At 48.0% G+C, this 134,697-nt stretch overlaps 3 protein-coding genes and 2 long non-coding RNA genes across 9 annotated transcripts in view; 2 read left to right on the forward strand and 3 right to left on the reverse strand.

The window, feature by feature from the left end:
- Positions 1-1,944, reverse strand: part of rhag (Rh associated glycoprotein) — an 18,659-nt gene extending 16,715 nt beyond the window's left edge. For both annotated transcript variants that reach the window (XM_035421258.1, XM_035421259.1), the window contains exon 1: positions 1,716-1,944. In XM_035421258.1, the coding sequence (XP_035277149.1) occupies positions 1,716-1,902 (187 nt within the window). In that variant the 5' untranslated portion in view covers positions 1,903-1,944. The remainder of the gene's footprint in view (positions 1-1,715) is intronic.
- On the reverse strand, positions 967-1,707 carry LOC118229357. The gene is made up of 2 exons (XR_004765654.1): positions 1,464-1,707; positions 967-1,409 (listed from the first exon to the last, which is right to left on the reverse strand). It is a non-coding gene; the product is annotated as an uncharacterized LOC118229357 (long non-coding RNA).
- Positions 1,945-19,680: 17,736 nt separating the features above from the next.
- Positions 19,681-30,159, reverse strand: LOC118230595 (serotriflin). Of its 2 annotated transcripts, XM_035423732.1 has the most exons (9): positions 29,873-30,159; positions 23,915-24,026; positions 23,165-23,168; positions 22,979-23,073; positions 22,453-22,543; positions 21,891-22,030; positions 21,494-21,591; positions 20,569-20,651; positions 19,681-20,097 (listed from the first exon to the last, which is right to left on the reverse strand). In XM_035423732.1, exons 2-9 carry the CDS (start codon positions 23,984-23,986, stop codon positions 19,970-19,972), a joined length of 711 nt encoding a protein of 236 aa, XP_035279623.1. In that variant the 5' UTR covers positions 23,987-24,026; positions 29,873-30,159; the 3' UTR covers positions 19,681-19,969. The 2 variants fall into 2 exon arrangements, with proteins under 2 accessions (XP_035279623.1, XP_035279622.1); XM_035423731.1 differs by lacking the exon at positions 29,873-30,159 and having other exon boundaries at positions 23,915-24,171.
- Positions 25,951-47,980, forward strand: si:dkey-12h9.6 (macoilin-1). Of its 3 annotated transcripts, XM_035423729.1 has the most exons (12): positions 25,951-26,097; positions 30,933-31,106; positions 32,915-33,056; positions 33,896-34,022; positions 35,364-35,487; positions 36,138-36,316; positions 36,913-37,366; positions 37,731-37,889; positions 38,304-38,483; positions 39,622-39,748; positions 40,695-40,869; positions 43,125-47,980. In XM_035423729.1, the coding sequence occupies exons 2-12, from the start codon at positions 31,030-31,032 to the stop codon at positions 43,313-43,315; spliced, it is 1,935 nt and encodes a 644-aa protein (XP_035279620.1). In that variant the 5' UTR covers positions 25,951-26,097; positions 30,933-31,029; the 3' UTR covers positions 43,316-47,980. The 3 variants fall into 3 exon arrangements, with proteins under 3 accessions (XP_035279620.1, XP_035279621.1, XP_035279619.1); XM_035423730.1 differs by lacking the exon at positions 30,933-31,106; XM_035423728.1 differs by lacking the exon at positions 25,951-26,097 and having other exon boundaries at positions 30,722-31,106.
- A 2,753-nt stretch (positions 47,981-50,733) lies between these two features.
- On the forward strand, positions 50,734-112,946 carry LOC118230554. Its single transcript, XR_004765873.1, has 3 exons — positions 50,734-51,131; positions 72,309-72,366; positions 112,429-112,946. It is a non-coding gene; the product is annotated as an uncharacterized LOC118230554 (long non-coding RNA).
- Positions 112,947-134,697: the final 21,751 nt, after the last annotated feature.

Raw genomic sequence — 134,697 nt, forward strand, 5'->3', positions numbered from 1 at the left:
CCTTTCCACTATTGTACTCCGCAGAGTATTACTGAACATGCAACAAAAACAAAGCTGCAAAAAACCTGCGGTTCACTCACTCTTAGCCGTCAGCTGAGCGGCTCGAGCGTGACGCTTCCTTTGCGTGTCTGTGGAACGTGCATCATTAATCTCAGAGCTCAGCTGCTAACGCCCGTAACTGAGGACAGCATGCTGCCTGAGATGCTGCTGATACAGGAGGAGTCCACAGCTCCTGTGTAAGAGAGCTTCCTGTTTTATGAAATCCCTACATGAGCCTAACATAACTCTTGGAAGATGCTGTTCTGTCTTCCTCAGTTTGCAAACATAATCTGTGTGGAAAACAGCCGTTTTAACGATGGTCATGCGCAGCTTTTCTGCGTCAAAGATAAAAGAATGGGACGAAACAGGCGGTTAAAGGTCCCTCTGTCTGCCAGTCTCAGTAGCTGTTAGGAATGTCAGAAAATCCATGTCCCCCCCGGCTCCCCGCTTAATCATGTTAGTGTGCTGTTTTTTAAACAGTGGTCCTGTGTGTCATTCCTGACCATATGAAGGTATTTATTGTGTTTTAGTGGACACCCCCACAGCCCAGGATGAGCTTTTCCATTTGTACAGCTGGACTGTATAAAGTCCTGAAAAGTTCACAGTGCTGTGCCCCACCGGGGAGTTGAACCCGCAACCTTCAGGCTATAGTTCCAGTGCCCTAAGCAGCCAGTCACCCCTATACCACACTCCCCACTGCCTTAAAACTAACAAAAACAGGAAGTCACAACTGGGTGTGTCGAAGCTGAACTCTTCAGCAGTTCTGCACTGGAATATGTGTTTTTATCTTATTTCATAATTTTATGGGTAAAGCCTGAAATGGCCTCTGTCAAATTAAGAATGTGAAAAAATGTTAAACTATGACCAGTATGCCATTCTAAATTATGACAAAAGAATTCACCGTTGGCACATATTTTTTTTCACCCATACTTCTGTCTGTTTTCAAAATGAAGAAGCAAAATTGTTATTTAATCATTTTGGCAGAAAGTATGGTTGACATTTTCCCAGAATGGAAATGGTGCTGGTAATACAGCCTCAAATAAGTAACATCAACATGAAATCCTTTAAAATGACCTATTTCTACACAGCAGCTCAACAGTTGTAGAATAAATGAAGCCAGATGCCATAGAAATGCTGTGTGCCTTACACATCCAAACCCAAAGCACAGACTAAAGCCCTGCACCATGTCTATCACCAAACAGCAAAACAAACAACTCCTCACACATTTTAATTTCCCCTCTGTTTCTCCCTTTGCAGTTAGATAGCACAGACCCACGCATTGAGGAGAAGACCCACATGACACTGCGAGCTGAAAGGTTTGGCGGTATTTAGAACACATTTGCAGATGAATTTTTAGAAGCTTTTCAGACCTGGGTAAGAACCCAGAGCCTTCAGACCTGGGCCAGAACCCAGAGCGTTCAGACCTGGGTCAGAACCCAGAGCCTTCAGACCTGGGCCAGAACCCAGAGCCTTCAGACCTGGGCCAGAACCCAGAGCCTTCAGACCTGGGCCAGAACCCAGAGCCTTCAGACCTGGGCCAGAACCCAGAGCCTTCAGACCTGGGCCAGAACCCAGAGCGTTCAGACCTGGGTCAGAACCCAGAGCCTTCAGACCTGGGTCAGAACCCAGAGCCTTCAGACCTGGGCCAGAACTCAGTGGTGTGGGGCGCGGCTGACCTGGGTAAAGGCGCAGGTTTTTGTCCTCTGTCTTGTTGCTGGGTGCGTGGCCGTCATGGGCGCCATGGCTGGAAGGCTTGCCGTCATCGTACACCACGAAGAAGGCGAAGAGGATGATGGTGAGGATCTCGAGGCTGAGGGCCAGGATGGGGAACTTGAGCCTCATGTTGGTGGCGTACGCAGGCATGGCCACGCTCTGGCTTGCTGCTACTCCAGTGTGCTGATAGCACAGGGGGGCGTCTCTGCCCTTTAAATCCCCTGCAGGCCCATCGGGAGCCAATGGCAGGGCAGGACACCCCCGGCCCCGTCAGACACACCCCCTTCACACAGGGTCAGAGAGACAGACAGACAGCAGAGAGAGAGAGAGAGCGAGGGAGAGAGAGAGACAGACAGCAGAGAGAGAGAGAGAGCGAGAGCGAGAGAGAGAGACTGCAGAGAGAGAGAGAGAGAGAGAGAGAGAGAGAGAGAGAGAGAGAGACAGACTGCAGAAACAGAGAGAGAGAGAGAGAGAGAGACAGACAGACAGCAGAAACAGAGAGAGAGAGAGACAGACTGCAGAAACAGAGAGAGAGAGAGAGAGAGAGAGAGAGAGAGAGACAAACTGCAGAAACAGAGAGAGAGAGAGAGACAGACAGACAGCAGAAACAGAGAGAGAGAGAGAGAGAGAGAGAGAGAAATGCTGGTGAATGGAAGAGCTAAGGGCAGGGCTTCCTCAAAGCATCTGTTCAGTGAATAATAAGAACCATTTTCTCTGAGAGAAAGTCAGAGATGGAGAGAAAGAGAAGCATAAATGTGGAAGAATAGAGAGAGAGAAAGAGGGAGTGACAATCTGATTTGTAGGCACTTGGATATATTTCGACTTTTGACCTTTACTCGTTAATGCTGTTCAGTTGTCTGTCTTTATTTACTTCATTGGCTTTCTTCAACAGTCATTTTTAAACCGAGTCATGGGTTTTTACAAAGCTTTCATCTTTTATTTGCTGACTGATTGGCATGTTCTGCCTACCAGCAGATGTTTGGTCAGAGCACCGAGACAATGCTGGGAAATCTTCAAACTTGTGAGCAGATGGATCTGCCCCTGTGGTGAAACCACTGCAGGACACAGGCGTAGTTCTCAGCTCAGCATGCAGCCTCTCCAGTTCTCTCTGGGGAGATTGCATGTGGACAGCAGAAAGCACAGGGTTAAATCTCAACATTCTTTTGTAACCTTATCAAACCCCCCCCCAAAACCCCCCAAATGGCAGGAGGACAAGTCTGAGGTACCCCAGCTCTGGTTCTGCTGTGCGGTACCCCAGCTCTGGTTCTGCTCTGTGGTACCCCTGTGCTGGTTCTGCTCTGTGGTAACCCTGTGCTGGTTCTGCTCTGTGGTACCCCTGTGCTGGTTCTGCTCTGTGGTACCCCTGTGCTGGTTCTGCTCTGTGGTAACCCTGTGCTGGTTCTGCTCTGTGGTACCCCTGTGCTGGTTCTGCTCTGTGGTAACCCTGTGCTGGTTCTGCTCTGTGGTAACCCTGTGCTGGTTCTGCTCTGTGGTACCCCTGTGCTGGTTCTGCTCTGTGGTAACCCTGTGCTGGTTCTGCTCTGTGGTACCCCTGTGCTGGTTCTGCTCTGTGGTACCCCTGTGCTGGTTCTGCTCTGTGGTAACCCTGTGCTGGTTCTGCTCTGTGGTACCCCTGTGCTGGTTCTGCTCTGTGGTAACCCTGTGCTGGTTCTGCTCTGTGGTACCCCTGTGCTGGTTCTGCTCTGTGGTAACCCTGTGCTGGTTCTGCTCTGTGGTACCCCTGTGCTGGTTCTGCTCTGTGGTACCCCTGTGCTGGTTCTGCTCTGTGGTACCCCTGTGCTGGTTCTGCTCTGTGGTAACCCTGTGCTGGTTCTGCTCTGTGGTACCCCTGGTTCCCCTGGTTTTCTCCCGTGCCGGGCTGCTGTAAAGCGCTTTCTCATTGGACGCACGCACAGCCTGCTTCTGCGGCTTTTCTCTCATTAAGAGCTCAGTGGTGACGCAGCCCTGCGTGGGCTCCCATTGGCTGAGCTTTGGTGAATGTTGAGCGGTGACGCAGCCCTGCGTGGGCTCCCATTGGCTGAGCTTTGGTGAATGTTGAGCGGTGACGCAGCCCTGTGCAAGAAATCTGTCTCTGATGCCAATATGTCTGCTGGCCACACATTCCCTTGATCTCATCATTATCACAATACAGTTGGTACAATGGTAGAATAGCGACCGGGAGTGAGAGATTGGGAACCATTCAAGTCAACAGGCATGCTAATTCAATCACAACAGGACAGCCAATACACTATGGCCTAATTGATAGGTGTTACAAAAACTGACTACATCCGTCTTGGTATGTGTATTCAACACTCCTGATCAAAGCTTCGAAAACAAATAAGCAGCAGCCTCTGGAAAGGTTTGTGGTTCAGTCTGACTCTGCTGAATCCAAGGTGTCATTCGTGCGCTTTGTCACTGCCGGTATTGGAAATAAACTTTGTACATTTTCATCACGTTCGAGAGACGTCCTTTTTTCCTTACACCTGCATGGGCTCCCATTGGCTGAGCTTTGGTGAATGTTGAGCGGTGACGCAGCCCTGCGTGGGCTCCCATTGGCTGAGCTTTGGTGAATGTTGAGCGGTGACGCAGCCCTGCGTGGGCTCCCATTGGCTGAGCTTTGGTGAATGTTGAGCGGTGACGCAGCCCTGCGTGGGCTCCCATTGGCTGAGCTTTGGTGAATGTTGAGCGGTGACGCAGCCCTGCGTGGGCTCCCATTGGCTGAGCTTTGGTGAATGTTGAGTGGTGACGCAGCCCTGCGTGGGCTCCCATTGGCTGAGCTTTGGTGAATGTTGAGTGGTGACGCAGCCCTGCGTGGGCTCCCATTGGCTGAGCTTTGGTGAATGTTGAGTGGTGACGCAGCCCTGCGTGGGCTCCCATTGGCTGAGCTTTGGTGAATGTTGAGTGGTGACGCAGCCCGATCCCTGTGAGTGTGTCACAGCTGTGTCTGTGGATTTGCTTCCCCTCCTCCATTACCACGCACACGACCACCGTCAAGGCCAGATACAATCTAACTGCAGCACGCTTTGTTTGTTTAACTTTGGAGGGACGGGGGTACATGGGTCATCACGTGTCCCGCAGTCCTCTCTGTCACAAGCTCACCGGTCGCTGAAACGTGGCAGAAGCTCTCTTCTCTAGGTCTGCAGGCAGAAGCTCTCTTCTCTAGGTCTGCAGGCAGAAGCACGTAAACACACGTTCTGCTGGTGCTCCTGAAACACTGAGCTGGGGAGACTACAGGTGAACATCCTCTCCCAGTGCATCACTTTTTATTTTTTCATTTGATGGAATGAGGAGAAAGTACATTTATTAAAAAATTTTAAAACAAAGACTATAAGATGGGACTGCTGTGCTCACAATGTTACCTAATGAATGACCACACTCTCCACAGCCAAACAGCAATTAACAAATAAAATGGCTTTAAATAAAGTGAAATTACCGTTTCCATGAGGAGGTGAGTGTCCATCTTGCCTGTAAAGTGAACTCCTCTGGCAGTCTCTGTGGACACGGTCCAGTCCGCTGTCTCCCTTGGTCACGGTTTTGATCAGAGGCTTTTATCCAGATTTCAGATTGTTTTGTAGTACTGTGGGATTTTTACTGCCGTGGGATTTTTACTGCTGTGGGTGTTTTTAAGGCGGCACATTGAACGGTCCTCCTGGGGCACAGGCCTTGAGGTTGCAGTTTCCGGTGTAGGTGTTGCCGTGGCGAGCGTTGCCATGGCAGCGGGCTTTGCGCCCCAGTGCCCGTGCGCGTCTGAGCGTGCTCCCTGGGGCCTGTGCACCTCTGGCAGCTCTGAAACGGAACCCGGAACGCTCCGCTGCTCAAACAGGAAGCCAGGCTTCAGGAACCCCCGAAGGGGCGGAGCTAATATTAGAGGAGTGAACACAGTGTAGTGGTTCGGGGGTTTGATTCACAGGTGCGTCGCTGCCGTTGGTCCTGTGAGCTCAGGTGCCCTCCCCTGCCCTGCTGCAGTGAACGCAGCGCTGCGAGGGGACTGCATGTGGGGAACGCCAGCGGCTCTTCTGATTGGGCGCGTCGGGCGCACGTACGCAGGCTCAGGCCGAAGAGATGCAGCGGGAGCTCAGCACTTCAGGGCGCGCTCCCTGGTGTTGACTGATTGGCTAATAGGAGCAGAATTCTGCAGGGAGCGTGTTTTAGAAGTTGTGCTGAACACATAAGTCACTTTCATGTGGCCGCAATCTTTTTAAAAAAAAAATCTGACCTCTCTGTGAACTTGGAATTCCAGGAATTACAATATGTTCATTATCTCTCTTTCCCTCAAGTCTAGCGTGACCCGCTGACTTAATGACAGTAAAGTAAACAGCAGGCCAAACTCTCACACACTGCAGCGGCACACATGCCTGCTTTTATGTGATGTGCAGGAAAGTGCAGGAAACTGCGCAGACTATCGCAGTCTATCGCAGGGCTTTAGTGAAAGTACCCAGATTGTGAAGGAATGCAGTGGGGGCAGCGGGCTTCAGCTGGCATGGCTTTGGTTCGCATGCTGCAGTGACTGAGTGTAAACGGGGTTAACTGTGAACCACAGAAGTTACTTTACATTATGCTGCTTTACATGTTACCTTACTTTACATTACACTACATTACATTACGCTGCTTTACATGTTACCTTACTTTACATTGCATTACATTATGTTCTTACATTACGTTACATTGTTACATTATGTTACATGATATTCATTCACTCAGTAGACACTGTTATCCGGAGCCATATGCAGTGGCTTCCCCTGGGGTACGTGTGTAAGAGAGCCAGACCTGGCTGTCGTTCCCAGACCAGCGAGTCAATGCGCTAAATTTCAGATATTAAGTGTGTGTTTGCGCCGTTCTAACCCTGACCTGGTCCTGAAGCTGTGGACCAGTCACACAGCAGCAGCAGTGTGGCCCTGTCTCCTGAGCTGATTAGCACAGGGAGGCGTTCAGGAGCGCACAGGTTCCCTCAGCACAGCTGCCACTGTGCGGCATGCGGGACGGCGGTTCTGCGCGGTTCTCCCAGCACGCAGCGGAATGTTCTCACGGTCCCCGAGCGGCTCGGCCCGTTCCGTCCTTCAGGAACGCGGCCTCCTCGCGTGAGAGGCGCTTGAGTTATAAGTGTTCTTAATTGCTTGCGTATGGCAGCTTTTTCCATACGAACCACGCCTGATCGTAACTTTACGTACTGGATATCCAGCCATCCCCCCCCCCCCCCCCGTCTTTCAGAACCCCCTCACCTCTCACTGTGCACTTCTCTGAACCCCCTCTGAGGGATCACCTGCCCCTGCTCTGGAATGTCTTGCTCTGACCCTTGAGTTCTTGTGGTTTTCATGGGATTTATCCTCTCTCTCTCACTCTTTCTCTCTCTCTCTCTCTCACTCTTTCTCTCTCTCTCTCTCTATCTTTCTCTCTGTCTCTCACTCTCTCTCTCTCTCACTCTGTAGATTGCTGGCTGCGCAGTTCTCACACAGTTGTGCTCATAGATCCTTTCGGGATCACACCCATATTCCAGCTGTATTCCCACCCGTATTCCAGCTGTATTCCCACCTGTATTCTCGCTGTATTCCCACCCGCATTCCCATCCATATTCCCATCTGTATTCCCGCCCATATTCCCACTGTACTCTAGCCTGTATTCTCACTCTTATTCCTGCCCATATTCCCGCTGTATTCCCACTCATATTCCCACTGTACTCTAGCCCGTATTCCCACTCGTATTCCTGCCTGTATTCCCACCTGTATTCCTACCCGTATTCCGACCCATGTTCCTGCCTGTATTCCTACCCGTATTCCTGCCTGTATTTCCGCCAGTCTTCCTGCCTATATTCCAGCTCCCGCTTATGTGAGGAGGCCTAAGCTTCTGTTGCCGCAGCAGCAGGCTGGATTTATGGGCCTCCTTTGGCTGCACTAAAAACCAGAGCATTTTTTAGAAATGTGAAAAACATGACTGACTATACTCTGGCTTTTCACTTGAGCCCAGTTTTTTATTGTCTGTTGAGCTGACGTGCACATGTGCACACACGCACACACACACACACGCACACACACGCACACACACGCACGCGCACACACACATGCGCACACACACGCACGTGCACACACGCGCACACACGCGCGCACACACGCACACACACACGCACACGCACGTGCACACACGCACGCGCACACACACGCACTGGACCCAGTGTTCTACCTGCTCTCTGATTCAGGTGGACGATGACCTGGTATTGGTACTATCTCAGAAGGAGCATGACCCATTCACCTGTACAGCTTATGAAGGTGCACACACAGCATCATGCAAACCGAGTAACCAATGCACTGCTTTTATTATGATTCACCAGCCAGAGGCCGTGGTGTTTGAAAGCTTTGTTCTTTGGATGGAGAATAACAGTGCTGTGTATTGGGTTCTACTTGACTACTTTCATATCCACTTGGAGTGTGTCAGTTAAAATCTTTTATTAAAAAACCATGTTCTACCAAAGTGTAAAAGATGAAGTCTCATAGTTTTTGATTTTCAAGGTTTGGCACTTTTTTTAGCAAGTTGTGCTTTTTAAAGTTATTTCTGCAGCAAAGTCTTTTTGTCAGTATTTGTGCACCACCTCCCCATGATGGTTAGTGGCACCTGGATGACTTATCAAAATAAGAGTCTGAATATGGAAAGGAAGTTTTGAGGCACTTGTGACAGGAAGACTTAACCAAGCCTGAGGGCTTTTGTGTGCAGTTTCTCCCGTTTTTCTCCCCTTTCCCGAGAGCCAGTTTAGGGAATCTCTTTTAAAATAAAGGTGCCTTGATTCTCCCCTCCCCTCGGATCTCATCGATTCCACATGCAAAATGATTCTTCTTCACCCTTGACTGAACCATCGTCTTTTTTCGTTTGCCCTTTATTTATGTGCGATCAAACAGGCACTTTTCCCTGCTTTAGCCGGGAGGAGCGACACGCACATCCCTCCTCCTCCTGGGCTCTCCCTGAGGGTCATGGTGTACGAACTCCCAGCATGCACTGCTCTCCTCCAGCGCCGTGCGCGGCTGTGAAGCTCCCGCTGTAAGAGAATCCGCTGCACCTGTTTCCCGTGAGAACCCCCCGAGCCATCCATCACACGCCCTGACCTTCCCTGCTGCCTGAGAGGGGGGAGCAGCCTGCAGGCCACTGTGCACACTGTAACGGACTGTACACACTGTGGATGACTGCACACTGTAACGGACTGTACACACTGTGGATGACTGCACACTGTAACGGACTGTACACACTGTGGATGACTGCACACTGTAACGGACTGTACACACTGTGGATGACTGCACACTGTAACGGACTGTACACACTGTGGATGACTGCACAGTCTGTAACGGACTGTACACACTGTGGATGACTGCAGTCTGTACAGGGCTGGACACTGTGGATGACTGCAGTCTGTAATGGACTGTACACACTGTGGATGACTGCACAGACTGTAACGGACTGTACACACTGTGGATGACTGCACAGTCTGTAACGGACTGTACACACTGTGGATGACTGCACAGTCTGTAACGGACTGTACACACTGTGGATGACTGCACAGTGTGTAATGGACTGTACACACTGTGGATGACTGCAGTCTGTAACGGACTGTACACACTGTGGATGACTGCACAGTCTGTAATGGACTGTACACACTGTGGATGACTGCACAGACTAACGGACTGTACACACTGTGGATGACTGCACAGTCTGTAACGGACTGTACACACTGTGGATGACTGCACAGTCTGTAACGGACTGTACACACTGTGGATGACTGCACAGTCTGTAACGGACTGTACACACTGTGGATGACTGCACAGTCTGTAATGGACTGTACACACTGTGGATGACTGCAGTCTGTACAGGACTGGACACTGTGGATGACTGCAGTCTGTAATGGACTGTACACACTGTGGATGATTGCACAGTCTGTAATGGACTGTACACACTGTGGATGACTGCAGTCTGTACAGGACTGGACACTGTGGATGACTGCAGTCTGTAATGGACTGTACACACTGTGGATGACTGCAGTCTGTAACGGACTGTACACACTGTGGATGACTGCACAGTCTGTAATGGACTGTACACACTGTGTATGACACACACAGGGCCATGCCTTGGCAGCTCACTGTTGAAAATGGAGTCCAGCTGCATAGAACAACACCTGTGGTGACTGGTACTTTTTTGCTACTTCCTGTCTAAGACCCATAGGCTATGATCTTTTTTTAGATGAGATAGCTGAGAGAGTCAGAGAGCTGTTAACGAATACAGGTCTTAGTTCATGGTTTGCGTGTTTCTCCTGAGTTTCTCCCAGGCGTTTCACTGACTGTCAGACTGTGCTGGTGTGTTCACTGCATGCTTTTGGACCTGGATATTTTTTTCCTTTAAAGGTTTTGAAAATGGCTTTAGCGGTCTGAATCCCTCAAACTGTCTGAAAGAATAATGATTGGAAGTCGGGGGGGAGGGTTGGGGCAGCGGTCAAGGGCTTGGGGCGGGCGTGGTTTTTAAAAATGTTTCTGCCAGATGGACTGTGGAGACGGCCCTGGCGTGCTTCAGAGCTCAGAGATTCCTCCAGCACTGTCGCTTTCCTGGCCCCGCCCCCTCATCACCAAGGCCACGCCCCTTATTTCCTGACGGGCCTGTAGTCTGAGGAAAGGCCCTGAGCGTGGCTGATAAGCAGGCTGTGGGGGAAGCCAAAGCAGCGTAATCAGCTTGCAGAATGCCTGCTGATCAGGAGCAATCATCTTGTTTATGTAGCCCGGGACCCCGAGCCTCTGTGCAGCCTTTGAAGTGACCGCAGTGATACGCAGCTGATACCAGGAGATCCACCCACGCTAAGTGCCTTCAGTAGAGCCATGCTGACCCAACCCAGCACAGAGAGCGCCATGCTGACCCAACCCAGCACAGAGAGCGCCATGCTGACCCAACCCAGCACAGAGAGCGCCATGCTGACCCAACCCAGCACAGAGAGCACCATGCTTACCCAACCCAGCACAGAGAGCGCCATGCTGACCCAACCCAGCACAGAGAGCGCCATGCTGACCCAACCCAGCACAGAGAGCGCCATGCTGACCCAACCCAGCACAGAGAGCACCATGCTGACCCAACCCAGCACAGAGAGCACCATGCTGACCCAACCCAGCACAGAGAGCGCCATGCTGACCCAACCCAGCACAGAGAGTGCCATGCTGACCCAACCCAGCACAGAGAGCGCCATGCTGACCCAACCCAGCACAGAGAGCGCCATGCTGACCCAACCCAGCACAGAGAGCGCCATGCTGACCCAACCCAGCACAGAGAGCACCATGCTTACCCAACCCAGCACAGAGAGCGCCATGCTGACCCAACCCAGCACAGAGAGCGCCATGCTGACCCAACCCAGCACAGAGAGCGCCATGCTGACCCAACCCAGCACAGAGAGCACCATGCTGACCCAACCCAGCACAGAGAGCACCATGCTTACCCAACCCAGCACAGAGCGCCATGCTGACCCAACCCAGCACCTGCCATGCCTTGGCAGCTCACTGTTGAAAATGGAGTCCAGCTGCATAGAACAACACCTGTGGTGACTGGTACTTTTTTGCTACTTCCTGTCTAAGACCCATAGGCTATGATCTTTTTTTAGATGAGATAGCTGAGAGAGTCAGAGAGCTGTTAACGAATACAGGTCTTAGTTCATGGTTTGCGTGTTTCTCCTGAGTTTCTCCCAGGCGTTTCACTGACTGTCAGACTGTGCTGGTGTGTTCACTGCATGCTTTTGGACCTGGATATTTTTTTCCTTTAAAGGTTTTGAAATTGGCTTTAGCGGTCTGAATCCCTCAAACTGTCTGAAAGAATAATGATTGGAAGTCGGGGGAAGTCGGGGGGGAGGGTTGCTTACCCAACCCAGCACAGAGAGCGCCATGCTGACCCAACCCAGCACAGAGAGCGCCATGCTGACCCAACCCAGCACAGAGAGCACCATACTGACCCAGCGCAGTGAGCGCCAAGCTGACCCAGCACAGAGCACAGTGAGTGCCATGATGTTGACTGTGAGTGTTCAGCAGTTATATGGTTGTAGATTCATCTGCATGCGTCCGCATGTGTGCAGGCAGACTGTTACATTACATTACATTATTACATTACAGGCATTTAGCAGACGCTCTTATCCAGAGCGACTTACACAACTTTTACATAGCATTTTTACATTGTATCCATTTATACAGCTGGATATGTACTGAAGCAATGCAGGTTAAGTACCTTGCTCAAGGGTACAACGGCAGTGTCCTTACCCGGGAATCGAACCTGCGACCTTTCGGTTACAAGTCTAGTTCCCTAACCACTGAGCTACACTCCGACCTTGCTGTTACAGGGCTGCACTCAGCACCTGGAGAGGTGGCGCATGGCTGCGTGGCTGGCATGCACCGGCCCTCCAGACAGGGCATGCGGCCCGCATGTGGGTGTGACACACCCTCACTCTCACACACACTGCACACACTCACACTCACACACATACACACACTCTCTCTCACACACACACAATCTCACACACACACTGCACACACACACACTCACACACAGACACACGCATACACACACTCTCACACACACACACGCACACACCCACACACGCACACTGCGCACACTCTCACTCACACACACACACACACATAAGTAGCACTACGAGCCTGTACTGTATGTGGTATTTGCATAATTTGCTTTGTAAATACTGTGGTTTTTTCATTGCTGATTTTGGAATGCATGGACATCAGTGGTCTTGTTGACAGATGGTTTCTCTCGCGTTGGAAACGTTGCTGGTTGGACAGGTCCCATTGTAAGATGCAGGTGTCCTGGGCTTTCTGATGGGACACATTATGACGTGACCCTGAGGTGCACTGCCCGGGGGACGGGTCTCCTGTTCTAAAAGAAAATGACAGACCTACAAAGTATCACTCTTTGTTGGCTTTGGCTTTATCAATCACCTGATTGCCTAATATTTAACAGATTTTTACTGTGTAAGTTCAGATAGATCTGAGATTTATGTTTTTTCAATATGTGTAAAAAGTAGGCGATTTCAGGATGCGTGGGGAGGATTCTGGAAGGAATGTGTCCGTATGTCAGTGGAGAGACAGAAATGAAAACAAACAAAAAAAAAACAAAATGCAGAAGGCAGAGGAAATGTGGATGATTGGTAATGAAGCCCTCGCTATTTCCTGTTTAAGATGGCGGGCCCCGTGCGCTCATGTGCCGCTGCCGCACGGCGAAGGCCCGGCTGGCCGAGCCGCTCCATTCTGGAGATCAGAGGGCAAAAGCCACCTGGTGAAGGTGTCACCAGAAAGAGACAGGTGAGCTGTCTTATGATTGGCTTGGTGTCACCTTCTCCTGTTTGCAGAAAGGGACAGGTGAGCTGTATTATGATTGGCTTGGTGTCACCTCTTCCTGTTTGCAGAAAGAGGCGGGTGAGCTGTGTTATGATTGGCTCTCAGCCTTCCTCACTTAAAAAGATCCATTGCACAGATGAAATGTCTGATAAGATGTTTCCCATTTACTGAAATAATCCTGAATAATAATGTGTTACTCCCATTCTGTTGTAAATGTCACATTTTTAATGCGGTCATCCACAGGGTGCCCTTTGAAAGCCCTTTTGTCTGTGTCTGCCTTTTTGGGGATCAGCAAAATAAATTTATCAGAATTTCAGTTTTGAATGCAATTGTATGAACCATAAATAGTTTTTCTTTATATTACAATCTCATTCTCATTATTCAGAAAATGCAGATTTCTTGCTTGCAGCCCTCAAACCTGGTATGACAGTCTTATCTAATGAGGAGTGCTGTAAATTAGGCATAATTTACGGGCACACCCACCCCTTCCTCATGCGCTCCCGGCTCCTCATAATCAGCTAATCAGCCGGCTCCTTTATCATCACATCTTAATAAAAACTGAAATGATTGGGCCACGGCTTCCCATGGTGCTCAGGGAGTGAAAAACCCCAAACATCCTGCTGAGAGTAGCGGGTGGTGGGGGGAGGGTCGGCTGGAACGGCGGGGGGGGGGCATTGGCTTGGACGGGGGTGGGGAACGGCTGGCTTGGACTGGGGGCGGCGAGGGTTGGCTGGGACGGGGGGGGGGGCACGGCCAACTGGGGCGAGGGGGGGCGGCACGGCCGGCTGGGGCGAGGGGGGGGTGCACGGCCGGCTGGGGCGAGGCGCTCAGAAGACCGAGCTGAAGAAAGAGAAGGGGCGGAACACGTTCTGTCACGCAAGGAATGGGAGGAAGTATGGTGTGAGCTGTGCTGTCACGCGCGCGTAGCTATAGGGGTACAATGGCTTGTCACTGGGGCAGTTCCAGCAAAGGTTACCTCCATTGTATGCTTTTCCCTTTTAGATTATTATCCTAAGGTACAAATATGACACAGTGGAGGAAGGTTGTACCTTAGAGAATAAAAATAGACCCCTCCAGCTCCTCTGCAGTGTAGCAGAGGGATAATCCCCTCCGGTTCCTCTGCAGGGTAGCAGAGGGATAATCCCCTCCGGTTCCTCTGCAGTGTAGCAGAGGGATAATCCCCTCCGGTTCCTCTGCAGGGTAGCAGAGGGATAATCCCCTCCGGTTCCTCTGCAGTGTAGCAGAGGGATAATCCCCTCCGGTTCCTCTGCAGGGTAGCAGAGGGATAATCCCCTCCGGTTCCTCTGCAGGGTATCAGAGGGATAATCCCCTCCGGTTCCTCTGCAGTGTAGCAGAGGGATAATCCCCCCCGGTTCCTCTGCAGGGTAGCAGAGGGATAACCCCCCCCGGTTCCTCTGCAGTGTAGCAGAGGGATAATCCCCCCCGGTTCCTCTGCAGTGTAGCAGAGGGATAATCCCCCCCGGTTCCTCTGCAGTGTAGCAGAGGGATAATCCCCCCCGGTTCCTCTGCAGGGTAGCAGAGGGATAATCCCCCCCGGTTCCTCTGCAGTGTAGCAGAGGGATAATCCCCCCCGGTTCCTCTGCAGTGTAGCAGAGGGATAATCCCCCCCGGTTCCTCTGCAGTGTAGCAGAGGGATAATCCCCCCCGGTTCCTCTGCAGGGTAGCAGAGGGATAATCCCCTCCGGTTCCTCTGCAGGGTAGCAGAGGGATAATCCCCCCCGGTTACTCTGCAGGGTAGTAAAGAGAGCCCTGGTGCCTTGAAGCATTAGTTTTAATGGCAGATGCAATAAACCAGTTTCTCTTAATTACCATATGAAAGGTCATTTATTTACAATGAGGGTAAATACAGCATGATAATATTACACTGTGATATATGAGAGGGGGGTAAATACTGGGAATGATTATGTTGTGTGATATATGAGAGGGGTAAATACTGGGAGTGACTGTGTTGTGTGATTTATGAAAGGGGGGTAAATACTGGGAGTGATTATGTTGAGGGTGGTTGAGGGGGTTCAGTGTAGTAGCGCTCAGGTCCTGCCAAAGTGGTCACAGATGTTTTTCATGGTGAAATGAGAGGCTGTGTTGAGATCTGTGTTTTTTCACACGCAAGCGATTGTTATCAGCTGATGACGCAGTGCTCAGACCTCTCTCAGCTCCGCTCCAGGGCCAACTGGCTGTGCTGTGAACCGTATCCTGTTCCAGCTATGGGGACCCAGCCAGCCATGCTCAGCCCGGTACCAGACCGGTACCAGCCTGGTACCAGCCCACGACCAGCTACGACCAACCCGGTACCAGCCCACGACCAGCCCACGACCAGCCCAGTACCAGCTACGACCAGGCCAGTACCAGCCCAGTACCAGCCCATGACCAGCCCAAGACCAGCTATGATCAGCCCGATACCAGCCCAAGACCAGCCCATGGCCAGCCTGATACCAGCCTGATACCAGCCCAGTACCAGCCCGGTACTAGCCTGATACCAGCCCAGTAACAGCCTGGTACCAGCCCGGTATGAGCCCACGACCAGCCTGGTACCAGCCCAGTACCAGCCCGATACCATCCCGGTATGAGCCCACGACCAGCCCGGTACCAGCCTGATATGAGCCCACGACCAGCCCAGTACCAGCCCGGTACCAGCCCGGTACCAGCCTGGTACCAGCCCGGTATGAGCCCACGACCAGCCCAGTACCAGCCCGATACCAGCCCACGACCAGCCCGGTACCAGCCTGGTACCAGCCCGGTATGAGCCCACGACCAGCCCAGTACCAGCCCGATACCAGCCCACTACCAGCCCGGTACCAGCCCGACGCTCACCCAAAGCCCGGCTGGCTGGCGGGTGACCTGCGGGAGACCTGCGGGAGACCTGCGGCGCTGCCTTCACGCTGGGGAGACTCATATGGCTTCAGTTTGCGCTCCGTACGGCTCGGGCGTGACGCCGGCAGATTCAAAAGGCCACAGAAAAAAAGGAGGAATGTTGTGTTTTTTACTGGACTGCCAGGCCTGGGGAACGTCTGTGTGATATTACGAGCCCCTTGTAGATAAGCAGACAGGGAGGGGTCAGGGTTATATACTATTGGTGCTCTGGACTGGGGGGGTGGTGGGTGCGGGGCGCTGGAGAAAATAGCTTCTCATGCGATATTTGGAATGCCTGGTCCAGATACCTCATGACTGACAGCGCGTGCATTCCCCCGAATCTGATCCTTCCCTTTCTGCGGTATCATCATTATTGGGGTTTTTTTAAATGAATAATTGTAATTTTATAATCTGAATGTTTTTGATTTGTGGTGCGGTATTATTTTAAAAGACGTTGGGTATAACGTGTGAAGGTGTGGTTCCAGCAATGCTCATTAATGACCCTTAGCATGTGAAGTGCGCTTGGCCTCTCTGAGGAGGTTGTGCAGTAACACATCATTAGCGTAGCCGCCAGAGCGTTATCTGCAGCCGCTGCATCTACGGTGCGAAGGCCCATCTGGAGCACCACAACTCTCTCACACGCAACAGGAGTCAAAAAGGAGTCGCGCGGTGGCTTGGCTTGGGGGGAAAGGAGAGAGCCCCAGACAATGTGGGGAAGTGCATTCCTGTACAGCCATGCAGATAAGACGCCGCTTCGCCTCGACATCCCCCATCGCTGCCCGCCCTATCGGACTCAACATCTCTTTGTCTTTTCACGTCTGACGAATGGATAGGGAGGAAGGGGGTGCGGCCCCTGTTTCTTAGAAAGGGGGCGCTTTGTGCTTTAAAAGCACAGTGGTCCGGCACTGCCCAAACACAGCTCGGGAATGCTGGGATGCGGAATACTGCCTACTTTCACTGCTGAAACGTTCCAGAACCTGGCGTTCTGTTGTGTGCTAATAACGCGTGCTGTGCGCTTATGTTCTTATTCAAAGAACTACAAAAGCTGCTTGGCGCTTTTTTAGAACTACAAAAGCTGCTTGACACTTTTTTAGAACTACAAAAGCTGTGTTGGGCTATTTGGTTCCTCGATGCTAGACACTGGTTTCAGGAGTCTGGGCTGAACTGACACATGCACACGCACACACTCACACAGACGCACAGACGCACGCACGCACACGCACTCACGTGTGTAAGGAGAGGAGTGCTGGTTTCGAGTGAGCTAGCTGCAGTAGCGCTAGCTGCGAGTGAGCTAGCTGCAGTAGTACTGGTAGTTGCGGGTGAGCTAGCTGCAGTAGTGCTGGTTGCGGGTGAGCTAGCTGCAGTAGTACTGGTAGTTGCGGGTGAGCTAGCTGCAGTAGCGCTGGTGGTTGCGGGTGAGCTAGCTGCAGTAGCGCTGGTGGTTGCGGGTGAGCTAGCTACAGTAGTGCTGGTAGTTGCGGGTGAGCTAGCTGCAGTTGCGCTGGTGGTTGCGGGTGAGCTAGTTGCAGTAGCGCTGGTGGTTGCGGGTGAGCTAGCTGCAGTAGTGCTGGTAGTTGCGGGTGAGCTAGCTGCAGTAGCGCTGGCTGCGGGTGAGCTAGCTGCAGTAGCGCTGGTAGTTGTGGGTGAGCTAGCTGCAGTAGCGCTGGTGGTTGCGGGTGAGCTAGCTGCAGTAGCGCTGGTAGTTGCGGGTGAGCTAGCTGCAGTAGCGCTGGTAGTTGCGGGTGAGCTAGCTGCAGTTGCGCTGGTAGTTGCGGGTGAGCTAGCTGCAGTAGCGCTGGTGGTTGCGGGTGAGCTAGCTGCAGTAGCGCTGGCTGCGGGTGAGCTAGCTGCAGTAGCGCTGGTAGTTGCGGGTGAGCTAGCTGCAGTAGCGCTGGTAGTTGCGGGTGAGCTAGCTGCAGTTGCGCTGGTAGTTGCGGGTGAGCTAGCTGCAGTAGCGCTGGTGGTTGCGGGTGAGCTAGCTGCAGTAGCGCTGGTGGTTGCGGGTGAGCTAGCTGCAGTAGCGCTGGTGGTTGCGGGTGAGCTAGCTGCAGTAGCGCTGGTGGTTGCGGGTGAGCTAGCTGCAGTAGCCCTGGTGGTTGCGGGTGAGCTAGCTGCAGTTGCGCTGGTGGTTGCGGGTGAGCTAGCTGCAATTACGCTGGTGGTTGCGGGTGAGCTAGCTGCAGTAGCGCTGGTGGTTGCGGGTGAGCTAGCTGCAGTAGCGCTGGTGGTTGCGGGTGAGCTAGCTGCAGTAGCCCTGGTGGTTGCGGGTGATAAGACAGGGCGGCAGCAGACGCAGAGGCGCTTATCAGAAACGCTCCGGCTGCAGAAGCGTGCGTCCCCTACGGGGCGAGACCTTCCGCCAGAAAATATTTAAGATGCATCCTGTCTGTCCCATTTCCAGCTCCCTATATGCAACCCCCACCCTGGGCTTGGGGGGAGGGGGAGGTTATTCAGGGGCAGATTGGGCCTGTGGAGGTACAGGGCCAATGAGTCCATATGAAGCACAAATGAGACAATGAATTTTGCCAGTTGGCACAATCCAGTTAGAGTTTTTTTGTATTTTCAAATTTCTTGTATCTGTTTTTCTGCCTGTATTTTACTGCTGAGAGCAGGTGTGTTTTTTGCTCTAAATTCGCTGGCAGTGATGTATGGCATTTACTCTGAAGATACAGAAATTATACAGAAACAAGACCAGGTTAAAACCTAGTATATGGCTGGACCTAACACACGTGATCCGGCCGACCAATGGTGTAACTTCATCACTCACTCACTCACTCAGTCAGTCAGTCATAGACATTCAAGTTTGTTGGGCTAGCCCCGCTGTTGCAGTCCAGCCAAAAAACATTTACTGTCACCTACCATATGTGTCTATCGGGGTGAGTGGATTAGAAGCAAATATACTGCCCTCTGGTGGACAAACTGAGACTCACAGCAAATACTTTGCTGTGAGCTTATATGGAGAGGTTTATATTTAGTCAGGAAAATGCCGAGCAGTGTTGGGCTGAATGGCCTGTTCTCAGCATTACGTTATGTTATGTTGGGGAAGAGATAATTTGTTCAGTGACAATTTCTGAAACCCACAGACCAGATCAGAATTACTGTGTGTGTGAGAGTGAGTGTGAGTGTGTTTGTGTGAGAGAGATAGAGAGAGAGAGAGAGAGGAAAAACCATCATCCTTATAGCGTTGTGTGGACATGCTGTAACCCTGACCCCCAATTGTTCTGTGTTTCTTCAGAAGGTAATAAAACCCTCTAGGAGTGGAGGCACCATCTAAAAACTAGACCGCTTGCACGCACGCTTGCTCTCACACACTCTCACACACTCGCTCACACACACTCACACACTCTCACACTCACTCGCTCACACACACTCTCACACTCACTTGCTCACACACACGCTCACACACTCTCACACTCACTTGCTCACACACACTCTCACACTCTCACACACACTCGCACACTCACACTCACTCGCTCACACACACTCACACACTCACTCACACTCTCACTTGCTCACACACACGCTCACACACTCTCACTTGCTCACACACACTCACACACTCACTCATGAACACACTCACTTTGACTCACTAACTCACTATACACTTTGTTGTACGTCGCTCTGGATAAGAGCGTCTGCCAAATGCCTGTAATGTAATGTAATGTAACTCTCACTCACTCACAAACATGCAAAAAAGACACAAACACAAAGGTCCTATTTGCTTTAGACTTTAATTGTAAGTAGCTGATTTGGATAGGTGCATGGCATCTTTTTACAATACTGATAGGCACAGCCTTATATCCATCAAAATCCTGATGACTTTTAAACTCAAAGGAGGGGTGTGGAAAAGAATCGGAAGCAAACGGACGGGGAAGAAACATTTAATCAGCTTTAATCAGAGAGAGAGAGAGACTGAGCATCGCAGAACAACTTCTACAGCTTTGCCCTGTAATTGTGGGCGGGGTGAGCTTAATTGACAGGTGACCTCACTGATCAGCCAATTAATCAATTTCGCCTTTGCACAGGCAGGAGGCGGGACAGAATGCTCGGATGAGCGAGAGACGACATCCTATGTTATTCACCACAGAACGACAGTTGGCGTAGTGGTCAAAATGAGGACAAGGATTGTCTGCAAAAGAGAAAGAAATGAATTTATTAATAAAACTCTGGCAAATGTCATTATTAAGAGGTAAAAATGATTTGGATTTGATGCCAATTATATCAGTACAGGGTTTAATGGTGAAGGTGGGGTGGAATTTTGTAATGTAAATAATGAAAAAACAAGGTTCAGAAGAAGCTAAAACATAAGACCCAAATCAAATTAACAGTTGGAAAAAAATATAATTGTGCAAAAATTCTGCTTTTCTATTGGTTTCTGTTCAGAAAAGTGGTAAAATCAAACCAGTGAGATCCGCGGAGACAAAGCATTTCAGTGTAAAAATATGAAACAATAGACTGTTACTGAGTAAGTTCCACATCAAAATGATGGTTAAATGAACTGGCAGCTTTACATAATGAGTTGGTTGACCTGATCCCTTATGTCTTTAAATTATGGACTCTATTTTCCCTGATGAGTGTGGGCGGACCGGCCGTGACTCACTGCATAGGTCGTCTTCGCAGGAATCTGGGCAATCGGCACAATGGGGCCCCCTCTTGTAGGGGTACTGGCCTCTGAAGTTTCCTCTGTAACACGCCAAAAAGAACAGGACAGTGATCAACTGCCAGCCCAGTAAAAAAGTAACATATTTTTGGTGACACACAAATATGTTTCTGCAGATCCATAACCTGGCTCTTCTAAACTGCACTATTCTGAACTATACCATTTGGTCTTCTATTATTCCTGAGCTTTTACCTGCTTAGCCCATTCTATTTGCTGTGACAGATCCCTTGTAGCATTTCTGCTACATTCCATTCTACTGCTACTTTATACCAGGCTGGCCAGTGGAGGATGGGCTCCCCCACTTTAGCTGGGTTTCTCTCGTGATTTCTCCCCACTGGGAGTTTTTTTTTAACCTTATGTACTTCATATTTGGGGGTTAAGGCCTGGTGCTTGCTCAGTCTCTTGCCTTGCTGCTCTGTAAAGTGTCTTTGTGGCTGTTCTCTGTAAAATGCGCTATACAAATAAAACTGAATTGAATGTGTTCCTCCAGAGCAGGAAAACGTGAGTGGAAAAGTGATATGGTTTCATTGCAAAGGGTTTTTTTCATTGCAAAACCTGCTTTAAAAAATTTAAGGTTTCTTCAAAACACTGACAATATGCACAACATCATAATACAAAAACACAGTAAGTTCCTCAACATTCATTTAACTGATTTTTAGAAAAAGTTTTTGACAATATCAACAATGCTGGAAAATGTGACAAAGCTTTTCTTTCCTTTGACAAAATAAGACCATGCTCGGATAATTTTGGATAATGTTTTGATAATGATAGGAAATGGATGCTTGTCATGATTAAAACGCACAAGTGATTAAATGGGACACGGAATCAATTTGGGGGGGCACAGAATCAGTATGGGGGGACGTACGGAGGAGAGTAGTGGCAGACGTAGAAGTACTGTGCCGAGGAGTTGCTAGGGCAGTGTGCCACCCCACAGCCAACCTCATTGGTTCTGCGCCAGATCATCTGAGAACAGGAGAACACGGTTACATAGCAGCATCATGAGGACACGCAACACAGAGACACACACACATGCACACTCACACTCACATACATGCACACACACACAAACACACAGACAGACACACACAGACACACACACGCACACATAATCACTTGCATACACACAGACACACACACGCACACACTCGCACACAAAATCACTTGCATACACACACACACAGACTCGCACACAGACTCACTTGCACACACACACACGCACACACAATGAGAATGAATACACAGTGAAACATTAGAGGAATGACCTGTGTAAAGTGGCCCACAGCGTTCCAGTTGACGGACTGTGAGTATGTGTAAAACTCCTTCTCGCTGTTCCAAGCATTGATAGCACTGCTCCAGGGATCAGGATGACTGGACATGTAGATGTTCTCTCCGCATATTATATCTGCAAGCATCAGTAAAATCACCAACAGCTCCTCCTAAGTTCTCTGTGATGCTGTCTGTTTGAGCTCCAGGAGCAGTCGTGGAGTAGAGGTGGTGTAGAGGTGGAGTAGATGTGGTGTAGAAGTGAAGTAGAGGTGGAGTACAGGTGAAGTAGAGGTGGTGTAGAGTTGGAGTACAGGCAGAGTGCAGGTGGTGTAGAGGTGAGGTGCAGGTGGAGTAGAGGAAGTACAGGTGGAGTACAGGTGGAGTAGAGGGAGTACAGGTGGTGTAGAGGTGGTGTAGAGTTGGAGTACAGGTGGAGTAGAGGTGAGGTACAGGTGGAGTACAGGTGGTGTAGAGGTGCTGTAGAGGTGGAGTGCAGGTGGTGTAAAGGTGCTGTAGAGGTGGAGTACAGGTGGTGTAGAGGTGGAGTAAGGGTCTTACTGCCGACGGTTCTCTTGGACTGAGTGCTGTGTCCCATGGCACAGGTGTCGGCCCATTTCTGCGCATTAGCTGAAATCTCACTGCTCCAATTCTGAAAGACAGGTGGCAGTGTGGGCACTCTACCCAAATACAGGCAAAACACACGCCACATATCACAGGCCACATATCACAAAGATTTTAATCTCAATGAGACTTTTACCTTTTACTTAAATATATATATATATCACACACCACATATCACGTGCCACATATCATAGAGTATAGAGAGATAGTGGTGTAGGTGCTGTGTGTAGTATAATGGTTGGAGAACTATGCTTGTAACAGAGGTTGCAGGTTTGATCCCTTCTGTGGTACTGTGTTAACTTGTACACTTATAGCCAGTGCTTTACCTAACCTGGTTCTGTGCACATACACACACACAGACGCACAAACGCACGTATGTACACATGCACGCACACACACACAGACACACACACACACACAGACACACGCGCACGCAGCAGGGGAGCTGAGTGGGGCATGTTACCATCCTCAGCATGTTACTTGCAGAGATTTCTCTCCGGATTTCATTGTGCATGTCCACGATCTGCTGCTGCACGTTGGAGTTGGTTGTGTTGATTTCTGCAGGGAGACAGCAAAACCCGAGTCAGACACCAGAGGCGCGGGATCGGGAAACGCTTCTGCGGTTGTCATGACAACACGCTGTACTCACCTGACTGTGAGGGCAGCGCGACAATTCCCACGTGACAGATGAACCAGATGAGGGGGAAAACGAGAAGAAAATGGGATGAGAAAAGAATGGAAGAAATGACAAAATGGGCTAAATATCACACATGAAACAAGCATACTTAAAAAAAGAGCAGTGTTATTTATCACATTTCACATTATATTGAATTAATTAACGAAGCCTTAATGGGGATAATAGAACACATCAATTAGAACCACAGACTTCTTTACAATATGTTTATTAGTATGTTTGCTGAAATTTTGGAGAAAAGTTTTAGACTCCAATTATTCGTGCCCCAGTCACATCACACTTGATTTGATTCAGGGATGGAGGCTCAAAGAGCTTGGCTCAATAAATTGTTTGTAAGAAAGTCTTTAAGTTGCAGTTCAGTGAAAGTCTGCCAAACAGTGTAACTGAACATAAAAACCAAGTCCAAATGCTGATGGAATATGTAAATGGATTTATTGAGACAAACTCTTTGAGTTGCCCTTCAAGAACAACCAAATGCAAACACAAAGGGCAGTGAAATCAGGGCCTCCTTTTAATCAGCTTCATACACATGCTCAGTATGACAGGACGAGGCTCCACAGCTGAGTTAGTTCGGCTTAATTATGGTTCCCCACTCAAACTAAACAAGCATGCATAAAACCAATGGCTACGTGATTAAGCGGCAGATTTAGGGTCAGTGTTGGATTTTTAAAGCAGAAATGTTAAATGGCGGCCTGTCTCTCTCACCAGCTGTCCCAGGCCAGGCGAGCCCAGCAGGGCCACCAGCAGGACCAGTGTGAACGCAAAGCCCAACATCATGTGCTTACAGCTCTGGGGAACTTTCACACAAACTACAAAACTGTAAAACAATGAAGACAAGTTCAGCATTGGATTAAAAATCAGCACACTCATCTCAGAATATCAGCGCAGTGTCATTTCACAGAGAAAACTGAGGTTTTTCTATCTTTTTATCCATTGCATTACCTTACAGACTCGTTCAACTCAGATATTCTTGCAAATGTTATGGAAGCTAATTCATTCTTTGATGAATATATATAAGATATGCTTGTCAGTGATATGCCTTGATAAAAAGTAGCATTCACTAAGCCAAGGTGAGTGTTGACTATCTCTGAACACAACTGTACCAGTCAGAGTTTCCAGCACACTTCAAACCACAGGAAGTTTGAGGAAATCAGAAACACACTGTGATGACAGTGAGCTATAAAATATCATCAGGTCCTCAGAACTAGATGCAAACAGCAAGAATGTGATTGCACCGGAAATCATATGGGGGACCAGTTATGTTGCCCTTCTCTGTACTTTTTTTTTTAGAATGCAGAACACACACACACACACACTACTGTATACATATATCATTATACATACAGTACAGTCCACCTGCAATTTAAAAAAAAACTTTTGGTTGAAAATATTTCAGTTAATATATGCACATTTACTCAATAAAAAGCCAAATACAAGCATTTTCAATTTCACCCTTCTTACTGAACACTGCACCTGGAAATCTTAAGCTTCCTTGCAATTTCTCACAGGGAATAACCTTCTTGCCACAGTATGTTTAATTGACCCTGCACATCTAAGTCCATATTTCCTGCAGTTCTTGTGCCTATTTCACTACAAGCCAATGGCATTGGGCTACCTGTGGTTTAAAAAAAACTGAAGGTAGACACAATTTCAGTCAATTTAACTACCCCCCCCCCCCCCCATTGCATAGACTTCCAATAATTCGTTTAATTTTAATTAAAGCCAAAGGAGCCTATTTTGAAGAAAGTCATATCCAAGATTATGTTTAAGTAAAACTCATCTTTTTGTGTTATTGTAACTGAAAAAAAGTTTATACTTTCGTTTGTTATTCGATAACTGTGCAGATATTACACACACACACACACACACACACACACATATATATATATATATATATATACGTATACATACACTGTATATCATGTATAATCATATATGGTATAGGCTCAACCCCAACCAGAACCCTCATTAGGGTCCCATCTGTGTGAGGGAAGCAATGTCCTCACAGTATCAAATCAGCTGCTAATGATGTCCTCACAGTATCAAATCAGCTGCTAATGATGTCCTCACAGTATCAAATCAGCTGCTAATGATGTCCTCACAGTATCAAATCAGCTGCTAATGATGTCCTCACAGTATCAAATCAGCAGCGAATGATGTCCTCACAGTATCAAATCAGCTGCTAATGATGTCCTCACAGTATCAGATCAGCTGCACTATAACTAAATTAATCATAACCTGTTTGCATTAAAAATGCTTTGTAAATATTTAAAACCCAAATACTACCGGCAATTGTAATTTCTGACCACTTGCGCTACAACCATTTCATATTTGTAATGTTTACTGTGGTGTCCTGATGGTGGACCATATTAATTAGTCTTAACTCACCTACGCCACCTACTGCTTAATGGGTGGAACAACAGAGCGTGACAGTTGACATATTTCATCTTCCTAAAACCAAGTTAAAGCACCAGATGAAACATGGATTTATAAAAAGTGAATTATTAGAGATGCAAGACACTGAATCAACACCTGCATTATTACAATCAACACAATATCATTATTCCAATTAACACTGTGTCATTATTCCAATTAACACTGTGCCATTATTCCAATTAACACTGTGCCATTATTCCACAGACAGGTCATTGCCCAGGAGAACCAAATGGCCACGGCAAAGCAATGCTCTGCCTGCGTGCCGGTGGGAATCCGGTGGGAATCTGGCGGGAATGCTGCGGGAATACTGCGGGAATACTGCGGGAATGCTGTGGTGGAGGAGGGAATGTCGCCGTGTGCACAGCAAACACCGAAACAAGGATATGGAAAGCACACAAGGTCTACTTTCCCTGTGGACAGATGGATTCCAGATGACACCTTAGGCCTCAAAGGTGAGGGAATATCGTCCCGTCATCAAACAGAAGCCAGGGCCCCGAGCACTTCACACGTTTGACGTACTTGAGCATAAGAAAACAGAGCGGCCATTACATGAGGCCGAAGTCAACAGTAGCCCAGATACGGAGTTCTCCAACAAGCACACTCGGAAAACTGCATTTGCATGTCCAACACTATTACTAAGTACTGCAGATATATCGCCCAATATTTACAACATAGCAGTCAATCATTAAACACTGGAATCTTACATTTTACTGAATCTCCACTGTAGTGTAGGTTTCAGCATTAGAGAGCATATGGCCCTGGAGATTAAGAGCAGAGACTCACGCCCCCTAGAGGAGGCAGTGATTAACTGCTGGGTCAGAGGAGTGCATGGCATGCAGATTAGCATGAGTACAAACACTGCAGTGTGCAGATTAGCATGAGTACAAACACTGCAGTGTGCAGATTAGCATGAGTACAAACACTGCGGTGTGCAGATTAGCATGAGTACAAACACTGCAGTGTGCAGATGTGCCTCTGGCATGACCTGCAGCGCTGCTGTGATCCTCGCGGGAAAGTGTGCACAAGCTAATTTGACTCGGAGCGAATGGCTTTCTGGATGAACAGGGAGGGGAGGACTTTTGAGCCGACGGCATCATTGAGCTGCCCTCACTCAGTAGAGGCAGTAGCTCAGCATGCATGTGCTATTGTGCTACAGGGCAAAGCGTCCCACACAGTGTAAATCTATTCACAGTCAAATAATCCTAAAACAGTGATAGTACTTAATTTTTCTCTGACTATTCACAGAACAACAAATACAAGAACATTAACAAAAATAAACATTCAGATCTTACATTTAATAACAGTATATTGAACATATTTAAAGAAAGAAATATATAAATATAAATATATCTTACAACACTGTGCAGCATTCAGTCCGGCAGAGAACCGGATTTGTCACAGCCACGCCTACCAGCGGGAAGAACAGAGGCGCCTGGTTTGAGTTACCAATCAGCCCAGGGGGGTGCACTGCCAACGAAGCTTAACATACCCAGGGTTTCTTTGCGCTATCTGGCTTCACAAAACCAAACAACCGCAATCGCGCTTAACTGGTATCGCGAAGATGGTTGTCAACTTGCTAAGTGAACACAGGCTTTGTTCAGCAAGCTCTGTGCCTGTGGTGTCTGTGAAAAAGAGCCTATAGCAGTACAGCACGGACCGCTCTCGAGCAGTGCTTTTATCACCTGAGACTGATGGAAAAGACTGATGCGGACGGATGTAATGGATGGATACGCAGAACATAAACGATCTTAATGTCAATAAGTAACACCGTTGCCGCCAGCAAAGCCTGGGGCAAACAAAATGTGTATGTTTGTTAGTTAATATACCTTATTTACCTTAGCACTCGCCTACTAACGAATACATCCACACTCCCACTAATGGCCCTACAGCTTATTTCTTATGTGACAACCACTCATTCTAGAGCTCCTAAACCTTACATATTACATAGATCCTTTAAAATATTGCCTTAAACAATCACACCAAAGTTTATTCATGAACTCATTGCAGGACTTTAACCATTGTCCCATAGTTAAGGGAAGTAGATATGGACGCCTGGGTTCAAGAAGCTACAGCCTACTGTACTCCCTCCGTTTAGAATCTGCAGTAGCTATATCCTTCGTATAGTGTGTCTGCGGAGAAAGCCACAGGATTAATTCGGTCTCTAAATAATCCCCGCCCTGCTAAAACACCCCAGAGCTCTACGACATCTTGCAGGAATGGAGATGCCCTTTTCCAAGTTGATTGGTCAAAGGGCGGTGCGTTTATATGGTTCAGTCTGAGAGCCTGAACATCACCTGCCCCGGACCAGGTTAGCCGTGCAGCGCGAGTTACCATGGCGATACAGCCGCATTTAGAGTGAGTCAGCATCAGGCGACAGAAAGCCCAAAAGCGTTAAAACTTAAACTGGCTCCCTAACACCGTAACCTCGCTTCGCAGTACACCCCTCCGGTGCTTACAGGTGTATCACTCTCCACGGGACGGGGCCGAGACCGGGAGCACACACAGAGTGCGAGTCTGGTTTTCAGTTTGTTTTTGTTGGAGCACAAATTATAATATTAGGCTGTGACGTCAGCTGGTATTGACATGCAATTCACACCATTAATACATTCAGGCACTTGGGACTTTGGAGGAAAAGGTAAGAAAGGGTGACTAAAACTCCTAAGTGTGACAGAACTGAGAGAGAAGAAACCCTCTTATACGTGTAAGGTTTGTTTCAATACAGTGTTACATGGTCTTGTCAGTACTTGCATTTCTGTATCCAGGCTTGTGTCAGGATTATTTGTATGTTTTTATAACAAGGTCTTATTGAGTCAGTATTATTTGAGACTGACAGACATTTCAGTCATTCACTAGAGCTGCACCTGCTCTGAAATTAAATTGGTTCTGCCACTTTAAGGTGGAAAAACGTCAATGAAACATTTTTCTGCAGATACAAACCGTCAGGAAGGCTGCATAAAACTGCTGGTAACTATAATTTCTCTACTGCTTCTCTTGAAAATACATTTTTTAATACAACATTAAACAGTATTTTAAAGGCCCTATGAAATATATTCTATTAATCCTTTTATTACATTGTGGGTCCAATTCAGTTTTAATGCATCTGATATACTGATTAACTTATTTTTCTCTTTTTATAAGTTTTACTCATTGGGGGAATGCAGGACAGTTTGGGTAAATGGTGTTTTTATGGTCACCATTATGAAACACAAAAATACATCAGATTATTTACAATGGTTATGTCAAGTTGATTAATGTGATGTTGTGAAAAGCTTGGCTGCCAGCTCTGCTTTCTTTCTGTCTTTGTTGTTTTCGTTTATTGTTTTCACCCGGATCCCATGAGGAACCCATTAGGATCCCGTGAGGAACCTGTGAGGCATTTATCTGATTTTGTGTTGGTGTGGGTGTGCGCTCTCTCTCTCTCTGGTGAGCGTAAAAACACCATTTACCCAAACTGACCTGCTACATCATCATGTGTTTAAAGTGTTCACAGACCTTCCCCAACATTGCTTATGCAGCCTTCCTGATGGTTTGTATCTGTGGAAAAATGTTTCATTGACGTTTTTCCACTTAAAGTGGCAGAACCAATTTAATTTCAGAGCAGGTGCAGCTCTAGTGAATGACTGAAATGTCTGTCAGTCTCAAATAATACTGACTCAATAAGACCTTGTTATAGAAACATACAAATAATCCTGACACAAGCCTGGATACAGAAATGCAAGTACTGACAAGACCATGTAACACTGATATAGAAACAAACCGTAAACCTATAAGGGGGTTTCTTCTCTCTCAGTTCTGTCACACTTAGGAGTTTTAGTCGCCCTTTTTAAAAATTTATTTAACTATTTTCATCCAAATTCCCAAGTGCCGGAATCTCCTTCTTTATCATTAATGGTGTGAATTGCAGTCCTGTCAATATTATCTATTACTGTTTATTACCATTATTATTATTATTATTATTATTATTAATAATAATAATAATAATAATAATAATAATAATAATAATAATAATAATCAGCAGTATCATCTATTTCTTTATCATTGCAAAGTTGAAGAAGAATAGAACTTGAAAGATGCATTAACCTTCATGCCTTGAACTTGAGCTTTCCTGGAGAGAAAGAAAAAGCCCACAGCTTCCAGTCCAGCGGCTGCCGCTGCGGTCTAACGGCAATATTAGAGGGATAAATTACAGAGAGGATGTGCAAACCCTGCAGGTCGAACAAAACGTACCTTAACCGTCAGAACAGGCGACTTCAACCGACCGGATCCCGAAGCAGCAGAAGACTGGTGTTGTGTGTCTCTGGGAGAGGATCTTAAAAACGCTACGAGTCACACACTCGCCCCTTCGAATCACACCAGTAGCCATCTCGCTAATTGATAGGATAACCAGCTATTTAGTGGGCGTGTAGGTGAACTTATTTGTACAGGTGTCTATAGGCATTTATTTGAGTGGGCGCGCCCAAGTAAAGGGCACAACATCGTCAACACAAGCAGGTCACTGAACTCGTTGCGGAAAATTCTCCCCCCCCCACCCCCCCAAAAAAATATTCTTAAGAAGTACAGTACCTTTGTCACGGTACAGTATTACTGCCCTCTAGTGGACAAAATATTACAACGCTACGTTTGCTCTCCTAGTTTGTACTGATGTCTTGGACAGGTGATCCGGAAGACGCCAGCGCAACGTCTTCCTTCGGCTCCAAGCACTCTGTCAGAATACTGATGCTGGACCATGACTGTACACCATACCCTAATCATCACTGGCTTTTCTTTGAAAATAGGATTGTCTAAACTGAGAGCAGCTGGCCAGAGTGTTGTTTGGGCTTGCGTTAGTGCGTCTGTCTGTCTAAACACAATTTTCAAAACCCTGGCTTAGCAGCACATTTGTCCTATGAAATTTCACACAGGATAAGATGTTCACTCGATGTACATCACCAACAACGGATTTATACGGCTTAACTCACGGGGAAAAGCTACGATTATAAAATAGGATTGCCAACTATAATTCTTATTTAAACCGTCATAGCATTGAAATGTTATGGAAAATAAATAAATCCTCAATTATAAAAACAGAATTTACATCAATGCCACTTCGCCACCATAAACGGGCAATCACAGCACCGTTATCGGAGAGCGTGCGTGTGCACGAGCGCAGTCCTGCCACTGCTCTTCAAAACACTGGCGAGACCTGGGCGAGCATGCGCACAGTACAATGTTCTAGTTTCATTCACACACAAAGCGACGCAAATATCAGCTTGATTTTTTATTTTTTTATTTTTTTATTTTTTCACAGTTTTTTGACGATAAAGACCACGCGAGCGTTTTTGCATTACTTTTTTCGTCGTTCCACTGGCGACGTTTTACGGTTTTCCGAGAGCACGAGCCAAACAATGAAGAAACGTTATGCGGACGTTAGCAAGCCACGGAAGATGAAAAAGGCGAGGATATCCGAGCGGATTTCTGAAAGGTAAGGAATAGGTGGCGGAGCTTTTGTTGTGGCCGAGCTTTGTGTGATGCGCGTCACCTCAGGCTCACCTGGCAGGGAGAATGTTACATTGATCCATTTCTTGTTTGATTTTAAAAGAGAAGTTTTCGAGTTGGCGTTGCACTGGCAGAACAGGCTGACAGCTGCCAACTTGAATTTTTATTGCATGGAGGGTACTTGCCAAATGTGAATCTTGCATTAATCCTTCTCATAAATATGTCTGATATGTCAAGCATGAGAAGTCATTGGAGCTAGCATGATCTTTCAGCAAAAATATCCCCAGAAATATAACTAATTGTTTTTATTATTATTATTATTATTATTATTATTATTATTATTATTATTATTAACGATAGCCAGTGATGATGGTGTTTGACTCTATGGCAGCGTCGTTGGGGTAGCCATTAAGTACTTTAAGTGACAACATGTCTAGACCGCAAGACAATTCAGTTTCCGCTTGGAGACGAGACAAAGGGAGGAACAGCGTACCTGAATGCGCATCATTTAGATCGATCTGTGCTGAAGACTCTAACACAAAGAGTCGGCGTGCAAACACGGCACTACACTGGCGCCGTACGGGAGATGCGCTCTATAATTATCAGTAAGTATAATAGTGAAAATTCGATTAGCTTAATAGTAGTCGTTTTTTAGGTGAACAGCACACCCGCGATGTAAAGCTACTCCGTGTCTTTATGACCTATAGATTATTCATCAGTTAGCCATTAAACAGAATATGGCCCACGGGTCGTCGAGTGAAAGGTCAGTCTTCCGAACACCCCTTGCATGTCATCCGGATGTATCGCAAGGTGTCAGTCGGAATGTGTCCCTCAATCGATTTCAGTCGTGTAATCAGAATCACACACCAGACAGTTTTTGGTTTCATATTTGCTTTTGCAAGCCTGAGAAATCTGTAGAATTCTGATCCGTGTTTTCCTTTCCACATTCCATCAGCCCTAAATATATTGTTGTCATGGTTACCCAACATAAACTGGGCCGGAACACAGTGGGCTTAATGGTGCGGTCTTGTGAGTAACTACAGCGCGAAGGGAAGACCGAACAAAGGAATCGTGTGAACGATCGATACGGGTCACACTGAGTCAAATAAAATATACTTTTGAACGTGGGTGTTTTCTGACAGTGTAGTCGACAGAGACAATAGATAGTTTCGGCCTGTATGACGTAAACGTTTCTAATTCAGAATTTTTGAAGCCAGCTTTTGCATGAGCGTTAGGTACGCACATTTTACAGCTGTATTAGCAAATATCAAGTTACATTTACACAGTTAGATAGTTTAATTACAAATCTAAGCTCGTCGATCTCCCAGATTAGATGAATGTGTAGTGGCCTTTGTTGCATTTTGAATTTATTGTCAAGAACAATGAAGTCGCGTGCGGCGCGGCTTGAGGCCTCGCATTTGTGTTATGTGACGTTGGCCTGCCCCAGAACGTAAATATGACCATTGTAATCACCGCGTGGGTAATTTGAGAAACGTATTGGCCATAGTTCATCATTCATTAGTGACATAATTAAAACTGGAATCCACTGCGCTGGAAGCAGCCCTTACCGGGGTGTCAGTTAAGATCATGCCTGCAGCATTAAAACAGCGAATCTTTGGGTGAACTGTGCTCTGAAATATTGCAGTTAAACACAAATGTTGTTGATATTGACGTCTGTCCTGCAAAACAAGCACTCGTTTATTGAATATTGAATATACGATCCGTTACAGTATGTCAGGTTATTACATTTTTGAAGAGAGTTGTGCTCTTACATCTGTTTTGTGTGTTTTTCAGCGCTTATACATTCCTGAAGTTTGTGATGGTGTGGATCCTGGTGCTCTTGGCGGACTTTATTCTGGAGTTCAGATTTGAGTACCTGTGGCCATGCTGGCTGTTTTTTGGGAGCGTGTACAGTACCTTCCATTGCCATGGTCTGGTAAGCATGCTCCCTCCTCTGCCATCAGCACCTGACCAGTGGGGTTGTGTCTTTCCTGGCAAAGGTCAACCATTTGTACTGCAGATTTGTACTGTTAATTCATACATATGCTCTTTGTCTCAGTCTTGTAAGTTTACTATGGAGCAATGGAGTGAGATTCAATGCAGTTTTAACTCCAGTCCTGGAGGGGGTGCTGTGTCTGCAGGTTTAACTCCAGACCTGGAGGGGGTGCTGTTGCCTGCAGGTTTGCAGTGTTAGAGCTTAGGTCTTTGTTTGACTAAAATCCACACACTTTGTTTCCAAAGCCTAACTTGGGTGCTCATTCACTAAACCTGCAGACACTGCGGCCCTCCAGGACTGGAGTTAAACCTGCAGACACTGCGGCCCTCCAGGACTGGAGTTAAATCTGTAGACACTGCGGCCCTCCAGGTCTGGAGTTAAACCTGTAGACACTGCGGCCCTCCAGGACTGGAGTTAAACCTGTAGACACTGCGGCCCTCCAGGACTGGAGTTAAACCTGCAGATGCTGCAGCCCTCCAGGACTGGAGTTAAACCTGCAGATGCTGCAGCCCTCCAGGACTGGAGTTAAACCTGCAGACACTGCAGCCCTCCAGGACTGGAGTTAAACCTGCAGACACTGCGGCCCTCCAGGTCTGGAGTTAAACCTGCAGATTCTGCGGCCCTCCAGGACTGGAGTTAAACCTGCAGACAATGCGGCCCTCCAGGACTGGAGCCTGTATCTGTCCTAAGTTCACCTGTATGAATTAAGCTTATATCTGCCCTAAGTTCCCCTGTATGAGTAAACAGATGAGTGATCCTGGCCTTTCTCTCTGTTCCAGGTTATTTGCATGGTGTTTGTGTGTGCCGCGTTCACTCTTGATGTTTTCTGTTTGATCTTTGTACCTCTGCACTGGCTGTTCCTCGCGGCAAGCACCTACGTCCTGTTCAACTACATCTGGCACACAGGTAAACACCTGTACTCACGCACAGGCATCCGCCTGCGTCTCACCACCCGTCAGAGCCAGAGACGGGCAGCAGAGTGTGTTTGTTGTTAATGGTTAAGGACAGTGTGCAGCTTAGCTGCTGTTTGATAAATGCATTTATCAGGAGGCCGTCAGTCAGTATTCTGCAGTTTAAATGCTTAACTCATTGATTGTTGTTTTGAGAAGTGTCTTAGCGTTGTGATTGGTTTAGATGATCAGTGCTGTGATTGGTTTAGAGGGTCAGTGCTGTAATTGGTTTAGATGATCAGTGCTGTGACTGGTTTAGAGGCTCAGTGCTTCGATTGGTTTAGAGGATCAGTGCTGTGATTGGTTTAGAGGCTCAGTGCTGTGTTTAGTTTAGAAGGTCAGTGCTGTGATTGGTTTTGAGGCTCAGTGCTGTGACTGGTTTAGAAGCTCAGTGATGTGATTGGTTTAGAGGCTCCGTGCTGTGATTGGTTTAGAGGCTCAGTGCTGTGATTGGTTTGAGAAGCGGCTCAGTGCTGTGATTGGTTTAGAAGCTCAGTGCTGTGATTGGTTTAGAGGCTCAGTGCTGTGACTGGTTTGAGAAGCGGCTCAGTGCTGTGATTGGTTTAGAAGCGGCTCAGTGCTGTGATTGGTTTAGAGGCTCAGTGCTGTGACTGGTTTGAGAAGCGGCTCAGTGCTGTGATTGGTTTAGAAGCGGCTCAGTGCTGTGATTGGTTTAGAGGCTCAGTGCTGTGATTGGTTTTGAGGGTCAGTGCTGTGATTGGTTTACAGGCTCAATGCTGTGATTGGTTTTGAGGGTCAGTGCTGTGACTGGTTTAGAAGGTCAGTGCTGTGCTTGGTTTAGAGGCTCAGTGCTGTGACTGGTTTAGAGGCTCAGTGCTGTGATTGGTTCAGAGGCTCAATGCTGTGATTGGTTTGAATAACGGCTCAGTGCTGTGATTGGTTTGAGAAGCAGCTCAGTGCTGTGATTGGATTAGAGACTCAGTGCTGTGATTGGTTTAGTGGCTTAGTGCTGTGATTGGATTAGAGCCTCAGTGCTGTGACTGGTTTGAATAGAGGCTCAGTGCTGTGATTGGTTTAGAGACTCAGTGCTGTGATTGGTTTAGAGGCTTAGTGCTGTGATTGGATTAGAGACTTAGTGCTGTGATTGGATTTGAGACTCAGTGATGTGATTGGTTTAGAGGCTTAGTGCTGTAATTGGATTAGAGACTCAGTGCTGTGATTGGATTAGAGACTCAGTGCTGTGATTGGTTTAGAGGCTCAGTGATGTGATTGGTTTAGAGGCTCAGTGCTGTGGCTACTTTGAGAAGCGGCTCAGTGAATGTTTTGGTCTTTGCAGAGAAAGGGCTCTGCATGTCCACGGTGTCGCTCTGGATCCTGCTGGTGTACACTGAGGCTCTGCTCAGGTTCAAAGACCTGAGGAACTCTCACGCCAACCTATCACACCTGTTTGCTGCTCACTGGTGCGTATGACTGTGTGTTACTGTAGCGCTCACACACACACACACACACACACACACACGCACACTCAGTCACTCACACACGCACACTCACATGCACTCAGTCACTCACACACACTCACGCACACACACGCACATGCACACATACACACTCAGTCACTCACACACACGCACGCACACTCACGTGCACTCAGTCACTCACACACACACACACACACGCACGCGCACACACACACTCAGTCACTCACACGCCGGTACTCACACACACACACACATAGAGGTCCACACATTGGCTACCCAGAGTGGTGTTAAAACTAACCTGGTTTATGTGTCTCTGTTAGCATTGGCTACCCGGTGGTGTATAAACTAACCTGGTTTGTGCGTCTCTGTTAGCATTGGCTACCCGGTGGTGTATAAACTAACCTGGTTTGTGAGTCTCTGTTAGCATTGGCTACCCGGTGGTGTATAAACTAACCTGGTTTGTGCGTCTCTGTTAGCATTGGCTACCCGGTGGTGTATAAACTAACCTGGTTTGTGCGTCTCTGTTAGCATTGGCTACCCGGTGGTGTATAAACTAACCTGGTTTGTGCGTCTCTGTTAGCATTGGCTACCCGGTGGTGTATAAACTAACCTGGTTTGTGCGTCTCTGTTAGCATTGGCTACCCGGTGGTGTACCTGGGCTTCGATGCGACGTGTTACCTCAGCAGTGTGGTGAAGCTGCGCACGCAGCGAGTCGTCCGCAGCGAGAACGACTTTCACATGCGGCTGCTGCAGCAGTCTCTGCCGACCACCCTGCAGCTCTACCCCAAGTGTGTGACAGAGGGCAAGGAAGGTAAGACAGCACTGTACACCCCCTACTCTTTAAGGTAAGACAACACTGTACACCCCCTACTCTTTAAGGTAAGACAACACTGTACACCCCCTACTCTTTAAGGTAAGACAGCACTGTACGCCCCCTACTCTTTAAGGTAAGAGAACACTCACCCACCTGTACGCCCCCTACTCTTTAAGGTAAGAGAACACTCACCCACCTGTACGCCCCCTACTCTTTAAGGTAAGAGAACACTCACCCACCTGTACGCCCCCTACTCTTTAAGGTAAGAGAACACTCACCCACCTGTACGCCCCCTACTCTTTAAGGTAAGAGAACACTCACCCACCTGTACGCCCCCTACTCTTTAAGGTAAGAGAACACTCACCCACCTGTACACCCCCTACTCTTTAAGATAAGAGAACACTTGACGACCTTTATGCCCCCTACTCTTTCAAGTGTCAATCTGTAATTGTTTCATATGAACTTTCTGGACCACCAGTCAAAACCACCAAAACCAGGAAATTAAAGATAGCCACTTTAATTGAGCAGATCTGCCCCCCGTAGTGGACGGGCGCTTTGTGTACCCCGCCCTAACGCTTCTGCTCTGTGCTCAGGTTCCAAGTGGAGGGTGAAGGCCGATTTGGGACAGTATCAGTGCCAGGGCGGGACCCTGCCGTCCGATGAGGGGGGTGTCCTGGACTGTCTCCAGATCGGAGGGTCTCAGAGGAGGACAGACGGGGAACTGGAGGAGGGGAGGGTGGGCGGGGCTGGCCCCCTGGGGGTGGAGTCTGAGCCCAGGGAGAACCTGCGGGGGGGTGGGGCAGGGCTGGCCGACGTCCCCTGTGCCCTGGAGGGCGTGGCCCTTGAGGAGCAGGGCGCCAAACCCCCCAAAACCTCCAAGCTGCCCTCCCCCCGCGTGCGCCGGCCGCCCAATGGCATCAGCAGCTTGCCTTCCACCAGGCCCGACAGGAAGCAGAAGGGCGGAGCCAAAACCACCAGCCCCAACAGAGAAACACTGGACAGGAGCTCCACAGCCGCTCAGAGCTTTCACTCTGACCAGATCACCAAGTGAGCATCTCTGCTCCTGTATGTGTGTGTATAGTTTGAGCGTGTATAGTGTGTGCGTGTAGTGTGTGTGTCTGTGTGTGTGTCTGTTTGTGTGTGTGCGTGTATAGCGTGTTTATGTGTATGTCTGTGTGTGTGTGTGTGTTTGTATAGCGTGTTTATGTGTATGTCTGTGTGTGTGTGTCTGTGTGTGTGTATAGTGTGTGTGTGTATATAGTGTGTTTATGTGTGTGTCTGTGTGTGTGTGCAGCATGTTTATGTGTATGTCTGTGTGTGTGTGTGTATAGTGTGTGTGTATGTCTGTGTGTGTGTGTGTGTGTGTGTGTGTCTGTGTGTATGTACGCTCACTCTGTGTGTCTGGCTGCAGGTTACAGCAGGATCTGCGCAGGCTGAAGGCAGAACTGCAGGCCAGCAGGCAGACGGAGCAGGAGCTGCGCAGCCACGTCTGCAACCTCACCAACAGCGAGCGGAGCCTTCGACCGGAACTGTCCCTGCTGCGCCAGGCCAACCAGCTGCTGCAGAGCAAGTACGTTTCCCCTCTGCCTGCTCTGTCTCCCTCTACAGGCCAGGCATGTGTATTACCACCGCTGCTCTTCTGGAAGTTTAGGTGCTGGAGTCCGAAGAGCTGCAGGGTCTGCTGGGGTCCCCAGCCCAGGTTCCTCTGCTGGGTTTTATTGTTTTTCAGCACTTAATTAAATTAATTTAAATTGAATTTAAGCAGCTGATCAGACACTTGCTGGTGGGTTGTTGGTTGTATAGTTGTACAGACGGGATTGCTGGTGGGTTGTTGGTTGTATAGTTGTACAGACGGGGTTGCTGGTGGGTTGTTGGTTGTATAGTTGTACAGACGGGGTTGCTGGTGGGTTGTTGGTTGTATAGTTGTACAGACGGGGTTGCTGGTGGGTTGTTGGCCGTAAGAACGTTTGTGAATCTCCCTCAGGATTCTGTGTCTGGTGAAGAGCAAACAGAAGGACAAACAGGCGAGTGCTGTGCTGGAGAAGAAGGTGAGGGTGGAGGTGGAGGCGCGCTCAGCTGCTGAAAAACAGCTCACGGAAATCCAGTCCCGCAAGCTGGACGAGCCGTCTGCCCTGCCACATACCACCATGCTGCCCGCACACAGGTACGGCCTCACCCTGCCGCCCGCACACAGGTACGGCCTCACCCTGCCCCCGCACACAGGTACGGCCTCACCCTGCCCCCGCACACAGGTACGGCCTCACCCTGCCCCCGCACACAGGTACGGCCTCACCCTGCCGCCCGCACACAGGTACGGCCTCACCCTGCCGCCCGCACACAGGTACGACCTCACCCTGCCGCCCGCACACAGGTACGTCCTCACCCTGCCGCCCGCACACAGGTACGGCCTCACCCTGCCCCCGCACACAGGTACAGCCTCACCCTGCCCCCGCACACAGGTACGGCCTCACCCTGCCGCCCGCACACAGGTACGACCTCACCCTGCCGCCCGCACACAGGTACGTCCTCACCCTGCCGCCCGCACACAGGTACGGCCTCACCCTGCCCCCGCACACAGGTACAGCCTCACCCTGCCCCCGCACACAGGTACGGCCTCACCCTGCCGCCCGCACACAGGTACGGCCTCACCCTGCCGCCCGCACACAGGTACGGCCTCACCCTGCCGCCTGCACACAGGTACGGCCTCACCCTGCCGCCCGCACGGCCTCAGCAGCCGCACACAGGTACGGCCTCACCCTGCCGCCCGCACACAGGTACGGCCTCACCCTGCCGCCCGCACACTCTTCAGCTCACAGTATGCACTCTTCAGCTCACAGTATGCACTCTCCAGCTCACAGTATGCACTCTTCAGCTCACAGTATGCACTCTTCAGCTCACAGTATGCACTCTTCGGCACACAGTATGCACTCTTCAGCTCTCAGTATGCACTTGTCAGCTCTCAGTATGCACTTGTCAGCTCTCAGTATGAACTCTTAAGCTCTCAGTATGCACTCTTCTGCTCTCAGTATGCACTCTTCGGCACACAGGACTCACAAGACTGTTTTAATGTGTACCAATGTTTATTTTTTTTAAGTCTTTTTAAAAATTGATATCACATTTGTCATGCTTGATTTTTTTCTCATGTTTTTAAAAAAATAGTGGTTTGTATTTGTGTCCTAACGTAGCCAGATACTTGGGTTTATAATGCTGTATGTTTCTTTCTGTGTGGCCTGCATGAAAACTCTTCTGGCTGAATTCGATGCTTTCTCTGTGAGCTGAAAGGCTTGTGTTCTCTCCAATAGGCAGGATCATTCAGAGATGCAGGCATTAAAGAGAAAAGCTAAAGAACTAGAGACAGAATTCTCACATCTGCAGCAGGAGTATCAGAGGAAAGAGGGTCAAACTGTAGCACTAGAAAAGGAAGTGGAGGTAAAAAAGTAACAATAATTTATATTTTAAGTATGCATTTGGCACAGAAAGTCTGTGAGTTCAAAGTTCTGTGTCTTGTTTCTGTTAAAGTGGTATTTGGTTGTCTCCATTTTGACAGTTTTGTGATTTTTGTCATTTGTGTGAGCTGTTTCTGGAGGTGAAATGCAGATTTTTGAATGTGACGTGTGACAGTGTTCTCCCACATTTCTGGTGCTTGTGGGCTTTACCTTCTTTCATGTCAAATTGATGTTTTTTATAATATCATTGTGATATCCTGTTTAGCTCCTTTATTTATACAGTGCATAACTGTTGTTGTGCATGGAATTCATATTTTCAAAGCATGTATGGCATAAGAAGATACAATATTGTTCTCCAGGTGAATTTTGTTGATTTATACAGTTAAAAGACATGCTATCATTAAATGCGTATGAATGTTTGTCATGAATTGGGTATTAAACTATGCAGAGTGTGAATCCCTACATATGCTTGGCTTTGTTGCCCTCTAGTGTACACATGGGAAATGCATTGAAAAACATTTTTGAGCTGATGTAGACCTATGGAAAATACTGTAAATACAAGAGCTAACAGTCCATAAGCTCAGGAATCCCTTTGACTTACTGTGTAAACACGGAAAGAAGCATTACTCCACCCTGTGTTCTTGTCCGTTTTGTGTTCGGGGCATATTTTTGTTTTGGAAAGCCTAGCTGTTTATGCCAGAGGCTTAGAAGGGGTGCTCATTTTGTGTTTATTTTGGCGTGCTCATAATCAGCAAACAGTTGAGACCTAAGAACCCAAGTGAGGTGAGTTACCTGTGTAAACTAATTAAAGTGCTGAGAAACAGTGAAAGCCCTCCAGGACTCAGTGTTGTATGAACAGGAGGTGGCGTGTTGTTTGAACAGGACACTGTGTGTTGCGGGAGCGGTGTAACGTATGTGTCCCCCTCCAGGTGCTGTGTAAACAGAAGGGGACGGGGCAGGAGGCGGAGCTGCTTCTCTCCGCCCTCTCTGCATTGCAGGATAAGACTCAGCATCTGGAGTATAATCTAAGCGCCGAGACACGCATCAAACTGGACCTGTTCTCCGCGCTCGGCCACACCCGCCGCCAGCTGGAGATAGCGCAAGGTTTCTCCCACCGTTTATATTTACCCACCTTTTATATTCACCCGCTATTTATAATTACTCGCCTTTTATATTCACCCGCTATTTATATTTACCCTGCACATTTATATTCACCCACTGTTTATATTTACCCAACTTTCATATTCACCCGCTATTTATATTTACCCAACTTTTGTATTCACCCGCTATTTATATTTATCCGCCTTTTATATTCACCCACTGTTTATATTTACCCTGCACATTTATATTCACCCGCTGTTTATATTTACCCTGCACCTTTATATTCACCCGCTGTTTATATGTACCCTGCACATTTATATTCACCCGCTGTTTATATTTACCCTGCACATTTATATTCACCTGCTGTTTTTATTCACCCGCAATTCATCCGTACAGGATTAGTGTTGCAGGAGAACGTCAGTAATATTTTTATCATTGCACATCGGCTGGCGATTTGCATGGGAAAAGCTTTTCCTTTTATTACTCCCCAAAATTACTGAGGTGGCGTGTCTCTTTGGCTGTTCCCAGGTGTAGGCCTGGTCCTCTAGATTCCTACTGGGGAAAATAGAAACAAAAAACACAATACAACACGTGTGTTATGTTATAAAGAAGAAAAAAGATTTTTATATGTTTATTTGAGAAATATATGAAAAACTGAAAATGTTTGTGTATATATATATATATATATATATATATATATATATGTATACATAAATATATAAATATATATGAAATATACAAGTAGAAAAAGCTTTCAGAAATAGGAAGTATTATAAAAATGTATGCAAAATAGTTGTAATTCACAATAAATATGAACACGTTGGTCCAGATGGTAATAGAATGATCAGAGGACCTTGGGCAAGCCGAAGATTCTAATCCACGGGCCCGGTAAAAATCACTGACATGCTCGCAAAGAGTCAGGAAGTCCGGTAAAAATCACTGACATGCTCGTAAAGAGTCAGGAAGTCCGGTAAAAATCACTGACATGCTCGTAAAGAGTCAGGAAGTCCGGTAAAAATCACTGACACGCTCGTAAAGAGTCAGGAAGTCCGGTAAAAATCACTGACACGCTCGTAAAGAGTCAGGAAGTCCGGTAAAAATCACTGACATGCTCGTAAAGAGTCAGGAAGTCCAGTAAAAATCACTGACATGCTCGTAAAGAGTCAGGAAGTCTGGTAAAAATTACTGACACGCTCGTAAAGAGTCAGGAAGTCCGGTAAAAATCACTGACACGCTCGCAAACAGTCAGGAAGTCCGGTAAAAATCACTGACACGCTCGCAAAGAGTCAGGAAGTCCGGTAAAAATCACTGACACGCTCGCAAAGAGTCAGGAAGTCCGGTAAAAATCACTGACATGCTCGTAAAAAATCATGAAGTGTAATGTGTGAAGCTGCATGATTCCCAGTCTTTGCAGAATCTTAAGATGTGAGCACCTCTAGTACTAAAACCCATGATTTAGGACTGTTTGTTAAATGTGAGAGCGTGTCTTTAATTGTCTAGAAGGGGTTTAGTGTATGGGAGGCATTAGTTTCAGTGAAGGGAAGTCTTAATGCTGCAGCATACAATGACTTTCTACAGATTTGTGTGCTTCCAACTTTGTGGCAACAGTTAGGGGAAGGCCCTTTCCTGGTTCAGCATGACAATGGCCCCATTCACAAAGCGAGGTCCATAAAGAAATGGTTTGCTGAGTTTGGTGTGGAAGACCTTGACTGATCTGAATGCAGCCCTGACCTCTACCCCAGCAAACGCCTTTGAGATGAATTGGAACACCGACTGTGAGCCAGACCTTATGCCCAACATCAGTGCCAGACCTCACTAATTCAGGCTGTTTTAGCACCAAAGGGGGAACTCCATATTAAAATCCATTATAATCCCTGTAAATATTCATATTCACTCTGCACGTTTATATACACCCATATACGTATGTACGTACTTTTATTTCTATATATTCTACCATGTTGCTTCTACACCATATCTTCATATTCCTCCCTTCTCCTTTGTTTTTATGTTTTTCTGCCGGTATGTTTTATAGTATGTAGTAATGGTACTCGTGTTTGCGTGTATGTTTAATAGTATGTGTAGATGATAAATATTTAATGTCAGGGTGTATGTGTGTGTGCACTGCTAACGTGTCCCTGACTGTCTTCGACAGCTTTGTGTACACGACTTTATTCATGTACCCGCTGTCACTCATCACTCTCCTCCCCTCCTCCCTCTCTCCCTCCCCTCCTCCCTCCCTTCCTCTCTCTCTCTCACAGGAACAGTAATGAAACAGGACCAGGAGATTGGAGAGATGAAGCAGAAGATAGCGGAGGTGATGGCTGTCATGCCAGGAGTCACGTATGCCGCCCCGCCCCCCATCGTGCCGCAGTATCTCACAAAGTTCCCCAACGTCGCCCCCTGCAGGCTGGAGCCTGGCGCGCTCATGTACCAGTGTCTGAAAAAGTAGCCCCGCGGACGAGAGCCAACAGCAGCCTTTTTAAATCATCGAACAGACAGACACGAACAGCGGGAAAACGAGGACAGACAGACAGACGGACACGTCTGAGAGACGGACGGCGGGAGGCTCTCTCCGGCACGCTGGCTCTCCATTGGCTGGGAGCGGAGTCAGTGGTGCGGTGCGGTGCGGACGCGGTTTTCGTCGGCGCGCTACAGGCTAACGGCTCTGCGCAGACACAGACAGACTCAGAGCCGGTCAGCTCCTCCACATCCTGAGCGAGTATGCAGGCCAGATTCAGCACTGGGGGGCCAGATTCAGCACTGGGGGGACAGATTCAGCACTGGGGGGACAGATTCAGCACTGGGGGGACAGATTCAGCACTGGGGGGTACACCTTTCCGCTAAGCCCCCCCCCCCCCCAGAAAAAGACTCAACTTTATTCATATGTTCTTTTGACTATAATTATGGAATAAGACACAATATGTCAGGAATGTGCCATATATTTAAATATTTTCATTATTGCCATTTTCTTACATATACTCACAGGCCTAATTCTGTCTGACAATAATTGGCTTGTTTTAATATGATTAACCGCATTTTAGACCATTAGTGCATACAAGTGTCCGATATTTAAAACATCAGTGATCACGGAGGGCTGTTGTTTGATGTGCATTCATATTGCATAAAATCCACAGTGTTGCTTGAACATGTTGTCATTGGCAACTTAAACCTGTGCCTGAAATTTAGAATGTGTAATATACAATACATTTGATAAAAATGGCAATATGTTTTATTTATGACATGTTTTGAAATATTAATATTTAATGTAAACCTCTGATATGTTTCACATCCTGGTCTGAGGCCCAGCCCTGAGGCCAGGATGCAGAGAGAGGTGTTTATATGAATCAAGCTGTGAAGTTCAGATTAGTTCAAAGGCTGTGGCTGCACACCTATCTATCTCATAGTCTAACAGTGGTTTTAAATTTATCCATGTTGATGAAAATCATATTTAAAAGAACAAGATTCATTTTTAGTGATATATAATAAGATTTTTGGTAGTTCATCTATGTATTGATCATACAATTATGCAATAATGACTAATCAGATTTTGAAAAAATGCTTTGCTTCAAGATGCAATGAACCCATGACAAAACTCTGTTTTGCTGATTCTAACGGGTTTCAGATGTAACACAGAGGATCTGTGCAGCGCAGCCGAATTTGAACTTTAAAATGTTTACGAGTGTTATGAAGAAGAAAAAGACCGTAGACACAGAAAACCTCTCCAGATTTGCCTCCATCCATTTAAAAACACATTTGTTTAGTCTTTGTGTAAGATCCATGTTTTGAAGCAGTGAGGTGATATGTATTCTGCAAACATACAGACTCTGCCGCTGTTCTTCGCCAGCTTTATTTTCGTTCTTTTACCTTCTGCCGAGTCTGATTACAGGTGAGGCAGGGAAAGAGCTTGTTCCTGTGGGCGTCGGCCGTTTGAAGTCACAGGTGACGTACCTGTCACTGTAGGCTATGTGTGCACGCTCGCCTGGCTGTGACTTCTGTGCTCGGGTTTGACAGATTTGGGTCAGTTGACTTTTAGGGTTGGGGGTATAGGGGGGGGGGTTATTAATTCTGAAAGCAGACTCCTTCCATCTCTTTCAAACTGTTCTTCCTCTCTCATTTCCCTGTATTCGCAGACAGCTAGTTTTCATATTTAGCAGACAGCTCTGTTTTTGTAGGAAGTGATGTTATAGACAGTGTTTCCTTCTATAAACAACCATGTCAAAGTCAGCCACAGCAGATTATGCACATTAGTTATGGAATACGATACTTCCCCCACATCCCTCCACACCCCCCCCCCCCCTCCCATTTTCATGTTTTAAGTGTTTATTTTAAATGGCAAACAGTATTCAAGGTGACTTAAGAACAGGTGAGGTGACAGCAGGCGCCATGCGACTGTGCTGGTTGCTGGAGCGTGTAGCGTCCAGTGGTACTGGTGAGGCTGTGGGCTGAGTGAGGAAGTGTGGAACACACTGAGGCGACGGGTTTATGGGGGAGTGTGCAGATCACAACCCGCAGGCCTCAGTGAGTCCCAGCTGTGAAGCACAGATCCTGAGTGAGGATTGCTGTGCGGCCATTTTGTTTCAGCCTGTGAGACGTTTCAACACCTCGACAGTTATTTGAATTGATAGCACGGTGGAATGGTGTACAGGTACGTGTTTGTGTTGTGTTGTACCGATCAGAGACAGCACAGTGGAATGGTTTTGAAGTATGTGTTTGTGTTGTGTTGCTCTGATGGGAGACAGAATGGTAGAATGGTTTAAAGGTAGTGTTTGTGTTGTGTTGTACCAATCAGAGACAGCACAGTGGAATGGTTTTGAAGTACGTGTTTGTGTTGTGTTGCTCTGATGGGAGACAGAACGGTAGAATGGTTTAAAGGTAGTGTTTGTGCTGTGTTGTACTGATCAGAGACAGAGGAAGGAAGAGGAAGAGACTGAGACACAGGCAGGAGGAGAGAGAGAGATTTTCACAGACAGCAGTGGCGCCAGTCTATGGGTGGGGCTCAGACAACAAACAGCTGATTGCAGTGGGGAAAATACCATTCTAATCTGAACACTGAATACAACAGTCTTCTTAAGAATTTGAATTTTGAATCGATTTAGCATTTTTATGTCACTTTTTTGTTGTTTTATGTTTCAAGTTTTCAAGTTTATTTATATTTATATAGCACCTTTCATGCAAAAAGCAGCTCAAAGTGCTGTACAATGGCTTCGTTGACCTTTGTATATTTAACCGCAGGTAGTCATTACTTTCACTAAAATTTTGGTCAGATTTTGCTGTGGGTATTTATTTCCCCCTGCAGAGTAAAATGTCAGTGTTAAATCAGCTCTTCCATACGGCCCCTGTGGGACTCTATGTGCTCTGTTAGGGCTGAATTAGGACTGGATGTTTTACACTGGAGCGTGTCTGCATGTTCCATGACTTTGTGCTGGGTTTGCTGGATATTTTAAACACAACAGATGTCTGAACTACTGTTATGTCTTGCATTGCCCAAAAAATGGATCATATTCACAGAGATCATATTCACTATATAATATTGTCAGTTTTTTTTTTTTTTTTTTTTAGCTTTGTCTGCGCTGTGACATCATTCAGTGTTACCAGACAGGCCGAAATATACAACCCAATGTACAGGTACCTATCAGCCCGTATGACAAATGCAGTCTTAGTCCAATCCAGCTATTCTGCGTCCGTGAAAGAGATGTACACATTATTCCTTAGTTCAACACTCACATTTTGAGTGTTATATTTACACAACCAAAAAAAGGAAAAAAACACTCTAAAAACTATAAGTGTGCCGTCATCCTGTCCTCTTTTTTCCATAATTATGTACGTAAAACTACGGGGTCTGTTGCTGTGTGTGGTGATAACAGCTTGTCTTGTTCTTAAAGGAAAATGGCTCATAAAAGCAGGAAGATAATTGTAATTGGAAGGTTATGAAGAGGAGATATGCAGATGGGGGGGGGGGTTATTTACCTGTCTGCAGGTATCAGAGGCAGCTGTGCTCCGAGACTCTGGGTCAGGCAGCTACAGCCTCCTCCTGCACTCAGGACCCACTCTGACGGACTCCTGTCTGTGCCACAGGTAACGTCCTTTTATGTGAGGTGCTCAATTTTTTTACTCTTTTCTTATAATGTTCTTTTTTAAAAAACAAAAATAAAAAAAAAGTATTGTGGAAAAATGTACCTGCAATTATTTGTAAAATAATATTTACAATTTTATTCAATTGTTGTAATTGTTTTGGTAGTTTTTTTATTTATCAGTGTTTAAAGTAAAGGCGTTTTGTATATTTAAAATAATATTTTTCATGCTTGATGTTCAATTCATATAAATGCTTTTCTTATTATTTTTATATGTCCACGTTTCTGCTGTATGAGGACCTGGATGTATCTTTTCACCTGTGATGTGATGTAACTCTGGTTGCACTTTCTGTGAAAGGTTCTGCATAAAAACTACCAAATGCCTTCATAAGCCCTACATAGGCATTCATAACCATGCATGAGTATTAAGTATAGTTATTGTACCACGTAAGAGATCAGCCTGGTGCCAAATTCTGTTTCACAAGTGAAATATGAATAAACATCAAACACATACCAATCAGCAAAGACAGCCATGGAGTTTACTCCATCTGTGACACAAGCATCCATGACATACAGGTCTGTTATATGTGATGGGCAACACACCCCAATGATGATCTGTGTTCTTATGAATGCTCATATGGAGGTTATGAAGGCTTATGAAGGCATTACACTTATACCAGGACTGGATCAAATATCCATTTTAAATACTTTGATGAGATGCTGGTAAAACATCCTTGTAGATCCCTGAGAATTTTATAAACAAAACATGTTACTAACCAAAACATACAGCTTTCTAAAAGAATAATTTTTGTTCTGAATATTGGTGGAAATAGTTAGATTTGGATTAATTTTACTGTTGTGTAAAGGCTTAAGGGTCATTCCAGAGGTTATTTGACACAGGCCTGGTTCTTACAGAGGACCTTCCATAGAAACAGTCACCCTCATGTGTAGTATAGCGTTCTGACATTACTGTAAGGGCTTCTGGCTTTTTGTCCACACCTTTTGGGAACAAATGCCAATAAAACATTTTCCAAACCACCGGCCACTTGAGTGAAGTGTGTAAGTGAGCCTGAAGTCTGCGTGTGCTGTTTCTGCAGGATGTGTGAATTTTGGATATTCTGCTTACCGGACAGTCCCGCCAGGGCCACAGTGGCTATCATACATTTTACAGAAAGCATATTTTAATTTAATTTATATTTTTCATTGGAAGATTTGACACGCACACAAAGGTAAGTTAATAGTTCAGTCCAATCCAAGGATTTAAACGCAGAAGGGAAGGAAAGGGTTAACCGACACTCCCAGTTCCTGATGGACAGATGGAGGTAAACCATACGAGAAAAGAAGCGGAAGAAGCGGTGGAATTTGTCTTTTTTTACGCTGAATGGTATTTGAGTGTAAAAGCAGAGGCTTCTGTTAGCAATCAATACTGGGACTTCACGGCCTGTGATTGGGGAAGGTTTGTTTGTGGAAACTGGGGTTGGATGAGAGGGCATCCTGGAGCTGGAGAGGAGGGGAGGAGGAGAGGAAAGGAAAGGAGGAGGAGAGGAGGGGAGGGGAGAGGGGAGAGGAGGGTAGGGGAGGAGAGGAGAGAAGAGAGGAGGAGGAGAGGTTTCGAGTGCATGGTGCAGTATAGAGCAGTGGTCTGTCCCCGTTCATCATCCCTCCATCCATCCTTCCCCCTCCCGGCCCTCAAGGTCATGGAGATGGCAGCGTTATGGAGCTGTGGGGCTTCCTGGTGGATTCTCTCATATGTGCATAACTCCTTCCCCAGATTCCAGCACGTTCCGTCTCTGGCCCAGAAAGGAAAGATGTCCTTTGATTGGTTTGCGTTCCCTTTTGAACGGCAGAGGAATACATTGGGTACAGGTAATCCTGAAAGTCTTCGCCTTTCTGAAGTCAAGCTCATTTGATCCTATAGCCCAAAAGATTCTTCTTTTTTAAATGCGATGATGAAAATCAAATGTGAAAGAAGCATTAGGTGTGAAGCAGACAGGAGACTTCTGTACATGTGCAGTGTGTCTGTACAAAGCGTGAGTTATGGATCTGTGCTCATCTTCACACTGACAGGTTTGGAGATTAAAGTGACTCACTGGGCCTTTTGCTCAAACGTCAGATCAAAGATGAACTCATTTAAATAAATATATCCACCGTTTGGGTAATTTCAGTGCTTTATGATTTGAAAGCAATTAAAACACAAAAATGTGGTTTAATCGCTTTAATCTTTGAACGAGCAACGAACTTATAGCACACAGATCTGTTGTGCTGCAGACACCAAATGTTCAACATTAGCAGGCCGGGGTTAGGGTTAGGGTGACTGGAATGGGAGGGTTAGGGTTATGGTTAGGGTGTGAGACTGGGATGGGAGGGTTAGGTTTAGGGCGTGAGACTGGGATGGGAGGGTTAGGGTTAGGGTGTGAGACTGGGGTTTGTATTTATTGGGGTTATGCTTGTATTTCATGCCAATAAAGCAACTTGAATTTGAGGGGGAGAGTGAGCAAGAGGGAGAGAGAGACAGAGGGAGATAGGGGGTAGAGCAAGACAGGACAGAGAGAGGGGAGAAAGGGGGGAGAGCGAGACAGAATGAGAGAGTGAAAGGAGACAGAAGAGAGGGAGGTGGGGTGAGCGAGACAGAGTGAGAGAGGCAGACAGAGAGAGGAGAGAGGGAGGAGGAGAGAGAGGGGGGCAAGATTGTAGAGTGGGCCATAAATGGGGGATGGCAGCGTGTGCTAGAACACAAAGGTTATCAGAGGAAGGGGGGGGGGTCGACAGTCCTCCACACCCCCCTGCCCCCACCCCCCTGCGGGAGCAGCCCCACCCCCTCCCCCCTCCCCCCTTTACAACCAGCGACTGTCAGGTCTGATCATTCTGAGAGAGAGAGAGTGTGTGTGTGTGTGAGTGAGTGTGTGTGTGTGTGTGTGGGGGGGGGACGGCTCTGGCCTCAGGCTATGGAGGTAGAGAGGGGCTTACCCTGTCTGTGTCTGCTGGCCTACATCTCAGAGCACCCTGCCCTCCTTCATTAGCCTTCAAATAAAAAACAAAATAATAAAATAATAATATAGAAATGCAGGTGCAGCCTTAAGCTGGAGCACCTTTATTCAGCCCTCCTGATGGGCAGGTAACACGCCGTGGAGAATTAAACACTGTGAGCCTTGGCCGTGGGATTACCTGTCCCAATTAAGCAACAACTCCTGGAGGGTTCAAGCACAGACTCATCACTAAAGACTAGACATAGCCTGTGTTGTTTGTGTGCGTTTGTGTGTGTGTATGTGTGTGTGTGTGTGTGAGAGAGTGATGCAGAGGTAGGTGACACTTCCAAACCTCCACTGCTTTGGGAGTTCCCATTACAGACACAGCGACAGGGTCAGGGGTTGACTTTCCCTAAACTGGGACTGGCTTACTTCGTCTTTCAGATCTCTGAATAAATCACAGCACATATAGCGCGACTCACACCATGACGTACGACACAAACGGGCACAGGTCCGCTAACAGCTTTGGGCTCATACATGAGAGCGTTTATAAACCCCCAGGTAATTTACCTGGCAAGTTTTTTTTGTTTTTTTTTTAATTCAATGCCCTCCCGCGAACAAGTTTTTTCTTGCAACTGACCTACTGAACTTATTCCACCTTTAATGAAACTTGTGAACAAAATGTTATGGTCTTTAAATTATGTTAGGCTAGATTAGCCCAGGGACGGTGATGAAGGGCTGAGTTGGTTTCGGTATTCATGCCAGCAACTGTTTCTAAATAATCAATTCACAAAGCCATTCATAGCTGCACGGAAACCCACTCTTGCCCTCGGGAGAACCACAAGTGGTCGCCACAATTATCTGAATAATTACAGCGGGTGTGATTACGCCGGTAACTCCCCCCACCTGCGTTCTTGGGTCTGAACTACAAGCCGAATTTAAGTTGGGAGGGAAAAAACAACAACAGACGATTCTCCAAGGAAAAGAGCAAATTCCAGCGCCGCAGAGTCGTCATATGGCTGCTTAAGATGGCTAACACGCCAGGCTGTTGTAAGAGTTGGAGCGGCTTATTTAAATTGAGCTAATTAAATTGAGGTAACTCACTACCTCGTTTTCGCTCACTTAACGTTCACCAAACACACACGCGGCAACGGTAGCTGTACGGCAAGTCCTCCAGGCGGCTTCTCTCTCGGTTTCATCTGGCAAGCGGATGACCTGAGCTAAAGTGGTAAGAAGCTACATTATCTAACACTACATTTATCTTAACTGCTGTAAGAAACCAGGTTTATCTTGGCCTGCCTGGCGTTTAGCAAACCAGCAGGCCACCATGTTGTGTGGGCTAGTGGCTGGAAATGACAACTGTAGATGACAAATCAAACAAGCCAGACATTAACAGTTTATTCGCATTATGTTCTCTTGGGGCTGAACGGCCACACTGCTAGTTGTGCGAAGCCTACTGCAATCTACGCGGAGATTAATCGTCTTGACAGGGCAGTTCTCTGGTGGAATATTTCCGCGCCTTGCAGTTTGAATTGATTTGATGCAGCACTTGGGTAATTGGCTACACCGCCATCTGTAATCCCTCGGCTCTTGTTATTCGCAATCTCCCTTCATTCTTGGCCGCGTTTCCCGAGCGCTGGCTGGATTACGCGCGTGAAGGCCTTGTCATTTCATTCAGAAGTACATCATTAACCAGGCAAGCGCACGTGACACGCAATGACAAAAACCGTCCATGTACAATTTTTGATTACATCAATTAAGTGCTGGAGACGAGGAATTTAAATGATTTCGGAAAATATGAGATGATAAAAGATTATATTCGGCTATAGTCTGTCCTGGTATTTTGGTAATTCATTTGACTCTCGCACATGGTGGTTGAAACTGCTTTCCTGAGCAGGTTATTCCGATGGGTATTCCCTTGCTGTTCCAGTATTTTCTTTCTTTCTTTCGTCACGAACCAGGATGCGCAGCCTCGCAGGCAGTGTTGCCCTTGTGAACGCGCGTTCAGTGGCATTGTGGGTACGGCATCAAAGATTTGTGGAACATTTGAAATGGGGCAATATTTCGTTTTTGAATATTCTGAATAGGGGTATGTATTTGCAACATTTGGAGTTGTGAAATGTATTTGGGACATTTGGGGTAGGGGATATATTTGGAACATTGGGGTATTGAATATAAATTTGCAGAATGTGCATTTGTTTGAATACAGAAATGTTTTATCTTTTTGTAGAAGATACCCTGCCCTTCCTATAGTGACAGTTCAGGGCAGATTATTTTTTTAATGTATATTTTCTTTCTTGAATAAACATGTGAATGTTCAGTAAGGTGGAGTGTGTGGTGCAGTCCATCTGCTCTCACTCTGAGCACTCGGGCTGAATCAGTCTGGATGATTCCTCTGAGGACTGACCAATCGGGTGCCAGGATCAGATCCATCAGGATCCAGCCGCCAGAAATCTTCAATAATGTCTTGTCTTCGCTACGGAAAATAAATACCCTCTCCTATTATTCAGTTTACTTGCATTTAGTGTTTTATACCGGTCTGCGTGTATTGGTCATTGGTTTGCCCTGGATCCAGTTGACATTTGTCCTTTGTTTGAATTTCATTGTGAATCATTGTAATTTTAATTTCCGACACAATTCGGTGACTTCTACTTTCGCTGAAATTGTATTAACTGACTGTTCAGTATTCACTTACCAGTCAGCTGAACATTTTTAAAGAAATATCTGCACTCCTACGGTACAGCCACACGATGGCAGCACTCAACCATGTATAAAAGGATTTCATACATTAAGAAAAAACAAAAATATTGACTAGATGCAATTTCCACTTGTTTCAGATCCTCTTTTCCAGGAGACATTTCAGATATTTCGAGAAATAAGACGTCTGCTGCAATATTGAATAATCCGATAATTTGTGAAAGCAGCCGGCTCCTGGTCGCTCATGATGTGCGTGCGCCCGGTCTGTCCGATAAGGACGGGACCAGAGGGCGGAAATGGCCCGGGGCTCCTGATAACCGAGACCGGAGTGACCGATCTGTCCCCGGCAGAGCCTGTCTGCCCGTCGGGTGGGTTCCAGTCCCGTCCGCGCCGCTGTGCATCACGTGACGGTGGAAAGCTGTACCGACGGTCTGGGAGCCCCGTTCGGGAAAAGTCGTTTATTTTTGTTGATAGCGGGGATTTGGATGTTGGCACCAGACAATTGTTTCTTTTGAATACGGAGATTACGCGCGATTTATGTTTTTAAAATTGTAATTCGTTTTTTTCCATATTTTATGAAAGACCAGATGTATTCCTGGCAGATGCTACTCTGAAATCGTAGGCCTAACTGTCACCAAGTGTTTTAAATATAAATGAACACTGGATTTCTAATCCTCCGCTCCACATTAAAGTGTGTCCTTGTAATTGAGAATTACCATTACAATCTGGAATGTGTGAAAGCCACACACTGACTTTACCGTGTCTGAATTGGCTGTCTGACATTCAGCCAACAAATTATTTTATGATGATTTGCGACGGTCTAATTACTCACTGCATTGTGTCTGGGCATTGTTTTGTTTTTTTGTTTGTTTGTTTGTTTTTTTTAACCCCATTCACATATTTAAGGACCGCTTTCCTGGCAGAGGTAAAAACAAAAACAGCTTTAAGCAGACGAACCAAATAAAACAAAAAGCTGGATTGCAATTCTGTCGCATACTGTCTTCTCAAATCTAAACTTATTTCCGAAGGCTTTTTCATGTTTTCTTTGCTCTCGTGTATCGCGTATTTTAGAAATGCCAAAAGTTGGAACTGGTTCGTGATGAACTTAAAGCATCTTTAGAATGTTTTATAACGTAGCTCTTGTGCATAGATACACTGTGCTATTGTACACAGTGTTTTAGCAGAGTAACGTATTGTCATCAATTCCCCTTTAATATATTGCAAACGCATGGCTTGGTAGTAAGACATCATTCTGATCAGTGGTACATAAAATGGTATAGGATTATCAAATGGGTAAAATGAATTTCTTTTCAAAACGGTACATTGTTTTCAACACTATAGGGGCAATTGGTTAAAAATCTAATGTAAATCTTAAAACAAGTGCTTTTTCTCTTGCCCAACAAAACCCATTTTTCTCTATTTGAAGATCCCGTATATCGGCAGTCTTGATCTGAGTTTTTTTCGTCCAGCGGAAATCTGTTAAGCTGCGTCTACAACTGAGATGGACTTATTTACAATAGATTGCAACTTGCGTTCAGAAATATTTCATATCTAGAAATGGTGCACAAAATACGCCAATGATTGTTACTTCAGCCTAAGTAGGATATTTGAATCTAATCACGTATGTATTGTATTATGCAAAAAGATGTTAAATTTAATTTAAAATACATTTTTAGTACCTCAAATGTATTCAGCATATTATGGTATACTTATCCATAAGACGGTACGTTTTATTGCGTGATGGTTATTTCAAGCTTTTGCGTTCAGTATAGAAGTTCATAAATAAAAATAATACAGTGACTGCAGTTATAAAATCGTCTGTTGTCAAGGTTTTTTGTTTAAGATGAGGCTAGAGATTTGGCATATTCCGTTCATCAGTGAAGCTGCGTTTTGCCGGTCTTATGTACTGAACTCTGAAAGATCGTCACCGGTGTCTAAGGCCGTTTCTTTGATATGAGCACTTATTCTGAAATATTTGGCCTCCTCTTTACCGAAGAGCATTGAGTGCAAATTTTCTGAAGAACTGGACAACATGACAGCCTGTGGGCCAGGTTGGGGCATTCGGTCATGTATAAGATTATGGAAAGTGCTAATATTAATACAGATAATATTAATACAGATTATATTAATACAGATTTTTATTAATACAGATATGAAATGGCATACTTAGCAGTGGAGATGTTCTGTATCTTTACAACCCACCCCCCCCCCCCCCCACTTTATGCACGCGGTGTTCACTCAAAACTTTCCTTGGGGTGAACTCATCCCCTCCCCCCCACCCCCCATAGAGATTGGGTCTGACTTCACTGCTTTTTGTGTCCGGTAGAGAAATGGCCATCTTGGGGTTACGCCTGGGTTGGGTCCTCTGAGGGTAGAGGTCAGGGGTCACTGAGGTGTCACAGATAATCACATGATCGCTAGCGGGGTGTGGCGTTCGCTAACCGGACGTCAGTGTGCGGTAGGCGCACGGTTAGCGCACAGAAGTCACCGCTAACAAAGGGCGTGGTCTCCGGGGGGGGGGGGGGGGCATACAATACAATAATCACAACTGGGCAGCACCCCCCCCAACCACCAAATAAAATGTTATGATGAATATAACACACTTAAATATTTGCCTTTCTGAGTTTTCGGCACAGATGTGTTCTGCCATGTTATCGCCCCCTCCAGTGAGGAAACCGAAAGCACTTGGCTCTCTCTAAACACTGAGTACGCCCGCGTGGCTGTCTGTCCTCCCCACATTCTAACCCTGAGCGTGGCTGTCTGTCCTCCCCACATTCTAACCCTGGGTGTGGCTGTCTGTCCTCCCCACATTCTAACCCTGAGTGTGGCTGTCTGTCCTCCCCACATTCTAACCCTGGGTGTGGCTGTCTGTCCTCCCCACATTCTAACCCTGAGTGTGGCTGTCTGTCCTCCCCACATTCTAACCCTGAGTGTGGCTGTCTGTCCTCCCCACATTCTAACCCTGAGTGTGGCTGTCTGTCCTCCCCACATTCTAACCCTGAGTGTGGCTGTCTGTCCTCCCCACATTCTAACCCTGAGTGTGGCTGTCTGTCCTCCCCACATTCTAACCCTGAGCGTGGCTGTCTGTCCTCCCCACATTCTAACCCTGAGTGTGGCTGTCTGTCCTCCCCACATTCTAACCCTGAGTGTGGCTGTCTGTCCTCCCCACATTCTAACCCTGAGTGTGGCTGTCTGTCCTCCCCACATTCTAATCCTGGGTGTGGCTGTCTGTCCTCCCCACATTCTAACCCTGAGTGTGGCTGTCTGTCCTCCCCACATTCTAACCCTGAGTGTGGCTGTCTGTCCTCCCCACATTCTAACCCTGAGTGTGGCTGTCTGTCCTCCCCACATTCTAACCCTGAGTGTGGCTGTCTGTCCTCCCCACATTCTAACCCTGAGTGTGGCTGTCTGTCCTCCCCACATTCTAACCCTGAGTGTGGCTGTCTGTCCTCCCCACATTCTAATCCTGGGTGTGGCTGTCTGTCCTCCCCACATTCTAACCCTGGGTGTGGCTGTCTGTCCTCCCCACATTCTAACCCTGGGTGTGGCTGTCTGTCCTCCCCACATTCTAACCCTGCGTACGCCCGTGTGGCTGTCTGTCCTCCCCACATTCTAACCCTGGGTACGCCCGTGTGGCTGTCTGTCCCCCCCACATTCTAACCCTGGGTGTGGCTGTCTGTCCTCCCCACATTCTAACCCTGAGTACGCCCGTGTGAGCACCTTTGAGAACGGAGACGGAGAGACGTTTCCACTGTAGCGGCCGTCGTTGTCCTTGGTGCAGACAGGGAGAGAGATGAAATGAATAAACCTTTGAATGTGTGCAGTTCATTGATCTGGTCACGTGTGGCTGTAATAATGCACACCAGCTCTGATGAGGCTTCCCTCTCGGTGCGTGTGCGTGTGCGTGTGCGTGTGCGTGTGCGTGTGCGTGTGCGTGTGCGTGTGCGTGTGCGTGTGCGTGTGCGTGTGCGTGTGCGTGTGCGCAGTGATTGTTTTTGTTCAGCCCAAAGTTATGCCCTGTGTGCTAACGGTGTGATGTGCTCGCCGCCGCAGAGCAGGCTCTGGCCGTCCGGTTGCCTTAATGAGATTGTGTTAAATCCAAATCCAGTTTGGCTCAAGCCAGGATGCTTTTAAATCTCATTTGGAGTGCAGGCTAACTCTTCTCTGACGACTCCAAACCGATAAATCTTCATTCCCCCCCCCCCCCCTGTACGGGAGAGAGGGGTGGAGGAGGAACTTGAAATTGCAGTGAAATTGTGCTGAATGTATTTTAATCAAAGTTTTAAAAACAGTGCTGTAGATCATGTCAGGCCGGCCCCGTGCGTGTGAATGTGGCGCAGCCTGTCGCATCCTCTCTGCGTGGAGTTTGCGTGTCCTCCCCGCGCGTCCTCCCCGCGTGTTCTTTAGACTGAGTGGGGGTGCCCTCTGTCCTGCCTGCTCTGGAGATGCTGGGCCTTTAGCCTGAGTGGGGCTGCCCTCTGTCCTGCCTGCTCTGGAGATGCTGGGCCTTTAGCCTGAGTGGGGCTGCCCTCTGTCCTGCCTGCTCTGGAGATGCTGGGCCTTTAGCCTGAGTGGGGCTGCCCTCTGTCCTGCCTGCTCTGGAGATCCTGGGCCTTTAGCCTGAGTGGGGCTGCCCTCTGTCCTGCCTGCTCTGGAGATCCTGGGCCTTTAGACTGAGTGGGGCATCTTCCATACCTGCAGAATTCCATGGTTGCCAGGATACCCAGGTTAAAGAAGGTCGCACAGTCGACAGTAACATTTTTTTGTTGCCATTATCAGTGTGAGACTTAAACTTATTTTGACAGTGCCGCGCACTCACACTCATGCACTCACTCGAACTTGCTCACTCATACGTGCACTCACAGGTGTTTTAAATAAGCTTTCATCAGCTGCTCCATCAGTATGAAAATGAATGGCACTTGGACACTCGTGCACCCCACATCTCAGATGATGTTTAAGGGCAAAAGCATACCCTGTTTGGCCCCGCACGGCCCGGCCCTGCCCCGCCCCTCCCCACCCCGCCCCGCCCGCCCCACCCTGCCCGCCCCGCCCCGCCCCTCCCCTCCTCGCCCCGCCCGCCCCGCCCTGCCCCTCCCCTCCCCTCCTCGCCTGTCTGCGTTTGTATAGGCCGCTAACGGTCTCTCGGTGCGCGGGGTGGGTCCGTGGCGGGGGAAGCGTTTAATTTCCGCGCACCGCAGACACGAGCGGAGCAGAAGGCACAAACAAGGCGAGGGAAGAGGAAACAAAATGACAGAAATTTGCAAAGTTTGACGGATGGAGGCGCAGAGTCGCCAGCAGCTAATGCCTCTCAGTGATTAATAAGCGCTGAAATAATTGCATTTCATTAAGATGGATGACACCCCATTTAACCTCCCCATTTCAGCCCTACAGTGGAAAAGCATGAAGCCCTCATCTATAACGGCTTGCGTAGCATCGCTATGGCAACGTGGGCAATGATGGAGAGGCGCTTTGGTCCAACATCGGGCTGAAGATTACCGACACGCCGACCGGCAGCCTGACGCTACCTGGATTAGCACGTTACCGCCCCTAACCCCCCCCCCCCCCCCCCCCCCCAGTCTGATGGAAGGGAATACGTAATGAGCTCTTGAGTAAAGCAATTAGACTGTTAAAGGAGAATCGCTGCGAGTGACAGTCGCTTTCCTCCTCTTTAAGCATATGCTAACATCGGGCATTAATAAAAGTTTACCCTGCAGGGAAAGCAGCCCCCCAACCATTTAGTGTGCGAGTGTCCGGGAGCCTTTAAGGGCTGTTAACGTGCGTTACGCTGTAAGGGCTGTTACACTGTAAGGACTGTTGGCGTGCATTACGCTGTAAGGGCTGTTACACTGTAAGGACTGTTGGCGTGCATTACGCTGTAAGGGCTGTTACACTGTAAGGACTGTTGGCGTGCATTACGCTGTAAGGACTGTTACGCTGTAAGGACTGTTACGCTGTAAGGGCTGTTAGCGTACGTTACGCTGTAAGGGCTGTTAGCGTACGTTACGCTGTAAGGGCTGTTGGCGTACGTTACGCTGTAAGGGCTGTTAGCGTGCATTATGCTGTAATGGCTGTTACGCTGTAAGGGCTGTTAGTGTGTGTTACGCTGTAAGGGCTGTTAGTGTGCATTACGCTGTAATGGCTGTTACGCTGTAAGGGCTGTTAGCGTGCGTTACGCTGTAAGGGCTGTTAGTGTGCGTTACGCTGTAAGGGCTGTTACGCTGTAAGGGCTGTTACGCTGTAAGGGCTGTTACGCTGTAAGGGCTGTTACGCTGTAAGGGCTGTTAGCGTGCATTATGCTGTAATGGCTGTTACGCTGTAAGGGCTGTTAGTGTGTGTTACGCTGTAAGGGCTGTTAGTGTGCGTTACGCTGTAAGGGCTGTTACGCTGTAAGGGCTGTTAGTGTGTGTTACGCTGTAAGGGCTGTTAGTGTGCGTTACGCTGTAAGGGCTGTTACGCTGTAAGGGCTGTTAGTGTGCGTTACGCTGTAAGGGCTGTTAGCGTGCATTACGCTGTAAGGGCTGTTCGTGTGCGTTACGCTGTAAGGGCTGTTAGTGTGCGTTACGCTGTAAGGGCTATTAGCGTGCGTTACGCTGTAAGGGCTGTTAGCGTGCGTTACGCTGTAAGGGCTGTTAGTGTGCGTTACGCTGTAAGGGCTGTTAGCGTGCGTTACGCTGTAAGGGCTGTTAGCGTGCGTTACGCTGTAAGGGCTGTTAGCGTGCGTTACGCTGTAAGGGCTGTTAGTGTGCATTACACTGTAAGGGCTGTTAGTGTGCGTTACGCTGTAAGGGCTGTTAGTGTGCGTTACACTGTAAGGGCTGTTACGCTGTAAGGGCTGTTAGTGTGCGTTACGCTGTAAGGGCTGTTAGCGTGCGTTACGCTGTAAGGGCTGTTACACTGTAAGAGCTGTTAGTGTGCGTTACGCTGTAAGGGCTGTTGCGCTGTAAGGGCTGTTAGTGTGCGTTACGCTGTAAGGGCTGTTAGTGTGCGTTACGCTGTAAGGGCTGTTAGCGTGCGTTACGCTGTAAGGGCTGTTAGTGTGCGTTACGCTGTAAGGGCTGTTGCGCTGTAAGGGCTGTTAGTGTGCATTACGCTGTAAGGGCTGTTACGCTGTAAGGGCTGTTAGTGTGCGTTACGCTGTAAGGGCTGTTACGCTGTAAGGGCTGTTAGTGTGCGTTACGCTGTAAAGGTTTTTGCTCACTCTTGCTCACTGGCTCGATCGCTCTCTCACTGGCTCGATCGCTCTCTGGCTAGCTCACTGTCATGCTGAATAGCTGATCAGAGCTTTTCCCCCTCAGTGCTGAACGTGTTGAGCTCAGCTTGCTTGGTTGGTGCTGCAGTGCTTTAGAGGGGGTTACTGAAGAGGGTTTTAAAGCCCGCATGCGGTCCATGGGTGGCTCATCACTGTGTGGATACCCGCTGCTGCTGTCTGTACACTTAACAACCAACCCACAGACCCCTGGCCATGTTTGAGTGAACAGTGTTAGACTTGGTTAATTTGGGGGAAAGACTACCTTGTATGTGACCTTTAACTTGCTGAAATATTAAAAAAAAAAAATATATATATATATATATATTTGAAATTCTGTGGGTGCAAATTTCATTCTGCTTGTATGTATGCTTTAAGCACTGAGTCACACACATCTTGTGTCTCTTACCAGTGAGACATTAGTCAAAGCATTCAGGAACAAACACTGATGACTCAGTAAAAACATTGACCAGCAAGAACCCCACCGAGCTGTGGAAATTGCCCTAACTGCCCCCCCCCCACCCGCCTCGTACGTCTGCACCCGACCGAGCCCCCCTGTACGTCTGCACCCGACTGAGCCCCCCTGTACGTCTGCACCCGACTGAGCCCCCCTGTACGTCTGCACCCGACTGAGCCCCCCTGTACCTCTGCACCCGACCGCGCCCCCCTGTACGTCTGCACCCGACCGCGCCCCCCTGTACGTCTGCACCCGACCGCGCCCCCCTGTACGTCTGCACCCGACCGAGCCCCCCTGTACGTCTGCACCCGACCGTGCCCCCCTGTACGTCTGCGGCCGACCGAGCCCCCCTGTACGTCTGCACCCGACCGAGCCCCCCTGTACGTCTGCACCCGACCGTGCCCCCCTGTACGTCTGCACCCGACCGAGCCCCCCTGTACGTCTGGGGGAATCTGCACCCTGTTGTTTGATGGGCGGGGCATCCGGACGGCGAGCCCCAATCGGACGTCGGCGAATCCTGTGAGGTCCTAACGCGCTGGGCGTGGCGAATGGGACCAGGGGACACTTATCGCGGATTAAGATGGTATCGGCTCTGCAGAGGAACATCGCCAAGGTTATTAAAGAGGGTGTAGCGGGAGGCGAGATGGCCGGGGCGGTAACCAGCGGCAACGGCGGGAGATAAATGGCTGACCCGGGCGAGTGTCAGGCCAGGATTGATGCCGCTATCAGCCCCAGTGCTCTCCCAATGATTTCGCAGACCTCTGATAGAGTGTGTTATCTAGTTACAGCCACAAGGGCAAGAGCCTGGGGCCCAATGCAAGGTCAATCTGTGAGGACAATCTTTGTTGGACTAAATGAGAAAAAAGGCCGTACAAAAAAAAAAAAACGAGAGAGAGAGATAGAGGGAGAGGGGGAAAGAAAGCAGCTGCTCGGTTGCTGGGATAGGATAAGCTAAATGACTTCACTTTAGTGGGATCGGCCTCAGGCAGAGTTGACAAATTTTCAACGGAAGCGTCTGAAGTACAATGACTGAGTGTACCTGGAGCCCCCCCCCCCACCTCACACACACACACACACACTCGCGCACACACGCACGCACGCGCACACACACAAACGCACACGCACATACACGGACATGCACACACAAACACTTACGTCCACACGCACACACATGCAAGCTCACACACGTACATGTACGGAAACACACACACACACACACACACACACGTGCACGCGCACGCGCACGCGCACGCGCACGCGCACACGCACACGCACACGCACACGCACACACACACACAGACACGCACACACACGCACACACACACACTCACTCACACACACACACGCACACACACACACACACGCACACACACACACGCACACACACACACACACACACACACACACACACACACAGACACACACACAGACACGCACACGCACACGCACACGCACACGCACACGCACACGCACACGCACACGCACACACATTTTTGAATTAAAAAAATCATTCAGCCCATTTTTTTATTTTAATTTTTTTAGGTTAAATTGCCGGAGCATCTCTGGCAAAATTCCCTGTTCAGGAATCAAACCTATAACCCTCTGGATAAAAGCTAAGTTCCTGAACACTACACACTGCCCCTGACTGTCAGGAGGTGTTTTCCCAGGAAAGTGGGGGTGCGCTTGCGGTGACCGTCGTAAATTTTATAACCCCGCCCCCCCCCCCCCCGAAAACCCTGCCAGTCACTGGAGAAGCAAGAAGACGGGCAATAAAATGAGATGAATTTCATCACCTGGACGATTTAATTTTATACAGCCTCTTCTGGACACCGTCTGATTCCCCCCGCCCCCCCCACCCTCAGCCCCCACAGACTGCTAAATCTCACCTCCTGCTCGACCTGTCCCCTTCCTGTCCGGTACCCACAGACTGCTAAATCTCACCTCCTGCTCGACCTGTCCCCTTCCTGTCCGGTACCCACAGACTGCTAAATCTCACCTCCTGCTCGACCTGTCCCCTTCCTGTCTGGTACAGCTGTGTGCTGCAGCCGTTATGGCCCAGTAGTGCAGGTATCACCCCTCGGCCCTGCTGCAGTGATGATGATGATGATGATGATGATGATCTTGGTCTCCTCTCCTCTTCCTCTTTAACCCATCCTGCTGAACGGTGCTCTGACTCTCTGCCCAGCGTTCGGCAGAGCTCCTCCTGCGTTGGTCCTTTTCCGTTTTAAACGTCCTGAATGCTGTTAGTCTCCTGTGCTGCTGTGCAGGCCTCCCTCACGCTGGGCCTCACACGTCCTCTGTCTCAGGACTCTGGAACTTCATTTCTTCACAGTGCTGGCAGAGTTATTTATGCTTTTTCCAAGTGATTTTAATGTACAGATGACAGCAGATTGTGCCGAAAAATAACCAGTTACAGTAGAACCTCTCTTATCCGGCATTCTACTTTCCGGAATGTTGTACTTCCTGGATTTTGGGCTGAGGGTTTTTTGTTTTTTGTGTTTTGTTTTGGTGTGCATTTTTCCTCCCACTCAGCGGCCTATGTCATCAGCCCTGCCAAACCTAGGAAAGCTCTGTTGTTGAAGAGGGACTTTCTGCTGAATAGAGGAAATGTTTTTAACACTGATCTAGCTCTGCCTGTTGCATTACTCCATGGTCCTTTAGTAAAATGAATGGGTGTGGGTGAGGAGAGCCCCCTGGTGGCCAGCATGGGGTACTGTTCTCTCAGTTTGAAGCTTTACTCCTGATGTATGACTGCAGACATTTTACAGACGCGTGTTGTAATGAAGTGCGCTGTGTGCTTAAATATGGATCACCCTGACGCTGGCAGGTTCGGGCTCTGTAATTAATACCGGCTTTAACCAGGACGTGCCGAGGCTGGGCCAAACCGGCCGGGGAGGGCTCATTAAATGTTTATTCATGAAAACCCCACATTTGCATGAATGAAATTACAATTATTTAGAGACAGGCCTTCAGCCTGCAGCAAGCAATTATTATTTTTTCATTGACAAGTGTGTCAAGCTGTTCGGTTGGCTCAGGGTGCTCGGAGACGGTCGGTAAGTCCGTTTGAGTTGTCAGGACGACAGACGGAGAGAAGGCCTGGTGCCAGTAAGACTCTATACATGCCGCAGAAGACATGAAGTTCTGTTTTTAAGTTTTGAGAACTTGAATTGAATTCATTTTTAAGACTAGGTGAGCGTTTTTCTGTTTGATGTTTATTCTAAGTTTATTCTAAAGTTCTAAAGTTCTCCTCCAGTTTTAGGGGTACAACGCTGGCCTTTTCACAGCGACGGTGTTCAGTCAGAGTTATAGACTGTGATCCATATCTGCAGTGTCCGGGGACTGGTGCTGTTACTGAAACGTGTCACAGCCGTCTCTGTCAGGCACACGGCCAGACATTTTACATTCTGTACGCCAGACAAACAGGGAATCTCATCAATACCAGATTTCACATCCCAGAGGAACACCCTAGCAAGAGCAGACCTTTGTTTAGGTTACTTTACAACTAAATATGATACAAATCACACAGCCGTTATAACCTCACGCAATCATTATAACCTTATCCAGCTGTTATAACCTCATGCAGCAGTTATAACCCTCAGGCCAAAGTTATAACATTGCTAAAAGAGGCTCTCCTCTTCCTTGAGTTGTTTTTTGAATTATTTATTTATTTATTGCTCTTGTGTTTTTTGTGGGGCTCGCTCTCCGCCTCCTGCATTGATTGGCGGGTGAACTGGCCTGTGCACAGCGGTGCATTAAACGCTGACCCGTCAGATGGGGGGGAAACGCTGACCCTGTCAGACGGGGGGGAACGCTGACCCTGTCAGGCTGGAGACGGAGCTGTGACCCGGAGCGCACCGGGGCGAGGGGGTTCTGTCCGAAACGGGAGAACCTCATTATCCGCCCGCTCCTTCCGTCCGAGCTCTTACCTCCTGTGTTCTCTTCTGTCGGAGCAGCCGGAGTGCGGTTTGATTGCTCTCGGTGTGGAGCTGTCCGGGGAGAGGCGATCTGTCAGGAGCGCGCGGCAGCGTTGGCCACGGCTAGATCACTCACCGTGCCGATATTTCTCACGTAATTTGACAAATAATTGAACAAGTCTGCGAGCTGTTGGTCTCATGCGTTCTGTTTTTAATGAGTCTGTTAGGAGGAATGATGCCTTCGTAGTTAGGGGCCTGTAAGATTAGAAATGGCTGACAACACAAATGCCTCCATTGAAGTTAATGAATCCGGAGACAATGGGCCTCGTTCACTGGAACTAAAACAATTAATGGACACCAGAAAAAAAGAAAAATGCAAAAAGTTTTTTATTGCTACTCCATTAACCCCCCCACGCTCCACCCCCGCCCAATGTCATTAGCCTGTAAACTATTCCTCGTTAGGTGATGTCCCCCACAAACCAGATTAATTTTGCGTCTGATATTAATGAACTATTCGATTAAATCAATTCCAGTTCAACAGATTCCATAAGCTGTTAAGTGCTTTCAGTTTGGAAACAAAACAACAGAAACTCTGCTAAGTACAGCGGGATTGTGGGATTACAAAAGCAGGAAAAACTTTAAACTCCCATCAACGAGCCGGAATCGTGAACTGCCCCCAGTAACCCAGGGTCACTTTAACTGCCCCCCACCAGCCTGCGGGCGTGGGCAGCTTATGCATGCGGGGCTTACGGAAGACGGAATGTCAGAAATGTGAACCTGGCACGCGGACGGGTTTCTGATGCCCTGCACGTGCGGCTGTGCTGTAGTCCAGGAAGAGGAGCGCGCTGACGCTGTGACCAGCGAGTTTTTGCGTTTTTGGTGCACTTCCTGCGGTGTCGCAGTACTGCGTCCGCACAGTCCTGCTCCACACACGACCGGGCAGCCCAACACATTCAGGAAGGGGGGCAGGCGGGGGTTTGGGTGGGGGTTTCAGCAGGGGAGGGGGGCGAGGGTGTGGGATATGAAAGGGGGTGTTGCTGAAGGCACTGAAGACGGCGCAGACACAACACAGAGAGAGAAAGATCCTCAAAAACAAGTTAAATGAGGCAGGGAAGTGGGAGTGGGGGTGGGGGGTGGGGTGGAGCGCGGGGGGGGGGTGTGACGCGGCTGCGGTAATGAGCTCCCCACAGCGGGGACAGCGGACGGGTAAAATAAAGGAAACTGCGGGACTCTGTATTTATACTCCATAATGAACCTGCCTTCATTAGACCCATCTCTTAATTACCAGTGTCGGGGGCGGGAGGCAGGAGGGGGGGGCAGTGTTCAAACGGCTGTACTGCCCAGGAGCATCATGGGAGTGAGCAGGCGTTGTCCGATTATAGCTGTCCCAGCAGAAACATCTAACTGAAGAGAATTCATCATTATGAGGATTGCAACGAAAACTTTAATGTTACTGCAAACCAGAGTGTTGAGTGTATTCTGTGTGTGCGTGTGTGCGTGTGTGCGTGTGTGCGTACGTGAGCGTGTGCGTGTGTGCAAGCTGCTGTAAGTGGTATTTAACAGGTGTATTGCGTCTACTTGGCACGCTTGTCTGGTGTTTTGCCACAAGATGGCGGTAAAGCTACAATGGTCCAAAAAACAGGAAGAAAAGAGAAGAGAAGAGAGAACCCTGAAAGAGCCCGGCTGTGTCGGAGTGGAGCTCCTGTGGACTCCGCTCTGTGACAGGAAGTGCCTCGCTCCGTCTGAGCGTGTGCAGACAGGTTTCCTGCAGTCATGTCCCATCCAGCAGAAGGCTGATCACTCGGTGAGTTGGGGTATCAGTGACATGGTAACACAGAGCAGAAGCTTTCCCAGAGCCCGAGAGGGCCCGATGGTAACCGTGACGACCCTGGCGGGCGCGGGCGAGGTGGCGACTGTGCGTCGCGGGTGAAGGGCGTCACAGGTTGGAATGGCGGTCGGAGATGGAATGGCGGTCGGAGATGGGATGGCGGTAGGACATGGAATAGCGGTAGGACGTGGAATAGCGGTAGGAGATGGGATGGCGGTAGGAGATGGAAAGGCGGTAGGGGATGGGATGGCGGTAGGAGATGGAATAGCGGTAGGAGATGGAATAGCGGTAGGAGATGGGATGGCGGTAGGAGATGGAATGGCGGTAGGAGATGGCGTGTTTTGCCCCTGGTCCTCAGACAGATGGCCTCCCGCAGGCCAGACGCTGCCAGTGGCTCTGGGCTGTCACGGCGAGGCCTAGTTACACCCCAGCGTCCTGCATTCCTCCCTGAGCCCCCCCTGAAACCCCCCCCCCCCCCCCCCCCCCCCGAGACTCCCCCTCCCTGAGCCACAGGCTGAGACTGGGTGACTTCTTACCGCCACACAGAGCCTGAGGACGAGACGCTCCGGCCTTGTTCCATTTGTCAGCCATTTTCTGTTTTCCTGCACTGTGTGTGTAGCCCACAGACCCTGCCCACAGACCACGCCCACAGACCCCACCGACAGACCCCGCCCACAGACCACGCCCACCGACCCCACCGACAGACCTCGCCCGCAGACTCGATGTTCAAAAAAACAAAAAAAAGTCCACTAGGCAAGGTCGTATCTCGTGGGGATCTGGGGAACTTCATAGCCTTATAGACCTTCGGTAATTTATATTTATACTCATTTAAAAATCGATTTTAAAAGCTTTGGATTTTTACAGCTGCCTTAGCTTTGTTCAGACTGAGTTGCCCTCTGGAATCACAATATGTTACATTACTATCTTTGTGAACACGTTTGTTATGATTTATCATGGACTGAGACGGCAGTTTGTAGCTGGTAATCTAACGCCAGCTGGAGATTATCACCCACAGTGCGGGCAGCTTGGCTGTCCTACTGCAGTCTCCCGTCTGTGGTTAAATGGGAAGAAGTAGAGTTTACGGGGATTATGGGATAGCAGTCCTCCTTGCTCTCATTTGCGGTTTCATGTGGGACATCTGTCTGGCATTACCAGGGTATAATTTGTGTTCTTTTGCCTGAATGTTGTTTGTTTAAGCGGAATTGCGGGATCACTCTTGCCCCCCACTCTAGCCCCCTGCTCAGTAATTGCCCGAAATAAATCCGCTTAGTTTTATTACCCAACAGCCTGGCCGAACGCTGTCTTCCTCAGAGGGGTCCTGCAGCCTTTCAGTGGTTTTACAGTAATAAGACTATTACAATGTAAGACTAATGTGTTTCCTCAGACTATTAAATCAGTGGAAGCCAGAGGAAGAGGAAGGGGGAGGAAGGTCTGAGAAATCTGTGATTCCATTTGTCTCTGACTTCAGGATCGGCTCCCTGGTCAATCTAACCACATCCCTATCTGTATGCTAGCCACATCCCTATCTGTATGCTAGCCACATCCCTACCTGTATGCTAGCCACATCCCTACCTGTATCCTAGCCACATCCCTATCTGTATGCTAGCCACATCCCTATCTGTATGCTAGCCACATCCCTATCTGTATCCTAGCCACATCCCTATCTGTATCCTAGCCACATCCCTATCTGTATCCTAGCCACATCCCTATCTGTATCCTAGCCACATCCCTATCTGTATCCTAGCCACATCCCTATCTGTATGCTAGCCACATCCCTATCTGTATGCTAGCCACATCCCTACCTGTATCCTAGCCACATCCCTATCTGTATCCTAGCCACATCCCTATCTGTATGCTAGCCACATCCCTACCTGTATGCTAGCCACATCCCTACCTGTATCCTAGCCACATCCCTATCTGTATGCTAGCCACATCCCTACCTGTATCCTAGCCACATCCCTATCTGTATCCTAGCCACATCCCTATCTGTATGCTAGCCACATCCCTACCTGTATCCTAGCCACATCCCTATCTGTATCCTAGCCACATCCCTATCTGTATGCTAGCCACATCCCTATCTGTATCCTAGCCATTCCCATTTTGCGATGATGTGAAAGCTGACCCTCTGCCAGAGCTCCTGGCCGGAGATACTTTCTGAATAAGGGCCCGGTTTCGGAAACTAGCTCTACTCTTCAGATGGTTATACAGAGTGCATCTTTTCTTTTTCTGGAGAAGTGAAAGCAATTAACTGGATGTAGACAACACAAGCCACTGGTTCATATCGCAATTAACCAGACGGTGAGCATTACTTGGGAGATAATATAGTTGAGAAAATGCATCCATATTTAGAAGGATCCCTTTATCACATATTCCCAAAATGTCTTGATTCATTAAGGGCTAATTAAATTCAGCCCAAGTTAGATTAAGAGTGACTCTAATTAAAGCAAGTCTGCGTTAAGCACTCCATCTCCACGTATCCTGCGCCTTGATCACAGACTCAGTCATGAAGACATCACAGCGTGACACACTTTTTTTCCTTCTCTTTTTCTTGCCCAGTGGTGGCAGTCCAGTGAAAGTTTTGGCCTGGCTGATCAGACAAAACCGGCCCTTACCCCCCCAAAAAAAGAGAACCCCACCCCCCAAATCCCTGACATCACACTGCAGATTTGTTTTGAAGTTAGTGGTGGCTTGAATTAAATTATCTCCTGTGGCAAGAACAGCTTAGAATTGTTTTCCATGAGAAGAGAGTATTAATTATTAATCCATTGGACCAGGCTAAGCAACAAAAGAAGGCACTTGGACACAATATTCTCATTTGGATGAACGGAGGTTTGAGATTAAAGAGAATGCGCGCTCTGTAAACTGGCTCTTCCTTTAGCAGCTTTCTGTTGGCATCCTGCAGCAACAGTACGTTAGCATATGTGGCAATACGTTAGCATATGTGGCAATACGTTAGCATAAGTGTCAGTACCGTTAGCATATATGGCAGTACATTAGCATATGTAGCAAATATGTTAACATAAATGGCGTACGTTAGCATAAGCGGCAGCACGTTAGCATAAGCGGCAGTACCGTTAGCATAAGCGGCAGTACCGTTAGCATAAGCGGCAGTACCGTTAGCATAAGCGGCAGTACCGTTAGCATATGTGGCAGTACCGTTAGCATAAGCGGCGGTACGTTAGCATGTGTGGTAGTACTGTTAGCATATGCAGCAGTAGGTTAGCATGTATATGCTGTTCCCCTGTCCACATTAGAGAGCTCATCACACGGACTGTGCGTGCGTGTGTGTGTGTGTGTGTGTGTGCGCGTGTGAGTCGTCAGTGAGCCTCATAGCCAGAGAACTGTTGACGTGATTCTTCGGCCACCCTGTTTCTAAATAAACTCACCAATGGGGGAGGGGGGGCAGGGGGGTGCTGCTGTAACACTTTACAGAGACAGGACCCTGTGAACACTGGTCTCTGGGCTGGGACAGGACACAGGCACCCCCCACACCCTCAGGGCTTACAGGGTGGGCCCACATGACTGTGTCGTTCCCCCCCATCGCCCCCCCCCCCTCAGTGTGGAGGTCTGAAGTTTCAGGGTTTTGAGGGGCTGCGTTTGGTGGGTAAGGGGGAGTTGGAGTGTTGGTTAAAATACTTTTATTTTATTCTTCGCTCAGTCGTTGCACATTTGAAAGTCATTCAGAAAAGTCTGGACCCTGGAGGGGGCGGAGGTTAATTGGCGGGGTAATTAAGATAAGTAATCATTTTACTGTTCTCCCTCAAACATCACACAGCCCCCGTGTGCTTCTCCTTCGGTCTGTGGGGCTTTGCTGTTAAAGCCCCTCCCGCTCTCTAATGATTACAGTCCGCTTTGCTCTGGTTACCCATTACCTACGCAGGGTCAAGGTGTCGGGGGTCAATGGAAGGTCATGTCTTTCTCTCTTCACCCCGCCAAACAAGTCGCTGTCGGTCTCGAGCCGGAGAACCTTCGGCGTCTGGTTATTCGGAGTGAGCGCGTGCGGACGGTGAGCGGTCTGCACACAGTTGTGTTGACACCGTGTTTAGGCCTCTGTGTACACACAGGTTGTTGAAAATAAAATTTCTGGCAGTTGGCCAACACCTGTACTCTCAAAACATGCTGTTGATCTTCATGTTAAGGACATGCTCCAGCAAACTTTGACAGTTTTGGTGAAGAGCAAATATTAAAATGTTTTTGTCTTATTGGCTTATTCTTTGTCGGGGTGGGGGGTGGGAGGTGGGGGGGGGCTTAGGGAAGTTAATTTGTCCTACGGCCGATAACCTATTACAATATGCCAGCTTCACAGGGAACATGACCAAATAAATCTCAAACTCCTCCAGTCCTGGAGAGGGCGCTGTGCCTGCTGGTTTAACTCCAGTCCTGCAGGGCTTTACTGGACTAATGAAAATCCATCACACTGGATGCAATTGCAGCCATTGTGACATCACTGTACTACAGGAAGTTAACTGTACTGTTTAGTTTCTGAAACAGCTCACCTTTCTCCTCATCTTAACTGGCTGATTAAATGCTTTTATCCTCCTTAACCTGCTGTTAGTTTCTGAGTTCTCACGCATGCACTCTCACTCACTCACACACACGCACATGCACGTGCACACGCACGCACACACACTCTCTCTCTCGCGTGCACACACCCTGCAGTGTGTCTCTCTGTGACACAGAGCACTTCGTTGCTAACACAGAGAGAATTCTGGTTTCCGTGGGGTATTTATTGACTTGGTGTCCCCGGTGGCTTTGCATGTTTTGAGAGGTAATTTTGTGTATAAATGCAGGGGAAACGCGGAGGCCGTGTGACCTCTGAGCTGATTGGCTGGGCCGAGGGGCTGTGGATGGGTGGTCCTCCCTGTCCCAGGGAGAGATGGCAGGGGGAGATAGCACATCTCTGCTCATTGCTAAATAAAACATCACCCGCGTAAGATTAGATCTGCTTATCCTGTCAACGAGCTGTGGAAATTGACAACGGGAAAGTCAGGAGCTCTGGGTCACATCGTGTGTTCCATATGTCCTCCCGCTATCCCACAATGCTCTGCTCCTTCACTCTGTCCTCCCACTTTCCCACAATCCTCTGCTCCTTCACACTGTCCTCCCGCTTTCCCACAATCCTCTGCTCCTTCACACTGTCCTCCCGCTTTCCCACAATCCTCTGCTCCTCTGTGCTGTTTTCCCACTTTCCCACAATCCTCTGCTTCCCCACCACACTGGCCTCCCACAGTCCCAGAATCCTCTGCTCCTCCACACTGTTCTCCTACTTTCCCACAATCCTTCGCCTTACCATGGTGTCCTCCCACAGTCACAGAATCCTCTGCTTCAAACATATCGCCTGTTTTGAGCGTGTCCCAGGTTTCGATGTTTGCACGCACACCTGGAGTTTAGTCGGACCTCCAGTAATCTGCTGCTTCCTGTGTCCTGTAGTTTGATCTCTCGGTCGAGCCCTGCTTTTGGTGTTTTTTCCAGGCGCATATAACCTTTCTGTAAAAACAGTGCCTTGGGTGGAATGCTTCTTTTTTTGTTCCCTTTTCTTTTCATTGCATTCAGGCATTTAGCAGATGCTCTTATCCAGAGCAACTTGCATACAATTATAATTTTAAATGTACAATCCATTTATACAGCTGGTTATTTACTGAAGCAGTGCAGGTTAAGCACCTTGCTCAAGGGTACAAAGGCAGTGCCCCTCTGGGGAATGGAACCTGCAGCCCCTCGGGAAGCTGCTCTCGGCTGCTCTCGGCTGCTCTCGGCTGCTCTCGGCTGCTCTCGGCTGCTCTCGGCTGCTCTCGGCTGCTCTCGGCTGCTCTCTGCTCTTGCTGTGCGTAAACGGCAGGGCGCTGCCTCTTTAAGGCCGAACAGCGTGATATCCCACAATGCCACAGAGCACCTTTCTGTACCTGCACTGTGGACTTCAGAACTTTAGTTTTCTCATTGATTAATGGGTGTTTCTGAGGGGTGATGGATGGATTTATACCTCCATACTGACACCCCACCCCACCCCTGCGCCCCCCCACCCCCTCGAGGGGCTGCACTAACCCTGTCTGCCTCGTCGGGAATAACCCCCCCGGGTTCTGGTCCTGCCGGGGTGGGGGTAGGGGTAGGGGTGGGGGAGCGGGGGGTGGGGGTGCTGGGAGTAATCCCCTCAGGTTCTGGCTGGTTCTGCCGGTCCTGCCGGTATGTAGGAGGGTGTATGTTTATATGTATGTTTGCATGCCTGTACATACTGTGTATATTACTTTTTATTTCTCTTATTTTACCAGGTGAGACCCACTGAGATTTCCATCTCTTTTTCACGGGAGCCCAGAGAAGCAACAAGCGGTAAGTTTACTGCCTAAAACACCACACAGGAGAAACGTCAACAAAACCACAAATTTATCCATTTCAGATAAAGAAATTACAAATGTCCGTTTTTAAGGTCTCCAGTAACCTCTTAAGATGAAGTCGTCCAGCTTCATGCCCTTCTGCAGCTGATTGCAGGACCATGGGACATAATGACTAAAACTGTCTTTCCTAATTCTGTGGATGCAGAGGTACCATTTATAAACTTTGTGAGACCTTGTGTATCAGTTAGGAAGGCAGTTTAAATAGCTAGGGAGTTCCCATGTTGATTGAGTCCAGGTCAGTGGATTTATTTGAGTGTGGACAGGAAGTTATAGGTGGTCTTTATGATGTCATTGCTAGGATGTGCTGCTGCCGTGTTAAAGCAGCTCTATGGAGACAGGAACTGCCTCTCTGGTGTAAACCTGCTCCTGGGTGACCAGTCTCCTGCGTTGCAGAACAATCTGGAAGCTTGTCAGAAACGTGTTTTCTGCAGATCCAATTCCTTTGAAAAGGACAGAGTGGACATTTGTGACGGGATGGGGGCGGGGGGCGGGGGGCGGGGGGCGGGGGGCGGTCTCAGACGGGGGGGGGTTGACGGCGAGCGCTCGACGTTGATAAATTTCCCGCCTCGCGCGGTCGATGGGTCTGGGGCCCGTGGGCTGCAGCCCCGGCTCGCACCCGTGACACGGTGTCATAATTACACTGTCAAAATAAGTTCTTTTGTGGATTGACTGCAGCAGCCCTCTCCCTCGCTGTTAAAGTGCCGTTTGACGGACAGGTCGTTTACGAGCTGCTGCGGGTGACTGGCAGCCCTGCCGGCTGAGGGGGCGGGAGACAGGGTGGGGTGGACTGCCCCCCCCTCCCCCCGGGCGAAGGTGTCAGGCGGTGTTTGCGCTGGGACCCCACCGTCACCTGAACACAGCCGTCTGACAGGACACGCTGAACAGTCTTAGCTCCGCTGTGGCTCTGCAGCGTTTCTGAAAGGGTCAAAGGTCGTCTTCTGGATTGGATTTATCGGGAAACAGCCAGGCCTGAGAACTCGGGTCCCAGCGCCGTGTTGCTAACTAGAGAAATGACTTGATGGAAATTTATTAAGGATGTTGACAAACCGCACGGTTTTGGAGGGTTTGGAGAGCGGCACGTTTCCGCTTTGCCAGATGCGCTGACCCTGGAATGAAGGGAACGTGCGTTACTGCTCACGCCGCGTTCAGCACGATCCGGTCACATGTGTCAGACGGACATCCTTGTGTCAGGTGGGAAAGGTCATTGCAGCTGGAGCAGAACCCCATTTCACAGAAAAACTCTTTCAGAGCAGAGTCGCGTCCGACAGGCCCGAGGTCCCCCAGCGCATAATGCCCTTACAGGTGAGCGTGGGACGAGTTCCGCAAATTAAAGGTCCCAGTGGGATTCTGGGAGAACAGGTGGCAATGCATCATGGGTTGGAATAATGGCGTATAGGAAGTACCCTTTCAGAGTGGTGTTCTAACATGCATCCAGGTTTGAAATAAAAAAGTAGGTATGTTTATCAAAAATGCACATAATGAAGTTGCTTTAATCTCTCTGGCCTCATGTACAAACTTTTACACCAGGGGAGTTCATTGTGGATCTGGAAATTCAACATTAGTTCAAGATGTGAACTCGGAAGGTTTTTGCTTTTTCATGTTTGCAATGTGATTTACATATATACATTTTTATAGTGTATTTCTGCGTGAATTTACTTGTGAAAACCTTCATAGCCATTTTATCTTCATAGAACAAACTGTCTGTTTTAAGCTTGGTGAAGGAGTGGTAAATTACACATTCGAGAGTCGCCAGCCCCGGCTGAATCGTGGCTGTTGTGTGCGCGTGTGTGCGGCTGAATCAGGGCTGTTGTGCGCGTGTGTGCGGCTGAATCGTGGCTGTTGTGCGCTTGTGTGCGGCTGAATCAGGGCTGTTGTGCGCGTGTGTGCGGCTGAATCGTGGCTGTTGTGTGCGTGTGTGTGCGGCTGAATCAGGGCTGTTGTGCGTGTGTGTGCGGTTGAATCAGGGCTGTTGTGCGCGTGTGTGCGGCTGAATCGTGGCTGTTGTGTGTGTGTGTGCGGCTGAATCAGGGCTGTTGTGCGTGTGTGTGCGGCTGAATCATGGCTGTTGTGCGTGTGTGTGCGGCTGAATCGTGGCTGTTGTGCGTGTGTGTGCGGTTGAATCAGGGCTGTTGTGCGCGTGTGTGCGGCTGAATCGTGGCTGTTGTGCGTGTGTGTGCGGCTGAATCACGGCTGTTGTGCGCGTGTGTGCGGCTGAATCGTGGCTGTTGTGCGGCTGAATCACGGCTGTTGTGCGCGTGTGTGCGGCTGAATCACGGCTGTTGTGCGCTTGTGTGCGGCTGAATCAGGGCTGTTGTGCGTGTGTGTGCGGTTGAATCAGGGCTGTTGTGCGCGTGTGTGCGGCTGAATCGTGGCTGTTGTGCGTGTGTGTGCGGCTGAATCACGGCTGTTGTGCGCGTGTGTGCGGCTGAATCGTGGCTGTTGTGCGGCTGAATCACGGCTGTTGTGCGCGTGTGTGCGGCTGAATCGTGGCTGTTGTGCGCGTGTGTGCGGCTGAATCGTGGCTGTTGTGCGCGTGTGTGCGGCTGAATCGTGGCTGTTGTGCGCGTGTGTGCGGCTGAATGATGGCTGTTGTGCGCGTGTGTGCGGCTGAATCATGGCAACTAAAGCCAGGTCTGAAACGTTTTCTTGAAACATACACCAGACAGGAGGTTTATCATATGTTTGTGACCTATTTAAATAGGAGCATTAACCTCCAAATGCTTATTTGTTGAGCAATTAAATATGTTAGTCTGAATCAGTGTCTGTAGTTAGGGTTAGGGTTAGTTTAGGGTTAGGGTTAGAGTGTATCTGTGAGCTCATCTGAGCAGCAGCATGCCGTTTTCATCCTGAACTTCTCCGTAATGACACCTCTACTCACCTTTATTAATGCTGACTAACGATGTGTATTAATGTTGCATAATGCTGTTATTAATCCGTTATGAAGCCTTTATAACTGCTTCATGTCCTAAAGTGTGACCCAGAAGACTGAATCTTCTTCCTGGACATGTGCGGTGTCTGAAAATATTTTTTATGGCGTATAACATGCAGTGTTTGTGCTGAGTTTTACTAACCCTTTTGGCAAGTTGTTCAAAAACATAATTGGGTATTTAGGGTGGGTGAATAAACTTTCGTACACGGTGAAGAACGGCACACACATTGACCGTATGCTACAGTGGGAGCGATACCATGTTTAACATCCACAGACTTTGTAAATCTTGGGACTGGATCGATTGTTTTTCTTCCAACCGAGATTTCACAGAAATCCTGCCTCCATATTTTAGGTAAAATTTTGTGTTTCACAGAAAATGACACGAGCTGTTCCTATCCAGGGGTTATTTAAAAATCCCCAGAGTAAATAATCTCAGCGTGACAGCTGTAAATGGGAAAGCTCTTCCAGTATTTGTTTTGAGATTAGGGCTTTCTGTCAGACAGACAGAGGTCCCACAGAGAGTGTGTTGTTCTGGTTCTGTGTGTTTTACTGGAGTAAAACATAATCACTGCAGCTCTACTGCAGCCCTGGCTTTGGGGGAAATGGACAGTGAAACGGAGACGGTCGGTGAGACTGAAGGGATGCTGCATTCGTAAAGGCTCTTTAAGATAAAAGTGCTACAAATGTGCAGCTGTTAAATTCAGTGTCATTTGGGATTTTTATTTCAAAAACATTATCCAAAAAAAAGTGAGTCTTCCACTGAGCTGCTATAAAATATTGTGTTATGGTAATTGTAAGTTAAAATGCTCCAATATTAAGTTGGGGACAAAGGGGGAAGGGGGGGGGGGTTCAAATGTTTTAATAATAATAATAATAATAATAATAATAATAATAATAATGATAACATTTATTATTATTATTATTATTATTATTATCATTATTATTATTATTATCTTTTAAATTATTGTTAGTATTAGTATTATTAATATTCTCTGCACTGTGGATAACATAAAGTGGACATGATCTTTAATGAAGAGCTGATGACGTGCCCCCCGCCCCCCCCCCCCCCGGTGGCCTTGGTGCTCTGCTGGCTGCTGATGTAGATTTATTGCTGCTAATGTACAGTTTAATGCACTCTGGGAGCCAGCCCCCACCCCCCTCCCCCGGTCCCAGTGTGGCACAATAGGGAGGGTCAGGGTACCCTGACCCCGGGCAGAATGTACCATTATCTGGGGGGTTTGGGGGGGGGGGGGGGCAGGCAGCTGATTCGGAGCCCTCCTGCAGGGTTCTTTTGGGGTATCAGAAGGGGGGGGGGTGCTGTCTCAACCCCAACATGAATAATATCATGGGTGACCAGGCGCACGGTCCACAATCACCCCCCCGCCACAAAACCAGGCAGCTGCTCCGATTGTTTCCCCAAACCACCCCCCCCCCCATCGTCAGGGAGACCGCCACCCAGCCCACCCCCTCACAAGTGGGCGATTGTTCCGCTGAAGAGCCGGGAGATCTCATGCTAGCGCGAGTGGCCCAGCTGCCCCCGGAGCCCGCCAACATGCCAACGCCCCCCCCCCCCCCCCGCACCACGACACGCACCCCGACAACACCACCCCCCCGCCCCTGAACACGCACCCCGACAACACCACCCCCCCCGCCCCTGAACACGCACCCCAACCAGCCACCCTGACATTCCAGACCTTCTGCAGAAGTCAAGTGGGAACAAATGGCACCCCATCAGGGAAGGGAGGGGGGCGGGGGGGGGGGGAAATATCGTCTCAGAACATCCCTCTTTGCTATGGATGATTTTGGCATCCTCATCACCCCCCCCACAAAAAAATAAAAGACTGAAGAAAAGAGCTGCAGGAGCTAACGACCCCCCGCCCCCCCCCACTGTACCCCCCTGATCCCTCTTCTAAGGGGTAAAAGACCATTTTGTACGAAGGTCTAAATTTGGAAGCGTTTGTGAGACTTCCTTGTGTGTGTGTCGGACGGGCGGGGAGAGCGTGTAATTCAGAATTACGCAGCGAGGAAGGCCTGGTGTGCGCAGCTGACTGCCCTGTGCTCCCAGCAACCCCCCCCAGCCCCCGTAACCCCCCCCACACCCCGCCCCGCCCCGCCCCCCCCCCCCCACACCCCGCCCCAGCTCCCGCCCCACGGAGGAGCTTACACCTGCTGATTCAGCATGCAACACTTCAACAGGCACTCACACACACGCTCACACTCACACACATGCGCACATGCATACGCACGCACGTGTGCACACGTACACACACGCACGCACACACACACCCATTCATGCACGCACAACAGGCATGCACACACACTCATTCCCTCACGCAGCGCACACACACACTGGCATTTACGCACACACACACACATGCAGGGACACAAGCACACACACATAAATAATCACTTAAACTTTGGTGATTCAAGGGAAGTGTTGCTCGCTGATGAATTTGAGGTTGGCAAGTGGTTTGTAATGTCTTCAAAGTTTGGAGAGGAAAAATGTGTTGTATGTTCTGTGTTTTGCTGGTAGACAGAATGTTTACAACTCAGCTGCAGTTAAAACTAAAAATGCTCAGTGCCAAACCGTTATCCTAAACAGACAGTTACATCACTCCCCTCTGAGAACAGAACCCTGACTTCACCTCTATATAACACCCTGACCATTCACCATCCATATAGCACCCTGACTATTCACCTCTATATAACACCCTGATCATTTACCATCTATATAACACCCTGACTATTCACCCCTATATAATCCTGACCATTCACCATCTATATAACACCCTGACCATTCACCCCTATATAATCCTGACCATTCACCATCTATATAACACCCTGACTATTCACCCCCTATATAACACCCTGACCATTCACCCCTATATAACACCCTGACCATTCACCCTCTATATAACACCCTGACCATTCACCCCCTATATAACACTCTGACCAGTGTTTTTGTACAACATTTCTCTCAGTAATAGTATTAAAATAGTGATGAATAAAATGTAGGATAAAATAGAGTAGAATATATTAGGCAAGCCAAATCAGAAACTTTGCTTGAAATGTAACTCATTTAGGAGGAGCTGAAAATAAAGGGAAAGAGGAGCTGCACTGTGTGCAGTGGCTGGTTTGCTGCATATACCTCACTAGTGCTGAAGCATTCTGAATTAGAGTATTGCAACTGCATTTTCTCTCCTTTTAAATCAACAGAATATTGAGTGTATTGTGTAATATTTCATTATTTTAAAAAAACAATCATTCTTTTCACCTGAGGACAAAGCCGGGGTATTTTTACTTTATGATCCATTATTTAAGTGTTATTGTTTTTTTGCTAAAATGCAGTAATGTGCCCTTAATGGCGGCTCATTGGGTGGATTTAATTAAGATGATTCTGTATTAATCTGTAATGGAAGCGGCGCCGGCTGTGTTTGTCCTGGCGTGGCGAACGGCCCGCAAACGAGCTCGCAGCTCCTCGGTGGCGGGAAATGTTCGGCGTAGCGGGCGGGAGAATTACCGCCGCTCTGCGCTCCCCTGAACGCCGCTCTGCGCGCTCCCCTGAACGCCGCTCTGCGCGCTCCCCTGAACGCCGCTCTGCGCGCTCCCCTGAACGCTCTTTTGTTGCTCCATTTTTATCTTTAGACGATCTTGATTCAGAATGAAAAGCTTTCTGTACAAACGCCTCTGGTACTGCATACTGTATTTTTATATTCTTTGTAGGGGGAACAGGCAGGTATGGTGATGTGTATTTTTGTTTTAAGGAGAAGAGGTCGGATCTGATTGGTTCATTCCTGAGCTGAAGTGCTGGTAGCCTTTGCAGACATGGCAGTATCGAGTCAGGGCGTCTGTGTGAGGAAGGCCCTCTGGTGTTCCTCATTAAAGCTTCGCTTTGGCCTTCTTTATCCTTCAGTGAAAAAGTTAAGAACTCATTTGGCTTTTGAGCCCTTAAACGTTTAAATAATTTAGTTTTAAAGATCTATAACTGCATCTTTCAAAAACAATGACAACAACAACAACAAAAAAAGCCCTTTTCACAGCAACTTTAGATTGCTCCCAGCATTGGCCAGGAAACCTGTCCTCTTAAGAGCAGTTCTGAAGAGGACTTTGATGATCTGGGCTTTGATAAGTTTGGTGCCAACGAGTTTGCAAGGAGGAAATCTCCATAAATGGCAAAATAGACATCTGTCCTGTGAAACAATCAAATACACAAACCCGAATGCATGGTGGTACTGAAGTGTGCTGTTTCGGTGCTAAAGGGTGAGTTTGTTTAGTCTTGTTTAGCTGGCTAGCAAAGCAGGAAGCTGAAGGTTCGGTGCATCTCAGCAGATTACCATGGTGACGTTCGGAAATGATTCATATACAGTACCGTAGTATAGACGGGTGAAATTATGCACTTATTGTACGTTGCTTTGGGTAAAAGTGTCTGGCAAATAAAAAGTAATGTAATTAATGTTATTATTACTATTGTTATTATTATTCTATCCATCCATTATCTATACCTGCTTATCCTGGTCAGGGTGGGTGGGGGGGGAGGAGTGCTGGAGCCTATCCTAGCGTGCATTGGGTGAGAGGCAGGAATACACCCTGAACAGGCTGCCGATCTGTCACTGGTGCAACACACCCTTCACTCCTATAATGCATATGAGGTAATATCTTTTTTTTTCAGCAGGACTGCGGTGTGCGTATCACGACTTTGTAGCTCTGGGCCAGACTAATAAATTGTTAAACTTAAAGAAATGAGAAATTGCAGGAGCCCAGCTGTGGACAGGTGGGGTGTGTTCCGTTTAAGTCCGCCTGTCTGTGGCTGGCAGGTGAGAAAGGTCAGCCCTCTCTGCGTGAAACAGCCCGTGTTTTTAAATGTGTGGCTTTCACCCTGCAGTCAGACGTGTAACACACTGCGCCCACTGTGTTTGATTGGAGGACTCAGAAGAGTAAATCTGCGTGGAGCGCGTTCGCAGCAGGACGGGTTCTTTGGTCCCTAGGACTCTGGTCCAGTGCTAGCGGGTTACGACCGTCTGCTTCGGGAACACTGCTCTCCATGGTGTCGGAGCGCTGCTCTCCATGGTGTCAGAGCGCTGCTCCCCATGGTGTCGGAGCGCTGCTCCCCATGGTGTCGGAGCGCTGCTCCCCATGGTGTCGGAGCGCTGCTTTCCATGGTGTCAGGGCGCTGCTCTCCATGGTGTCGGAGCGCTGCTCTCCATGGTGTCGGAGCGCTGCTCTCCATGGTGTCAGGGCGCTGCTCTCCATGGTGTCAGGGCGCTGCTCTCCATGGTGTCGGAGCGCTGCTCTCCATGGTGTCGGAGCGCTGCTCTCCATGGTGTCAGGGCGCTGCTCTCCATGGTGTCAGGGCGCTGCTCTCCATGGTGTCGGAGCGCTGCTCTCCATGGTGTCAGGGCGCTGCTCTCCATGGTGTCAGGGCGCTGCTCTCCATGGTGTCGGAGCGCTGCTCTCCATGGTGTCGGAGCGCTGCTCTCCATGGTGTCGGAGCGCTGCTCTCCATGGTGTCGGAGCGCTGCTCTCCATGGTGTCAGAGCGCTGTTCCTGCATGGCGAGGTCAGTGCTTCTACGCTCTGGAGAGAGAAACAGATCTTCACCTGAGAGTGAGAGTGAGACTGCATGGTACCTGGACACTTCACCTGAGAGTGAGACTGCGTGGTACCTGGACAGGCCTAAACGGTCCTGTTTTAATAAACGTATCTGGCGGGATTTAGGGCTCCTCACCGCAGTATTTCCTGCATCAAAGCGGTAAATTCAGTCTCTTCCTTTAAACTGAGAGGGAGACTGAGCGGTAAGGATGGAGACGGGCTTTTCTCATCCCTCATATATTAGTATTTAATCAAATGCACATTTCCTCTAAATCTAGGGGAATGGCTGAATCACCAGGGTTTTGAAATGTTCCTTTTCAGTTTGTTTTCTTTTCATCCATTCTATTTTGTCTTTTGACTTTTTCAAATCCCTTTTTTTCCCCCCTTGTGCGCACGAGCATGAGAACCGTTTTCTGAAGATTGGGGGGGGGGGGCAGGAATATTAGGGAGAGGTAGAGGTCTGTCATTTGAAACCATTTTACTTGGCTTTCATTAGACTCTGTGATTTAAACTGATTTTTTTTCATAATCCACGCAAGGTTTTTGGCATTAAAGCCATAATGCAATGTATGAATAGATATTCAAAGGGCTTTGTGACATCTATATAATATTTTGACAGTTTTAAAAACTTTACTTTTTCTTTCCTATTGCTTGCAGAGTGTCTGAGTCCCTGTGTCTGAGTCCCTGTGTCTGAGTCCCTGTGTCTGAGTCCCTGTGTCTGAGTCCCTGTGTCTGAGTCCCTGTGTCTGAGTCCCTGTGTCTGAGTCCCTGTGTCTGAGTCCCTGTGTCTCTGAGTCCGTGTCTCTGAGGCCCTGTGTCTGAGTCCGTGTGTCTGAGGCCGTGTGTCTGAGGCCGTGCGTCTGAGGCGAAGTTGTAGGGCCCGTCTGAGGCCCCAGATGTGAACACGCTGCGCTGAACACGCGTTATCGGTGATGGTTATGATGTCGGCTGTCAGCTGGGCTTATTTGTGTGAGTGCACCGAGCCGCCCGAGGGCCTGGGGCGGGGCTGGGGAACGGCGCGGGGTCAGCAGGGAGTTCTGGGAAAAAAAGGCACGCACCAGTTATGTGAAAGAAAGTGACACAGGAAGCGTGTGCATATGGCTCAGATTTACTGCGGCCTCGGCTTCCTGTTCAGATCTCATTATGTCTGCGTCTCTGAGCGTCTGTGTGACGGAGCTGCACAGTCTGGGCTCGGGGCGGGGGGCAGAGCCGGGCGTGTGTGAGGGAGATGGGCTGATGTGGGGGGGTGGGTGGGGGGGCACTGCTGGCCTGCTTTCTGGGGAGAAGCATTATGAACCTGCCTTAAATAAGCTCCCTGTGTCTTACTGAGACCACATCTGATTTCACAGCAGCACATTGAGTGTGTGTAATACAGATATGCATTTTTATTCATTATTTTTATCCTATTGTTTTAGCATTCATTAGTCTTTATTGCATTGCTGTGCTTTCCTCCCGTTGTTTTTGGGAAAAAAAAAAAAAGTACCACTGCTGGTGAAATGACAAAAGTACTGTAAGCGTGCTCTAGTGCAGTTCTGTGAGATTTTTAGTTTTGGCTCTACTGACGTCTCTATCTGACTGAAAGCTTAGTTATGGCTCGACTGTGACATCACCATCTGATATAAAGCATTTAGGTTCTGGCTGTACTGTGACATCACCATCTGATATAAAGCATTTAGGTTCTAGCTGTACTGTGACATCACCATCTGATTGAATGCTTCTTATTTATAGTTCTACTGTGACATCACGGTCTGTTTGGAAGCTTTTAGGTTCTGTCAGTTCTGTGACATCATTGTTTGATTAAAAGCTTCATTGTTCTGGCTGTGATTGGTTGCCATCAGTGACATATGAACTGTGGGCCCTTCTGATTTGCATGGCCATTTACCCTCAGGACCTGTGGTCAGGAATGGGCGGGGCAGGGCAGCGACCTTATGCTGCCTGTCAATCATGCTCCCCAGCGTGTTATGAGAGCTGGCTGTGTGGCTGAACCCCCTTTCCTACCTCCTCTGAGGTGTCCCATGCACTATTGGGGTGGGGGTGTGGGGGGGACCCTCATACAGGAATAATCTAATTAAGTCTCCTTTGGTTCACATTGCACCCCATAACCCCCACCTCCCTTCACTCAGTTACTAATAGAATAAATGTGTTTTGTGGTTAAATCATATTATGTTGACTAAAGGTCAACAGGTTTTATTTCAAAGTTGCCGTGGAAACATCTATTTCTGGGGTTTTCTGGCACATGAAGGGAGAGTTTAATGGGAATTCTGGATCTCCTGTCGAAGATGCAAACTGCAGTTAAGTTTATGTATATAGTAGTAAAAGTTTGAGTCAGAGGGCGATTCTATCATTCATTTGGTGCCTTTTCCCAAAGATACATGTACACTTACTGGTCTTACTTAACTAAATTGGCATTGTCTTACTTAACTAAATTGATATTGTCTTAGTTAACTAAATTGATATTGTCTTGCTTAACTAAATTGGTAGATATATTGTTCCTGTCTCCCTGCAGCTGTAGTTGATGATAATGTCTACATTTTTAAAAAGAGGGAGGGAAAAATGCTTTAATTATGCTATTAAAGTGTAATTTCAGAAACTCTGTCTTTAGTGTAATGAAGCCCATGGGTTTGTGTGTGTGTGTGTGTGTGTGTGTGTGTGTGTGTGTGCATGTGTGTGTGTGAGAGAGAGTGTGTGTGTGTGGGTGTGCGCGTGAGTGTGTGTGTCTGGGATGGGGGGCAGGCAGGGGGGGGGCACTGGTCTGCCCCGCTCCTCTCCTCACTTCTGCTCTTCTCACTTTACTTCATTTTATTATTTCTTTTAGGATCTGCGCTCCCCCCGTCCCAGGCTGGGGGCTGTGCTCCTTCCTCTCCCCCTGTGCCTAATCGTGTTGCAAACGATCCCTAAACTGGCTTTTGATTGTGTTTCCCATTTGCCGATCATCGCTGAATAAGTGAGATGGGGTCAGAGCGCCTCATTGGCTACGTAATCCCCCCATGGAAGCCCCCCCCCCCCCCACGCTCAGGACGCTTTCTAAATTAATTCTGTTTTTTTTTTGCTGCTGTAATGGACTCCAAGTGAAGTGAGATGGTCCTTCCCCCAGTGCATGCTGGGTGATTCAGTGGGGCGATGGTATATCCTTTTTTTAAACATGTCACATGCAGAGTACTTAAGGAGTTGTGGCATGGGGAGAGTATAGTGTGTTTGTTGAGCACTAAACTTGAGGAAACGGTAGAACTGATGATTGCATATCTCTTCAAATGCTGCAATAAATACTGAAAGTATAAAATACTGTTTTCTTGTGAAGTGATCTTCTTTATTTTTCTTTACATGAAATTAGCAATCCTGTGTGTTGGTTTTATTTGTACAGATATTCTGCATAGACTTTTAAAGCCCGTTTTGTTACTTTGATTCAGTTAGAGCTGTTAGACATGACTCCCCGTTACAGTGTGTGGTGCACCGAGCTCTTAGTCTGAGAGGAGGACGCATCTGTGCTCTGTTAAATGCAGCCATGAACGGCCACAGCGAGAGGAAGTCCGCGTTCTGAGCGCCGTCTGTGTCGTCCCTGGTACTGGTGTGTGATGAGCCTTCCGATCTTCATGCCCGTTGTTGTCGTCACCCTCAGTTTGAGTTGAAGTTGAGATTTGTGTGCATGCACTCGCACCTCCTGCCCTGTGACTGCGTCACAGAATCCCGGGTAGGGCGTTCTAGAATCAGGTGCACATTAATCTGTGATGTCACAGTAGTGTGGAGTCACATGACTATATGCTAATTTATCATGAAAGAAAAAAAATGTAGGAGTGACTTTCATATAGCTTCATGTATTAATGGAATTAAAATTGATTAGTTCACTACTGTCATAACTACTACTAGTTATGATGATGATGCTAATTATAATAGTAATAACACTCATAATTTAATCCTCATGAAGGAAAAAACATTGTAACACTGAATGTTTCTGCTTAACTTTACAGCTCAGAGGAAGTTTAATCAATGTGTGATAAAATATGAGCAGAGGTAGAATTGCACAGAGAAGCCGGAACAAACATCCTCAGTTGCTGTCTAATTCATCAGATGCTGCAAAGTAATATCTTTATAATTTGGGGGTGTTTGGCGGGGGGGGTGTTCTCTAATGCGGTTTTGGGCTGAGTTATGGCGGCCGCGTGGCGCTGGAACACGCGTGTGCGGTGGTGGTCCGTGGCACAGGTGCTCCGCGCTCCCCGTGTCGCTGAGCCCAGGGGCCACAGCCTGCATTAGGGGCTGCTGATTGGATAATGAAGGCACAATGACAAATCCCTGTTGTGTGCAATAAAGGCCTCTCACCCCCTCTTTAATATGGGAGCGCTGTAATGACGTTTGGACATCCCCTCCCGTTACCTAGCGCCCCGTCTGCACCCGCGACCCAACCGTGCAATCACCTCCGAGAGACGGGTCAGGTGGTTCTCATTACCGCGGCAACAGACCCAGGAATCTAATATTTCCCCCCCGTCCCTCCCCGGACCCAATAAGGTGTGGATTGTGTAAGCTCGCCATCACTGCCTGGGCGGCTTGACTCAATTAGCGCTAATTCCAGCGATGTCATGATGTATCGCGATCCTCCCGCTCCGCGGCGAGGGGGGGGGAATCCCCATAATTCAGCCTAAATGAGGGTGTCGGCGAGGCTGCGGCATTAATTGGATGTCCATATTAAATGGGAAACGAGGGGGACAGAGAGGGAAGGTGGATGAGTGACTCTCTCGGCTGCGATTGACCTATGAGGGAAGAGGCTGCCCTTTTCCCAGCGCGCTCTCTCACCGCTTTCTCTGGCGCCCGTCAGCGTGATTGATTTTTAAAAATTCATTTGCTGACCTTTCACCCCCGAGCAGATTAAACAATTTCACTGAACAGTGCCATTAAGCAGGCCTCCCTGCCATTTTATGGTGATTTCTGGAGAAGGCCAGGGAGATTAGATTTTAAGCTAACAGATTTATTGCGCTGCTACAACACATTGTGAAAAGATTACATGCCCTGGGGGGGGGGGCCTTCGGGGCGGGCGCTGGGGGAGGGGTAAATGGAAAGTTTAAAACGGAAAGTCCACTTTTTTAAACCGTTTTTCAGCAGAACTCTGATGGAAATGACAAGCAGCCTTAACACAACTCCGAGTGGAAATATCTGCAATGTCACTGTGTGCGTGTGTGTGTGTGCTTATGATCGCATAAACTTTGAACAGACATGGAGGTTTTTCAACAAATTGCTTTCCTGTCTGTTAAAAGAAGCCAGAGTAACAGAAGAAACTCTTTAGCTCCAGTCATCTGTAACACAGTTCAGTCTCATGTATGCATGAATGGTGTTTCCCAGCATGCATCTGTTCCCTCTGTGCCAGTGTGATTGGTGGAGAGGAGGACACTGAAGGAGTGAGAAGCTCTCGTCCGCGGTGTTTTCCCCGTCTGGCCCAGTGGTCCTGTGACCTGTTCATCCTTTTCATAGAGCCCAGAGTCAGGCTGAAGATTTTCTTAACTAATGTACTATATATCTATCTACAGGGAGAGGGAGGGAGAGGAAGAGGAGTGTGAGACACTCAGAGGGAGGGGGAGAGAGGGGGTGAGAGAAAGGGAGGGGGTTAGGAGGTGTGATGTTTTTTTGGGGGGGTGGGGGAGGGGGTGTAGGTACAGGTCTCAGACAGACCTGGGGGCTAACCCCCTGCAGCTCATCCTTCAGCTCATCTCTCCAAATCTGCTGTGTCAGACGCTTTGTCAGTGTTGAGCTGTGCGTGCGTGCGTGCATATGTACAGAATCTGCGTTGGGTGAGTAGAAGAGGTCTTGTCCTCTCCTCTCCTCTCCCCTCCTCCCTGGTAATGAGGTTAAGGAAGAGCATCTGAAGAATCCAAACCATGTGGAGGGGAGTGGGGGAGGAGGGGGGGCAGGCAGGTGGTTTGGTTTACAAAAAAAGGACTTTCTTTTTTTTTTCTTCTACATGTTTAGCTATACGTTGCAGGAGCTTGCCAGAATTCAGCTGCCTCAGGACACGTATCTGTAGTAAATTAATTTACATTTTGACGATTTTCTTAAGATCCAAGCTTCCTGTGGCGGGTTCGAGATCAAAGGGAGTCATTCTGTCTGATGTTTGCTTTGAGTTTTAATGTGTGCTGACTTAGCTGGGCGTGAGAGGCCTCTGCGGGACGTCCGCCTGCCCCCCCCCCGCCCCCCCACGCTCTTCTTCATGGCGGCTTCTCTGTCTGACGCTCAGCTGATTGCTGCTCTGTGATAAATAATAAATACCGCCGTCCTTCTGGGGGAAAAAAAATCATCTTTTTTTTGTCTGTGTTGTGGTGAAACTAGCAAAGCAAACTGAGTGGGATTGTGAGTTTGGATTCAGAGAAAACCGAAACCAAACGAGGGGACGTCATCGCGGTGAGCACCTCCCCCCCCCCCCCCCCCCCGGCCCTCGTGCGCATTCTCAGCGGTTTGGGACGACCCCACTCTGTACCCCCCCACAGTCCCAAACGGTCTCCGCTTTTGCCTTTTCTGAAAAAGAGCAGTTTTTTGGAGTTGAGAGAAAGCAGAAGCTGCGTGTGCTCTGAGCCGAACGGGTCTGGAGCCGAGCCCTCAGTCTGCGTGCGAACGACAGGAAGTGGTGTGACAGGAAGGAGACTCGCTATAACTGCGGAGCGCAGTCAGCATGCCCGCTCAGACCCATCTCACACGGACCTGCTCTAGTTTGGGAAAACTGGGGAACTGGAGTCTGTTACCACGGTGAACTTTGGAATGGGAGTTTGGAACCGGAATTTGGAACCTGCACGGAATCGGTTGGTTGCCAGGACACCAGGGACACAGACTGAGCTGAACCAGATGGAGAGAATTCTGTCCTCCTGTCCACAGAAACTAACCACAGGGCCGTCTGACACTCTGATGGCTAGAAGACCCGAGGGCTGTGTTGGGGCAGTTTGTCAGTGTTGAGCGGACTGTGTTGGGGCAGTTTGTCAGTGTTGAGCGGACTGTGTTGGGGCAGTTTGTCAGTGTTGAGCTGGCTGTGTTGGGGCAGTTTGTCAGTGTTGAGCTGGCTGTGTTGGGGCAGTTTGTCAGTGTTGAGCTGGCTGTGTTGGGGCAGTTTGTCAGTGTTGAGCTGGCTGTGTTGGGGCAGTTTGTCAGTGTTGAGCGGGCTGTGTTGGGGCAGTTTGTCAGTGTTGAGCGGACTGTGTTGGGGCAGTTTGTCAGTGTTGAGCTGGCTGTGTTGGGGCAGTTTGTCAGTGTTGAGCTGGCTGTGTTGGGGCAGTTTGTCAGTGTTGAGCGGGCTGTGTGTAGGAGGGGGTGTGTGTGTGTGTGTGTGTGTGTGTGTGTGTGTAGGGGTTCTGAATGAGTGTGCGAGTGTGTGTGCGTGTGTGTAGGGGTGGTGTGTGCGTGTGTGTGTAGGGGAGTGTGTGTGTGTGTGTGTGTAGGGGTGGTGTGTGGGTGGAGTGGGATGGGGTGGTGTGTGTGTGTGTGTGTAGGGGAGTGTGTGTGTGTGTGTAGGGGTGGTGTGTGGGTGGAGTGGGATGGGGTGGTGTGTGTGTGTGTGTGTGTGTGTGTGTGTGGGGAATGGGGTGGTGCTGGATGGTATATTGCTGGTGTCAGTGGCTTCCTGGCTTGAGTAGTTCCGTTTCTGATTGTGACTGACATGCAGCAGGGCTGGTGTCTATCAGGAGGAGGGAGAGAGTAAATCAGGAGGAAGGAGAGAGTAAATCAGGAGGAGGGAGAGAGTAAATCAGGAGGAAGGAGAGAGTAAATCAGGAGGAAGGAGAGAGTAAATCAGGAGGAAGGAGAGAGTAAATCAGGAGGAGGGAGAGAGTAAATCAGGAGGAAGGAGAGAGTAAATCAGGAGGAAGGAGAGAGTAAATCAGGAGGAAGGAGAGAGTAAATCAGGAGGAAGGAGAGAGTAAATCAGGAGGAAGGAGAGAGTAAATCAGGAGGAGGGAGAGAGTAAATCAGGAGGAAAGAGAGAGTAAATCTGATTACATTTCTCTGTCAGGTCTGTTCATTAATCCTGTTTCTGCAAACCCTGCACTGCAGATCCGTCTCTGCCTGTCCCACACCCTGAGCTACAGCCCTCCAGTCATTCATTCATCTTCTGCTTTCTGTCGAGCAAATGAATAGCAAATTACACAAAACAGTCAAAATGCTCTGTGTATTTTCCTGATGTAACAGTGGGAATGGGAAAGCTGTACAGAGATATTGGCTTGAGAAAGGATTGAGGATTGGCTGATTGGTTTGAGAGGGGATTGAGGATTGGCTGATTGGTGTGAGAGGACTGATGATTGGCTGATTGGTTTGAGAGAGGATTGATGATTGGCTGATTGGTGTGAGAGGACTGATGATTGGCTGATTGGTTTGAGAGAGGATTGATGATTGGCTGATTGGTTTGAGAGGGGTCATCAAGTACTATTCCACACCAAGGTGAACTGCAAAATAAGGAGATTCCTTTGCTAGCTAGCTGTAAGTTCAAAGAAGGTGACCAATTAGTCTCTCTCTCACACACATGCTCTCTCTCTCTCTCTATCTCTATCTCTATCTCTCTCTCTCTCTCTCGTGAATGTGTAGTTCTCATTAAACAGGAGAACTGGGCTTCAGTTCTTGAAAGGAGAACGTACTGCCGCAGCATCAGAGCTGTGATCGTGTTTGTTTAGTTTTTCGTTTCTGTTGTGCAGACTTCACCGAGCCTTGTTCTGAGAGGGGATCCTGAATCCCCCCCCCCGTCCCACGCGTCAGATTCCACCTGTTCCGCTTTCAAAGCTGAGAGCTCCTCCCCATCAGGATGGCGGCTGAAAAGCTGCTGCAGACTGCTGGCAGAACGGAGGGCCTCCTGCAGCATGTCATGTCTTTTCACTCTTAAAAAAATAAATGATCTGTTTTTACAGCTTCAGAAATCAAACTTTCCTCATTTACGATGTCCTAGAACAGGGAAAGTGTTTTTTTCCTGTATTTGATGACTGGACGTGCTGGCAGTAAGATGCCATTTAATTGGTCCCTTCAGCCCTTTAAAGAATTTGACCCCAATTACAGCACACAAAACTGCGGTCTGGTGAAATGGTTTTTTAGAGATTTTACAGTGCTCTGCTGAGCAACGTTTGAACCACTCCAATGGATCTGGAGCGGTTCGAAATTTAGTTGAATGCGTACGCTGTCAGATAAAGAAACGCACATTTGCAAAAGCCCCATAGATACATGAAATGCTACCGTAACAGGTGTGCGTGTATTCATTATTCACCATGATTGTGGCTTCTGCCGCTCAGTATCTCCTGTGCTTTCTCAGAAAGAGCTCGGCTGTTAGGCAGTAACTTCACTGTACAAATAGCTGCACTATACATGTGTGTGTCTGTTTGCATGTAGAACATTATCTGCCAAAATATGGACTGACCCTCCTGCTGGGTAACTGCCCTGTCCCGCCCCCTGTCCCGCCCCCTCAGGCTCTCCCCAGTGAAGGGGTGTGTAAGCACCGCTGTGATTCGCTGTGAGTGAATTTGCATATAATGAGGCGGGGCTTGAGGAAGGCATGTTGCCGTGGCACCTGTCCCGGTGATGAATGAGCTGCCTAGAGAGAGAGGGATGCTTTCTTTGTCTTTCGCCACGGAAACGCATCAGCATTTTAATTTAGCGTCCCCTGCACACGCTGGGCCCCCCCGTGCCCCCCGTGCCCCCCCCCCCCCCCCCCGAGCTCAGGGGGACCGGTGCTAAGTGGGAGTGACTGAATGTGATGGCTGCAGGTGACAGCAGGACTCTGCACCGTTTCATATGGCTGTGCGCCACCGCTAATCGCATCGCCCGATGAATTCATGTCACCGAGCCGATCCTCCGACACGAGAACCCGCCTCTGCTGCCGCCTGGCACAGTCAAACACAGGCCCTGATCCCAGGACAGGTACAGCACAGTCAAACACAGGCCCTCATCCCAGGACAGGTACAGCACAGTCAAACACAGGCCCTGATCCCAGGACAGGTTTAGCACAGTCAAACATGGGCCCCATTCTCTGCACAGTCAAACATAGGCCCTGGTCCCAGCACAGGTACAGCTCAGTCAAACAGGCCCTGGTCCCTGCACAGTCAAACACAGGCCCTATTCCCAGGGTGGGTATAGCACAGTCAAACACAGGCCCTGGTCCCTGCGCAGGTATGCAGGCATGGCTTGGTCATTAACGTTAGTCTTGTGTGCAGTAAGGGGTGGTTTTATCATTCTCAGCCTGACAGAGAGCCTTCCTGTCCCTCCAAAAACAAATAAAAAATGTTGTATCCGGTGCTGTTTCCTATTAGTAGATTACATTGGGTTATGTATATAACCCCCCCAAAGCCCTGTTCCTCCAAGGCAGCCCCTCCCCCAAAGCCCTGTTTCTCCCAGCCCCCCCCCCCCCCCCCCGTCCTCTCTCTATGCAGATTGCATGCAGGGCAGGCTGGGGCCTGTTGTTCCGAGCGGCTGCAGCAGTTATTGCTGCTAATCTTATTTCCCAAAGTCGCCCCAGGGGCTGAGAGAGAGGCTTCCTAACATCCCCCTCAGACGGGCAAGCCTACGGAGGCCACTGCCCCTGTTAACTGGCATCTCTCTCTCTCTCTTTCATCTCTTCCTTCTCTCTCCCCCCTATCTCTCATCTCTTCTTTCTCTCCTCTCTCTCATATCCCTTCCTTCTCTCTCCTCTCTCTCTCCCCTTTCTCTCCTCTCTCTCTCATCCCTTCCTTCTCTCCTCTCTCTCTCTCTTTCTATCACTCCCTCTTTCTCTTTCCTCCCCAACAGCCCTCTGTCACTTCCTGAGAACAGAATAAAAGCCAAAGGGTCATAATGAAATGAAAGCGGGTCAGGTTCTGAGGAGCTGAAGGGTTGTAATGAAATGAGTGGGTCAGGTTCTGAGGAGTAGAAGGAGGCGGGCTGTGGAGCTGACAGCTGTCTGTCAGCTGTCAGAATGCATCTGATTGGCTGAAACACAGGCAGCTTTAGTCAGCCGCATCTCATTATATAAAAGCCTTCTGGGTGTCTCAGATCTGCTCTTCTGTGCATTCTTTTTCTTGTTTCCTTTTCTGGAACATGTCCATTGTGGAAAGAATTTGGTATTTAAAAAAGTGTTTCTCATTCTATTGCTCCTGATCAGTATTTTGAAACTATACATGGCTTTTGTCGCTTGCCAGGCCGCCATTGTAAATAAGAATTTGTTCTTAATGACTTGCCTGGTGAAATAAAAGTGAAATAAAAATAAAATAAATAAAACTACCAAACAAGGGAGAGGGAAAGAGAGAGTATTTCATATTGAGAGGTATAGAGTGTAGTCAGTCAGCAGCTGCTGTTTAAATGTCAGAGTGATGCCACCTAGTGACACATCCCCCCTCCACACTGCCCCCCCCACGCTGCCGCTCTGCCCCCCACCCCCCCCACGCTGACGCTCTGCCCCCCCCACTCTGCCCCCACCCCCCCCCCCACACTGCCACTCTGCCCCCCCCCCTCCACACTGCGGCTCTGCCCCCCCCCCCACTCTGCCCCCCCCCCCCTCCACATTGCTGTTCTGCCCCCCCCCCCCTCCACATTGCTGTTCTGCCCCCCCCCCCCCCCAAACACTGTTCTGGTTCTGCTCAAAGTGCAGCGTCCGGCACAAATGCTTTTTAAAAAAAAGGGATAGCCTCCTCTCCTCTTTCTCCTCCTCTCTTTTTCATCTTCTCTTCAGGAACCCTGAGAGGATCTCTGCATGTGCCCCCCCCCTTTTCTTTTTTTCTCTTTTCTTTGTGATCCTTCTGGGCTCCTTGTTTTTAAATGTATCCTGTTTCATCTTGTTTCTTTTTTCTCTTGTTTTCCTTCATTACTGTATTGAAAATAAAGATCTGAGCAGGTCTAAACCAATTCCCTGTTTTTGGGGAATGTTTTGAATTTTGATGTTTGCAAAAATCTCAAGCCCTAAGGATCGGAAATGTGTGTGTGTGATAGTGTGTGTGTGTGTGTGTGTGTGTGTGTCTGCATATGTGTGTACAGACTCGGGGTTCACACTGTGCGTCAGTGTGTGTGTGTGTGTGACCGTGTGTTTGTGTGTGTGTGACCGTGTGTGTGTGTGTGTGTGTGTGTGTGTGCACGTGTGTGTGTGTGTGTGTGTGTGCACGTGTGTGTGTGTCTGCATATGTGTGTACAGACTCGGGGTTCACACTGTGCGTCAGTGTGTGTGTGTGTGTGACCGTGTGTGTGTGTGTGTGTGACCGTGTGTGTGTGTGTGTGGGTCTTCTGTTAATCAGTCTCTCTCTCTTATCAGCAGGGTGCAGTAGAACTCTGAGTGTGAGCAGCTCTCCCACCCACACTGCTTCAGAGAAACACACACACACACTCACTCACTCACTTACACACGCACACACACACACACTCACTCACTCACTCACACACACTCACTCACACACGCACACGCACACACTCACACACTCGCGCTCGCTCGCTCGCTCGCACGCACACACACACTCACTCACTCAGCTTTTTTTCTTTTTGCAAATTTAGGTGCGGTCTTTCAATATTGATAGTTCAAAGTCACATGACATTTGCCAGTTATGTTCTAATCATGTTTCTTGGTGCTTGATAGACACAGCTTGGGAATCAGATATTTATTTAGAATTAGTTCTATGGAACAAAATGGAAGCCAAAGATGGATAACGTGTAGCACAGGAGCACAGGCACAGGGGATAGCTGTGTCAGACTGCAGGGAAGACTGCGCGTCCATGAGGGACTGCAGTCACTGTGTGAGCTGCACAGCATGTGGGTCACTGGAACTGTGATTAACTCTCAGTCCCAGACTACGTTTAAAAATACACTTTGTCGATAGATTTCAGTCACAGGGTCTCAGCATACGAGCTCTTAACATGAACTCTCAACATAAACTGAACTCTCCAGGTGAACTCTTAGCGTGAACTCTCCAGGTGAACTCTCCAGGTGAACTGCTGTTTTTGGTACTTGGCCCAGACGGTTTGTCTATGGAATGAGGAGAACAGCCTGTTGCTGTTAGATTGAACCTTCCCTTTGCGTTTGCGTTCTGATGTCTGCTCTCCGCTGCAGTTCGGTATCCAGGCTGCTGAGTGTGTGCATCCCTTAACTGCTGCTCGGTTATTTAAAAACAGGAAAACCGCTGCAGTTGCTTCCGTTCAGATGATGAAGGTATGTGACCTCATCCCACTGCTGTTTTCAGATTTAGTACATTTTAGTATAAAATGGATTCTAAAAAACTGACTCTGTAGAGCTGAATAAACTCTGTTTGTATTGTTTACATTTCAGCAGCAGAAGGTGGTAATTGTGAAAGGTTTCTTTTTTCAGATTCTGTTAGAAAAAGTTCTATTAACTAGATTTTAGTTTATAAGCAGAAACACATGTACACACAGGCACAGACGCGCGCACACACACAGATACACACACACACACACACACAGGCACACACAGATACACACACACACACACACACACACACAAACACACACACACACACGAGTTATCCCGTGCATTATCTGACCTGTAAGGCTAAGTCCTCTGAGAAGTCCTCCCAGTGCTGTCTAAAGTCTGTACTTGTACGATTATGGCATGTTGGCCCTGTAGTAGCTCATCCACGGTACCCTGCTTATATGCGTCTGAAGTTACTGTCAGTTATAAAATAAAAAGTTGAATGAGGGTGAGCCTGGGTCTGCTGCAGGAATCTGCCAGTGTGATCCGGTGCCGTCGAACGTCAGTATTCCCTGGAATCATCCCGATATCCGGTATTAGTGCCGACATTCCAGGCCATCATTCCTGTAGCCTTCCTGTGATGCGCAGAGGCAGCGATGCACAGAGCCAGCGATGCACAGAGGCAGTTTTGCTGAAGGAAAGAGGCTTTAAAGGGTTTTACCTGTAATCAGCACGAGCCATAATTACTGACGGAGACGGATGGAGCACGCACCGAGGATTATCTTTAATTAAACGTAAACATGAATTAAAGTTTGCAGCGTGCTCATACTTTGCGGTAATTCTGTCATCCGCTAACTGTTGCTCTTTTACACAAGGGGAGAAAACAGGCCTGGCGTCAGGTGTTTGTGTAGATGTTATCTCCCAGTTAAAGGCTTATCTCCCTGATCTTCCTCAGATCTCCTACAGGAGTAACAGGGTCTGCATTAACGCCCGAAAGCGTTCCCTCCTCCTCTTCTCCAGGGTTCCTTCTGCCTGCCCTGTGGCTCGAAAACAAGACGCGCACACACAGACACACCTTCATTAAAAAAAACACTCTTTTGGCTGCTTCTACGAAAAAGTAAAAAGTGTTTGTTTGGGTGAGCTAAGAAATGTTTAACTGAGCCAGTAGCTTGTGTGCTCCACCTTCCCCCTGCTGAACGTTGCTCAGGTTTACATTAACACGGGTCTTTTCCAGGTGAAAAGATCTCATCCATGACACACTTCTGTTAGGTGTTTGCATTAAATAATTATGAGGTTAAACTTGTTGGCCTTCAGGCTGTTGGCTCTGAAAGCCCGAATGGAAATGGCTGCTTTTGACTGGAGTAATACTGTCTATGGAGCAGTGCATTCTGGGGGATGCGCAAGTGTTTGATTTGCCTGAAGTGGGCCAAAACAAAAATAATTTTAAATTAGCACCTGACCTACCTGCACACACACGCACACGCAGACACACCACCTGACCTACTGCGCACACATACACACACGCACAGCACCTGAGCGTACTGCAGTGTCCAAGCTTGGATGTGTATTTGTTTTTGTGTGAGCATGCGTGCATGCTTGTTTGTGCACGCACACGCACATGTACATGTACATGTGTGTTGGGTAGATGTGATTTCAGTGTGAAAAATCCCCCCCCACGTGTTTGATAAATTGTGCCTTATGATTTTGGGATTTTCATGAAAGGCCCTTTTTAATAATGCAAGTGAAACGAAGATCAGACAGATGTGCTTGATGGGGAAAAAGGCATGATTTTTTTAAAAAGCTGTATGATTTACAGCAGCATGAATAAAACCGCAGATTTCCCTCTCATAAAGTATGTACACATCCTCTCTGACTGCTGTGCTCACATTAATATTTTGCCTAATATGTATCTCATATGCCTGTTCAATATTTCCTCTGAGAGGCTTGCAGTCGTTCTTTTATTTAGTTTTTTGGGAATGTAATTTTTACGATCCTTGTTCAAACGCGGACGATTATTTTGCATGAATTTGAATTAATGTTGGAAGCATTTGTGACGGTGGTGCTTTGGCTCTTCTCTAAGAAATGAAAAGAAAAACCAGCGTGGAATTGGGTGGGAGTGATGGAGTGACTTGCCATGCCCCATGTTCTGCAGCGTGCGTGCGTGCGTGCGTGCGTGCGTGCGTGCGTGCGTGCGTGCGTGCGCGCGTGTGCGTGCTTGTTTGCGTGTGTGTGAGTCGATATGGCTGTATGGAGACTGCAGCAGCTGCAGGGCTCAGCAGGGACACTGTGCTGGCAGATGTCTATGCAGCCCAGCTGTTCAGTGCCTGCTCTTCTCAGAGTGGACACTGCCTATATCTGCGGTAGCCAAACGCACCTCTCACCGCTAACCAAACGCACCTCTCACCGCTAACCAAACGCACCTCTCACCGCTAACCAAACGCACCTCTCACCGCTAACCAAACGCACCTCTCACCGCTAACCAAACGCACCTCTCACCGCTAACCAAACGCACCTCTCACCGCTAACCAAACGCACCTCTCACCGCTAACCAAACGCACCTCTCACCGCTAACCAAACGCACCTCTCACCGCTAACCAAACGCACCTCTCACCGCTAACCAAACGCACCTCTCACCGCTAACCAAACGCACCTCTCACCGCTAACCAAACGCACCTCTCACCGCTAACCAAACGCACCTCTCACCGCAGTCGGCTGCCTTCCTTCTGTCTTCCTGGAGGAAGAGGCAGAGGACGTGAGTGATGAGTGTTGCCTCTGCTCTAAGACAGATCAGTAAGGAGCCCGGCTGGCTCGATAAGACGTGGCTAACCATGCTAACCGTGTAAACCACTGTGTTGGCCGAGCAGGCGTTTGATGGACAGGTGTTCGGAGCAGTAAAATGGGAGTTTGGCCTGCAGCTAGCGCTGGTCCTCGGGTTGAGTTAATTGGTAGAGTGTGGGCAATCAGTGGCGGCGTTCGGGGGAGCTGAAACCGTACAGTAAACGCCGCGAACATCAAAAACTATCAAACCGCAAACGGGATGCAGGGGCGAGCCAATCGTCGCTGGAGAGATGAGCGCTGATAAGGAGAGGGTTTTATTTAGCGTTTATTACTTTATCAGACCCGCTGAAAATGCGCTACACTCGAGCGGCAGTGCTGATGGCATGTTTGGTGATGCTGAGTTGTGACGGGGACAGGGGAATTGTGTGTGAATCATTTTCTGGAAGATTGTGCGTTGGGTTTTGTGGCAGGGTGGTCCTCTGGTCCCTCCATGGGAATAGTGTGAATATATGTAGTAGTGTGTAGTGTATAGTGTTTATATATGTAGTCTATAGTGTGAGTGTGTATTGTATAGTGTGTGTGTGTGTATATATATATAGTATATAGTGTGTAGTCTATAGTATGTATATATGTAGTGTATAGTGTGTATACATGTTGTGTATAGTGTGTTGTGTATAGTGTGTATAGTATGTAGTATGTAGTGTATAGTGTGTATGGTATATTAATGTGGCGGTGCTGGTCCATGTGGCAGAGTGCACTTGTTATCCATGCCCTGCAGATCTGCATGTTTGTCAGATGGGTCTGAGAGAAACAGGCTGCTAACATCAGATCCTCGTCTTCATCTTCATCCTGAGCCAAAACAGATCGGCCAACATGTGCTGGGAAATCCCCCCAACTCCGCCCCCCAACGCAGCGCTCCTGCTGCCGCTCCTGCCCACGCCAACGCCCCCACTACTGCTAATGCCAACGCCCATCACAGCCAACACCCATGAGCACCAATGCCCGCCTCCGCAAAGAACCACAGCCGCCAACGCCCCCCCACCGGCATCGCCCTCAACCAGCAATGCCCACACTCATAACCAGCTCATTCATGCTCATGCCCACACTGATAACCAGCTCATTCATGCTCACACGAGGTGTTTTTATTGTGTTGAACATAATGGGTGTGATATGGGCAGGACACAGCTCACCTTGGCTCAGTGTGTTACGCTCTTCCTCAGGAGGGGCGGTGCTGACCCTGGATCAGTGGGTTATGGTCTTCCTCAGGAGGGGCGGTGCTGACCCTGGGTCAGTGGGTTATGCTCTTCCTCGGGAGGGGGGTCAGTGGGTTATGCTCTTCCTCAGGAGGGGCGGTGCTGACCCTGGGTCAGTGGGTTATGCTCTTCCTCAGGAGGGTTTCCTCAGCGATGGCCCTGTCGTGGTGTGTGGGTGAATAGCGTATCTGTGCTCTCGCTGGTCCGCATCGTAACGCACGTGTGTGATGTCCCGTGCGTAATGCCCCCTGTAACGAACAGTCTAACGTTACTCAAGGTTCAGTTCTGTATAATTAGTTCTTAGCAATGCCTGCATTAATCCAGCTCACAGCAGGTGTGGATTCACAGAATCTGTGCGTTTACGGAAACCGGTCCCTGTAGACTAGTGTACTAACTGCAGTGCTAATGGCTGCTGCACTGGGCATGCTCGGAGAGAGGAAAGAGTATTCTCTCTGAATGGACACACACAGCACAGACTGAACTGGGTTTGCAGTTTTTGGGAGGTTCATGGTGTGGGGGTATTAAAAAATATACTTTTTTTTTTTTTAAGCCGGAATTGGAAGTTATCCAGCAGCTTGGTTTAGTTCTGTGAACCTCAGACAGAATTTTTTTGTTGTCTCCAAGGGATGTATAATTTTTTTGAAAGTACCAGAAGTGCATGCGTGTGTGCGCGTGAATGACAGAGCGAGAGAGAGAGAGGGAGGGGAGCAGGCAAAGCAGACAAAAAACCAAAATAATTAACCGCTGGTTCCCTTTCCTGTGTGTGTGTGTGTGTGTGTGTGTGTGTGTGTGAGAATCTATAAACTTTCCTATCTTCACCGTTTTCTTTGATAGTTATTAAGATTCAAGATTAGAGCATTTATATTTCAGCAGGATGTGTTGGAATGTGGGCATCTCTTTCCGCTGAAGCATCTTGTTTGTCGGCCTGTATTTTCAGTTGTACCTGAAACATCAGCACTTTGGGCTGATTGGTAATTATCTGCCGTTAAAACTCTCTTCTGCAGATGATGGGGAATTCATGAAATATTACCTGTGAAATCGGCAGCCTCCGTTAAACTGAATGCAGCTTTAAATGACGTGATTTGAGTCTTCTTTAGCAATGGAACGGGAGAAAGCCCTGAGGAGCTATTCTAAACTGAATTCCTTTTTCTAACGCGCTCATTAACCATCATTATCATGTGTGTACAGGCACGTTAGAGAGGCAGGATGATTGGCTCTGCAGTTCTTAAATAGTTGGGGAATCAGTGGGGTAATGGCTTTAAGGAGACAGTGTGACTGTACTTAAGCCTCAAATGAACTCTTCCTCTGTGGACCCGGGCCTTCCTGTGCAGACCGTGTGTGTGCCTCTGCTGTAGGTTTTCCGCTGTTTTAATGCTTTCTCCTGCGCAGGGGACCTTTATAATTACATTTGTGTTAGCGTAGATTACAGTTCATTTTCATTAAATCAACATTAACAGATTTTCACAGACTATTACAAGTGAGTAAGATTAACAAAAAAAAAACAAATCTAATTTTCTCTGTTTAGTGACACATACGGAAATCAAAGTAAAATGTCAGTTCATTAGCATCAGTGACACGATAAGCGCAGGTGTGACATCACACCGTGTGTGTTTGTTTCCTTTGATTATTTCTCCCCCAAAATAAAATAACTAAGAAAAAAACCATTGATGTTTATATTTAGTCGCACTTTAATTTAAACTGATTGAGCTGCGGCCTCGTCTATCGCTGACCTGAAAGCCAACAATCAATTTTTTTCCAGCCTTATCTTTCCTCATTTTTCCTCTTTTCACACTTTTACCTGGGGCAAAGTCTTATGTAAAACACATTTATTTTTAATGGATTTTTTAATGAATTTTTTAGGTAGGCTATTAATAATGCCATTAATTATAGGCAAACCCCGCATTAAAGTGCAGGCCTGGCCTACTAATCCTGACCCCCAGCTATTGGCTGGCAGCTAATCCAGGCCGCGGCTGCAGAGGGAAGAGCAGGCCTCAGTGTGGGGGGGTTGGGCGGGGGGGGGCGCTGCCAGAGGGCTGGAGTTTAAAGCCAGATGATACGTGGGTGTTGTGGGTCTAGTCCAGAAGACAGGCTTCACGCACTCAAAAGTAGCTCCCTACAATCCTGCTCCCTCCCCCAAAAAAACACCCGCCCCACAGCAGGCTTAGCTCTGCCCCCCAGGCCCGGCCTTGCTTTGGAAAATCCACACAGGACTATTGTGCAAACTCACCTGCAGGCCGTTTCTGTGCTGGGGGGCCCGTCTGTGTGGGGGGGCGGGGGGGGGGTTCTAATAGCGGCCCCAGCAGCCCGAGCAGGAGAGGGAAAAGGGAACCGCTCTAAAAACCCTTAATAGATTTCTCCTTCACAGCTTGGAGTGAGAAGCAGAAAGGTGTTAATTACTGCTGGTTTTAATGGTAATTAAATGTTTCAATTAATTCTGTTTGTTGGCAAAGTCTGGTGTTAATTGGTGAATGAGGGGTGAAACGAGGGGACATCATCAAAGGTTTCCCAGCAGAGGGGAGTTAACCCTTTCTGCCTCAGCCTGCGTGTGTGTGTGTGCGTGTGTGTGTGAGTGAGTGTGTGTGCGCGTGTGTGTGTGTGTGTGCGTCTACGTGTGTGTGTGCGTGCGTGTGTGTGTGTGTGCGCGCGTCTACGTGTGTGAGTGTGTGTGTGTGTGTATGGAGAGTGTGTGTGAGTGTGTGTGTATAGAGAGTGTGTGTGTGTGTGTGCCTACATGCGTGTGTGTGTGTGTGTGTGTGTATGGAGAGTGTGTGTGCGTGTGCGTGTGCGTGTATGGAGAGTGTGTGCATGTGCGTGTGAGTGTGCGTGCGTGTGTGTGTGTGTGCGCATGTGTGTGTGCAGAGGGGAGTTAACCCTTTCTGCCTCAGCCTGCGTGTGTGTGTGTGTGTGCGCGCGCATGTGAGTGAGTGTGTGTGTGTGTGTGTGTGTGTGTGTGCGCGCGCGTCTACGTGTGTGCGTGTGTGTGTGTGTGTGCGCATGTGTGTGAGTGAGTGAGTGTGTGTGTGCGCGTCTACGTGTGTGCGCACGTGTGTGCGCGCGCATGTGTGTGTGTGTGTGTGTGCGCATGTGTGCCTACATGCGTGTGTGTATGGAGAGTGTGTGTGAGTGTCCGTGTGTGTGTATGGAGAGTGTGTGTGTGTGTGTGTGTGCGCGTGTGCACGTGTGTGCGTGCCTACATGCGTGTGTGTGTGTGTGTATGGAGAGTGTGTGTGTGTGCCTACATGCGTGCGTGTGTGTGTGTGTGTATGGAGAGTGTGTGTGTGTGTGTGCCTACATGCGTGTGTGTGTGTGTATGGAGAGTGTGTGTGCGTGTGTGTGTGCGTGTATGGAGAGTGTGTGTGTGTGAGTGTGAGTGTGTGTGTGTGCGCATGTGTGTGTATGGAGAGTGTGTGTGAGTGTGCGTGTGCGAGGCAGGCTGGTGGATTCATTCATAAGGAATGTTTTGGCCCCTGCAGAGTGCAGCTGACAGAAGGCAGTGAAATCTCCGTCTTGGGCAGAGTCCACGCCCCTGAATCAGCCAGAGATTTCAGAGCAGACCAGTCTTTCCAGAGTGTGTGTGTGTGTGTGCACGCGCGCTTTGTGTGGGTGGGTAGCTGGGTGTGTGTGTGTGTGTGTGTGTGAGTGTGGGGGGGGGGGGGGCAGTTCTGGGAACAGCAGTAAAATAGGGTGACTTATGGCTTTCTGGAAATCCTCCCAGTCTGAAGATAATCATTGACTTGCACAGAAAACTCATTTACACACACGCCCCAGACGCACACACACGCACACACACAGTGTGGCCCTGTATCTATGACACGGTTGTGTATGTTCAGGCTACTGCATATATTTAAGCTCTGCTTTGCAGACAGATGCTAGTGGAGTGTCAGTTGTAGAAATGTCAACCTCAAACCAAACAGGCATGTGTCTTCCTGCAGAAGTTTCCGAAATGTTTATGTGGGTGGAGCAGTTTTGGGTTATTGATTGGTGAGGTAAAAACACAAACACCTACCATGTTTTTACTGCAGTAGATGAATGACCTCTCTCCATCTTATGTAAAAAGGAGCTTGTGTGGGTCCAGGCACCAAAATACCTGTGTGAACTACTCAGCTTCCTGACTGTGAAACCACAGTAACTTCCCTCTTGGCATGAAGTGTTCGGCTGCAAAAGACTGCAGACTTTAAATCACACACATTCCAGCTTTTGAGTTTTCCATTATCGTCTAGTTTTACCGCGGATGTTAAGCATTTTCTGGAACATTGAGAAAAAAATATTTGTTTTTGTTTCGGTGGTAGTCTGTAACCAAACAGTGAAGTTCAATTATGTGTAAAACTTATCACAGTCATTTTCAAACTGTACCATTACATTGCAAAGACTATCATCATCTTTTCATAAAATTAATAAATATGTTTCAGCTGCTGAAGCTTAAACGCATCATGCAGAATGTATGATATGATGCAAAAGTCTTGTGTGGCACTGCAATAAGCATGGCATTAATAACCCATTATTAATAACCCTTTATGCAGCTCATTTACAGCGTCTGCAGCCACACACGCTTCCCTCTGCAGACCCCGCCTCCAGGAGAGGACGATTCTGACCCTCGATTGGTTTAGTGAACTGTCAATCAAACAGCCAAGTAAACAGCTCATTCATTTTCTAAGTTTTTTGTTATTTTTGATGCTGAAACACCATTAATCTGTCACTGGGTATGGTTGTGTAATACTCCAGTGGAACACTGGAACGCTGACTGAAGTTTGATGCTCAGAACGAAGTGCACCTATATAATATACACTAGGACATGTGCTAATATACTGTAGTGACTACTTTAGTCCATAATGTAACGCACTACCTGCACTAATATACTGTAGTGGGTAGAGTAGCGCATAACGTAATGTACTACCTACACTAATATATTATACTCTGCACTCTGTCAGTGCACAATAGTGGAAGCTCTCCTCCTGTGTTAAGGAAGGCTGCCTAATTAGGTTGGTCATGCTTTTTATACGGAATTTACAGAGCTTCTCTTAAAAATAAAGTGGTTAATAATTCATCTGGAAAAATATGATCTGTGAGGAAAAGACTATTCTGAGCGGGAAAAGCAGGCTGTTCTGTAAACCTGCTGTACTCAGTGATCCTGTAAACCTGCTGTACTCAGTGATCCTGTAAGCCTGCTGTACTTAGTGATCCTGTAAACCTGTGGTACTGAGTGATCCTGTAAACCTGCGGTACTCTGATCCTGTAAACCTGCGGTACTCAGTGATCCTGTAAGCCTGCTGTACTCAGTGATCCTGTAAACCTGCTGTACTCAGTGATCCTGTAAACCTGCGGTACTCAGTGATCCTGTAAGCCTGCTGTACTCAGTGATCCTGTAAGCCTGCTGTACTCAGTGATCCTGTAAACCTGCTGTACTCAGTGATCCTGTAAGCCTGCTGTACTCAGTGATCCTGTAAGCCTGCTGTACTCAGTGATCCTGTAAACCTGCTGTACTCAGTGATCCTGTAAACCTGCGGTACTCAGTGATCCTGTAAACCTGCTGTACTCAGTGATCCTGTAAACCTGCTGTACTCAGTAATCCTGTAAACCTGCTGTACTCAGTGATCCTGTAAACGTGCTGTACTCAGTGATCCTGTAAGCCTGCTGTACTCGGTGATCCTGTAAACCTGCTGTACTCAGTGATCCTGTAAGCCTGCTGTACTCAGTGATCCTGTAAACCTGCTGTACTCAGGGATCCTGTAAACCTGCTGTACTCAGGGATCCTGTAAACCTGCAGTACTCCGTGATCCTGTAAACCTGCTGTACTCAGTGATCCTGTAAACCTGGTGTACTCAGTGATCCTGTAAACCTGCTGTACTCAGTGATCCTGTAAACCTGCTGTACTCAGGGATCCTGTAAACCTGCAGTACTCAGGGATCCTGTAAACCTGCAGTACTCGGTGATCCTGTAAACCTGCTGTACTCAGTGATCCTGTAAACCTGCTGTACTTAGTGATCCTGTAAACCTGCAGTACTCAGTGATCCTATAACCTGCGGTACTCAGTGATCCTGTAAACCTGCAGTACTCTGATCCTGTAAACCTGCTGTACTCTGATCCTGTAAACCTGCTGTACTTAGTGATCCTGTAAACCTGCTGTACTGGGTAATCCTGTAAGCGTGCTGTACTCTGGCAGGTTTATGTGTCTCTAGCAGGTAAAGCTGTACTGAGGCTCTGTAAAAAGGCGGGATCTGTTCTCACAGTCAGTGACAGATTAGCGTCACCTGAAATGGAGTGTGGAGATGACTTATATCTGCCTGAATATGCTAATCAGGCGATGGCGCTGGGGGGGGGGGGGGGGGGGGGGGGGTCAGCGTCTGGCGCTCCAGAGCCCCCGGCTCGTGTCACTTTTACTGACAGGCAGGTGCCTGGAGCAGAGTCCCGCTCAACAGGCAGGAATTATGACAGGGCTACGCTAACGCTAACGCTAACACTGCTCCGCCCCACACCCACATACATCACAGCTAAGGCCAGCACAGGATCAACGGCTAGTAATCTCTCCTTTCTCTCTCTCTCTCTTTCTGTTTCTGTCTCTCTTCCTCTCTCCCCACTCTACCTCACTCTCTCATATCTTGTTTTCCTCTTTCTCCCTGCCCCCCCCCCACTCTCCCCCCCCCACTCTATATTGTATCAGGCTCTGGGGAGGCTCCTCCTCTTCAGGCTGTTTATAGACTGAGCGCCCGCATGCCAAACTGTTTTCACACTGATGGAAACGACTGAAAGGAATGTGTTAACCATCTTAACCATTCGAACGAAGACTTAAAAGAAAACTAGAAAAATGATTGATTTGTTTTTTCAATAAATGTTTTTGCTTTTCGCTGACCATGCAGGTGTTTTACTGGCAGTCCGTGGGTTGAGTTTTTGGTCTCTACCTGATGTTTCCTTATTCACCTTAACCTCTCAAACTGCAAAAAAAGCATTGAGTGGGATTTATAAATGTATTGTTGATGTTATTTTATTTTAAGAGAATTAGAGTATTTTAGAGAATTTACATTTTATTTTAGTAGTTTCTCAAATATAAAGAGTGAGTGTGCATGTATACAGTTTAGATTTGTCAGTGACTTGCATTAAAAAAATACATGATTATGTATAAATACAGCATTCACTCATCTCTTGTGAAAAAAACATTTTCTGAAGGAAATGTGTATTTATTTGACGTTTTCCGCCTGTGATACTCATAGTATTGCGGTGTAGCCTGTGAGCTATGCTGAGCTCGTGCTGCCCCACGTATATCCTGTGATAACCCAGCAGCTCGTGCTGCCCCATGTATATCCTGTAATAACCCAGCGGCTCGTGCTGCCCCTCGTATATCCTGTAATAACCCAGCAGCTCAAGCAGACATGTTCTGTTCTGGCCCCCAGAAATAATATCTGAGCTCAGCGGGTGTTATTGAGATGAAGCTGGTAATAACTCTGGCAGATGTGTGGCGAGGGCAGGTAAACATCTCAACCCGTCTCTCTGCTTATTGAGCCCTTCTGATTCCCAGGCGGGGATGCACGTGCTGTGGTACTACTGGCATCTGAAGGTCCGTGTGTGAGACTGTAAATACAGTATGAGACAGTACACATACAAACAGGAAACCTGCTCTCCATAAGGGAACACACCCACGCCCACACACACACACACACATACACGTGCACACACGCTCGCTCACACACAGACACACACAGATTCATGCACGCCCACAGACACATGCACACACGCTCACACTGATTGGTTGATTTTGTTGTGGTTTCAGCCTGTTACCCAACGGTTACCCATGATTCCGCAGGGGCAGGGACTCTTAGTAAACCATCAGTCATGGAGGTCTCTCTGGTTAAGAGTGGTGCATGCGTGTGTGTGTATATGTGGACGTGGGTGTAGGTGTGTGTGTGTATGCATGCGTGTAAACATTACTGACAAGGTCTGACCAGCCAGGTCAAACCCCTAATCCTGCCTTATCCTTACACCTAACCACTAACCCCTAACCCCTAACTGTAACCCTGCCTAGTCCCTCCCTCCCATCCTGCTCATTAAAATCCCATATTCTCCCTTTAAAAACAAACTTCACTCTTTATAATAAAAGCTAGCACCTACGTACATCTTTGGTGCGGTTGTTCGACATTCCGTTTTGGGCGATTTAAGGGAACATGCATTATCGGATTTTGGGTGAATTTGAGAGACCATACTTTATCGGTTTTGGGCGAATTGCATTATCGGTTTTGGGTGAATTAATTTTGGTTTGATTTCTGTGACACATTTAAATGACTCGGCCCCCACCCCCACCCCCCCACACCTCGCAGCTTTTGTCAGATCAATTGCGTCTTCATTTCCGCGGTATGAAGACGGATGGCGCCCGGCCCGTTCTCCATCACCCCTACAGAAGCGTTCCCCCGGCACTGTTTTGGGACGGAGCTAATTAATGACTCATCTGCCCCGCGCACAGCCCATACATCACCCTGGCAGCTGCAGCTCCGCGGCGGTTTCCCTGCAATAGCATCCTGTGACCACAGGTGGCGCTCCGTAATTAGACTGTTCAAAAATAATAATATATATTTTTTTCTTGTTTAATTTAATTTTTCTTCTCATTCTCGGTATATTAACAATTAGGAATAACAGTTAATATGCTTGCGTGACGTGTGCAGTGGAGACTGTGCTTTCTCTCCTTCCCTGTGAACCCCTGAGAAAGGACCCAGGGGCGCTCTCTTACCTTAAACAGCCAGAGACAGAGTTACAGCCGTGTTGCCCACAGAGCCGGGCGCTCTGCTGTAACTCTCAGGTTTGCTCTGCTTCAGGTAGAGCTCATAGTCGGAGAATTGTGTTTGGGCTCCGGGAGGGTGCGGCTGTATTTCTGTGTTGGGGGGGCGTTGCGCCCCCCCTCCAGCGGGCTTCCGCGGGGGTCTGTTAAATAAGTCATCCTCACGCTGCCAAAGCCTGCGAATCGGCGTGATGCGCCAGCGGCGTAGTCTGCCGCGAGGCGCAGTGAGGCATGCTGGGATAGAATGCATCCCTGACGGTCTCTTAGTGACAGCGTTGGCCAGGTTAGGGGAGTGGGGGTCCACTCTCATTGTCCGAGAGCACAGGATGTCATGTCATCTCGTTGCAGAATGAATGATCTTTGTTTAATGTGAGTGGGGCTGCAGAGGTCTTAACACCCAGTAGGGTGCACAGGAAACACAGTCCTGCTGTTCTGCCATCTCGGTCATCAAAATGCAGAATCAGACCTTTGAGTTTCCCACGGTCATGTGACTGCTCTGCAGCAAACCTTTTCCCATCCTGGATTTACCTCCGTGTCCATCTGTCAGGCAGACACACTGTCTGAGTCATGTTTGTAGGGGAACAGATGCAAAGTAGTGGACCTGGGGGATCAGGAATGCTAGGGGATGGGAATAGTGGGGAACGGGAATGCCGGGGAATCGGGAACACTGGTGGGACGGGAATTCTGGGGGATGGAAAACCTGATCTCTGCGGTTCCTGCCAGGTTCACCCAGGTTTATCTATGAAAGCTTCATCCAGCTGTGGGGCCTCAGTCATCAGCCAAGGCTGGCCTGGCCAGCTTTTAGAAATAAGAGTATATGAATATGGTATAATGTGTGTGTGTCTGTGTGTGTGCGGGCATGTGTTTTGGGGGTGACATGAGGAAATGAAGCTCTAAAGTTTGGCAAAGTGTTGTGTGTGCATGTGTTGGGGGTAAAGTGTGGCATTGTGTTGAAAGTGCCTGAAAGGGACTTGTGTGACAAAAGAAAAGCGTGAGAGGGAGAGAAAGCGAAAGAGCGAGAGAGAAAGAGAGACATTAATTTTTTAGTCAGAACTGGCTTCACCCTCACACAAGCTGTTGAGTCTACACGAGCCTCATTCATTTTTCATTCTCCCACCATATGCGCTTCCATAGCTATGAGGTCGGCATGATGTCTGCCCGCTGATTTACATACAAGCGCTTGTAAACATTCATAATTCATCCACTCGGGCTTCTCTGCGTAGCTCGTGGAACTGTGTGTGCCAGAAGCCAAACCCACAGAACACAGGAGTGGGTGAAGGTAAATGTAAATATGAACGTGTAGTAAATATGTTCGGTAAATGCATTTAGTATATGTGCAGCAAGTGCACTGTTAACATTTGGTAAATGTGTTGGGTAAATGTACTGTTAATGTGTGGTAAATAGGTTCAGTAAATGTACTGTTAATTGTTTTAAATAACAGCTGTTATTTTTCATGGTTTCCATTACAAGGGCTTGAAGACAAATTATGAATTTATGTGAAACTGCAGCAGAGGAATCCTGCTTCATACTGGAGCAGGTTTAACGACTGCACGTTTAAGTCAGAGGGGCCTGCTGTGTCAGTCAGAGGGGCCTGCTGTTTCAGTCAGAGGGGCCTGCTGTTTCAGTCAGAGAGGCCCTGCTGTTTCAGTCAGAGGGGCCTGCTGTTTCAGTCAGAGAAGCCCTGCTGTTTCAGTATGAGGAGTCTGCTGTTTCAGTCAGAGGGGCCTGCTGTTTCAGTCAGAGAGGCCTGCTGTTTCAGTCAGAGAGGCCTGCTGTGAGGCCTGCTGTTTCAGTCAGAGAGGCCTGCTGTTTCAGTCAGAGAGGCCTGCTGTTTCAGTATGAGGAGCCTGCTGTGTCAGTCAGAGGGGCCTGCTGTTTCAGTATGAGGAGCCTGCTGTTTCAGTCAGAGAGGCCTGCTGTTTCAGTATGAGGAGCCTGCTGTTTCAGTCAGAGAGGCCTGCTGTTTCAGTCAGAGGGGCCTGCTGTTTCAGTCAGAGAGGCCTGCTGTTTCAGTCAGAGAGGCCTGCTGTTTCAGTCAGAGAGGCCTGCTGTTTCAGTCAGAGAGGCCTGCTGTTTCAGTATGAGGAGCCTGCTGTTTCAGTCAGAGGGGCCTGCTGTTTCAGTCAGAGAGGCCTGCTGTTTCAGTATGAGGGGCCTGCTGTTTCAGTCAGAGGGGCCTGCTGTTTCAGTCAGAGGGGCCTGCTGTTTCAGTCAGAGGGGCCTGCTGTTTCAGTCAGAGAGGCCTGCTGTTTCAGTATGAGGAGCCTGCTGTTTCAGTCTGAGGGGCCTGCTGTTTCAGTCAGAGGGGCCTGCTGTTTCAGTATGAGGAGCCTGCTGTTTCAGTCAGAGAGGCCTGCTGTTTCAGTATGAGGAGCCTGCTGTGAGGCCTGCTGTTTCAGTCAGAGAGGCCTGCTGTTTCAGTATGAGGGGCCTGCTGTTTCAGTATGAGGGGCCTGCTGTTTCAGTGAGCTGGCTTTGCATGGCTCAGGTATGAACCTCTCTTTCTTTTCTCCTCATGTCTCCAAGGGTATTTCTCTGTTGATTCATGCTTCATCATTAGCCTGTCCAATAAAAATGCACACATTTAAAGGATTAAATCACTGGTAATTATTCACGGTTTCTGAGGGGAAAAATAAAAGAAAAGAATGTTTGGATTCAGACAGAAATTGCCTTTCTGACATCTGAGTGTATGTAATGATGTTTCCAGGTAATTGTCACAGCACAGAATGCTTTTCTTTTTCCCTGAGTGGCAGTTAAAGAGCTTTGTTCTTAAATATCTATTGAAATAAATGTATCATCCCAATGCTGTGCGCTGCCCCCAGGGGGTAGAGATGAAAACTGCGGCCTTTGGGCCCATCAAAACCTGGAGCCCACAGAACAAAGAGCTCCTTCCACCGGGCGCAGACTTGGATTCACACAGCAGCCACTAACGCAGGCTTTCTGCTGCTGAATACATTTTTCACAAAAATTATTGGATTTCTTTCTTTAGTTCTTTATTCTTTTCTGTGTTTTGCATTTTGCTGAAGTACTGGCTCAAGAAGTGCTCTAATTAAAAACAGAAATGCAAAAAAAATGCTTTGAAGTGATTTGTTTACAAATGGAAAGAACAATAGATTTAATCAGAAATGTAATATGTTTGTGAAACCATGTCCCTCCCCCCCCCCCCCCCCCCCCCCCCGTCTTGGAGCTTGTGTGCATTCTGCTCTTCAGCAGCGAGAGAAAAACACATTCAGAGATTCTGATTCAAACAACCTGTTTTCATTGCTTCACAAAGCAGAAACACATTTTTGTAACGTTAGACACCTAAACATAACTAACACCCTTAAAAATCGCATATAAATGTTAGTTTTAGCACTTCAGAATATAAAACTAACTTTAAACTGTAATGACTGTCCCATGCACTTTATTCTCCAGAATGAAAAGGTAAATAAATGGGGTTTGTGTGAAGCATGGGGAAGGGCTGACCTGTTGTGCTGAGGAGCTCTGCTGTATTTAAGCAGTCCTGACGCTCATGGAAGTTGGAGATCCTCAGTTTGTGAGTTTGTAGGGGTTTCATAGTTTGTATTCCAGCTTATTGCTTTGGGAATAAGAGGTAAAGAGATTCATTTAGAGTCAAAGGCCCTCTATCTAATTTGCTTTCCTGGGGGTAGTTAAACATCGAGCTTTCAGTAACGGACGAGCCGCCACTCCAGACGGAAATGAACGAGCCTCTGAAAGGTCAGATCGGCCCCCACTTCCCCGCTGCGGGAAAATTAATTCCCTCCACTTCGCCTTTAATGTTTCCGCGGAAACGTCTCGAGACCCGCCACTGGGGGGGGGAGGTGGGGGGGGGCTACATTACATTTCGCCCCCATTTACATAACAAATGGAAAAATCTTTGGAGAAATAATTAATTGCAGCTGGATTGCGTTTGGTCTTTATACTTTTTTCCCCTGGATTCTGTTGAAGATCAGACTGTCCAATCGGGTCTCGACTCCAGCAGTCATACCCTGTGTGCTAACATGCTAACGCACCATGTTTAATTTATTAGCCTTTTCGTTAATATTAATTGTGTATTGTTTTATTTGTCTAACACAGACGTCCTTCATGCGTTGTAATGTATCTGACAGTGCCTCCCTGTCGAACCCGGGGCTTTGCAGATGTGGGAAAAGTGTGTAGGGTGCGTCTGGCTGTGAGCCAGCCTGCTGCTGTGACCTCAGCACCGCGCTGTGGCTGTTACAAATTTCCCCATTCCCTCACTCTCGACCCCGCCCATACCCTGCGACTCAGTCTCGACCCCGCCCATACCCTGCGACTCACTCTCGACCCCGCCCATACCCTGCGACTCACTCTGGACCCCGCCCATACCCTGCGACTCACTCTGGACCCCGCCCATACCCTGCGACTCACTCTCGACCCCGCCCATACCCTGCGACTCACTGTCGACCCCGCCCCTAAGCGCTCGTCCCCTGTAGGCTCTGATACGTTAGCCCAGCTGCTGTGAAGAGGAACAGGTCGGCAGCCAGGACAATTCTGTATAAAAATAACCCCTTAACCCGGAGGAGGAGGAGAGCTGGAACTCACAGAGCTCCACAGATATTTAACACCTTTAAGAAGCAGAGTAGGGTCAGATGAAGCTGCCATTTCAACACCTTTTACATCTTCCTCAGAGTCAAGCGTGTTCAGCCCACAAAGCGTGCCGTCTGCTCTTAAAAAATGATTCTCTTCCCAAAACAAACCCCCCCCCCCCAATCAAACCTCATTTATCACCCCCTGCCCTACCCCTCATGAATTAGCCGCTGATGTGTCAGGGCTGTGGACACACTGCCCCAGCTGTTAATGACACCGTGCTGCTGAGTCACCGCAGCGCAGTGGCCTGTGTAACTGAGGCTCCTGTAAATAAAGGGTACTGGGGGGGGGAGCTGGTGCTGCCCGGTTGGTTTTTGTTGTTGTGGATGATGGGGATACTGGACACGCGCGGTCCTTCCCCATCATCCACAACATTACGCTTTCATTACGCTGCACCCAGAAACCAGAAGAGTGTTCAGAGTCAGCTCAATCTGACCCTGTTTAAACCCTAATACTATACCTGAGGAGTGGGCCTGTTTTTAATCCTGCGAAGCCTCTCTTATTCACCTGTGTGTGCGCGTTGTGTTTGTGATGCTGCTGTTATAACTGTTATAATGTGAGGCCTCTCTTGAAAAAGACACATCAGTCCCAATGGGGGTTTTCTGGTAAAATAAAGCATTACTAAAGTAAAGTACAATGTAAACCATGTTCTAGCAAGGCACTGTAATGTGCACTATTCGTTTTTTTTAAAGGGACTTATTACCAAATGGTTGATTCTGAAATGTTTAAAATAGTTTCTTACTGTACTGTGTCCCTGAGGCTGTTTCAGAGCAGAAATTTACAGCGAATTCTTTCTGTTTAACACGCGGTAAAGTGTAGGATAGTTAGCCTTACGGGAGCCCCTACTCAACATCGCGTGTTTCTCCGCTCTACCATCATCACCATCATCATCATCATCTCTCTCTTTCTTTATATTGTTTATAGAAACACATTTCTCATCTCTCTCTCTCTCTCTCTCTCGTTCTCTCTCTCTTTTTCAGCTTCTCTATCTCGTTCCTTTCTTCCAGACACAGCAGTTTTCTGCGGTTGGACCCAGCGATTGGTGGGCCAGGCTCCTGTGAGGCTGAGTGGGACAGATCAAAGTCATATGGAGGACAACAGGGGGTTTCATTAAAATCTCCCCCCTTTCCGCCCCAGGAAAGAGAAGCAAACACCGGGTGAAAAATCATCTGGCCTAAACTAGTTTAAAAAAATAAAAAAAAGAGCAACCCACCTGTGGTCTCCCTGGAAACCGGCTGCCACCCCCTCCAGCCACCTTTTAATGAAACCCCAGAGCCCCCTCATTAATTTATTAAGGAATCTATTTTGTGATGATTCATAAACTGCGCGCGCGGCTAGCGCCTGACACGCCGCCGCTATGCTAATATGAAATAAAAGCCATGAATAATAAATAATTTAATTAGTAACAATTAGCCGTTCCGATGGGTCAGCGTGCCGGAGCTGACACACTGGGCTTTAGAAGGGAGCGCTGGCTCCAGAAGACAGGGGGCGCATTTGGGGGGTGGGGGTGGCCTTTGAGGGGTGAGGGGTGGCGTTTGAAAGGAAGAGTAGTGGGGGGGGGGGGGCTAAGGAGTTTTGGGCAGGTTGAGAGCGCGCTGACACTTAAACACATTATTAAACTCGCTCCCGTTATACGAATACCGCTCCTGCTCTCCCGTTTTATTGAGAATTCATCTGGAAGGTGACAGTTTGGGAGACGGGCTGTTTATTTTGTCCTAAGAGACAGACCGTCCCAGTTTAAACACTCCCAGACTCGGGACAGAGGACCCACTGTGACCCACTGGTTTTCATTCCAACGCTCATTCCAACCTGTGAATTGTAACAAGCAGCTAATCACTCTTAATGAGACAAATTTTAAATGGCTAACGAGGGGGTAATTAACCAACGCTATGAACAGTAGTGTGTTTTATTTTCACCGCCCAGATTACCATAAATACGTGACAAAATATTCGCGAATTAAAAATGAAATAAAATCAATGTCTTGAATTCAGTCATTTTTTCGTGTAATATTTTAGGCATCAAGATGTGATCGTTATGTACCCATAATTTCTGCTATGATTAACAAAAACGTGTAGGAGCAAGAACCGCAAGAATGTTGAGTATTCTTTCTCTTTCTCTCTCTCTCAGGCACACACACACTGAATTGGTATTGTGCAGATGCCTCCGGGAGGTTATTTCTGTGCATTTGCAACCCAAAAAGGTGTGAAATAAGGATAAGAAATGAGGAGAGAAGAGCAGCTGTGTGGAGGCGCTATCTGTGAGTGAGATAAAACCGGTTTCATGTGGTGAGGCATTCAGCGGAACGTTAGCACGTTAGCCCTCGCGGCGTTCATTGAGACGTTAGCACGTTAGCCTCCCCAGTGCTCAGCTCAGCCTTGTACCTGCGAACACGCCCTAGCGCTTTAGCGGGACTGTGCCTGTCACTCTGCTGATGGGCTCCTTTCATTGGAGGGGGCCTGACGGGCAGTCCCGCCCCTCGTCCTGGAGGGCTTGGGGTGGGGGGGGGCGATGTTCCTGTGGGGAGAGTTATGCTGTCATAGGCTCAGAAGAAGTGTCCCCCCATCATCGAATCTTACACAAAGGCCCCCCATCACCTCCTCCTGAGGCTGTCTCGTTGTCCTTTAAATGAAAGAGGGATGGGGGGGTTCTAGATTAATATTAAAAATTGTGGGAGTGTCGGGTGTAATGTGCCCCCCCCAGCCCCCCCAGCCCCCCCCCCAGCCCTTACTGACACGGTTTCCAGCATGTCTGTCCCATGCAAGCCTCCTCTCTTTAAAAGCTTTGAGGCTCCATCTCTTCCCTCTTCCCTCCCTCTTTGTCATCTCTCTCTTTCTCTCTGTCTGCACCTCCCTGTCCAATGCTGGGGGAAGCTGACGGCTGAAGGAGGTTTTTTTTTCCTCCCGATTTTGGGATTTTATTGTTGATTGGCCAGTTTATGATTGGCTGTGCTGCCATTTGTAGCGTGCTCATTTTTATTCGATAGAGAATTAAGTCATTATGGATTATGGACACAAGTTTAAACAGGTTCATATCCATTAATATTTTGGGCACAATAGATGACGTCTCAGATTTTTGTAATTTTCGGATTATTTTTCATAAACGCTGAGATCATCGCTGAGTTCAGGTCCAGAGGGGCGGAGTGCTGAAGTGCTCTGACGGCATAAAAAAGGTGAATTCTTCGCCTGTCAGTGGGCAGGTGTTGGGTTACTGATGACGGCTCTGCAGGTGTGCTGCTCCAGGTGTGCTGCTGCAGGCGAAGGTGGGCCTGGCTGCTCCCTCACCTGGCCTGAGCTCACCTGGGCAGAGCTGTGGAAACGGGGCCTGTTCCGAGTAGAGCATCAGCCCCAGACCCTGTCCTGGGTCCTGGGTCCTGGGCAGGGACCTGGGGGGGGGGGGGTTCGCTGCAGTGATCTGAGTCCCCCACCCTGGCTGTTAGCCTTATGCCTCAGAGCTGCACAGTCCACACCAGGCTGAGGTGCTAACTCTTTTCTTTTTTTTGGGAAAGGGGGGGGGGGGGGTTGCTGTACCCTCATGCCTGATTAATCTCCCAATCAGCCTCAGATATGAGATTACCCAGCGAAGCCCCCACTCGCAGGGCTGCCTGAACGCCTGCCTGATGCCACGTTATCTCACATCGGATTAAAATTGATACGAACACTTGAATAAAATATGAAGGGGTATTTAAAACATGCCATTACATAATGTTTGAATACTAATGGGAATTATGCAGCTGAAGTGTCTGTTAATAACAGATTTATATTAATAACACATACTTCTGCTTGCATTCACAGCAGTTAAGTATGTTTGCTTTGTATTTTTAATATTTAAAAATGAATCACTTTTTCATTTCTTTTGGTATTTTGTAATGAATGTAATGCAGTTGTAATTTAATGGAAATGTTGCAAGATTTACGAGCGTGAATAAGCAATCAATCCTGGTTTTACACCCACATCTCTTTAGTTAGACCTGCATGTGTGAGACCTGCATGCGTGTAAAACCTGCATGTGTGTAGGACAATAACAACAACATGCTTTAAATTAAGAATCCATTTAAAAAAGAAGGGCGTTATAATTAGCACTTATAGAATGATGCACCTATGAATGAGTTATTCATGCTCATGTCAGAGACCAGTAAGGGTTAGGGTTAGGGTTAGGTAAGGCTGTGTCTGACCCTGCAGCAGAGATGCTCCTCCATTAAAGGGCGGGAAACGCTGCTGGGAGGCGGAGCCTAATCAGATCGGCGGGTAACCCGCAGTGCCACACGCGGGCTGCGAGAGGACATGTTTATTTAGTTTAATTTAAGTCGGTTGGTTAATTTTATTTCTCCTTCTTTGGGTGATAGTAAGGGGTTGATCTGGGGGAGGGGGGGGGTCATTTAAATACATTTCTTTTTTGGTTTAGAAATGGATTAAGTCATAAACTGGGAGTGAGGAAAGCAAATTAGTTTCATGGGCAAAATTGTTTTCACATGTTTTGCAGTTATTCATTGTTTTGGTGATTATTTAAATACTGCAAATTAAGCTCAACGTCTGCCACTCCAGTTCACTACAGGCCCTCCGCACGGTTAGATTTCCTTTCAGATGCTGATCATCGCAAAGCAGCTAAAATACTGTTGACATACATTTTCTGAGAGAACAGAAAATTAATTAAACCAGAAATTGAGTTTGCAGAAATTCTATATAGGTCCCTTAAGTGCAAATATTAATATTTATATGTGGGTTGATATGTCATTTATTTCTGGAAAAAAAAGGCAGAATACAAAAATATTTTGAGAAAAGGTATGATGGTGCATCTATAACCGAAATAAATCTGCGCTGAAGTATTAAAATGATTTGTCGCTGTCAGAACACTGCTGATTCAAATGCAGTTGTCTTCAGAATGCTTAAAAACCGTTTTTATTCAAATAAATAAATAAGATCCTTCCTTGAGGGGCCGAGTTCATTACTGACATGCAGTAACAATCGAACCGAACTCTATGGTAATTATCAACCTAGAGGGTGGGAGTTGCCTGGCAGCAGCCAATCACAGCCTAGCAGGAAAACATTTTTTCCACAGTGAAGCTTACTCCTTATTTTCTTTTCTTGTTTTCTCCTTTCAGAGCTGGCTCAAGGCTTTAGTGGCCCTAAACAAGAATAAACCAGGGGGAGACATTTGAGGCCGGGGTGGGGGGGGCTGGGGGGTATGGGTGGTGGGGGGGGCGGGATTTGGTGTTGTTGCCAGTTGAGGACCTGGAAACCACCGCAAAACATTTATAAGAATTGAAAAGCTGAATTGTGTGGCCCTACTGATGGTTGTGACCCTGAACAACCACCTTTAGCCTTTATGCCCACAGCCAGCTCTGAACCAAACTTATCACCCGGGGAAACGGTACAAGTGGTTGGCCCCCCAGCATCCAAAGTCTTGATTGGCTTGTTTCAGTTGATGACTGACACACATGGGAAGCTCCACCCACTATTGGGAAAACAAATCCTCCATTCCCTTGGACTATAGATATAGCACTGATCGTGTGTGTTTATAGATGCTGGTGATGTTGTGCAGAGAAGGGCTCACACAGGCGATGTTCTGTGTGTGTGTGTGTGCGCCTGGGTAACAGGGAGGCCATGACACGTGTTGTTGACCTTTGAACCCCCCTGAGCCGCGGCTAACGGGTCTGCCGCTGAACCCGTGCGGGTTTATTGGGCGGCCCGGTCTCCATGGCAGCGGGGCTGAGAGCTCGGGCTGCCGTGGCGACCGGTCTTCAGAGCCGCCCTGCGTGCCCAGTGATCCCAGTGATCCTCAGTGAGTGAACCTGGGAAAAAACATTAAAAATCCCCCCAATCTCACAGCTCTAATGCGATCTCACCCGTGTTTGAAACCAGCGCGCTCAGAGCTAACGCTGTGCTGCAAGCGTGCTGGTGAGTCAGATTCTCATGAGTGAGGGCATTGTGGGATACCGTATGGTTTGTTGTGGTTGTTGCGGTTGTTGTGGTTGTTGTTGTTTGTTGTGGTTGTTGTCGTTTGTTGTGGTTGTTGTGGTTGGTTGCGGTTGATGTCGTTTGTTGCGGTTGTTGTGGTTGTTGTTGTTGTTATGGTTGTCGTTGTTGTTATGGTTGGTTGCGGTTGATGTCGTTTGACATCGGTGGGTTCCTGTGTAGAGAGATGCAGACGGTGAGCTGTCTCAGATGCTAACAAAACAGCGTCTGCCCGAATGCCTGATGATTTCTACACCTGGTCACATGATCCTGGTCAGTCCAGCTGAGCTTGGAAGTGACAGCCATGTTCCTTCTCTAAATGTCTTTCACAAAGAAGATGACTGCTCTCTCTCTCTCTCTCCACCAAAGAGACCCCCCCCCCCACACACACACACCACAAAGCAACACCAACACAGACAACAGAAAATATGTGGGGGTGAAGAAAGCTGTCGCTTTAAGAAAACAGTTACTGAAATAAAAAAAAATTACTTTAGCAGCAAAAACTAATAATTGCAAAGCAGCCAATTAAATAGTGAGAGAGAGATGAAACCGGTCTTATTTCCCCTGGTAATTTCATGCTTTAAACTCGCATCCGTGCGCACATGAAAAGAAGAGAGAAAATATCATTTCAGACGCTGACAGAACTCATTGTTCGTGGAATTTTAAATTCAAAAAAGTTAATAAAGCAGCAGTATAAGATGAAGAGAATTTGCATTTCACAGATTAACAGCATGTACAGCAGGCAAGGCAATCCGCCTGGCCCCGGGTGATCATTTAAGAAACCTTTGCATATTTTATTTAAAACTGGGCCCGGTTTGGCTGGGTAATAAGCCAGACAGATAGTGATTAGAAGGTTGGACCTCCAGGGCACGCATCGCCAGGCCCAGCAAATACCAAACAATGATCCGGCCGCCTGACGGCCCGCAGATTAGACTAATTGCCCACCGATGGTTTATGAAATGTTTTCCGAAGGTTTTATTATTGTTGTTGTTTGTTGTTGTTGTTTTTGTTGCCCTTTATTACTTTTATTATTGCAATTATCTCCGACTTGGCCTTCCCTTTCTCATCATGCCTGTGCGCGTGTGCGCGTGTGCATGCATGTGTGCGTGTGTGAGTGTGTTATATGTGCGTAGGCGAGTGTGTGCCTGTGTGCGTGTGTGTTTGCGCGTGCGTACATGTGTGCGTGAGCATGTGCATGTGTGTGCGCGGGTGTGTGTTATATGTGCATAGGCGTGTGTGCACTATGTGCGTAGGAGGGTCTCTGTGTGTATTATACATTTAAAGGTATTGGGATGGTGATATCATTTTTGTTGTTTTGGCACTGTGTTCTAGCATATTTTATTTGAAATAAAACAATGAATTTGAGGTTAATGTGCAACTTTAATTTGATATTTGCATTAATTTGTGTATTTACATCCATATCAGGTGATCTGTGCAAGAATTACAGCCCTTTTTACGCATAGGTCTAATAAAAGGTCTGGAGCTGATTCTAGGTGCGGAATTAGCATCTAGCGCCTGTTGTTTCTCAACATGAGCACAAATAAGAGTCAAAGCCAGTAAAGCAGGGCATCATGGGGTGGAAACGCAGAATAATTCGCTCATTTAACTGTGTGTCCACAGGAGATTCAGTGTGTTTATTGTTGTGCGGTATGTAGACCTTTCGTGTGTGCTTTCGACATGCAGCCCACGGGCCCCCGACTGGCCAGCAGGGGTCGATAGAGAGCAATGAAACCCTTCCACGGGTCACCAAATGGAGCTGTATGAAGCTGCTAGCCACGGTCGAACCCAGACTGTGGGGCTCATCCATGCATCACAGCATGCTGCCTTACCCGAATGAGCCTCCCAGCAGCTTTACTGCTCTTTAAACCCAGACTGTGGGGCTCATCCATGCATCACAGCCTGCTGCCTTACCCGAATGAGCCTCCCAGCAGCTTTACTGCTCTTTAAACCCAGACTGTGGGGCTCATCCATGCATCACAGCATGCTGCCTTACCCGAATGAGCCTCCCAGCAGCTTTACTGCTCTTTAAACCCAGACTGTGGGGCTCATCCATGCATCACAGCCTGCTGCCTTACCCGAATGAGCCACCCAGCAGCTTTACTGCTCTTTAAACCCAGACTGTGGGGCTCATCCATGCATCACAGCCTGCTGCCTTACCCGAATGAGCCACCCAGCAGCTTTACTGCTCTTTAAACCCAGACTGTGGGGCTCATCCATGCATCACAGCCTGCTGCCTTACCCGAATGAGCCTCCCAGCATCCCTGCTTTACTGCTCTTTAAACCCAGACTGTGGGGCTCATCCATGCATCACAGCCTGCTGCCTTACCCGAATGAGCCTCCCAGCAGCTTTACTGCTCTTTAAACCCAGCTTTTAGATATACAGCAGGGCTGCCCAACCCTGCTCCTGGAGATCTAATGTCCTGTAGGCTTTCACTCCAACCCTAACAAAGCCCTCCTCATTCACCAGCTAGAGCAGGGCTGCTATTTATGTTTTACATTCACCGTTTAAATATGAAAATATTATATTAATTAAAGAAGCCATTCTTTTTTTGGCTTGGGAATATGTAACGATGTTTAATGCAAGCTGTGTACACCCATTTGTTATTTTGTAATAACCTCTTTAATGATGTTGAAATTCTAATTATATGGGTGATAGATAATTACGGTGAACTACAGCAAGCCCAGTCAGTGATGTTAGTCGACCTGGCAGAGCCATTCAGTACTTCTGCTCTCACACAACGCTCGTTTTAATCTACACTCATTTGCATGTTTTGGAATGGAATCAAGACAGACTGTTATGCAACTCTTATTTTATTTTAAGGGAAAAAAACGTCTTGATTATAATGTACGTCCTGCAGCGGTACTTAGCCGTTGGTTTTTGGCAAACCTTTCCCTCATAATCCCACCGCAGTAATCGAACAAATACAGAATGACAAAAACAGCAGTGAAAAAAATCCCCGCATATGCAAAAAAAAAACAAAATGAAAAAACAAAAAAGATGTGCCAAGACCGTCGTCCTTGCTGCCTGCCGAACTCGGTGCAGGGTTTGACTGAACTCGGTGCAGGGTTTGACTGAACTCGGTGCAGGGTTTGACTGAACTCGGTGCAGGGTTTGACTGAACTCGGTGCAGGGTTTGACTGAACTCGGTGCAGGGTTTGACTGAACTCGGTGCAGGGTTTGACTGAACTCGGTGCGGGGTTTGACTGAACTCGGTGTGGGGTTTGACTGAACTTGGTGTGGGGTGCGGGGTCATTCGCCATGACACCTGGTCTGGGGGGGGAGGGGGGTTGCAGCGGGTCTCTGGGCTCAGCCAGCTTGGGCCCCTGGAATGTGGGGGGTGCAGCCCGGAGACTCAGGGGGTTGGGCGGCGGTCGGGCGGGGGGCAGGGGTGCACCTCCGAGCACTGTCCCAGGGTTCCCACAGGGTATTTGAAGAGTTAATTTGAGCGGGAGGTCAGGCTGCCCTTGGGGGGGTGGGGGTGGGGGTGGGGGGGTGTAACAGATTAAACAAGGGAGAGGGTTTAGTGCGGTTCCTCCATCACTTTTTCCACCAGCCGCACGCCTGAAATGCTAATTAGCCTGGAAGGTTCTCTGCTCTGTCCGTACAGCAGAATCAGTGCGTCTGGCAGGGTTTGTGTGGTGCATTTCATTTCAGTTCAGTCAATACGGAAAAATTGGTTTCAATTCATATCATGGACAAGGCCCAGAATGTTCTATGGTTTTTATTTTATCTAATTAATGTATTAAAATTAAAATCTGTTCCTGAATTGGCTGAATTGAGATGGAATTGCTCCTCCTTGGGTAAAGTGGGTTTTGAAATCTTTATGCCCCTCAGAACACGGTTTAGTCAGCGACAGCGTCGTCTTTATTATTCAACTGCTGGGATGTGGAAGATAAGACTGTGTCCTGCTTTTACCCTGCCTCAAACCACCCAGTTCCCTGCATCCCTTGTGGTCTTGTTGTGCAACTCCCAGGAAGTACTCCAGGCTGATGGGAAATGTAGTCCTGGGAGAAGACTTAATGAGGCATGGAAACAGATGGAGCTGCAGTGTTATCAGTGGCTCATGAGCCAGTCATATATACTGAGCTGTTACAGAAAACAGATATTTTGATTGGTTCATACAGATGATTGACAGCATGTGTTCATGAAGCCCCACCCCCCTGCATTATTGGATTGAAAAAAGCTCATGACACAGTTATTCCTCCTTCCCTTGTGTCTTCTGAGTCCTTTGGAGGACTGCGCATTGGGTCATTGGGTTTTGTGTTTTGAACACTCTGTTGTGATTGTGGGTCGGGGGGGGGGGGTGTCTGGGGGATGGGGGGGTGTTTGGGGGGGTGTTTGTAGGATGGGAGGTGTTTGGTGGGGGGATCGAGGTGGGTGTTTGGGGGGTGGGGGGGGTGCCTGTGGGGTGGGGGGGGGATGTTTGGAGAGTGGAGGGGCTTTGGGGGATGTTTTTTGGGGGGGTCGAGGAGGGGTGTGGAGGGTGGATGGTGTCTGGGGCAGTCGCTGTTCTGCTCACACAGATTTGTTCTCGCGAGCAGCGCTTGTGTTTCAGTGGGACAGTCTTTTTGAGCGCGGGATGCGCTGGCGTCCCAGGGCCTGAGGACAGGGTCTGGGCCCCAGCTGTCCCGAATCGGGGCGTGCGGGGGTCACCTTGGCCTGCCAGGACAGGCGCAGCCGTCAGGCCCAATCAGCTTTAAGATGAGACTCACTGGAAGTGGCCAGGGACCCAGATTTCTTTATTTACGTACCCTTTTCATATCTCAGCTAACCTGTTTTGCCGCTTTGCACCTTAGATTGCACTGATCCCCCAGGTCGTGCTTTGCCTTCCTTCCTGTAATTATGGTTTGTGGTGGGAGGGAGGGGCACAAATAAACCTGTTCCACATTTTTGTGTGAAATGGTACGACCCGACATGGCTGTTCTGAAAGTCTCTCCTCTCGCCCTGGGGCATGATGGGAGATTCATGTCATCTAAGGAATGAAGTGGGGGGAGGGGGGGGGAGGAAAGTGCCTGGGGTGGAGGAGGGGGGGGGAAGGAGGGGGGGTTTGGGGTGAGCTGTGATTCTATCACTCCAACTCTAAATTCGTTACACCAGTTTATCTGTTGCAGGCAAACCAATTACAGTGTGGCTCAATTTTCCATCCCCTGTCTGTGCTGTAGATCAAAGTATTGTAACAGGAGTGAAAAGATTATTTTACTGATTTTCTGCTTCATTTAGAATGCATTGTTAAGTGGCTTATACCTCAAAGGTTCTGATAAGTGTATGTCCCAGGGTTCAGTATCTTTAAAAATCAATGTCTTTATTCCGTACTGATTCACACACTGTTGGTTCTTCTCCCAAATGAAGGTCTATGACTGGGTACAGATTCAGTTAATGAAACCCCTGGAAGATTAATGCAAAAATAATGTTTTATTTGTGCATGATTATTTATGCAGTCACACAGATTATGTGGAGAGGTACAGTACTCTATTATAAGTAAACTCTACTTAAACATTTAATATATTCTATTTGGATATGTATTCCAGTAAACATCAGAATATTGTGTAGTATCATAGTTAAGTTACTGGGATTGGTTAAACAAGACAAATGTATAAACAGTAATGAACTAATATGTGAAAATATAACACATGTCCTTCTTGCACAGTATACTGTGTGTTAGCAGAATGTGTATCTGTCTGAATAACTTTGCTTTTCTGAGTTGACTTGTTGGCTATACTGCAAATCACAGAAGAATCCTCATCATCATCAGAGTGTTGTTTTCCAGCCTGACGCACCTGGGGAGAGATCGCCGTGTGTGGCAGAGTGACCCCTGACCCCCGACCCCTGACCCCGTCCTGCACCTGTCTCTGCTCGCTCAGGTAAAAGTGCCACCTGTGTGCTGGTCAGAGAGGCAGAGCAGTTTTGGGGAAATAACATTAGGAGCACCCAGGGGCATCAGAGCAATCGCAGAGTCCGTTCAGGGGCTTTCGACCAATCACAGACATAGTTCTGAGGCTTCTGACCAATCACAGAGGCAGTGCTGAGGCTTCCAACCAACCATATGGGTCTGAGGAATTGACACACTTCTAGAGTCCTTCCCTTAATTTTGAAATAATTTGTCCATAGCTTTCACTAACAGTTCTAAGGTATTTAATAATTCACCAGTTCAGAGAAATGAAGCAGAATTTTATTTATGATTGACATTGTCATTGTGGATTTTGGGTTATTTTTGCTTTTTTGTGACTGTAGTTTCCACTCCGGCAGGTAAACGGTTGGGTAACGGCAGCTTTGATGATCTCAGCTGTCAGTCAGCGGTGGTCAGACTCCGCCCCCGCCCCACTGATGGAAGGGAGGGCGATAAAGAAGAGGGAAGGTAATTTATTGGGGGCCGACAGGATACAGCTGTGGAGTCTCCCTCTGCCCCTCAGCGCTGGAGTCTCCCTCTGCCCCTCAGCGCTGGAGAGATGAATCACTCCATCAGCCGCGTGACAGCAGGTATGCAAAACTCCACAGAGTGACGATGGATCATTCACTACATAAAACAGCGCATCCGTCTCCTCTGTGACAGAGCCCCAGAACAGAGCCATATCACTATCTGCTTCATACTTCAGCCTGATATTTATTTGTGTGCGTGTGTGTGTATGAATATATATTCATATATACATGGTTATTTACATGCATTCTTCAAAATAGCGGGTATGAGTTTGACATTTTTGTGGGTGAGTAAGAGAGGAGAGCATTACGGAGACTCCAGCAGTGATCTTTATGAAATACTGCAGAGCTGAATGTCTGAGCTATTTACAGGGAAACCGCAGTTATGCTATCATTTATGATGCTTTGTGCATAACACAGCTTTGCACAGTGTAAACCTGAGTGTTTGACACAGTTTTGCTCAGTCTAAACCTGAGCGTTTGACACAGTTTTGCACAGTGTAAACCAGAGCGTTTGACACAGTTTTGCTCAGTCTAAACCAGAGCGTTTGACACAGTTTTGCATGCTCCATGCAGTGTACTTTGGTTGTGTGGTAAGGTGGAAGGTTAGTAGCTAACATTAGCTAACTGGCTACCAGATTAGATCTGTAGCTAATGTTAGCACACGGGCTACCAGATTAAATCTGTACCTAATGTTAGCTAACTGGCTATCAGATTAGATCTGTAGCTAACATTAGCTAACTGGCTACCAGATTAAATATGTAGCTAACCTTAGCACACAGGCTACCAGATTAAATCTGTAGCTAACCTTAGCACACGGGCTACCAGATTAAATCTGTAGCTAATGTTAGCTAACTGGCTACCAGATTAGCTCTGTAGCTAACATTAGCTAACTGGCTACCAGATTAGATCTGTAGCTAATGTTAGCACACGGGCTACCAGATTAAATCTGTACCTAATGTTAGCTAACTGGCTATCAGATTAGATCTGTAGCTAACGTTAGCTAACTGGCTACCAGATTAAATATGTAGCTAACCTTAGCACACAGGCTACCAGATTAAATCTGTAGCTAACATTAGCTAACTGGCTACCAGATTAGATCTGTAGCTAACGTTAGCTAACTGGCTACCAGGTTAGATCTGTACCTAATGTTAGCTAACTGGCTATCAGATTAGATCTGTAGCTAACGTTAGCTAACTGGCTACCAGATTAGATCTGTAGCTAACGTTAGCTAACTGACCACCAGATTAGATCTGTAGCTAATGTTAGTAGCTTTGTTAGATCAGAGAGGGATGCGGGCGCGTGTTTATGTAACGGTAATGTCCGGACAGCGCAAGGCACCGGTGTCACTGCAAAGCCTGTTACCGGCTGCAATAACAGTTGCCACCACCTTCTGGTCAGTTCCGGTCGACCCCTTATTGGATAAAACACTATCACATGATTTTATTTCCTGTGTATGTGTGTGTGTGTGTCGCTGGTCAGCAGGCATTATTTTGCGTGTGTGCATGTGTGTGTGTGTGTGAGTGTGTGTATGTGTGTGTGTGTCGCTGGTCAGGGCGTTGTTTCGTGCTGTGCGTGCGTGCGTGTGTGCATGTGTGTGTGAGTGTGTGCGTGTGTGTATGTGTGTGTATGAATGTGTGTATGTATGTGTGTGTGTGTCGCTGGTCAGGGCGTTGTTTCGTGCTGTGCCCTAAGGGGGCGGGCTCACAGACGCCAGCCCCTCTCATTAGTATGCGCCGCAGTCCGCTGCCATGGCGACCTTTAGTCACGGCCTGGAGGTAGCAGGGTGAACATTACAACAACGTTCCATAAATTATTCATCCACATTTCCTGTCCAAAGCCGGCCGCAAAGTTCCTCCTTTTTTTCTTTTGGGTGCACCTTTAAAAATATGTTTTTATTTTTCCCCATCTCCATGGCAGGCTTAGCATGCATATTAGATATCTTCACAGGAATATCTCTTTATTAAAACGCTGGACGTGAGCCTGTCTGGAGCTGGAATGAATTTCAGTACGCTGTGTGTTGGTACCTTCAGAGACAGAGGAAGGTGCTGTAGTATCTTATAATATCTCTGCTTGTTGGGAGATGAGATGTCAAAATACAAATTTATTCACTTTTCTGGACGCATAATGTGATCCACCACACCGTACACTTCTTCTTACCCTAGGGGTAGTGTTTTCCTTTGTCTAAATTAGGTTAATTATAATCTGAAGCATCACTGATATTTTCATAACCTGAAAAAAAAATGCTAATTATAGTGAGAAGACTCAAATGCTCTGGATCGTTAAAAAGAATATCTCTGCCATGATTGCCTATGTTTACACTATCCATGATTACCTGCTTTAAAAATGCAATAAAGATTTTGGGCTTGTGAGTGAATATCTTGGCATGGCTGGTGGGATCTTTTCTGGTTCACAGCCTGTCCTCATGTGACCAGCATGCTGGCAGGAAGAGGAAATAACGTGCCAACCAATCAGAAAACTCCTGGTATTGATTACTGATTGATAGCTCTATTGCAGTTGCAAGGGATTAACTGAAACAACAGCAAACTCAAGAGTAGTGTGGGTATTGAAGTCCCATCAAACAGTATGATGTAGAGAGGGCGTGGCTTTACAATGGCCCCACCCTCTTTCCTATTGGACCCCCTCTGATTTCACACACTGATTATGGGGGAAATGGTGTGACCCCCTCCTGAGCCCCTCCTTCCCCACTACCCTAATGTATATTACTTAGTATGTTAAATGCATCAATTACCTGATCATATGTATTCATTTGGCCTGGCCCTTGAACCGTGGACCCTGAGGACGTAGCCCCTCCCCCCGTGTTAGTGCACTGCTGGGAGCGGCTCTGTTTATGAGCTCTCAGCGGCTACACCAGCACGTCTGCAGCCTACGAGAGGCCTGCAGGTTAGAAGTCACCTGCTGGAACACCTATTAGGACAGAAACCAGAAATGCTTCAGGATTTTAGTCATCAAGCAGAATCAATTCATTTAAAAATGCCACATATGGACACATTGAATTATGAGTCTAATAATGATCACTGTTATGGTGGAAATGTGCAGGAATGCTGCTGCAACAGCAAGCATCTCATCTGGAGGAAAATTAGCTTTATCATTACCATACATATCAGATGTGATGAAATGTATTTATGTTGCTCGAAATGTTTGTCTTGAACATGTAGAGCATTGCTTAATCTATTTCTGCATTTTAAAAATGACAGCACACACTGTACACTACCATAGCCATGTTAGCAACCCACACACTAAGCACAGTCGTGTTAGCATACACACACACACACTGAGCACAGCTATGTTAGCTGCGTTAGCCGTGTTAACATGCACACACACACACACACAGAGCACAGCTGCGTTAGCATGCAGACACACACACAAAGCACAGCCATGTTAGCTGCATTAGCTGCGCTAGCATGCACACACACACTAAGCACAGCCATGTTAGCTGCATTAGCTGCGCTAGCATGCACACACACACTAAGCACAGCCATGTTAGCTACGTTAGCCGCGTTAGCCACGTTAGCATGCGCACACACACTAAGCACAGCCATGTTAGCTACGTTAGCCACGTTAGCGTGTTAGCACGCACTCCGCATGTCCTCACATTTTCGGCGTGCCTTCTCTTTTTCGGAATACTAAAGTAGCTTCTTTTTTTGCGAGCGGAAAGGCTCAGCAGCGTCTCCTTGCATGCTAACCCTGGGGATATGGCAGTTGTCTTCAAGTCCATGACCATAAAAAATCATTATCTCTGTGAAATACAGCAATTTGGGAGATAATCAAGCAGTGACCAGGGGGCAGAACTGCCAATCTGAAGGATTACTCTCCGCCTGCCTGCTTCTGTCTGACCTTCCTCCCAGCCAGCTGTCAGCTCACCAGCGCGCCGGGCGACCTCAGGCACATTCATTAGAATATCTTCTGCAAAAAGTCATTTGCATAAAATCCTGGCTTTTCTTAATTAGTGCTTCATTTTTCCCTCGACTTATTTTGCAGCAAAGTTCAGTTTCTTCCCCACAGTTTTTTAAAGCAGATTTGAAGCAATGTGACTTGCAATTAGTTATGTAGTGATTAGCCAATTACCAGTTTATTGGCTCTTTTGGTGATTTTAAATAAAATAAGTGCAATATATTTGTATTGCGACATCTAACTGTTTTTGTGATTCTAGGTAATAAATAAGCCTTTATATTTATTATACACTTCACTGTAATGATGAACAACATCAACATTGGACCTGCAAACGGGCATGATAATGTTTCTTCCAATGATCGATCCATGCCTTAGACCTTTAAATGTGCTCATTGTATCCTGGATAACACTTTCTAACAAACATTTCTAGTGAAACGGAGAGGGGATGAAGGCACTTGCCTGATCAGGGCTCCTCGTCCTCCTCACAGGAAAATCAGGTTGACGTGATTATACAGGACATTTAATAAATACACCAAAGCAAGCAATAATACAGAGAAGGCAATCATTTTTGCAGATTATTCCGTCAGTTTTTAACTCTTATTGCCCTTTAAATAGTTTCACTCAAACCTTCAGGTATCCAGAGGGAGCTGGTGTTACATGACACTGATGCATTTTAGTCCCCATTTCTCCTCATGCAGGCCTGTTATTATTTCATTATTAATTTCTTGTGAGGGTAGGGATCCCATAGAGTGGCTGGGCCCTGTAGAGCGGCTCAGTCAGTGAAGACTAGCATCAGTCTTACTTCAAAGGCTGGTGGGTCTACAGGTGTAGGGAATGCTCGCTGTCTTGGTCAGGCCCACTGACTGTCTCTCACTATTTCTTCTCTCTCTCTCTCTCTCTCTTCCTCTTTCTCTCTCTCTCTCTCTCACATTAATTCAGTGCTACAACTGTTTTTTACTTCTACAACTGTTTTTGCAAGTTAACTTTGTTAATGCTGAACTTTTGATGACAAAACCAAACACTTCCCTACAAATTTGCCAATACGTTTAAAGTTGCCAATGCTAATGTAATTATTGTTATTTGTCGTCAGAACCAGTAAGAGATGTTTGCTGAATCCAGGCCGCTGTCTCGGTTATTGTTTGCATTCCAGTTGTAAATCAGCACTCCTGGAGACGGGTGTGAATAAACTGGAATGGGCTGAAATTGGCTGGATGGTGTGAATAAGCTGGAATGGGCTGAAATGGGCTGGATGTGAGCAGCGATTCGTCGGCCAGGTTTTTAAACACCTTGACTGGCGAGGAAATGAGTTTACTGCAGCTCCCTCCCTCCTGGGCCGGCCCTGCGGGGGTCTGAGTCCTGTCTCCAGGTTATCTGCTCCTCCGCTCATTTCCATATTCCACAAGGCTAATGCGCCGTGTGCGGCTGTTTAGCCAGCTAGCTGGCTGCCTCGATAAGTGAATGATTAAACCTTGCCGTGCAGCTTTACTCTACTCAAATGAGAAATGTAAACCTATAAAAGCAATATCTGTGGTGATATTAAGTTGAAATATAAATTTGATTTTTTTTTTGCCCTGAGGTAAACATACAGTAATCTGTAATGTAGGAGGTTAATAATCGTTATCATTACTACAGCTGTTCTTATTTGCTTTGATCAAACGTATTTCACTGATGTATGAAACGTTCTCTCAGACAGCTGGCACTGTCTTTCCATTTGTGCGGTTTAAAAGAATGAAGTGTCTTTATACAGCAAGGCCACTGTGAAGTGTTCATACCTCAGATGGCAGTTTTTCTTATTTAGAGAAACATGACAGTGATTGTCTCTGCAGCACGGTGTCTCATCTTCTGTCATCATTTACAGTCATCATTCACATATGAACAGAGCTTGGGCATGTCTTTAAAATGATTTTACTCCTCTTAAAGATTTAGTTATACGGGGCCCTAGAAAATGTATTTTTATGATTTAGTCAGAACTTTCTCTCAGATTCTACATGCCCTTACTGAGTGCGAACGTCCTGGAATGTATTTTTGTCTGTTTGCTAGATTTGGGTGCATGGGCGGGGGTGCAGGTGGAGAGCTGTTACTGTCCCACCTGAACCCAGTCCCAGCTTTGGGCACCTCCCTCTGTCACCCTGCTCTTTGCTGCCCCTGCTGGGCGGATGCAGCCATTGAAACTAAATGTCATTAACATTTTTATTTCTCCATAGAATCACAGAAGAAGCACTAAATAATTGTATATGACTAAATAATCACTATAAGCAGCGCTAAAATGGGTCTGTCTGATTACATCAGCCAGTGGAGGGGCACACGGTCTCGGGGGGGGGGGGGTGTTTATGTGGGGGGGGGGGTACGCCCCTCTCAGATTGATGTTGGCCTCTCCTCACGGTTAGCTTTGATCTGCTGAGCTTGCCGGCCATGGCGTCAGGCAGGCTACACGCGTGTGAACCTCTGTTCCAGAGGTTTCCGTGATGCATTAGTCACGGCTGGCGTATCGCACAGATACACACGTGCACTCCCCAACACGCATTCTCACACGTCCGGTCCCCAACACGCATTCTCACCCGTCCGCTCCCCAACACGCATTCTCACCCGTCCGCTCCCCAACACGCATTCTCACACATCCGCTCCCCAACACACATTCTCACCCGTCCGCTCCCCAACACGCATTCTCACACATCCGCTCCCCAACACGCATTCTCACACATCCCCTCCTCAACGCGCATTCTCACACATCCGCTCCCCAACACGCATTCTCACACATCCGCTCCTCAACGCGCATTCTCACACATCCGCTCCTCAACGCGCATTCTCACACATCCGCTCCCCAACACGCATTCTCACACATCCGCTCCTCAACGCGCATTCTCACACATCCGCTCCCCAACACGCATTCTCACACATCCGCTCCCCAACACGCATTCTCACACATCCGCTCCCCAACACACATTCTCACCCGTCCGCTCCCCAACACGCATTCTCACACATCCGCTCCCCAACACGCATTCTCACACATCCCCTCCTCAACGCGCATTCTCACACATCCGCTCCCCAACACGCATTCTCACACATCCCCTCCTCAACGCGCATTCTCACACATCCGCTCCCCAACGCGCATTCTCACACATCCGCTCCTCAACGCGCATTCTCACACATCCGCTCCCCAACACGCATTCTCACACATCCGCTCCCCAACACGCATTCTCACACATCCGCTCCCCAACACGCATTCTCACACATCCGCTCCCCAACACGCATTCTCACACATCCCCTCCTCAACGCGCATTCTCACACATCCGCTCCTCAACGCGCATTCTCACACATCCGCTCCCCAACACGCATTCTCACACATCCGCTCCCCAACACGCATTCTCACACATCCGCTCCCCAACGCGCATTCTCACACATCCCCTCCTCAACGCGCATTCTCACACATCCGCTCCCCAACACGCATTCTCACACATCCGCTCCTCAACGCGCATTCTCACACATCCGCTCCCCAACACGCATTCTCACACATCCGCTCCCCAACACGCATTCTCACACATCCGCTCCCCAACACACATTCTCACCCGTCCCCTCCCCAACACGCATTCTCACCCGTCCGCTCCCCAACACGCATTCTCACACGTCCCCTCCCCAACACGCATTCTCACACGTCCGCTCCCCAACACGCATTCTCACACATCCCCTCCCCAACACGCATTCTCACACGTCCTCATCCTGGTGCCTTTTAATGAAGCTGACATTGACTGGGCCTGCCGGTGTCATCACAATGTACTGGGCCTGTCTAGTGTTACCAGTTAATGACCCCAAGTGCTCAAAAAATAAATTAGCTGGGTAATAGCTGTGTAAAGTAGCTGGGCTTTAAAAAAACAAGAATTTCTCATCTTCAACTTTCCGATCATAAAGAACTCTAAAAAAAAAAAAAACCTGTGGGTGGCTTTTGGACACACCCACTCACAAACTGATTGGCTGTTATAAATGAAGGCCAGCAGAAAGCCCCACCCTGAGTCTTGTGACATCACAATGCCTGAGTCTGTGACATCACAATGCCTGAGTCTGTGACATTTGAAGGACAGAATGTCAGGGCGTATTTCAAAGCTCATGTTGTCCCCAGTTTTTAAACATGCCATAGCTGGGCCAGAGTGGGGAACGTTCCACACTTCACTGAGTCAGAATACTTCCCACACACTAGTGGTAACATCTTGGCATATTTAAAAAATTTGTAAGAATCACATTGGTAACACAGAGTAACCACATTGTCATTGTATTTGGCACGGGGCAGCTGGGGTGGCAACACTCCTGCTATCTGGTGTTCAGTTCTCTCTTTGGACAGTGTGCAGATTGTTCTAGAGCCAGGTGAACAAGTTACACTGGCAGGACGTTGAAAATAATTGTTCAATATAACAAGCACTTGTCCCATTTTCGTTCCAATATTTGTCCTTTTTTATGTTCCTTATTTGACTTGAGGTTAACAAGTACAGTTTGTACTTGCTCACTAAAAACACCCAAGACATGGTTTAAACAGAAGACTTTAAAACAAACAAAAAAAAACATTGTCTCTCTAAACTTAATTTAAGTTGCTCCATGGATTACTATTTGCCCCTTGAAAGGAAATTAAAGTATAACAACTGTTCCTTGACAAACCTAGTAATTCCCCTCTTATTTTCCTTCCGTCTCAAAAAAATAAAAAATAAAAACTCCAGCAGAACATCTTCAAAAGGAGAGCGTGCCCGAGCCCACCGTGGGCTGTGTAGCGCGGAGGAAATCCAATCTCGTTTGATCTCTGCTCCTCGGCTCGGCTGGGACCGGGTAACAATTGGCAATCAGGGTGTGCAGGAGTTGAAGGTGCTGCAGACAGTCCCAGGGCCAGAGGTTCTGCCGCACATTGTGCCTCCTCCAAACGGCACAATGGCAGCGCGTCAAGTGTGACCATCTGATAGGGCCTCAGCTCTCTCTGGCATATTGAGTTTGAATTGAACCTGGCACGCCTGTTACAAGGTGTGTCCTGTTCTTTATGGGGATGATGTGAATTCTTTTTTTAAAATTTAATTTTCTTTTTTCCTTTATGAATGTGATTTGTTCACACGGTGGCTGTCGTCTGGAGCAGGGAGCAGTGAGATCTGTTCAGTCTAACTGTGGCGCACTTTGAGGTTCACATTGAAGAACTATTCATGGCTCCACTTTCCTTTACATCTTTGCATTTAGCCTTTTTTGACCTCCTTGTTTTTCCTTTCTTTAGAACCTGGTGCTGTATTTACATGCTGGGTCAGAAGCCTGGCTGTACAGGAGGTCACAACAGAGGGGGTCATCAACCCCCCCCCCCACACTGAGATTACAAGGGTTTAATTAGTAGTATTGGGAGGGGCATGTGAATGCATGCATTAGTGGTAGCAGAATGGGGGGTGGGGTGGGGTCGGAGGGATTGGGAGAGTATGGTTTGAGGGAAGGTGTCTTCAGGAAAGAATCTGGACAGAGAAGCGGACCCCAGACTTCAGGCGTGTAATTGGCTAAATTCTGCCGAAGGGCCTGGTGCAGAATGGGATCAATTTATCCAGGAGGCCCCGCTTAAAAAATGACCTGACCCAAAATAATCACGTCACGTAACGGTCCAGCATAAACAGCGCTACCTGTGATCTCTCTGAGCTGCTCTTCTTTACGTTATGCCCCACAATGTTCCAGTACGGTTCTAAAAATGCTTTTTAAGAAACGCTTTTCTAAAAAAATATCTTTAGGGAAAATAAAAGTGAGGGCACCCATTGCGGTTAGATTGAACCTGGGCCAGAGACTGCTGCAGCAGTGACAGACGCAGATGGCCTTGATTGAGTTTAGCTCAGCCGGGCTCGGTTCCTGCATCTGGAGTTCTTATCACACTGATCTGAGACCAGTTTCCTGTTTGTGCTTTGTGGCTAATGCTTTCTGGCCTGTGCGTCTGTTCTGCGAATTGCTCTTCTGATTTTTATCTTACTCTGTTCCTCTGCTCATTATTATTTTAGTCCTCTTTTCAGTCTGGATTTCGCTGTATGACTAATTTAAGTGAACGCTTCCTCTGTTATTCCGTGGACATATTTTGCCAGCCATATCGGCAGTTGATGAGCAAATATTGTTACATATGGAACAGATGAATTCTGTCCACTCTTATATGAAATAAAGCGGGAGTCGTGTGTTCATACACTTCGTCCTGATATGCTGAAGTTCTCATAAGCATGTATTTGCCAATGTGTAGTGCGGCTACCACAGAGTGAGATTATTCTAACGCTGTGTTGAACACTTTAAAACTGTCCAATCATAACACTCCATGGGGCTGTCTGCAGGATTTCCATCCAATCAGAGAATTCGCTGAAGTCATGTGCAGAATCTCTGCCCTGTTATGGTACTTGTGGATGATGTGGAAACCCCGCCTCCTTCTGCTTCACCTCCCCTGACCCCGCCCTCACTGTGGGGGGGGGGGGGGGGGGGCTGCTGGCTGCCCATATGCTAAAGAAAGAGTTTCACTCTGAACTAATCACAGGAATCTGCTCACAGATGCATCGTTATATCAGCTCCAGTAACCTGGAGCATGTCAGGATTTGTTTTATCAGCAGGATGTGTCAGCGTTTGAAAGGTCTGTTCTGCATGAGGATCACTCACAGAGCGGGGTCAGAGAGTCTTAGAGAAAAGTCACATGACCCACGCTCTGAGCATGCCCAGTGAGGCAGAACAGTGCCTGTATAAATGCGCTGCAGCAGGCAGGCCTATGTAAATGCGCTGCAGCAGCCAGGCCTGTGTAAATGTGCTGCAGCAGGCAGGCCTGTGTAAATGCGCTGCAGCAGGCAGGCCTGTGTAAATGCGCTGCAGCAGGCAGGCCTGTGTAAATGCGCTGCAGCAGGCAGGCCTGTGTAAATGCGCTGCAGCAGGCAGGCCTGTGTAAATGCGCTGCAGCAGGCAGGCCTGTGTAAATGCGCTGCAGCAGGCAGGCCTGTGTAAATGCGCT

This window comes from Anguilla anguilla, chromosome 6, assembly GCF_013347855.1.
Source record: "Anguilla anguilla isolate fAngAng1 chromosome 6, fAngAng1.pri, whole genome shotgun sequence".
NCBI lineage: Eukaryota > Metazoa > Chordata > Actinopteri > Anguilliformes > Anguillidae > Anguilla > Anguilla anguilla.

Coding starts and splice junctions, on each gene's coding strand:
- LOC118230595 (XM_035423731.1), bottom strand. CDS start 24,079: ATGAGTGTGCTGATTTTTAATCCAATGCTGAACTTGTCTTCATTGTTT. Junction 22,544..22,978: donor CAAGTAACATGCTGAGGATG/GTAACATGCCCC, acceptor CCTGTCTTTCAG/AATTGGAGCAGTGAGATTTC. Junction 21,592..21,890: donor CTGTGGGCCACTTTACACAG/GTCATTCCTCTA, acceptor TCCTGTTCTCAG/ATGATCTGGCGCAGAACCAA.
- si:dkey-12h9.6 (XM_035423728.1), top strand. CDS start 30,724: ATGCCACTTCGCCACCATAAACGGGCAATCACAGCACCGTTATCGGAG. Junction 33,057..33,895: donor CCTTCCATTGCCATGGTCTG/GTAAGCATGCTC, acceptor TCTCTGTTCCAG/GTTATTTGCATGGTGTTTGT. Junction 37,890..38,303: donor AACCAGCTGCTGCAGAGCAA/GTACGTTTCCCC, acceptor AATCTCCCTCAG/GATTCTGTGTCTGGTGAAGA.